This window comes from Thermobia domestica, chromosome 3 (genome assembly GCF_964235325.1).
Source record: "Thermobia domestica chromosome 3, izTheDome1.hap1.1, whole genome shotgun sequence".
Taxonomy (NCBI): Eukaryota; Metazoa; Arthropoda; class Insecta; order Zygentoma; family Lepismatidae; genus Thermobia; species Thermobia domestica.
In genome coordinates this window covers 147,953,078-148,097,256 of record NC_137456.1, presented here as the reverse complement: position 1 = coordinate 148,097,256, position 144,179 = coordinate 147,953,078, and the positions used below count along the sequence as shown (strand labels likewise).

At 35.8% G+C, this 144,179-nt stretch overlaps 1 protein-coding gene across 1 annotated transcript; it reads left to right on the top strand.

Annotated features, from left to right (window-relative positions):
- Positions 1-25,202: 25,202 nt before the first annotated feature.
- Positions 25,203-139,278, top strand: LOC145680802 (kielin/chordin-like protein). The gene is made up of 12 exons (XM_081751852.1): positions 25,203-25,334; positions 36,048-36,183; positions 40,479-40,601; positions 70,152-70,274; positions 73,331-73,450; positions 94,729-94,862; positions 99,417-99,614; positions 112,179-112,343; positions 113,573-113,737; positions 123,773-123,883; positions 132,965-133,145; positions 138,558-139,278. The coding sequence occupies exons 2-12, from the start codon at positions 36,057-36,059 to the stop codon at positions 138,752-138,754; spliced, it is 1,644 nt and encodes a 547-aa protein (XP_081607978.1). The 5' UTR covers positions 25,203-25,334; positions 36,048-36,056; the 3' UTR covers positions 138,755-139,278.
- Positions 139,279-144,179: the final 4,901 nt, after the last annotated feature.

Sequence of the window (144,179 nt, the reverse complement as noted above, 5' to 3'; positions counted from 1 at the left end):
CATCGTCCCGATTTGGAACAGGGAACCGTAAGTTCATTCCCACAACCGCAATGTCTGTTAGACATATTCTTTCGCGTTGCGACTTCTGGTAGAAATACCGAGAAAATAAATGGGCAATCGCGTAAAGGGACTAAAACTAAAACTACGCCAGAGGACCTAGACTCCAGCGATAAGGAAGTCACAGCAGTGGCCAAACCGCTAGGACCACCAGTCAATGAGGACGATGATAGTGCCATCTCATCAGGATTGGAGATAGTAGCGGAGTCGGATATTGATCCGGAACGGTACGATGACAATTGGACCAGAGAAAATGAAACCGAAATTAATAACACCGAATATAAAAAAGGAGGTGTGGAACTACGGATAAGTTACCACCAGATCTAGTTAATATGTACAATAAATGCAATCGAGAAAGAGGAATACAGTAGAAAGAGAAAAGAGTGAAAGAATGATGCAGGTGCTCTTATCGCGGGAGGATAAAAATATTAGGACACACAACACGGAGTGTTCAGTTTAGCATGTGAGTTAAGATAGAAGGAAGAATAGGCAATGACATTAAAACTAGAGTGAGAAATGACAATGGGTTGCCGAAAGAGGGGAGCATGAACTAAATATGCCGGCATGTAGAAGAAAGGATATGATTGTCTTAATAACAATAATAATAAACGGTATACCGACTAACATCAACACACAGTAAGAAGACAATCCCTCTTTCTTTGAGAACAGCGCACTGTACTATTTAACACAATAATACCCCGGTGAAAGAGGTTAGGATATGTAAAGAAAAGATTCGCAATATCCCTCTTATCTTAATGTTAAAAAGATGAATGAAGAGACATAAATCGACCTTAGAAATACTCTTCGGCTTATGTAATGTTCTACGGAACGGCCCGTACTACTCTAAATTTCACTAATTGCAATACTCAATGATTGGAATAGGCGAACAGCAATCCTTCGGTGCGCGGTGCGAGACATAGTACAAGAAATCGACAATGTAAGAAAGCTGTTATAAAGAGAAGAATAATTCCCCATGGCTGCATGTAAAACGGGGTAGGATCCGCTGTATTAACATAATTTATATTTAAATAAAGTTTTAGGTTGGCCAACCACTAATAAATTAATACTGTGCGTTAAATAATTAAAATGAAATATAAGCTATGAAAATGTTTAATCTTTTGGTATGTGCTCGCGAGCAATCGCTAAATTCATTTTGTTTACATGAAAAGTGACTCTGCTCTCAGACGAAAATAATCGAAGAGTTTCAAAGCGTACGTCACCTAAAACAAAATGGCTACCATCCGGTCAACGAAAATACAGGCTTATCAGCAACAAAATAATACAGTTTTTCTTTTTTGTTTGCCCCGACGATAAATAAATTTCTCATCATAACGTATTAATGACGTAACACTAGCTCCCAAGAACATATGATAGTATGATAAAAAATATATTGTTCAACGGAAATAGGGAATGTCACAATGAAAGGAATTGTAGGTTCAATGCCGTAAGAGAAAGTCTTGGTGTTGTTCTGTTGAATATTCCATCCAAATCGTATAATACTATTAAAAGCCACCTGCACACAACATTGGAATAATGTGGGAAAGTGTACACTGCAGTGCGATTATACGGCTAATCGGAGAAAACAGTGTGGGGTGATGTAACCCCGCGAAGTATTCCCAACTCGTTTTTCTTCCCTAGTGCACAATACGGAAACTCGTATTTAAAACGAATTAACGTGTCATATGTTGTGATTCAACGGAGACTACTAATTATTAATTACTTAAAATATTCATTCCCGTATAGCGTTCAGCCGCAGAATTCCTACTCGGAACGAATCGTGGGATGATGCCTTAGTCTGCCATAAAATAAAGCAAAGTGTTTATGAAACAACGCTCTGCTCTAATAGCAAGTTCTTAGAAATCCATCCCAATACATGAATGTAATTTTCTTAAAGAATGGAGCAAATGACGGGATGGTACCGTGATGTCAAGAATAATTATTGTTAACAGTTTAACAGTTATCTAGTATTTAATGCTAAGCACACTGCCGAAGACAATCATAAACCGTATTCTACGGAATTAGTATTTTTAGTTGAATAAAATTGATAGAATTAATAATATATTATAGATGACTGTAATTAATTAATTCTTATAGTTAATAGAAATAAGATAATATAGTTGGGTACAGTAAGGATAAAAGAATGTAAATCCATATACATCTTATTTTGTAATAATGTAGATAAATATACTGACCAGTATGGGCAGAAAAGGAAAAGGTAGTTATCCGCAGATGGACAAACGGACACTTATAGTATCGGAAGTGTAGAAATCCGCTGGTCTTAAGCGGTGCAATGTTCATATATGCTAGTTCCAAGTTATGTAATATTACAATATCACATACAATCAGCTATGCAATGTTTATTAAATAGACTACAAACCCAGCGGAAGTGATAACGTAATCTTGCTCTTACTAACCCAGATTAGAACTTCCGCAAATAGCAGTCATAGACCTTGTAATATTTCTTCAGTAGGTAAAATCGGTTGCTCTTCTAGTAAATCGTGACGTAGCTAGGGAGGACCAGTGCAGGAAATAAGAATCCAAAGACCCGTTTGTCAGCGGTTACGGGCAGCCACTAATACACTTTGTGACCTATATTGTTCCCCTTACATATAAAATACATGGGCTTACTGAGTAAAAGAGAAAACATGAAGGTACGGGACACCGCACTAAACTTCTGCATTACGAATTTTCTAAACTGTGTAAACCGTCGCCATTGCTGAAGTATATGGCCAGGAGATACAAACAAAATAATTGACATCTTGAAATTTCAAATGTCGGAAAGGCATCTCTCAAGAATAAAGTGCACCTTACCGATTTTATTAGAAACGTTTGTGGAAAATAGATAACTACAATTGATAGGACTATTCTAGACAAAATCGCGTATTTCAACCTTCAGCAAATTACCTTTGGTGTTGGGAGTAAAAATGCAACGTGAATACACCCCCTGAGGAGTACTATAAAAGCCTTATGGAAACGTCGGGCAAAATGCGTTAAACAAGATGGCGCCTCAACAAATGCACAGGTAACCGTAGTACAAACACATATGCAAACATGGTAGCAAACAAGAAAAATAAAACAGTATCCGGTAAAAAACTATACCTACTCGGAGTTGATTGCCAAACAAGGCATGGTCCACAATTAGCATTTGGTGGAGAGCCATTCCGTACCATAATGTCTCGCCTCCCCTAGGTCAAATGTCACAAATAAAACCGTTCAGTATTAGTCTGGTGACCGGTAATATAAGGAAACGGGAAATGATTTTCCCCAAATGATTTTAATAACTCCCAATGTTAGTACGTGTCAGTTATAGCCTTAAAGCTAAAATTCAAAGACGTCAAGTTTCCTCCGAATGTAACAGCTGTAAGTACACAAAATCCGAAGAAAAAAGACTAAGACATCTCAGAATCTTAAGAAAGTCTGTTATATCAGAGAACCACAGACCGGAAACCACATATCCGTTTATTCATAAAATCTTTCCTTGTGCACCTTTTAAGCCTCTAAATAATTTAACATTTTAAAGCACTAGTTAACAAATTTCATAGAATTAAATTAGTTTGGACTCGTAAGAACGAGCGATTTTGGGACGGAAATATACAGCCGAGTGCTCTGTAGGTTAAAGGACTAAATGTGTTTTATATATATATATATATATATATATATATATATATATATATATATATATATATATATATATATATATATATATATATTCATCCTCACGGCATTGTCAAGGCTCTATATTTGTATTTTACATTTATTATTGCAACCGGGTGTTACTGACTTCCGTATACGGTAGCCCGATCATCACCCTTGTTCTTCGCGCGCACAGTCATTCGAAGAACTGAAAACGTACTCTGTACACAAACAGTTTATGGTTGTGAACTCGGAAAGCCTGGTACTTCTGCTTGTCAAGGTCAAAAAGTGGGAGAAAAAAGGATGTGTAGAATGTAAAGAGGGTGCAACAGTGACTGATGCTTGTAAGGGAACATATTCATTTGTAGTTCGTGCACATTCCGCCTGTAGCGCTACTGTGGCACGACGTATATTGTAACTGTATAACTCTTGTACACCGCTAGTAGGTCTATTCGCGTTAGTGACGACCGAAACTATGTTGTCAGCTCTGACTGCGATAAGGCACTGCCGTGCTGCTTTTCCTTCTCTTTTTTCCCCCTTTTCCATTTGTGAGACGCCAAACATGTTGTTTTTGCTTGTTGCACGCGCTGAACGGGTTTCGGCGAGCGAAGTATTTAAGAAGTTGACTACATATTCTTGTTTGCGATAGTTTTAAATTGGTTAACTGTTGAAAAATATACGAAAATAAAGCTGTACTTGTTAAGGTATATTAGTCGAGGACGTAGCTACTGACAGTGTTGATTACAGATTTTCTCGAGGAAGAATTTAATTACAGTAGAGGTGAAAAGGAGACGTCTATTTAGACAGCCCCCCCCCCTTATCAGACTCAATCGGAAATGGTCTCAATCGTTTGCACACAAATGTGCAGGCGAAATTTTCGTTTGTACACAATTAAGGGCGCCGTCAGAACGAAAACAAAGTGGGGGCTGTCTAAATGGTAGCCCCCCAACAACATGCCCTATTCAAGCACAAATTGTCGCAATCATTTGTACATCGTTTCTACAGAAATGTGAAGGCGAAATTTTCGTTTGTACACAATTAGGGGCGCCGTCAGAACGAAAACAAAGTGGGGGCTGTCTAAATGGTAGCCCCCCACCAACAAGTCCTATTCAAGCACAAATTGTCGCAATCATTTGTACATCGTTTCTACAGAAATGTGAAGGCGAAATTTTCGTTTGTACACAATCAGGGGCGCCGTCAGAACGAAACCAAAGTGGGGGCTGTCCAAATGGTAGCCCCCGACCATGTCCTATTCAATCACAAATTGTCGCAATAGTTTGTACTTCGTTTGTACAGAAATGTGCAGGCGAAATGTATGTTCGCACGCAATTAGGGGCGCCGCCAGAACAGAAAAAAATGGGGGCTGTCTAAGTGGTAGCCCCCCACCATGTACAATTCAATCACAAGTTGTCGCATTCGTTTGTGCATCGTTTGTACAGAAATGTGCAGGCGAAATGTTTGTTTGAACAAACTTAGGGGCGCCGCCAGAACGAAAACAAAGTGGGGAGCTGTCTGAGTGGTAGCTCCCCACACGATGTCCAATTGAATCACAAAGTATCGCAATTGTTTGTACATTGTTTGTACAGAAATGTGCAGGCCACATTTTCGTTTGTACACTATTAGGGGCGCCGCCAGGGCGAAAACAAAGTGTGGGGCTTTCTAAGTGATAGCCCAATCACCATGTTCAATTCAATCACAAATTGTCGCAATCGTTTGTACATCGTTTGTACAGAAATATGCAGGCAAAATTTTCGTTTGTATACAATTAGGGGCGAGCTCAGAACGAAAACAAAGGGGGGGCTGTCTAAGTGGTAGCCCCCCACCATGTCCAATTCAATCACAAATTGTCACAATCGTTTCTATATCGTTTGTACAGAAATGTGCAGGCTAAATTATTGTTTGTACATAATTAAGGGCGCCGCCAGAACGAAAACAAAGTGGGGCTGTTTTAGTGATAGCCCCCCACCATGTCCAATTCAGTCACAAATTGTCGCAATCGTTTCTACATCGTTTGTACAGAAATGTGCATGCAAAATTTTCGTTTGTACATAATTAGGGGCGCCGCCAGGGCGAAAACAAAGTGGGGGCTTTCTAAGTGATAGCCCAATCACCATGTTCAATTCAATTACAAATTGTCGCAATCGTTTGTACATCGTTTGTACAGAAATATGCAGGCAAAATTTTCGTTTGTATACAATTAGGGGCGACCTCAGAACGAAAACAAAGGGGGGGGGTCTGTCTAAATGGTAGCCCTCCCACCATGTGCAATTGAATCACCAATTGTCGCAATCGTTTGAATATAGTTATAAAGAAATGTGCAGGCGAGATTTTCGTTTGTACACAATTAGGGGCGCCGCCAGAACGAAAACAAAGTGGGGGGCTGTCTAAATGTTAGCCCTCCCACCGTGTTCAATTCAACCACAAACTGTCGCACTTGTTTGTACGCCTTTGTACATAAATGTGCAGCTGAAATTTTCGTTTGCACATAAATGTGGCCCCGCCAAAACGATAACAAACTATGGGCTCTCTAATTGATAGGCCTCCCACCATGTCGAATTCAACCACAAACTGTCGCACTTGTTTGTTACGGTTTTGTACAGAAATTTGCAGGCGAAATTTTCGTTTGTACACAATTGCGGGCGCTCCAAAACGATAACAAAGTATAGGCTACCTAATTGGTAGCACCCCCTACGTCCCATTCAAAAGAAAATCATCTCAATTGTTTGCACATCGTTTGAGCAGTAATGCGCAGGCGAAATTTTTTTCTAAGCTATCAGATGCGTGGACAGAACGAAAAAAAAAGGGGAGTTGTCTAAGTGCTAGCCCCACCAGTTGTGTTCGATTGAACCACAAATTGTCGCGATCGTTTATACATCGTTTGTGCAGAAATGTGCAGGTAAAATTTTCGTTTGTATTAAATAATATACGGATGTGAGTATTTTTAATATCTGCGATCAACATTAACCGGTTTGGATAACGGTTGATGAGTTTGAAAATGGTTCCTATTGCACTAGTTGAAAAAAATTCTTTTTCTCTGGCACACGGAAGAAAATGCCTGATTCTAATAGAACTTTTCACGTAGAATTCGAATCTGCAATCAGTTTTTCTCCATCACCCTCAGTTTTCCCGTGACAGAGGTGTTTTCGGAAAATTTCCCCTCAAATTTCTGTTCTTTTTCTTTTTTTCTTTTTTTTAAAACCATTTTCATACTTGTAGCTTGGGTACCTTAGGTATATAAACGCACAAATTATATTGTATGTTAGCCTGATTTATACTTAGTAAGCCCTCTAAGTTTCATAAGAATAGCATTATTCTATCTAGAGAAATAAACATATTTATATAAAAAATATGCTATGTGTACTGTTCATTTTACAATATTCTTTAGTGCAGATAAAATCACATATAACTTCCACGAAAATTACAATATAAGCACGGTTTATATCTTATTGGATTTGAAATAAAACATATTTTCAATGATGTATACACCGTGCCACCATTTTATATCTACTTAATAAATAATACAAAAGAAGTGAGTGGTATCTTCTTAATAAATGGACACTTACTTACCTCAACTAATATGTTTTAGTTGTCGACTTTCTTCTGTGTTTGGTTTCTGGAACATCTCTTAAGTGTCCAACAGTAATCAGCTAGCATTTTTGAACTACACTGTCACTGGTACCTCTTCTCCATGGAGGAAATGTCCTGATGAAAATGTTCCCCATACTCATCACTAACAGCACCAATCTTTTCAGGAAAGAAATGCAGGCGGGAGTCAAGAAAGTGAACTTTAAGGGACATGTTGCAACCCATTTCATTGAATGATTGCCGGAAATCACTCACAATTTCACGGTAATTTGGGGCTTTCTTGTTTCCTAAAAAAATCTCTGTTAAACATTTAAATGGACACCAAGCTGCTTTCTCAACCAGAGTTAAGAGATCCTCAAATTTTTGGTCACGAATCAAACATCTTATTTGGGGGTCTACAAAAATCCCTAGCGTCACTAACCCGAGGAATTTTTTCCTTGAGGTAACAAGATCCTGCATTACTTTTGTCCATTGTCCTAACAAAGTTTTTGAAGAGCCCCAACTTTATGTGAAGAGGAGGTAGAATTATCTAATCAGGGCTCACCAGTGAGGAATAAACAGCATTCTTCTGTCCAGGAGTTAATACATGCGTTGGCCATTCCTTCTTGATGTAATGTTCCGCTTTGTTCCTGCTGTCCCATTCGCAGAGGAAACAACAATATTTCGTATAACCAAGCTGCAAACCCATTAACAAAGAAATGACTTGTAAATCACAGCAAACGGTCCATTTGTATTTCTCATACTGAATTTTTTCTAACACTATTTCGATGTTTTCATAGGTTTCCTTCATATTAGTTGCATAAGCCAAAGGCACTGAAGGAAATTTGTTGCTATTGTGCAAAAGGACAGCCTTAAAACTAGTTTTCAAAGAGTCAATAAGCAATCTCCACTCTGTACTTATATGTGCATGTCCAAGTCTATCCATCACAGCACAGACATTATTACAATACACTAAATCATTTTCTTGAGAATAGTAGTTTTGAAACTCTGTATGAAGGTTTCGAAAAATACACACTTTAGTGTCACGATGGAGCAGATTCCAGCCTTAAGTTTAGAATCAAGAAGTTCTGTCTGTGTATTGGAGAGTTTTAAATCCCGTATGAGGTCATTTAGTTCACCCGGAGTTACCAGATGGGAATCCAATGTAGATGTGCTTCCTACATAAGTAGGATCATCATCTTCATTTTGAACTTCAATAGTTGCCTCAAGTACGTAATCCTCATTTACCGTAAGATGAGGAGGAGGTACCGGTACAGGTAATTCTGCACTGTGTGGAACTGGCCTAATTGCTGATGCAAATTAGGGTACTGTACTGTGTGGTTAGATTTACTGCTTATTTCTTTTATCTGTGTCATACAAAAGTAGCAGTCTGAAGAATGATCTTTTGGTTCCCTCCAGATCATCGGTACTGCGAAGTACATGTTTCGTCCACCATTTGCCCACCCAGTCAGACGTTTCACGCAAGTACAACAAATGTAGTGAGGAACCCAGTTCTTATCCTGGTCTCCTACACAGCAACCAAAATATAACTGATAACACTTCCTCACAAGTGGAGTAAAACATCGACGTTGTGATTTAAATATCAGCTCCCCACATACATAACAGAAATTGTCCGGTTTATTTACACACTTCCTCGACATCTTGTATCCTGTAAGGTATCACACACATACATACATACATACACACACACACACACACACACACACACACAGGAATCTACACTCCATCAAATTCCCACAAAATCCCTCTAGACATTCCCTCATACAAAAATGGTGACATGGTGTACACATCATTGAAAACGTTTTATTGGAAGTCCAATGAGGTATAAACCGTGGTATATTGTAATTTTCGTGGAAATTATATGTGTTGAAGACCGACCCGACCCCACCCGTGACCCAAATTGACTGACCCGACCCGACAACCCGACCCGAGCTGACCCGATTGGCCCGACCCAAAGTGACCCGAGTGAACCAACCCGAGGTGACTTAACCCGACAACCGACCCGAGTGACTTGAACTTGCAATCTAACCAGTTTGAGAGAGCTAGAACTTTACAAAACTGCCACCAGAAAAAAAATGCTGACCAATTCTTATGCATAAACCATTGTTTCGGCTTTTTTTACTTGTAGTATAATTATCCTCCTCCTCCTCCTCAGTGTTCTCCCATTAATAAACAGGCCAGTTTCCGTGAATTAGGTAAGAAGCTTCCATTTTTGCGATTTCCCGCTAATATCTGCCTCGCAACCCAACATAAAGTACCACCCTCCTTATTACAATCTATCAATTCCAACCTTCTTACACACTCTCGCTCTCCTGATATCACCCCCTTTACTACATCCCTCAGAATGCAATCCCTTAGCAAGATCAAAACTTGTGATCCGTCCATTTTTCGCTTCCTTATATCGTCTAATATTGCTCTCGTCTCTTGCATTTTTTCAGCATTTCCTTATTCGTTTTCCTCTCTACCCTGCTAACCTTCTTTATTTTACTCCACATCCAAATTTCCAAGGTTAAAATTTAGGCAATCAAGTTCAAAAGTCAAAATAAAATTTGACTGAGTTCTGAAGGCTAAAAAAATAAAAGTTCTGAAGACAACATTATTTTCTAGTAAGGAATGTATATAGAACTTCTTTTAATATTTTTTGCTGTGTAACAAACAACAATTTCATCACGTTAACATTCCGATTTTTCTATTTAAAAACAGCGTTGCTGTCTGATAGAATTATAAGGAACTAATTGCACTGAAATATCATTCTGTAGGGAATTACCTTTTATTTTTTCTTGATTAATTTATCTAGAAGATATTTGCAACGTTATATAAAATTAGCAAGTATTTTATTGCGGAGAAAGTCAAATCACTACTCCAGCAATAATAATAATAATAATCTGAAGGTGACCAAGAAAGTTCTGTCTCTTTGTGGAGGTCTGTGTTCAATTGGCCCTCACACCGTGAGTTGAATGCGAATGGATATAAGGTGAAGGTCAGTTGTTGGACGAGACGAGACGAGACAGAATTTTCATGAAAGGGTACGAGATGAGACAGAGCTCTTTCAATAGAAACATATGCACTTTTCCAGACGAGACTACCTTCACGACACATTTTCGAAACGAGAATGCCCCAAACCAGGTCTCGTGAGCAACACTAGTGAGTATATCCAACATACTACTTGGTTGTGGCTGTTCAGATGCACCGTGAACGTGCGTAAGGACTGAGTGAACATGGGGCCTTCACAGAGCGTCATAAGGGCTTGTTTGCTGTACGAGTTCAAATTGCTGCTCCGCGGAGCGGAAGATATGACAGGCCTTTGGTGAGGGTGTCGTGACTACGCGGAGAGTGCAGTGGTATGACGGTTTAAGGACGGTGACGAAACACTCGAAGACGTACCACGTGCCGGAAGACAAACAGATGTTCAAAATAAAGATCTTCGGGCAGCAATTGAGGCAAAGACAGACATGTGAGGAACTGGTACTACCTTTCAGTGTAAGTGGAGAAACCATTCTGCACCACCACCATCAACTTGGGAAGCACTGCAAGTTGGGTTGATAGGTCCTACATGATTTGACTTGGAGCCAGAAAGCAACGCGAGCAGACACCTGTGTTTCTTTGGTGTCTCGTCTGAGGAAGGAGCAATTTCTGAACAGGGTGTTGACATGTGATGGGAAGTGGGTCCTGTACGAAGCTCCACGGCGCCGTCATTGTTGGTTAGCATCCCATGAACCGGTTCAAAAACAGCCCAAGCCAGCACCACGCCAGAATAAGATTCTCCAGTGCATTTTGTGGACTGCTCGAGGTATCGTCCATCGGGAACTGCTACCAGCTGGTCAGATCATCAATGCAACTGTGTACTGTCACTGTGTACTGTCTGGATCCAGCAGTTCTGAATCGCAAAGGGGTCCTCTTGTTACAAGGCAACGCTAAGCCCCACGTGGCTAAAATGACCCAGTACATCATTCTACGCCTTGGATGGAAAACACTATTGGATCCGCCATACTCCACGGACATTGTACCGTCCGATTACCACCTGTTCCATTCCTTGGACAATCACCTTAGAGAACGCCAATTCAAACAGCTAGTAGAGGTTCAATATGCACTTGATATCTTCTTCACTTCACGTCCCACCAAGTTCGACTGCGATGGAATCCATGGCCTTCCAGAACGTTTTCAGAAGGTCGTCGAGGCTGATGGAGACGATTTTTGATATTCCAGGTACGTCTTAGGTTACATACCAATGTTCGAAGGTGTTGGTGAAAAGGCGGCGGAACTTTCTTGGGCACTCTTAAAGTTATAATAATAATAATAATAATAATAATAATAATAATAATAATAATAATAATGTGTCCTGCCCAAAGGCAGATGTTTGATCCGAAGGTCCATGGGTATTGATTCCAGCTCGTACCAAGTAAGTTTTCTGGTGGACAAACCCCATGTGCATGGGTTTTCTCGGTGTTCTCCCATTTCCTCCCACTTTCTTCATTCAACCACTTACATTATTTCTCATCATCACTGTCTCTCTTAGCGTTGGTGCATAACGTGGGACGTTAACTAGATATTTCCTTTCAATTTCACTTAATGTGACATTTAACATGACATAGAAACGCAGAAAGGAAAAAAGTCAGTAGTAATATTAATTACAATTACAATACCAATTAGTTAATATAGGGTAAAATTAAAATTTTATTACTATTTCACCTTCAATTAGTCACATTTATCATTCATTCACCAACTTCGAATTGAATTCCACAACAAAGCTCTTTATAGTATTCCGTATAGAAAATAAGTGAAGAATGTGACGACCCGACCCGAGTGACCCGACACGAGCTAACCCGACTGACCCGACCCGACAACCCGACCCGTAACCCGACCCGTTTGAGAGCACTATCAGAGGGGTACTATTTACAGTACAATTTATTTTGTATGGTTTAGCATACTTTAAGGCTACCATACTTTTTGAAAACAGAAAAAACGGGACATCTTACAAATTAGTAATAAATATTGCATTTTGCATTAATTTTATCTTTCGAATTTTACTACAGTATCGCACTAGTTATACAACTTAAAATAATGTATTAATATAGTCCATACTCAGTGGCGTATTTAGGGGGAGGGCTTCCGGGCTCAAGCCCCCCACCGAAATCTTACTTACTATAGTAAAGTATATGAAATATCTTGCAGAATTTTCATATTTTCAGGCAAAGCACCCCCGGAAGTTAGCAAAGCCCCTCTCGAAACAAAATCGTAAATACGCCACTGTCCATACTTAATCAACAGTGCTAAAAATTATTATAGAAGCTAGAAGCTGTTATACAATATAAACGCAATCAGTGAACATACAATATTTAGGCAAAAATTATATTTTCAATATTATTACGCGTACCACCTTTACATGCTCTACATGTCTATAAAGAAAAATATCCAGATTTATGAAGTTGTTTCAAAATTTCAATAGGCTAATTTATTGTTGTTAACCTAAAATGCGAACTAAAAGAAAGCAATTTGCATAATTGTTTTTCTGAAGCAGAAAAAAAAATGTGTTTTCGGGGCTGGTCTGCAACGTCACAAGAATTTGTTGCCACCTCGGGGTATACATTCTTACTTTTAGTGATAAGAGTGCTACTTAGGAGGATTTAAACATTGCATGTTATATCCGGGGAAGCAGCGATTGCAATAATAATAAAGATTAGAATGAAATTGTTCCTATAGTATTGTCGGAATTGAAAGCAAAAGGAATAAGTCGATTTTATTATCTTTTCAGAAATTTTGATATGTAATTAATAATAATAATAAAGAAAAAAACAGGACAAGAAGGAAAATTTCTGCACACCGGGACAAATTTTAAGAAACCGGGGCGTATGGTAGCCTTACATACTTATTTGCATGCGGAGTGTCAGTACGGAGCCACTACGTAGCAGAGTTGAAACAAAACCTCGTAAATAGGTTGACAACTCAGGAAAATAAAATTACCGGCACACCCTCAAAATTCTCTGTACAAATGAGAAACTGAAGACTGTATTGATCGTTATTGTATTTACCAGCAATTGCCACTTGTTTAAAATTATCGAAACAGATGAATAATACTGGATATTAATCTTTATGTAACAATAGTTGATTCATAAAATGAAATTTATTCTATAAACTTCACTTCAAACAAAGGAAATTGCTTTAAAAAGTCATTTTCTACTCTCAATAAATGAATAAAATTCTTTTACAATAAAATATAAGTGTTATCAAATTTGTTATGTTAAATAAATAAAAAAAAACTGCCATACGTTAAAAAAATATCGATAATGTATAATACAACGGAAATTGTGTTTGTAAATGCACTGTTGAAAAATTTCGATGTTCAATGTTATATTCTGGATTGCAGATTCCAAAATACCGGTCAGAAGGGGTCTAATAAGAAGTTTGTACCGGTCACCGGCCTTAATCAAAATTACAGCAAATACCGGCCAGTTAGCAACTCTACTCGTAAATCAGAATGCTGAATGCACCAAAATACTTCACCATGCATTCTATAGTTTCTGCAAAATGAGTTTAATGAAGATGATCATATAAAACAAAATACTGTGTTATAATTTTCCCTTTAACAGTCTACTTTGTGGATTTGTTATATCTTCCACTTATCAATTTCCTGTACGAGATGAGAATAACGGTTTCTGCGCAAGATAGAAAGAAAAAAATACATTTTTCTCATAAGGATTCAGTTCACGTAAGAAATAATGAATAAGTTTAATAATAAGAGCAGAGGAGTGAAAAACTAACTCAGCAATAATGATTGTAAGTATAAATATAAATATAAAAAAAAAAACAAACATTTAATTCCATCATCGTTAGGATAAGATCAATATAGTGAATCACACGATAGTGTGAACAAACCAAACCACACAATAGTGTGAACAAAGACCTGTTAGAAAAATACTCCATAAATGTGACACATTTTTTTAATGCTTCTACCATTTATACAAACCCTCACATTGTTTTCGTTCTGGCGGCGCCCCTAATAGAGTACAAACGAAAATTTCGCCTGCACATTTCTGTGCAAATGATGTACAAGCGATTGATATAATTTGTGATTGAATTGGATATGGTGGGGGCTACCATTTAGACAGCCCCACTTTGTTTTCGTTCTGGCGGCGCCATTAATTGTGTACAAACGAAAATTACGCATGCATATTTCTGTACAAACGATGTACAAACGATTACGAAAATTTGTGATTCAATTGGACATGTTGGTGGGAAGCTACCACTTAGAGAGCCCCCAGTTTGTTTTCGTTCTGGCGGCGCCCCTAATTGTGTACAGACGAAAATTTTGCCTGAACATTTCTGTAGAAACGACGTACAAACGATTGCGACAATTTGTGATTGAATTGGACATGGTCGGGGGCTACCACTTAGACAGACCCACTTAGTTTTCGTTCTGGCTGGCGGCGCCCCTAATTGTGTACAAACAAAAATTTCGCCTGCCCGTTTCTGTACAAACGAAGTACAAACGATTGCGATAATTTGCGATTGAATTGGACATGGTGGGGGGGCTACCACTTAGACAGCCCCCTTTTTTCTGTTCTGGCGGCGCCCCTAAGTTTGTTCAAACAAACATTTCGCCTGCACATTTCTGTACAAACGATGCACAAACGAATGCGACAACTTGTGATTGAATTGGACATGGTGGGGGGCTACCACTTAGACAGCCCCCATTTTTTTCTGTTCTGGCGGCGCCCTTAATTATGTACAAATGAAAATTTCGCGTGCACATTTCTGTACAAACGAAGTACAAACGATTGCGACAATTTGTGATTGAATAGGACATGGTCGGGGGCTACCACTTAGACAGCCCCCAATTTTTTTCGTTCTGGCGGCGCCCCTAATTGCGTGCGAACATACATTTCGCCTGCACGTTTCTGTACAAATGAAGTACAAACAATTGCGACAATTTGTGATTCAATTGGACATGGTGGGGGGTGGGGGCTACCACTTAGACAGCCCCCATTTTTTTCTGTTCTGGCGGCGCCCCTAATTGTGTACAAACAAAAATTTCGCCTGCACGTTTCTGTACAAACGAAGTACAAACGATTGCTATAATTTGTGATTGAATAGGACATGTTGGTGGGGGGCTACCAGCTAGACAGCCCCCAATTTGTTTTCGTTCTGGCGTCGCCCCTAATAGTGTACAAACGAAAATTTGGCCTGCACATTTCTGTACAAACAATGTACAAACGATTGCGATACTTTGTGATTCAATTGGACATCGTGGGGGGAGCTACCACTCTGACAGCTCCCCACTTTGTTTTCGTTCTGGCGACGCCCCTAAGTTTTTTCAAACAAACATTTCGCCTGCACATTTCTGTACAAACGATGCACAAACGAATGCGACAACTTGTGATTGAATTGGTTTTGGGGGGGGGCTACAACTTAGACAGCCCCCATTTTTTCTGTTCTGGCGGCGCCCTTAATTATATACAAACGAAAATTTCGGGTGCACATTTCTTTACAAACGAAGTACAAACGATTGCGATAATTAGTGATTGAATAGAACATGTTGGTGGGGGGGTACCAGTTAAACAGCCCCAATTTGTTTTCGTTCTGGCGGCGCCCCTAATAGTGTACAAACGAAAATTTGGCCTGTACATTTCTGTACAAACAATGTACAAACGATTGCGGCAATTTGTGATTTAATTGGACATGGTAGGGGCTACCATTTAGGGGAACTCCCTCGAGAGGAATCACTCTACTTATTTATTGCAAAAAGCAGAATTTAAAAATTCGCATTCGTCCAAAGTTATCGTGTGAAGTAACAGCCGTTTGTATGTACGTACTAATATTGATAAGTTCCACTACGCGATCCCAATTAATAGTTCATATACCCGCGCCACACACACACACACTAGCATTTGTACACACGAAAGTATACCTGGTAGTATCCACACGCTTACGCCGGAAACTAGAAACAAACAAACACACATACACACACACACACACACACACACACACACACACACACACAGGGACAGAGAGAGAGAGAAAGAGAATATCTTGTTGTACCTTTATACTGAATGCACCATTATTCACAAAATCAGTTAAAAAAGAAAAAAGAAAAAAGTTGTAAATGAAACTTTCAAAGATTGGTACCACTGCTGCGTGTCACACATGAGATTGTTCCATAATGATTGATTCGTAATATGATGTATATGGGTTTCTTAATGGTAGTATAACAAAATGCCTTCAAATTGACCACTAAATAAAAAGTGAAATTTATTTCTCAAATTTTGTAAAATCGAAGTCGGTGGGCATTATGGGAACAGTCTACAATAACAATATATGCAAATAAATATTAATATACTTCACGTTTTCCAGTGGGTGCAAGAAAGCTTCGAATAGTATTTGTTGCCAGAAGCATTAGCTGATGTAAATATATATATATATATATATATATATATATATATATATATATATATATATATATATATATATATATATATATATATTGCCAACCTGGGTTGCTCTTGATTTAAATTTAGTAGAATTTGAATAAGTAGAGCACTCTGAGCTCCCCAGATTGATCTAATTTGCATGAAGCAACTCTATATTTCCTTGCATTTATGTGAGAGGTAATTTTGGGGATACTCCACCACTGGTTGCATTAATTGAGGGCCAACCAGAGCCCTATTAAAATAATAACAAAAAGTCTACTTAAACATGTGTATTTTAACAGAACTAGTACCGTAATCATTTATGTGTGAAGTGTTGTTTGTGTAATGAAGACTTAAGAAAGTGTAATTTAAAGTGTGAATAATGAATACTGAATCGGATTAGCACAGAAATTGGTTGTGACACATACCTGTTGGTGATGATATTCGAACCAAGCACTGAATGATCGTATACCAGTAACAGCAGTCGGTTGTATTTCAACGTTGGAACTTCTTAGGCAGTTTTCTTAGTAATGAAATTAATAATGCTTAACTCGATGAATCGTAGAACTTTGAATGCTACTTCTCTAATATTAATCCTCTGATAATGATCCTCTGATAATGATCCTCTGATAATGATTCTCTGATAATGATACCATTGAATAAAATAAAAGGGTTTTATACAACTCAAATTGCTGACGTTCCAGTAATACGGTTTCAGCACTCGGGCCGATTTTCATCCACGTGCGTCCCAGATCTAAAAAGATCTTATTCAACCAAATTCTCATAACCTCAATTCAATCATGATGACACGAAACAATGTCACTTTCTTGATGTCCTCATTGTCCGAAGAAAAGTGTGGATGTTAACAAATTTATTACATAACATTACAAGCCTTTGTTGCATACAATTTGAAGTATACACATACTGTATTCTCTGCACATATCTCTATAACGACAAACAAGAGTAAATTAGGTCTCCTAAAACTCAAGACCATACTACAATTAAACTAAACAAATTAAACCAATAAATAATAATTATCTATGGTCTTGACAATATATATATATATATATATATATATATATATATATATATATATATATATATATATATATATATATATATATCAGTGATCTCCCCTCAATTAAAACATAGAACTTTATATTCAAACAGTACCACCCAGTGGCGGATCTGGTATGAAACCAAGAGGCCTAGCCCCTCCTTCCAATTTATTGGGTGACCAAAAATAATTAAAGCCTACATTCATTTATATATATTTGGAAGTTTATAATAAGCAGTGTTTCCTCAAAATTATTCTCCTTTCAGAAATATTATGTTAGAGTATTAATCTCCGGGAATTAATTTCTTCCATACTGGTGCAATTGTAAGGAATATGTGGCTATATCCTGTCTATGTTTGTGCTGAGAATTTCTTTCTAAATGCATCCTAACCATGTCCAAGCAGCGTAATCCACAGTAAAAGGTATGGAAGGAAGGTTTACAACCCATGATGGAGAAAGAAAACCAAAAGGCAACCAAAAAGAGTATTGAGCAGAAGCAGTAAACACGAAATATAATAAAACGTTCTTCAAAGTATTTGTATATTCAAGAGTAGCACAATCAGTTACCATACAAACAAACATTAGAATCATAGCCAGTAGTATATAATCATAATTGTACAAGAGGTAAGAGCTAAACACTCTTATATCAGGTATATCTAATGTAGACCAAGTCTCATTTTATATAAACAGTGCAAAAATTATGTACAATATCAAAATTATAGGTTAATAATAATAATAATAATAATAATAATAATAATAATAATAATAATAATAATAATAATAGAATCCAGAATCAAAACACTATTGGCAAGAGAAAACGTTATCTCGTCTTAAGACTAGTGTGTCTCGTCTCGTCTCAAGCACAGCATAACCAAAATATAAACCATCTGTAGTGAAAAAAAAAACTGTAATGTGGGTAATTTGATCTTGTCCAATATTTAAAAAATGCCAAAATATAGAGAATGAACTTGAGTATCCATAGCAAAATAACAATTCAATTCGATTTTAGGTCCTGAATGGCAAATAACGGCAGATAACTGTAATATAAACCATCTCGACGGTGGCTATTAATAATTTTCTTCATTCTGTTTAATTGACATTTTCTTCATTATTATTAACCTAGATTTGGAAACGCAATGCATGCAAAAGGCCATCAAGAAAATGTACCCGTGTTTATTTTTTATTTTACCATAGTCCAGAGATTCTAGTTTGGGGTAAGTGAGGCAAAAACTAAAATTATTTTTTAAAAACATGTTAAATAATGTAATAGAATCCAGTATTTTTTTTTTTTTTTTTTGTCTCCCACAGAGATGAGAGGCGACCGATATCCACCTATGCATCCTAGACTACCTGTTAAAAATGATCAAGACCCAACTGGGAAACCATTCTTGAATCCCAAGGCACGTGGGTAGGAGGCTACGATTTGAACATCCAAGAATAAATGAATAATCACCTAGAAGGCTACGTGTCTCGTTCCTCGACTTCTATGCTCTGGATTTATTTATGACGGAACAGAAGTTAACACATCCCCATCTAAGAGACAATACCTTCTTCAAAATCCACTAATTAGCCTGGAAGACATCTATCGTATTATCATGTACAAGTACCAGACGTAAACGGGAAAAAAGCCAGAGCATCCACTCGGAACAAAAAAAAAAAAAAAAAAAAAAAAAAACACTAAGAATGACGTAGCATCATGCTTGTACACATCCACGTTTCCTTCCTCTAATATCTATACTTCCAATATGAGCTAACATGGTCTACGGACCAGCATTTCATTATAATACCAAAGGCACAGTTACGCCTCCCATCTGCTTTTTTGGGGGTGAATCTCGTATAACTTTAAAAGCCCCTGTCAGTAGAGCTGAATTTCATATAACCTTAGAGGCGGTATACGTTACGCCACACTGAATTACATAATGTCATCTATCCAAATTCAAAGGAAAAAAAAAACAGGCCATCAAATCGGAGCAAGCAAGCTGAGGAAAAGGTCACATTCCTAAGCACACACGGCCTTCTCTAGCATCTATACTTCCAACTTAAGCCTACCTGGTCTACGGATCGAATAGGCCAGCTTCTTTAAATTACTAGAGGCACAGTCACGCCTCCCATCTGTTTTTGGGGATAAATCTCTCATAACTTAAAAAGCCCCACTGAAGACTGTAACCCCCCCCCAAAAAAAACAATATATAATGTACCATAAAATTGGTCTAAAATAAAAATGCCAAAAGTGAATTTGACACCTCGCTCACAAAGAAGCCGAGTAAAAACTATGTTGCCAAAATACCCAAGGAATAATGGTGGAGACACTAAGAGTAACTTTGCAGTGATCCAGTGGAGAACTTTCCTATAAGATCACAACAAAATACGTAACTACTAGTGAGTACAAACGTTACCATAGCCGAACTCTTGCCCACATGAAACCTGGTGCGAAACTACAAATTCCAAGACCTGTATGAATAAGTAATAATATCAAGTGTTAATACCTATTCTATAAGACAGTGACATATGATTAAAATCATGAAGAAACATACTAGTGAGTGTGTGAACTGACCATGTTTAAAAAAAACGGAAAGGACCTTATAACAAAGAAAATAGTAAAAAAATAATTTACAAAATATACAAATGGTAAAAGAGATCGCAAATAGAACAATGTAATATCAACAAGGCAAGAATAATAAAGTGTATGGAAATTATACGTAAAATAGATTGTAGACATACCAAACAGGTAAGCGGCTGAACCAATATTACAAAATTAATATAACAAAGTGGGGTAAACTACTATATGAATGTTCACAATTGTAGGAGTTTCACACAGAGGTCATGAGTTCCCCACGAAGTCTAATAAGCCTTAAAGAGTGTTAATCAGTTCCTACTGAGTATAAAAAATCTTAATGAGTTCAAATTGAATAATAATAGGTCTAGTATACTGAGTAATAGTTCCGGTAGTAAGTCATCAAAATCAAAGTTAATTGGAAGGAAAGTACTCTCAATACAGGAAACTAGGTGAACATATATTGAACCTTTCTCCTTTCATAAACTTATTTGTTCAAGCTATAAACTAACTCCATCCGTTTAACTTGGGCAAGGACTCCCAATATACTGAAGGTCATATAGTGACCATTAGTTCCAATGAGTGGAAGAGGATGTTACAATACAAGTTTTAAGCTCCCATACTTTCAGGATACGGCCCTGTCTAGATTCGTAAACGGGCACCAAACACACGTACCACGGATAAGTGAAGTTCAGGGAAATACAAACGATAAACATTAACATAGAATATTGGCGGAAGTTGTAGTCGAGTTAGCACCGGAAGGTGGACAAATAAGAAATTCACATCTTTTTAAGTTTATGCAGTGCTTATATGCAAAGAAACGAATAATAAATATGAATAAAAATTTAAAACATAAAAATTAGTCGATAATGTGAATAAATTTTATATTCAACTTAAAATCTCAGTAACACCATGATTAAAAAATACAGCGTTTATCTGCTGCGTTGTAACACAAATGAGAGGTGCCCTAGTTCGACTTCCTGTCGAGTTCGGTACACATTAAAAGATTAGGTAATTAAACAATAGCAAAACGAAGTATAAGACTAATTGAGTTGTACTTGGTTGGCTGAACGCAACAGGAATCTTGGCCGACTGTATCCATGACCATACCTAATGTGTGAACGTTCTATCCTGGGTCCAAAGTAAGTCACTGTCGAAGCCGTAAAAGGCCGTAAACTTGTTTTGAATCTGGATTCCTGGCTTTTGCGTTAGGAGTGTAATGAATTCAATACAAGGACGTGTTAGGCAAACAGAGTTTGCTATGTTAGTGATGGCATGCAGAATTAACGGCGATAAGGAGGAAAAACGCTGTTGTAAACAATAAGTACTTGATCTGGACGATATGGAGAATATTCTCTCCTATTAAATTTGCTTTAATGCATTCTGCTAAATCGTTGTTCTCTTCAAGAAATTCCATCGGTTTTCTCAAATAAATCTTTGTGTTAATAACAAAAATGGGATTTTGCAGGAATTCATAAAAAAAAAAAATACGATTTCCGATAGTCAGACAAATACGGAAATAATATATTCTCTCTCTATTGTTGTGTCTTCTTCCATCTCACTCTAAAAAGGCGTGTCCAAGGTTACAAAAATCCTTTCCCTCCTTTTGTGGGCCGACCCAAGGTTATGGTTACGTTACTTTCGGAGTATATAAACGTGAGTTCGGAGCCCCGCGGGGTTCGACAGGAGTATTCTCGCAGTGTCTATCTATACTCAATACGCGCTGTTTAATGGTTACTCTGAGATAGAATCCACACGGTGAGTAGAAAACTAGCAAACATGTAAGGAAAGTTAGCTCGCGGATGTTAAAGACAGTAAAGTAGTATACCCTACATACACCCATGTTCGCCAGCTTAGGAACAAGACCGTGAGTAAGCAACATCCTCCTCCGTCCCAAAGACGGCAGTTCTAATGTTAATTCTGTTCAAGTTAGAAATGTTTAAAAGTTATGCAATTGCAAAAGCGAATTTAGTCTCTGTTTGCTCATGGCAGACCAAAGAAATCTAAAGTTTTTTCCTATTATTTGGCCGATTTGGTCGGCTGTGTCAGCAAGCATAAACTTAACCTAGCCGAGCTGGGCATGGTATAAAAGTCTATGCACTGTGGACTCAAACCGTATTAGGCAGAAATAGTCTAACTTAGTGCTGTAATATGTTTTAATTAAATTTCTCAAAAACCTAAAAAGTTAAGAATAACTTTAACAACTTTATAAATTTTCATTCTGTTTTAATGCAATAGTCTCGGAACGATCTGAAACGTATTCGTCCCTTGTGGACAGCTTAAAGTAAAACTATTAGCACCAATACTAATAACGCCCAACGAGCGTATAATTACCCTGTTCTTCCGAGCAAATTTGGTTCATTTGGAGATTTATTTCAATTTTTCCAGTTTTTTTTTTTTTTTTTTTTTTTAACTTAGGTTTCGCAAATAGTAAGCCTTCCCGCGGAGGATTACACTGGATCGTGATCAACTGATCTCAATTCAAAGTAATTCTCATCAATATTAGACTATTGGGAGCAAAAAACACCCACGGTGATTATTAACATTTCTCTAAAATTCTCTAAATACTTTGTGAACCGTGGCCCGAGATCGACAAAAAGGCTAAACAAATTGTTCTGTGATTATTTCTAGTGTTCCAGGGAAACTCATGACCAGCACAGGGGTTATGTAAAAACCTAATCGTAAGTAAACCGGAAATTTAAAATCGAGAGGATCATTCTCAGCCCAAGCTGAGTTGTGTGTTGTTAATACATTTTTGTATTTTTTCTTTTTCAAATTCTTTAATAAAGCTATTTAATTGAGGAAATGAATTTAATTTCTAGAAAAATCCTTAGGAAATGACGTGTAGTAAGGAGGTCAATTTCTTTCCTATGTTGGAAAACCTGCTATATAAAGGTGCAATCCTCAAATACCAGTGTTTCAATCGCCCACCTCTCGTAAGTGCCAAGTTTAGTGATTAACTTTAATGCTCTACCATTTCTGGGTCTCGATGGTACATAATAAACGCCGGGCCCAGTAAAAAATCCCATACACTTCGGGTTCTCTCGAAATGCGATTCGACCGCTTAATTTCAACCAAGCTTTCGGCTAAAATCGAGATGTACCGGGAGTTTCTTGACCCAGGCATTAGTGAAGCTACGACATGTGTCACCACAACACATTATTTTTTTATTTTATTTTTACGGGTCTCCGTAATACTCTTTGGTTTATGTTATATCACAATTGTGAAGATTTGTACAAAAGCGACTCATAATCTAAGGGTTGCCAGATGACCGTATTATAACAATGAAATATATTACATTTATAAACAGAATACATAGAATACAAACTGTCTCATACACATTACTGGGTTACTTCGCAATCGGCTGTTAATGCCACAGTTAATTTATTCAAGATGAGTTCAAGCACTCGATATAATAATTTGCATGCTTAGAAAACTCTCCAAATGCATTTTGAAAATTGGTATAGCGTACAATTTGTTTGTGTTCGACTGTGTAGCCAACATTAAATCTAGGCATATCATCTGGACTACCTATAAGAGGGGTAGCAATCCCGACAAATGGGGACCCGAACATTGCGGAGCGGACGCGACATGTTTTTTTTTTTTTTTTTTTTTTTTTTTTTTTTTTTTTTTTTTTTTTTTTTTTTTTTTTTTTAATATTTCGTAACTGCGAGAGATTTCTAGAAATCAAATTAAACAAAATTAGATTTAAATATATGGATTTAGCAATCTTTAGGTGAGAGGAAAGAAATTTAGCCTATTGGTAATATAAAAATTTAGTCAATTTTGTATTGTTGTATTTTGTGTTTTCGAGCTGATAGAGATTATGACAGATATTATTAAAATACAATCTCTTCATAACCTTTCTAAAAGAAGATGGAATGTGCACGATTTGGAGTGGATTTTGCCCCTCCCCTGCCTCACGCAAGTTACGGGCCCTGATTAGAGAAGAAGAAAAACTGTTTCGAAATTTACGCAACTTGCAAATACCAAACCCTACTAGTGCTAAAGTTGATGAGTTAGTGCCACTGTTACAACTGCGATAAGGGGAAAGAAGGGGAAGGACTGCTAAGATTCGCTAGACAGGTTTTGTGTCAAAACACAGCGCCAAGCTACAGTAAACGGACATTAGTAGTAGTAGTAGCAGTAGCAGTAGTAGTAGTAGTAGTAGTAGTAGTAGTAGTATTTGCTACTACAAATCAAAATACTGTCTCTGTGCATACTACTATTTATGTAGTGTAAATTTGTTTGAATTCTGAATGGTGTGTAAGAATAAATCTTAAAAAAGGTGCAATTTTGATAAAATCTTGGCATTAACAATGTCCCTGTTTCGAGCTTCAGAAATCTGGAAATTCTATTTCATCAGGAAGCAAACATGGGACCTCAAGTACCAGAGATGCACGCGATTGCCACGAGATCAGAGACAATAGTTCTTTTTCTTTCAGTTTGAACATAATGAATTGTTGTCTATAGACATCACAACAAACCAGGATAACAAAAAAAAAAAAAAAAAAAACCTATTTTTATTGAAACAGGTTTTAAATTTGTAAGTGAAATAAGTAAATATATAGAAGTGTTTAAGAACATTTTACGATTTTTACGAAACTTTTTGATTTCATTTTATTTAAAAATTAATTTGTAAGTTTTAATGATTGACTAATTTATCTTAACCTTAAAAAGAATCAAACGAAATGCGATTTCTTTTTTTCTTAAAAAAAATACTCTAAATATGTCCACGGATGCCTATTACTACTCTTCCTTTCTCATAATTAATATTAAGTACAATTGTAAAAGAGGATATAATGGTTGGTACGAATCTCTCAACCACTTTGATAAATACTGTCACGTGATTATACTTTCCGGTAGTTTGTGCTGGGAGATAAGAATTAAGAAGCTTATATACAGCGATATATGTTGATGCAAGATAATTATCGCGGCAATTTACAGTACTTCTGTGGTCCAGCAGACTTGTAAGGAAGTTCGACATTCATATTAATATTCCTACAAGTAAGATAGTAACAGATTTGAAACTGATCCAGCTCGCGTAAGTTGATCATTGTTTATTTCTTCAGAGTTCACAAGGAAAAACAAAAACTCCATAATGATGGTGTTGATTACTTAGCCTTATTTTCTCGCCCATTAATTTATGTAGGAAATAATTTTTCTGCTTTTCTTTAAACAAACTGTAATTTTATTGATGTTGTTTTACCGGTTTCTTCTTCGATTCCAGTTAAGTACCCATTTCTTCTGACTTTCAAGCTAGGGTAGAAGATAGTATTGAAACCGTAAAAAAAAAAAAAAAAAAAAAAAAAAAAAATGAAAAATGGAGTCGAGATTTCAAAGAATTTACGACGGCCATTGCTTACCGAAAACGGGATCTTCGTGTAAGTTTGTCCGTCCATTCAATGTACACGCATGTCCAAAATTATTTTCGCATGTCTATAAATATGTTGTAAAAATATAATTTGATAACGATTTCGTCTGGTATTCTTATAGTGTTAGTTTGTGTATAATCGGCAAAGACATGTATGTGGCAAATTTCATGTCAAAAGAGCAGTAAATAAGAACAATAAAACGAAAATAAAACTGTCTTGTCCACTTGGCAATATTTTGTTTTACTCATTCTAATTTTCATATTATAATTCTTTCCCGACTATACACACAGTATTAGTATTAAAAGTACCCTGCAAGATCATTATTAACCATTATCCGGGCAAGACATTTTTGTAACGTAAACGGGCAACCGGGGTCTGTGAGGCCCAGTATATATTTTAAGTGCAGAATACACAAAATCAATGCCTATTGTCACTTACCTTTCAGACTAGTCTAGAATGTTCTGGTATATATTTTTGTCAAGTGGCAAAACTTCGTGTCACGCTTTTGTAAGCCGACCAAGCAGAATAGCAAATCCGGTCCAGACATTTTTGTAACGTAAACGGGCAACCGGGGCCTGTCAGGCCCAGTATATATTTTAAGTGCAGAACACTCAAAATTCAATGTCTGTTGCCGCATACTGTTCCGACTAAAGGTTACAATAGTCACGTGTTCAATATATAATTATGTGACAATTTGATCTAATATTTGACAGAAATTTCACTGAAGTTATACGGGGCCTCCTAGGCCTCGGTTGCCCGGTTACGTCAAGAAAAGATTTTCAAATTAAAAAAAAAAAGCTTTACCAACTCGATATGTTCATGATTTTAACTTCGACGAAAGATAGAAGAATTCAGTATTTTATGTCTTCGAAATATGTATGGTTATTGAGAAATTTTAGAAAAATGAAAGCTACTTGGCCTGGGAGGCCCCGGTTGCCCGGATAAGGGTTAAATTATATTCTTACAAGAAGACAGTTATAGATACGCGACAATCATTTTAGACATGAGTGTACACTGTTCGATATGCTATACATGGATTTCAAAGTATTCGCACTAAATCTTAAGCTTTTTATAAGATTCTCTGGGGGCAATTTGGTGGTCCCCACAATATGGATAGTTTACTGATATGTAGAAAAATGGCGGATCTAGGTCATTGCCGGGGGCCTAGGCCCCAATAGGTTTTTCAGTAGCAAACTAATTTAAGCTTTTATCTATATATTTTTGTAAATTTATATATACATATCATAGTCTAGGTACTGGCTGCCCCCGCAGTTTTTACCTTCTTATCCGCCACTGGGTAGAGATAATTAAAAAAATGTTATTTTCTCATAAAACAGCTCTAACGATTTTGAATATATTTAATGTCTCAATATCTCATTAAAAATTGTGGTATGCATCATTTCTCTAATAAGGGGTAATTTACTTATAGGGTGAGTTCTTTATGGACGATACCGTACTCTCATAAATGACTCAGGCAATTTTGTTCGTATTTCATAAATAAATATTTCGTGAATAACCTGACAATTTAGCGCAACTTATCTCTCCTAAAAAAAAAAAAAAAAATCTATGAGGGGTGGCTTATTAATGAGGATGAAATTCTTTGGATGAGGTGGTCGTCCCGGCCGGTTTCGTGTTTAATCAAGGTCAGACGGAGAAATGTAGTTTCTAGTCACCAAATTCTTTATCAACTTTTAGCTCTTTTTGCATAAAGAAGTTTAATGGGAAAGTCAACAGTGAAATAACTAATGCTCTCCAAAATGAACTTCTTGCAGAGCATTAGACCTCTAAGTTAGAAGTTCTGACTTGTATTGAAATTTTTAATAAAATAGAGAACAATATCTGCTCTTTGACAAATTTTCATTCAAGTCAAAAATGTCTTACTAATGTCTATTAGCCTTAGTTTTTCCTTTCCTCGTTGTTTTGTGTATGTGAAACTAGTTAGTGTGAAACTTTGTCTTGCTAATATTTTTATATGGATATATTTAAGCAGAAACAAGTCTTGAGAGAAACTGCTTGAGAAATTAGAACACCAAATTTGACTACTGAACAGAAACTTTTGAAACTAAAATGCCTCATACTGATTTCTGCATTATTATTATTATTATTATTATTATTATTATTATTATTATTATTATTATTATTATTATTATTATTATTATTATTATTATTATTATTATTATTTGGCAAACACAAATCAAAATACTGTCTTTGTGTATACTACAGAAGTATTTATTCAGTGCAAATTTGTTTGAATTCTGAGTTATTGTAAGAATAAATCTTAGAATTTTTGAAAACCGTGGAATTTCTCACGAGGATTTCTGATAAAATATTGACATTAAAGATGTTCCGGTTTGGAGCTTTAAGAATCTGGCATGTCTATTCGTTCGTATCACTCATATCGAATCTGATCCGAAATACTGTTTCAAAATGAAAGCCGTTTGAAAATTTTAAAACTTCATTCATAACTTAATTAAATTTGAGTCTCGTGATTAAAAAAAAAAAAAGTGATTTGCAGTAGCGAAGCGTACTATGAGGCTCTAAGGCCGAGCCTATCCTGTTTTCTATCGTATATTTTCTTTATCTTTGGTTTCTTATAGAATAAAGTCACATACTTCAACATTTCGTTTTTATCGGTAACAAAATAGAAGATTGGAAACACTCGAAGTTCTTTCCGTCGGAGCCTTACCAGCTCGCTAGACAGGTTTACAGCCTTCGCTAAGCGAAGCTATTATCGCTGGAGATTATACGCATTGTTGGGAAGGTGCGAAAGCTCGCCTCTGGAAGTTTAGTTTTAGCGTTGAAGGCATCTTTCAATGCTAATATGTTACAAAATGATTTCCTTAACACAGAGTAAGAAGTTTCTAGGTAGAATTATGTATTTCTATTAATGATAACTTGTTTAATTTAGATATATAATCTCGGAGTTATTCAGACCAGTTGTATGTTTCCTACATGGCGCCTGGTACATAATAGCTTGTAGTATATAAGTCTGATACATTAAATATATGTATAAATTAACCAAACGCTATGATCAGAATAAAATAATTCTATTTGTATGTAATTTTAACTGTTTTCCATTTCATAGAATAAGAGGGGTATTTAGGGTTTTGCTACGTGATGCATTAATTAAATGCAGTATTGAACTTACTTTAAAGTGAGAGATTAAAGTTGCAAACGCTTATCCAAGAAATTTGACAGCTTATTTAGAAACGTACTTTCTTTTTTTCTTTTTCCATTTTCAAATAGGAAATGGAAACAGCAATTGATTAGGAAATTCCCCTCATTCCCCCTGAAAATCCCAGACAGAAGAAAGTAAACTGCACTTCAAAATATTTGTAGTTGAGCTAAATGGAAATATTCCGCTAATACATATTGCGTGTTTTTCTCATGTAAATATTTGTTGAATAATAATAATAATAATAATAATAATAATAATAATAATAATAATAATAATAATAATAATAATAATAATAATAATAATAATAATAATAATAATAATAATAATAATAATAATAACTTTCCGTCTACTTATATAGGCTCTATTCATTCTTTCTTGTTAAATTAAACAACAACCACAAAACCACTATGTTACATGCACATAAATTAAACTCTAAAAAGTGTTAGAAATACACCTAAAACGTTCTTTAAAATAATTAGATTTGATAGCTTTTTTGTTAACTCAATAAGGAAAATAGAATTCTGATTGGCTGGTGACGTGTTAGCCCCCCCCTCCCATGTAACAAAATTTGATTGGAATTGAGCCATATCATTTGATCGCGTTTGATTGCCAACAATTATCGTTTGATCGCCACCCGTAGTGACGTAATACAAGTAATTAGTTAGGGGGCAACAGGTTAACCGCTTAGTCCCCCATCGAAGCAAATTTGATCGGAATTTGGTCAGATTGTTTCATTTTCGTTTGATAGCGCTTGATCGCCAACAATTATCGTTCGATCGCCACGGGGGTAACAGGTTAACCTGTTAGCCCCCATCTAACCAAATTCGATCGGAATTGGGTCAGATCGTTCCACTGTCGTTTGATCGCGCAAAAGTTTTCGTTTGATCGCCACCTGTAGTGACGTAATACAAGTAATTAGGTAGGGGGGCTAACAGGTTAACATGTTAGCTCCCCCATCGAACCAAATATGATCGGAAATGGGTCAGAGTGTTTCATTATCATTTGATGGCGTTTGATCGCCACCCGTAGTGACGTAATACAAGTAATTAGTTAGGATGGCAACAGGTTAACCTGTTAACTCCACCCCCATCGAACCAAATTCGATCTTAATTGAGTCAGATCGTTTCATTGTCGTTTGATCGCGTTTGATCGCCAAAAATTATCGTTTGATCACCACGCGTAGTGGCGTAATAGAAGTAATTAGTTAGGGGAACTATCAGGCTAACCTGTTAACTCATCGAAACAAATTTTATCGGAATTTGGTCAGATCGTTTCATTTTCGTTTGATTGCCACCTGTAGTGACGTAATACAAGTAATTAGTTAGGGGGCTAACAGGTAAACATGTTGCTCCCCCCCCCCCCCCCCGTCGAACCAAATTTGATCGGAATGCGTCAGGTTGTTTCATTATCGTTTGATCGCGTCTGATCGTTCGACTTCACTGAGTAATTGTCATTTCAACGAATAATAATGACATTCTATGAAGATTAGGCAGTTGTTCCATTTACTGTTCCGATATCAGAAAACGAACGCACGTGCCGTTTACCCACCATAAAGTTCGTATGATATTAGATGGGATCGTTGATATGTATACATAAAAGTTGAGACCAGTACCACACATGTTATTGTCGAATAACCCAAGCTTGTGTGCAGCCCAAAGTGTAAGTCCCGTCGTTAGGAGCTCAGCTATTTGCTTTTGTCTCTCCTAGTAATTATTGTTAATAATGTTTAGTACCGGTAATTGCTTTTATCTTTACGTATTGTTATTCTTTTCTTTATTTTGAAAATATATCCAAATAAATGCGACCAAAATTACTGTTAGTTTGAATCTAAACGCCATTTACAATTAATAAAGAACAAAATTTAACGTTGTGATGTACCTACAGAAAAGTAAAAAAAAAAAAAAAAAAGTTGGGAATTACTGAGATTTGAACCGATTCTCATGGATATCAAAAGTATTACAAGCAGGTGCCGAAAACAGCTTGACTATTATCATTATGCTTAGTAACACGCAATGTATTGAAGTTCTATATTGCTTCTGTTGGGGGTATGCGTTCGAACTTCAAAACTTCAACTTTTTAAAATTTTTACTGCTACGTCGGAACGTTAAATATTTCTTCATCAATTGTAAATAGCGCTTACATTCAAAATAACAGTAACTATGGTGACATTTATTTGGATACAATTTTAAAATAAAGAAAAGAATAAAAACAATAGGCAAGGAAAAAATTACCGGTACTAAACACTGTCAATAATAATTACTATTAAAGACTAAAATGAACGGCTAAGCTTCTAACAATGAAACTTACATGTTTGGTTAAAATATGTTAAGAAGCACCGTGTTCTATAGTTTCCAATGGACTTGAACCTATATCCACTCGCACAAGACGTAAGTAAATATTTTTGGAACGCTGCACACAAGCTTGAGTTATTAGACAATAACATGTGTAGTACTGGTCTCGACTTTTATGTATAGATAAGATCGATCACATCTTGTCATGCGGACTTTCTGGTGCATAAACACCGTGTGCGTGGATTTTCTGGAAACGGAAGAGTAAACGGAACAACTGCCTAATCTACAAAGAATGTTCGTTAGATTGAGTCCGCATATTGATATTATTATTCGTTGAAATGGCAACTACACCGTGAATCTGAACATTTATTATTATTATTATTATTATTATTATTATTATTATTATTATTATTATTATTATTATTATTATTATTATAAGCGTACTTTTGTACTTGCACGGCGTAATTACTAGGTACTAATTTGTCTCCAGGTCGTTGAAAAAATGAATTTTCGTGTGCACTTTCGTGTAAATAACCTTACTGAAAGTAGCCAGTTCGTTCCAAAGAGCGGAACTGAACTTAGTAATATTTTAGTTATTGTTTCAAGTGACAGGGTAGGGAAGGGATAACATTCTGGAGTCACGAGTATAATAGGTTAAAAATATAGGATCAAATCGTGGTCAAGACCAAAATCTTGTTTTTCCTTTTTTTTTTTTTTTTTTTTTTTTTTTACAAAGTGATCGAGAAGAATCGAAGAGTGATTTCTGATACTAAACGAGCAATCCCTAAGAATGTGGAAGCGAACAGCTGTATAATGATTACAAATAAGACGATTTATAATGTCCATTGCGAAAGGGTAAAGAATAACTACGCGGGCTACTTGGACAATTCGAAACACTTAATTGGTGTGTAGTATCTAGTTTAAATGTTATTGTTCTTAGAAAGAAACACTTCACTTTTTGTTAAATATATTTCGGATAGAGTAACTGTTGGTGTATTAGTACCGTGATAGACATCCAAAATGAAAATCTCAGTTCGAGTCCCCATCAATTATTCTCGTTGTTTATTCATAAAACATTCGCTACCAAGTTGGTTGGAGAAGTTACAAGGCGAGTATCCGAATAAACAGTGTGTGTTGTATTTATCATACAGAGTTACGATAAGTAGTTTTCATATTTATATTCGTATCTCTTTCTCTCTCTCTATCCGTCTTTTTTGACGAATCCTTATCATGCATGCACTTTTCTCTCTTCTCTCTCTCTCTCTCTCTCTCTGATACACACAAACACACACTTTACGTAAAGGAAATAAGCAATGTCTCCTTTTTTCCTGTGACATATCGACTTTCAATGGAATCACCGTGTCACTGAGATGACCCATTTAAGCTCTAGCGTATTACGTTATATCAGCAATAACAGAAATCGAGAGTGGATATTCGGAATAGACGAATGCTCAGAAATGACTAGAAAATGGCTCCCTTTTTGGCCACTTCAAGAGAGAGTTTTGTATTAATTTGACACAAAATTCGTTTCCATCCTATAATTCTTCAGTTTGTTTTATTCTCATATAGAATGCGAAATATGCCAGATTTTCTACTAGTATAAGGAAACAACATCCAATTTTTCTTTTAAATATTTGTCACTTTTAATGGTGATACAATTCCGACTTTTAATGTAGGCTCTTTCTGATAAAAATTTAGCAGTAAAATGGGGCTCATCCAATTTTTCTTCCTGTCTTTTTTCCACATTTTCTTTTCCTTTTTTACTTTTGTTTGCATTAGTAGTCTTGAATGGAAGGTATAACCTACGCTACCTACTAGATTTATTATAACGTATTTCAGATGAGTACGTTTAATGAACATTGTCGAATTTGGAACAGAACCACGCAGAAAGACAGGATATGTGTTAAACTTTTGGCATCATTCTATATGTGTCACTTAATTTGATCTCCAAGTTTGGTATTCATTTTGAGAGTTACCTAATGAATTTTTCAAACATCCTGTATGCATTTATTCGAATAGCTCTGACAAAAAATTAAAAACAAATGTTATTTCTATATTACTGTTGGATTTCTGGATCCAACATTTTTATCTGTTCTCATTTTTCTTTTTCTTCTTCTATCTCCTTCTTTCTCTTATCTCACTTCCATACCTCTCACAGATATCTCTTGGTTTCAGTGTTTCATTGAGATGTGTTTAAGTTGCTCTCTACATCAAATTATGAATCTCGTTTCGTCTCAATTTTATTCTTTCACTTTATTGACATTATTACTTGTATATTTTGAAATTGGAATTGTGCTCATGTTGTTGCTGATTTATATTTAATATATGGGAGAGAGGAAAAGAGGAGAGAGAGTGGGTCTCTCTACCAGACACGATTGTGCGATAAAAAGGTATATATTGGATGGCTCAGTTGTAAGGTATTAGCTGTCGCTTTTTCTTATGCGGAGTGTATAAGTAGAGTGATTTGTCATGATTATAATCAATCAGAGGTTTTTTTTTTTTTTTTTTTTTGTAACGAAGAAATAACAACATAAAATGTGAAATCTCTTTTAACAAACCGTCGAGATTTGAAAATGGACAGGCTTTAAATTTTCCGGTACTGATTACCTCGAAACACCGGTAGCTAGAATTAGCCCGGGATTGGGACTTATATATTTAAAAAAATGGCAATCCCCTCAAAATTCAGACGTCTTTTAGTGTGAAAGAAAAAAGGAATTAACTACCTTCTTTGTAGTTCTATTTGTCTTGTAATTCTGAGTCTGTGTCAAAATTATTGACAGAAATAAGGACAATGAATACTGATTATTTTGTACAAAATTCCACTTTATTATCACGACAATTTCATCTTCCGATTTACTTAATTGTTAAAAATTATAGAGTATATTGCTATACTATATAAAGTATATGTACTGTCGCTGATTTCTAATGACAATCAGAAACAGAGATAAAAGATAAATTACAGTAATAGTTTTCTATTAAGGGGGAAGTATAGCTACTTTTATATTAACAACATTTTGGGGCTTAAAATGTTTTTTCGGGTTCACCCACTTCCCCTCAACCTTAGTTATGAAAGAGCACATTTAGATTTTGATTGTTGATTCAAGTATATTCCATATCCAAAATTTTCGATATCGACCTTCCGTTAAAAGTAGCGAGGTATTAGGAGATCCTAAGGCTTGAGGCAGATGAAGGAATAAATCTTAATTTTTATAATAATGTCTTCTAATGACAATTTCTTTACTATTACAAATTGCAATGTAAATAAATCCACTTGTAAATTTGCAATATTATATACTGTAATTTATGAGGCGTCAAAAGTTTTCCTGAAAAAAACAAAGAAATAAAGAAAGAACCTGTCAAAAGCAAGTGCTTCGAACTTTGACCTAGAATTTATCATGAGAAAGACTTTTGTTTCTTTATCTCAAAGATTTCCATCCCTTTTTTCCTTTGGACAGCCCATTAAAAAAATACACGCATGACCGCTATATGCAGACAGGCTCTTAGGTAGTGTCAGAGATTTTGAAAAGGAAACGAGTTTCTTGTAATATTATTATTATTAGTAATAGTAATAATTTATTATTATTATTATTATTATTATTATTATTATTATTATTATTATTATTATTATTATTATTATTATTATTATTATTATTATTATTATTATTATTATTATTATTATTATGAAAACAATTGGGTTTACAAGTAATGTCCCATGTTTTTATCTTGCATGGGACTCCCGCAAATCTGCTACTCCAATGGTGTCCCGTAGTCTATGTTTGTCTCTCTTTCCGTTTCTTGTGGATGTTTGTTTTTGTGCTGGTAGGCTTTTATAATACATTATGTAATCTTTTTTCTTTTTTATGAGTTTGTTTGAAGAATGAAAAATACTGCTTTTCTCTGGTATCTATTTCTTAACATTCATCTTGTTTGAGCTGCTTAAGTAAGATCATTTTATAACCATTTATGTCATGCGTTTCCCCTCACAATAATAAAACCGTCATTCTTTACAATTTATTTTATTCTCTTATTTGCAATTTGTCTCACTCATATATTTGTAACATGGACCAACGCCTTTCTTATTCTCATTCAAACCAACGACTCAGTTTTTGAGTTGCCTACTGTTGCAAGAAAGAGAGAACTGCAGGACGTAATGCACTTGTGGAATCATCCATACAATTAGCACCAATAGATGTGTTAAATTGAGATAACAAGAATTTTAAAAATGACAGAGGGATGCATCAAAAGAAAGAGATCTTGGCCAATAATTAGTTTTTGGATCAAAAACCACAAAATTTTTGAACTGCCCCTAAATCAAGTTTTCGTGTTTTCTACGGAGTAAGCACATATTATACTGAGTTAAGTGATCACTTGGGTTTGGCTGCACTATATGCACTTCTCTAGATACAAGGCCTACATTATTTTTTTTATTGAGATATTTTGGATATTTGATCCAAAAATAGTAATATGTTCCGTTAGCTAGTCATTTTTTACTATTAGTAAAGCTTTGATATACATCATTGTCGATCATTTTAGGTTTCTGCAAGCCCTTCACTTTCATGTTCCGTGACTGAGTTTAGATTTAAAGTGCATCGAAAGTGTCAGTGTTCATCTCAGCGAGCCGAAAAGTATAGATTCGACTTTAATATAGGTAATTTTCAATCATTTTTAAATGTTTCTCCCACTTCCCTCCTCTAAGTTGCATCGTCAAAGTGAATGTATAAAATCTATCCCAGGTCCGAACCTCATCTATGTTGAAAATTTAATCGATATTGATCGGGTGGTTCAGGAGATTAAGAGTCACAAACACAGTCACTTCCAATTTTATAATGTAGTTAAAAAATTACATTTTACTTGAATGATGTATTTGATTTTTTAAAAATTAATATTAATTTTCTTTCTTGCTTATCTTACAGGTATTAGAGATGTTGCTACTAAATTTGTTGCACTTGCTCATTATCTTCCTTATACATGGCATGAGTTGTGATAACAACACTTCTTCAGAATATATTCCTGAGGACTGGCCTTTGTTCCATCCTAGAGGGAGAAGAGGTATGAATGCATTATTATTATTTTATAGGATTTCTTACGAGACGAGAAGAGACAGAGCTCTACAAATTCACATTCAGAGACGATACATCACTCTCACAATACATTTCGAAACGTGTCAGGCAATTTTACACGATGCCATATCTTCCATTTGCATCTTTAAAAAATGATCAAAGCATTTAGTAATGAATCGTAAAACCAGAAAAGTGTAGTAATTAAAATAAAATAACTAAAAAACCTTAATAAGAGCTAATGTAACTTTTGTGGTAAAATATAATTTCAATACTAATGGTAATAGTAATGGATTAAAACGTAATGATAATCCGAGATACTAATAGAACTATGATATAAACTACTGTTACAGAATGAAAAAAAGTTTACAAACTAAGTTATTGAACCAAATCAATTTCGAAGTATTTTCAAATGTTAACACCGACAAATTAACAACAGAATAAGGACACTACTTAATTGTAATTGCGGTATAAAATTATGCTGAGACTTTAATCGCGACAAGCTGACCTTTTAAATGGTACGGATGGATGATGTTAGTTACTAATAGATACATACAGTCAAATGCTGATCTAATGTTTGAGAAGTTTAAGACTCCACCATGAAGATATGCTATGTGTTATCTATGATTTACATATAACAGGGCGTACGTTTCATAGTAATAACCAACATGTTTTTAGAAATCTAGCCATCAATAATCTTTACATCAATGTTTGTACATTTTGTTTATGATGAAATAATAGAGGTTTGGCGGAATGATTTTAGTATGTGTAATTTTGTATTCATTCGAATCTGCTGGAGCTTTCCAAGCACTGACTCATGACTAAGCATTGACAAATATGAAACGAATGCATCCCTTAGATTTACAGATGATGTTTTAATAAAAGTTTAGAAGAGGAAAAACTTTTGTGTTTTTTTAACGTTAAGATTTGCTTAAAGTGTTAATACGAGTTATTTGTTTCATTTTTGAGATTTGCATTGCACTTACTCTTGACTTAGGAAAGCGAAGTAGTTTTGATTTTCGTCTAGTGCTGTGGATATCTACTTTCTGTACTTGTGACGAAACAGTAATTACATGTACCTATAAGGTGACCACAAAGTCCCGTACTCCGTTACCCATTCATACGTAAATGCTAATGTAAGTTTTCTTGTTTGTTCCTTTCTTGAAGGGGCACACAATCAAGGAAAAATCTTGATTTCAGCATGGTAGGACACCTGCCTATTATGCCCTCGCCTTACGCGAAAATCTTACAGAAATCTTTACTGGACGTTGGATTGGTCGTGGTAGTCCTGATCTGCCGCACCATTTGCCTGGCCACCACGAAGTCCAGACCTCACCACTTGTGATAATGCGCTATGGAGATTTATAAAGGGCATCATTGCACAAAACCGTTACGATACCACTTCCAAGCTGAGAAAAGCTGTCAAACAAGATTTCATTCAAGTTAAACCTGCAATGTTCTGCAAAATATTGCAAAAAACCTGGCGGCGTATTATCATTTGTCATGAGAATGACGTTAGGCTGACAGACACACTGAATGAAGATACTGTCTTTTACGGTAAGGTGTAGATGGCCAATCCGGATTTTAAACAGTAACTTCATTCACTTATATTGTGAATCCAGGTAAAAGGCACTGATGCATTTTCATTTAACGTTAGCCGCATAGAGAGTGTACAGTCCAAACGGCTCGTCCAATTAAAAAAAAATCCTTCAATTTAGATTGAAAACATCATATTTGGAGATGGTTTCTCTTTTTACATGTTGTAACTCTGATCATAACAGAGGTACCTTATGTCAAGGGACTTTTGAAACAGACAGTATAGGTCTACTATCAGTTTCAAAGGAAAAATAAGTGAAAATGACAAAGCCCTATTAGTTAAAATAGTTTCACGACTGCTGACACTCTTGGTATTGCTCAGCTATCTAGTGAATTCCATGATGAAAGAACTCTAGAGTTTGCTATATGAAGAAGTCCTTAGCCGCACGTCCCACCGCCCGACCATCAGAGAGATTCTTTCATGCGAAAAAGTTATAACTATTCGGTGGGAATCGGTGTGAGAGACAACAGGGCAACATTATGAGAGAGAATAAATTTCATATTGTAGTTTATGAAGAGTATGCACCGTTCTTTAAAAAACATGTGGACATAGGCTGCATGTTTGTGCAGGATGAGAACAACATTTCCATTGACTATTGCAGATGTTTGTCGTGCATTTCGTAGAGTTCATCACTGTGCCGATTCAAACTGATGTTTTCATTTCGATCCCACCACTGTACTAACGGTTTATGATTGTTATAACGTATCCATTTGTCAGCAGAATTGACAGTACGATACAGAAAACCTTCCCGGTTATGCCGCACACTCAGAAAACTGCAAATTTCCAGCTTGCGATGACTCATATTGGCTTATGTGAACTCATATGGTGCTTATAAATTAAACACTTCCACTTTACAGGTGATCGCTCCACATTACCACAACTTTCTTTACGCGACCATGTTCAACAACACGCGATATATATCTGACGTGTCTGCTGAGAGATTGAAGGCTCTCTAGAGAGCTTTTTTAACATGAACGAAATTTGTGATCTCGGTGTATCCATTGGTTGCATTGCCGTGCAGTTTTCGACCTGACGAGAATGCGAAGATTCCTACCGCACCAGCCGAATACGCATGAATAACTGTTATTTTGATCAATTTTCCTAGGTTTATTAAAATGAAGAAGGAGAACATATTTATTATAATACTAATTTCTTTCCAAATGGATTTTGGTATATTGCTTTAAATGTTTCGTATCGAGGATTAATTTTTTCATGTATAATTAGTGTGGCATTTTTGCAGATTCAGAGCCGTCGCGACCGTGACGACTAGAGTCACGCGACCGTGACGACAAATCAACAAAATTAAGGGAATTCAGATCATGTTGACAAATGATTTTTTTAAATAATGTTAATTCAGATATTTTAATAATGATCAGGGCACGGCTAAGTAAAATTATTTGTAATATGCAAAATGATCTAGGATTATTCAACCGGAACTCTCTCAAGCCCTCTCTGAGAAGAGTTTTATCGATGATTTCTTTGATCGAGATTTGCTACTACTTACTTCTTATCCGTATGGCAGTTTAGTACAAACTGAAGAAACTTCAGTAGAATTCAATAGCATTTCTTTATTTCTATTCCGTCCAAGAAATACTCAAGTAATACCACGATAACTGCAAGACTACAATTATCTGCTTATTTTGACACCACTTGATAATAACCGGCTAGCATCACAAATACAACATCGCACGTGCTTTCTAATCAATAACAGGGTAAAAATATTTTCAGTCCTTCCATTTTGTACTAATCTTATACAATAACTGTGTTTATTAGCTACCAGGGACGGAGCCATCGAGGAGACACACAGGTTCCCGCACCTGAAACGGAAAATAAATCTTAATAACATTCAAATTTAGGCTATTCTATGTTGGTTTAAATTTAAAATAGTGTTTAAAAATGCATTACAATGCAATTTTAAGGCTTCATTTTTAAAGAAAGTTTCGAAGGGTACTCCCGGACCTCGTGTTTTTTTTTTTTTTTTGGTGCGGGGGGGGGGGTATTCCCAGAACCTCTTTCCCGTTGTCCTCGAACCTAAATCCTGGCTACGTCTTTGTCAACCATTACAATGTCAACAACAAAAATCGTTGTCGTGTGCAACAAACATCTAATTTTCATAATCAGTTCCATTCACTTTTAAAAAATTGGCATAACACCAACTTCTTTTGCCTTACATTCAATATTATAATCTAGGAGTACAGAATAAACTGGTTGTTTTTCGTAACACACTGGAAGTGGGCGCCTGGGAATTCTTTCCCCGGGCGCTTACAACGCACGCGATGGTCCTGATGGGCAGATAAAGTTAAATTTGGTTACAAACGTATACTGTTCAAAAGTTGAAACGAAAGCATTAACTACTTTAGATTGTAGTATTTGAGAGCATTAAAAATTGTGTAGTAAGAATTTAATAATTTTTTGAAAAAAATAATGTGTTTTAAATGGAAATACAATTAAATGTGCTGCAAAAGTCAACGACAGATGAATTATGATTGTTTAGTTTGGAGTGAGAGATCTATATTTCTTAAACAAAATATTCTTTCTTAAATTTCACTAGTTTGTTAAAGTAATACTTCTGTTTTTCTAAATAATAGATTAATTGTGGTGCCTTACAATCAAATAACAGTATTAAATATTTTTGTGTTACTTTTGCACATGACTTTTTAAAAAATATTTCCCCTTTTTTTTTACAACAGCAACCGGGAATTGCGGTGATGATTTCTTTGCTTGTGCTTCAGGACATTGTATCAGGAAACATTTTGTCTGTGATACATTTGCTGATTGCCCAGGAAAAGAAGACGAGGCAGCAGCATTATGTAGTAAGTATAACAATGGATTTTTTTCTCAATTGATGAACTTGCTTGGACTTCTATTGTATAGGTTTTTAGAAATTGAAACAAAAAACCCTAAATGGTAAAACTATCCACGTTTGGATAACAATCAAATTGCGGATTTTATACTGATTTCAGGACGCTGAATTCAATGGAGTAACTTTTTTCTATAATATTACTAGTCCATGGGGTCACTACATGATCATATTTAGAAATTGTGTTATAAATAATAGGAATAGACAAAATTTTCCAGTATTGGAAATTTCACTTTCCGGATTTCGTAAAGATTCCGGAATTAGGAAATATTCCGGCATTCAGAAAAATTCTAGAATTCGGAAAAATTTCGGAATTTAGAAAATTCGGGAATTTTTCCGAATTAAGAATTGTTCCAAAATCTTTAATTTTCGTGAATTCCGGATTTTTCGAAATTCGGATTTTTTCGATTTTATTTTCCGGATTCCGGAATTGGCCATCCATAAAAATAAGTATTCAAACTTTGATACATTTCTTGTAACTACATGGACAAATAATGTTCTGACAATGTTTCCGCTGGATTTACCATCGTCAAGTTAGTGTAAGAAGCATAATTAGAAATTGATCAAAGCGTAAACCTTTTCTTGCCATTGATATGAGCAATATTTCCTTTCACAACACATTTTTAGAGTGAAGCTTCTCTTTACTCGACTTAAGGGTTCATATGTACGGATACTCCTCCGAGATGCGTCAAACGTTCTTTACCAAATTTGACATAGTGATTCCAGAGTGAACGCTGAGTGTCCTAAGGGATGGCATGTCCCGATTAGATATGTTATTAAGGAATAATCAGTGAGAAACGGGATGTCCATAGACTTAACATTGGGAAAGCATTTGGTGGACGAATTCTCGTTGTAAATAATGAAAAATAGAATCTTCAGCATTAGAAATAGAATGAAACCCTTTTCGTTTTGTTCTTCGAACACAATGTTTCAAAGGTATTATACGCAGATATTATAACATCTTTTTCTCTCTTCACTTCAATTTAACAATACCTATTTTAAACACAAACAAGTAGCAATATAGGCGTAAACAATACGTCAAGGAATATGGTTAGAATACCAAAGGTATAAAGTGAGTGATATACAACCGACCAGCCTTTAGGTACGGTATGGTTGTATACTACCAAGAGACAATTCATCTACAATAACCCTCCGATGTGAATACATAGGATAGGGGGGGGGGGGCATATATTCGTATCAACTGGATGGAACAACTTAGTCAACAAACTCGATTAATAATTTTTTGACCATCTACATCAGTGGTACTTTACTATAATGATTCCGAGGGCCATAATCGTGTTTACGGATAAGGTTGAGACCCGCAGCTTAAAAATAAAGTAGATCTGTTTGAAAAATGACATACGCCATCAAATTCAATGTGACAAATGAGGGAGACCAGTAGCAGTGATGATAATTTCAGGGTGTGGCTACAGGGATATTACCGCGGGGCATATCTCCGATTGGGGATGAGATACTAACCCTAAACGACAGAGCACTTAAACAGCAAACATCCTAAATTGTATTGAATCTAAGCGGCACAAGACCTATAACTCAGCTAGTTGCACATGCCCTAAACGGCATGAGTCATAAACAGCACAAGTCCTAAACGGAACACACCCTAAAAGGCATAAACCCTCAAATCTCTTCTGCCAGTACCATCATTCCATGCGAAGAATACCCTAGAAGTAGTGCGAATAGATAACGAATACCGCGATGTTTTATCGAATATTTAACTTTGGTTAATCACACGGAAGTAAGTGTCTTGTTACTCGCAATGCGTCATTGAAATTTTAAGGTATCTTTCAAAAGAAAAGAAACTGAAATTTGCGAGAAACTTTAACATATTTAAAATAAATACAAATATTACAAGAATAGCACTTTACTCAAAGCCGCATCCAGGGTTGGGGAGCGTGGGGAGCGGGGTAATTGAACTACTGTTAGCATTTAGATTTTGGTTGAGTGAAAGAGGTTAAGAACTTACGGCCCAGTGATTATTAGTTTGCCAGATAAACTGTAACTGTGCCCCTAATAATAATCTGCACTACAATCTGAGTAAATTTGTCATTACGATTGAATATATTCATTGACTAACATATTAGGCTTAAGCGTTCTATCAGCGACGAAACACAAATGCATTGATTATTAATAAGATATTTATTATACGGTATTTCCATATCCACATAAAAGATTGCCAATTGCGATTCCCACCAGAGACATAGGTAGAGATTTCGGCGCCAGGGGCGAAATAGAATTGAGCGCCTCCTACTCTCACCTTACCAAGTTTTTCTTTTTTCTTTCTTTTCTTTTCTTTTTTCTTTCTTGTTTTACACGTAACAAAGAGCTTTTGTTGCCATGCTACGCTGAATTTTTATCAAACTGCTTGGACAGACCCTTGCAACAGTCAAAAACGATCATTTTGTATCCTTTTACAAATAAGAGCTGTTTTCAAGAGGCTTGTTTTGGACTTATTGTTAAACTTAACGATACCACCTTTGGTTGTATACAAATCCAATTGGAAATTTACAACTATTTACAATATTTAATACTATCGATAAGAAATGAAATTTTAATACATTAGAAACTCTGTGCTTTCAAAATGTTCGAAATGGGTGACAGCATTAATTATCAGTAAAAATTATGAACTTTTATAATTTTATTCTCTACCTGCCCACGCAAATAGCATTTTAATTTCGATTATTTCACAAAAAAAAAAAAAAAAAAAAAGTTGTGAAATGCAACGGATGTTCAGAAGGGTTTTTCTTTGCGAATTTCTAAATATTGATCGATGGAGGTGAAGAATATGTTTAATGTTTCTATTTAAAATGCAAAACATAGTTTGGCTACTATTGCATGTTTGAAATTATAGAAATTACTTAATTTTTTAATGAACGAAAATTCTTAAACATATCTTAAAAATAGACTAACACACACATACGCTATATATATATATATATATATATATATATATATATATACAGGCGCGGATCGAAGGAGAGTTATTGGGGCTATAGTCCCTCCCTACCGCATTGGTGGTAAGGTATACACTGGATAAAAAGGGCTTCAATCCTGCCTTACACTAGATAAAGCGGCAAACTATGGTTTAACCCCTCCCTTGATCATATCCTGTATCCGCCACTGTTTATATATATATGACATGTGTATATGTTATCTATGTAAAATATCACACAACTAGATACATACTCTGAAAAAATGTGTCCTAGCGTTACAAGTAACTGATGGAGAAATGATCCCAATAAATTCCCTCAAATTGGAAGCGTTTTATATGTTAATGAAATTAAAGAGAGAAAAATACTGGCAGCGACCAGTCTTTGAAAATGATGAAATTCGTTAGGTTTAGTTGTGACCCCTTAAATCCTTATTTTACAACTGCTTGAAGTTCGATAATATTATTGTTACCCTTGTTTACTTTATTTTTAATATTCCCGCGCAAATAGCATTTTTTATGTATCTCTTCACTACTCTAATTTTCATACCTTCATTCTACTCATCGTGATTAATCCAATTGCGTAGAAAAGCCTGATTAACTAAACAAACTCATCACCATCAAAACGTCAAACACATATTTCAAACTTTAATCATTTCTGATTTTGAAAACGTTCCTGCGTACGCTATAATTCATTACTCGACAGCTTACATATCACATCGTCTTTAACAAGCCATATATAAAAATTTTGTTCAAGTAAAGGTACAAGCTTGTTGCGACTCTTATTGTAACATTTCTGTTGCGAGCAGAGCGAAGAAAAAATTTTTTACCAAGTATATTTCTGTGCTAACCGAGAACAATATTGATATGATAGGATGCCAATACTTTTTCGGGGCGCCACGTCGTCTACTCATTTTCAAAACTTTTTTCTTTCTTCTTGCTCGTTCGGCACCCTCTTGCTATCAACACTCAGGGCCACCGCAACGCTCGACTCCCCTAGCTACGGCTCTGATTCCAATTAAGCCTCAATAATATAGAGTTACATAATTAAAGATTCCACCTAAAAATAAAAAAAATAAAAAAAACAGACAATAAACTCTCATATTTCAATTTTCAAAGTAATTTGTTTGCAAATCATATAAACTATCTTTCCAATACAACTTGCTGCTTTGATGCTCTTTACATTATTTGCACAACATATACCGTAACAACCATCCATTATATATTGAGGCATATGCAAATGTTCCGTAACAGATTGATTTCGCTCTAACAGTACGGAATATATATATATATATATATATATATATATATATATATATATATATATATATATATATATATATATATATATATATATATATATATATATAAGTTGCTGTGTTTTGCTTCCTTATGTAAAGTAGTTGTTACGAAGGACGGAAACTACTATTAACGACAACCTCGAAAGACATATCTGGTATATTTGAGAGTACACACCATCTGCAAAAGATCATCCCTCACGGTATAGACCAGCACATTGTCTCGTATTGAAGAGAGTTGGATTATAGGACCATGACATCGACCCCAGTAGCACTAGCTGCTATTTGGGAGAGGGGGGGTGCATATGACGAAACTTTAGAAATGTGACATGTACCAAAACGGACGGGTACAACTGGTTCGTAGCTTAACAAAGTGGACCAGAGTTGAAAGTGGTAAATGTTTTAAGTTCCGAAAGATGTTAAGCCAATTTCAACCCGGGTAATTCTTAAGGCACCAAAAAAAGAAAGGAAAAAAACATGTCATTTTTATTGATTTATAACTGCTGATGCGTTTATTTATTTATTATTAAAGAAAGTTATCTTGAAACATGGTGTAAAAATTGACGAGTAATTGTAATGTTTAATAATTAGGATCGCGTGCGAAAGCCTGAATGAAAACATAAAAAATGATTTATATTGTTAATCTCCTTCACGAGATGGCATGAATCAATCTTCGTTCCTTTAACTTCAACCATGAACAATAGCAATAATCCCCTATTCTGAAAGAAAACACCGTATATTTCATAAGATCGCAGAATTTTTGCGAAATTTTCGCAGATCGTATTTTCTTCCAACATACAATTCCTTATTTCTTATAAATTTTAGTTTTTTTTATTTCGTTGGTCTCAGAAAAAGTATATGGCATATTTCAGCAAAATCCAATAATTACTAACGAAAGTTATCGAAAGAAAAAGTATTTAAAAAAAATTAAAGGGAGGGAAACAATAACTTTCTCATAATTGACTTGTTTTAATTCCATGGCAGAGGATTGTGGGAAAATCTGAAATACCATGTACATATTGTATAAACTCTATTATACAATTTCAGGAATCTGTGGTATCATTTTTCGTCATTACTTTTGGGACATCCTACAATATATATTGAATGATACCACAGATTCCTGGGGGCCGCGATGGCTCAGTGGTGGAGCGTTCACCTGTGGTGCTTAGGGTCCCTGCTTCGATCCCATCCCCCGCCAAGTGAAATTTGTGGTGGACAAACCCCGTGTGCGTGGGTTTCCTAGGGGTTCTTCCGTTTCCTCCCACTTTCTTCATTCCACCACTTCATTCATTAATCATCATCACTGTTTCCTGAAGCCTAGCTTGCATAATTGTGGAACGTAAAACTCGAAGATTTCATTTCATTTATTACCACAGATTCCTGGCACCAAAATAAGCAAAAAAAAAAAAAAAAAAAAAAGTTTATATGACATATAGTCCACAAATGGACAGGGGCGCAGCTAGACAGCTTCGAATGTGAGGGGAAAGGAACTTCACACCTTCCTATAGAGAAAATTATAGGAGCTAGGAAGGCAGTTCATAAATAGATACAATTCATATTGATTTGACATGTTAAAGGCATGTTCAAATGTTTGACATAAGTGTGCCAAGAGATTCCCCATACATTATTTGGGGATCCCCGGAATGATTTTCTGGCACATATAATGCAACAGTGCAATGTGGATGACAACAAAATGGAGGTCGAAGCAAGGCGCGCCTAGCACGGTTGTACTAACCACAGGGACTGTGCTGGAATTAAATGATATTTTACAAAAAGGATGAAATGTACAGTGAGAAAATGCAAAGAAATTGCAAAGTGAGAAAATTAACATAAGGAAATTCAAAACTTACCGAAAATATCCAGTTCCACAGAGGGGATTTTATTCTCATCCATCCTGGCAATTCATACACTGTTCAAGGCAATGGAAAGTGGTGCATAATGGGGCAAATATTTAAGGGAATGTTTAGGATTGGTTGGTCGGAGGGGGCGCTACTTCTTGCCACTAGAGACAACTAGCCTAGTTACTTCGCTGGAAGGAAGAAATAAAGTAAGACAAAAGGTAAAAAAGAAAAGGAGAAGGGAAGAAAGAACGACAAAGGGAAGGAAAGAAAGAAAAAGTCAATATCAGGTTTACGACTAACTTGCACTAAGATCTGTAGAACCAATTATATATATATGTATATATATATATATATATATATAGATAGATAGATAGATAGATAGATAGATAGATAGATATAGATATAGATATAGATATATTTCGCTCTGCCTGCTGGTCTAGTGGCTAGCATGCGCCTATGGTGTACATACTCTCGGGCCCAATTCCGGATAGGACAACTCACAAAATTTAATTACATATGCACTTCCTTTAATTTATTCATCCATCTGCTACGAATAAATTCTGGGACGTCAAAAAAAATAGATAATTTTCATTTCATTTCAAAAGTTTAATAGAGATTTTGCAGTCAGAATGAATGGCCATGAAAATGTGTGCTTCTATATTGAGTGAAAGTCAATAGACTAAACATATATAAGGTATACAGGACTCCAAAAGTGCATTACCACCTGCATTTCTCCCTTTCCTGCGATAGCGGGCAACCCGAAAACTCGGCGGTTGGGTTGGTTGCAAATTCGAAAGGCGTTGGACCAAACCTCAATTTTTTTACAAATATTTTTTTTACAAACTGCAAATAAGAGAATAAAATAAATTGTTAAGAATTACCATTTTATTATCGTGAATGGCAATGCATGACATAAAAGTTACAAAATCACCTTACTTAAGCAGATCAAACAAGGTGAATGGTAACAGACAGACATAAGAGGAAAGCAGTTTCTTTCCTTTCTCCAAAAGGAAATCTCGTAAAAAAAGGAAAAGTTTACATAATGTAAACTCTCATTCTGTTTAATATAAAAGCCTAGCAGCCCAAAAACAAACATCCACACAACACAGAAAGAGAGACAAACAGAATAAGGAACACCAGTGGCAGAGCTGATTAGCGGGCCTCTCATGCAAGATAAAGAGATGGGAAACTAGTTGTAAACCTAATTGTTAAAAGATTATTATTATTATTATTATTATTATTATTATTATTATTATTATTATTATTATTATTATTATTATTATTATTATTACATCGTTTACTTTCCAAATCTCTGACCCTACCTAAGAGCATGTCTGCATATAGCGGTCATGTGTACACATTTTGTCAATGAGTGGCCCTAAAGGCCAAAAGGAATGCAAATCTGTGAGAGAGAGGAACAAAAAACTTTCTTATGATAAATTATAGGAGAAAGTTCGAAGAATTGCTTTTGACAGGTGCTTTCTTGTTTTTCGGGGACAGTAAATTTTATCGGCTAACAAATTACAGTATATAATATTGCCAATTTGCAAGTGCATTTATTTACAATGCAATTTGAGGTCAAACAAATTGAAGACTTTGGGGCAAACAACCTGTCTAGTCCAAAAAGTGAAAGTATAAAGGAGATAGCTCCAAAAGGGTTTCTCTTCATCCGATTTTCTTCAAACTTAGCACACATATACTAGGACGAAAATAAATGCACACGGGCTTTTTGTTTCTTTCAATGAACAGGTTGAGGGGGCAAAGAGTCCCTTTTGAAAAAAGGGTCCCCTTGATTTAAAGGACCACATTAAAGAAACCCTGCCAATATAAAGATGACTTCAAAGTACAAAATACGGGTTTTGCCGTTTTTGAGAGAAAAGTTTTACAGAGGCAATGCCCCTACGAAATAACAAAGGACCCCGCACAATCTTTGCGGAAATTGGATTTTGGTGGAATTGCTTGAAACCGTGTTGTGTTGTAGATGTGATGTTCCTGAGAAAAGGTCTCAATGGGCACAACCACAAATCATTGGCCGTTTGGTCACCACGAGGCCACTTTTTAAAAATAAAGACGAACAAAACCACATTCGAGATTTCGGACAAAATGACAAAAACCGTGATTTTGTAGATATTTTCATTCCGAGAAAAAGTCTTAATGGGCATAACCATCAATCACTGATTTTTTTTTTTTTTTGCCAGTACAGGGCCACTTTTTAGAAAGCAGCCAAATATAGTGATATCCTGAATTCCAATGAAAATGACTGAAACTGTGAAATGTTGTAGATGTAGTGATCCTGAGAAAGTCTCAATAAGCACAACCACCAACTTCTGACCGTTTGGTAAATACAGAGCCACATTTTCGCAAACATCAAAACTTAACGTTATTTTGGATTGTAGATATAATGATTCTGAGAAAAGGTCGTAATGGGCACAACCACTAATCACTGACCGTTTTGCCGCTACGAGGACATTGTTTTGAAAGTAACCAAAGATGGTGATGTTCTGCATTTCGGTAAAAATGACTGAAGCTGTTACATGTTGTAGATATTGCAATTGTGAGAAACGATCTTAATCGGCACAACAACTAATCACTGACGGTTTGGCCACTACGAGGCCACATTTTTTGAAAGAAAACGAAGATTATGATATTCTGGACTTCGGTAAAAATGACTGAAACTGTGATATATTGCAGATATTGTGATTCTGAGAAAAGGTCTTAATGGGCACAACCAATAATCACTGTCGGTGTGGCCACAAATAGTCCACTCTGTTGAAAATAACCGAAGATGGTGATATTCAGGATTTCGGTAAAAATCACTGAAACTGTGCTACGATGTAGATGTTCTGATTCTAAGAAAAGTTTTTAATGGGCACAGTCACTAATCACTGACCGTTTGGCCCCTACAAGGCCACTCTCTTGAAAGTAACCAAAAAGGTTGATGGCCTTGATTTCCGTAAAAATGACTGAAACTGTGATATGTTGTAGATCTTGTGATTTTGAGACAAGGACTTTATGGTTACAACTACTAATCACTGACCGTTTGGCCAGTACCTGGCCATTTCCTTGAAAGTAACCGAAAATGTTGATGGCCTGGATGTCGGTAATAATGACTGAAACTGTGATATGTTGTAGATATTCTGATTGTGAGGAAAGATCTTAACAGGCGCAACCACTAATCGCTGACCGTTTGGCCGTTACAAGGCAACATTTTTTAAAGTAACCGAAAATGGTCATGTACTGGATTTAGGTAAAAATGACTGAAACTGTGATATGTTGTAGATCTTGTGATTCTGAGAAAAGGCCTTGATGGGCACAGCCAATAATCACTGTCCTTTCGGACACTACGATGCCAGTTTTTTAAAAGTAATCGAAAATATTGATGTTCTGGATTTCGGTAAAAATGACTGAAACTATGATATGTTGTAGATATTGTGGTTCTGAGAAAGTCTCAATAAGCACAATCACCAACCACTAATCGTTTTGCCACTACGAGGCCGCTTTTTTGAAAGTAACCGAAAATGTTGATGACCTGAATTGCGGTAAAAATGACTGAAAATATATGTTGTAGACATTGTGATTCTGAGAAAAGGTCTTAATGGGCACAGGCAATAATCTCTTGCCGTTTGGACACTACGAGGCCAATTTTTTGAAAGTAACCGAAAATGGCAATGTTCTAGATTTCGCTAAAAACGACTGAAACTGTGATATGTTGTCGATATGGTGATTCTGAGAAAAGGTATTAATGGGCACATCCACTAATCACTGACCGTTTGGTCACTACCAAACATCTTTTTTGAAAGCAGCCGAATGGAAGATAGTGATATTCTAGTTTCAGACAAAATGACAGAAACCGTTATGTGTTGTAGATATTGTCATCTTGAGAATAAGTATCAATGGACAGATCTACCAATCATTAATAGTTTGATCACTACAGGGCTACTTTCCTGAAAAGAGCCGAATATAACGATTTCTGAATTTCAGTAAGGTTGAGTAAAACTAAGATATGTTGATGATCTCATCATGAGAAAAAGTCTTAATGCATACAATCATCAAATTATGAGCGTTTGGGAACTACAGATGCAGTTTTTTTTAACAGCTTGGTATAACGATATTTTGATTTCGGTGTAAATGAATGAAACTGTGATATGTTGTAGATGTTGTTATCCTGAGAAAAAGTGTTAGGGCTCTCCAGGGTTTTCCTTAGTCCCGCAAGATAAACATCTGACTGTTCTTAAATGATGTTGGTCGCTAATCTCCCGATCACTTTTCAGGGTTGTGGGATACTACTTTTCAGGGTTTCATACAATTCTACCAAAATTACAGGTATCCTTACCTTCTCCTGTTTTAGAAAATGTGGCTCCGTAGGTACCAAGTGATTGATGGTTGTATCCATTCAGAGTTTCTCTCTGGATAACAATATCTACAACTTATCATGGTTTCAAGCAATTCCACCGAAATCCAGAAAACCGTTACCTTCAGCTCTTTTAGAAAAGTGATCATGTAGTAGCTAAATGGTCAGTGATTAATTGTTGAGCAAATTGAGTCTCTCTCTCACGATCTCAATATCTACAACATATCACGGTTTCAAGCAATTCCACCTAAATCCAAAATAACGCTACCTTCTGCTCTTTGCAAAAATATGGTCCTTTAGTTGCCAAACGGTCAGTGATTTGTGGATGTGTCCATTCAGAGTTCTCAGGAACACCATGTCTACTACATACCACGGTTTCAAGCAGTTCCACCGAAATCCAATTTTCCTCAGGATTGTGCGGGGCCTTTGGCATTTCGAAGGGGCATTGACTCTGCAACTCTTTTCTCGCAAGAACGACAAAACCCATATTTTCTACTTTGAAGTCATCTGTGGATTGGCAGGGTTTCGTATCTTTAATGTGATAATTTTCATCAAGGGGCTTACGTTTTGAAAAGGGGTCCTTTGTCCCCTTAACCTACTTTCCGAAAGAAACAAAAATACCTGTCGATTTATTTTCAGTGTAGTGTGACAAATTTCAAAGAAATCGGATGAAGGGAACCCTTTGTGAAGATCTCCTTTACATTTTCAATTTTTAGACTTGAGGATTTTTTGCACCAATGTCTTCAATTGCCATTAGAAGACATTATCGTAAAAATTATGTTTTATTTCTTCATCCATCGCAAGTCTTATGGGCTCCCTGTCCGAAGATCGATATCGAGAATTTTGGATGATGATATATTCATGACGATATATTTACGATATCGAACATTGATATGTATTAATATCGGTATCGACGATATTGATATATCGACATATCGTGCAGGCCTAGATCCGAGAAATTATGCTTGATATATAATAGAATCACCAACCAAAATCTAATTATGTTCTTCCATTTCCGTCTCAACGTTGAAGTGGAAGAGGATGAACCTGGACAAGCATTTTAAGGCAAAAAGTTTGTTACAATAAAACTAGTTATAGTTATCCCTTAATTGAAAGCTATTAATAGAAAACCATTACTGTAATTTAGTAAATTTCACAGAAGTAAATCCCCACGTTAAGCGGGTTTGCATATCCAGGGCCCTAACTATGACAACAGTTACGATCACTCAAACCCCAATCATTTCACAGATTAAACCTGTTGTATATAAGTTATTAGGACATAAAATGAATATAATTTATACGAAAAAGACTTTTATGCATTGCAAGAGTTGTGACGTCCAAATATTTACCACAAACTTATAGTCGTATCGACATAAACAAAAAAAGTGTGGAGCAGGAAACCACTTTACATAAAAATCAAAAGAGGCTCAGTGAAGACATACGAACTGGTCGAGCAGTTTGGGTCACTAGCCTATCAATCACAAGTTTATGTGTTTGAATCATGTAGGAAGTATTCATTGTCTTTTATCAAAAGTGAGTTCCCACTTTCAGCGGAGGATTGAGAACATTTCTTTGAATAAATCTTTGGCAACTACTTCTTTCTTATATTCGATTAGAAGCGAACATTATATGAATTGCAAATCTAAAATCCACAGCTGAGAACTAAATATTAAGTATGTTCAATATTTCATTATTTTCCTTTGATTTGTAATGATAAACTAATTATAAGCATTGACGATTTCAGAAGATTCTCCCCGGGGGATGGTCAATATATGAATGAAAGAAGACTGATAAAACATTATTAGTCCACTTTGAGCATGATCGAAGATAACTTATGGCCACGAAGGGGGAAATTTATGTCGACAGGGTCTCAAATACTCCCACAGGTCATGCCCTGAAATCATCACTGTTTGAGAGATTTCCTTAAATAGAATATTACATTTATTTTAAAGAGAATTATAATACGATAAGCATTAAGATTTATAGAACTAATAAATTAACAATTCTTGTGTAGTTATCGATTTCTAATCCGATTAAAACTCGAATATTCGTTTGCATCGCACTTTAAATTAAATCATCTCTCTATACAATTCTTACAGTTAAACTCAAATTACTTAATCAGTATTTTAATAATATATTTGTATTGAAATACTTTTACTATTCAATTATGTATGCGCTTTATTTCCCAAAGCAAAACCTCGCAAAATGTATAGTGGAATAGTGAATATTATCAAATAAATTATCATTTAGTTTACGTAAATACTCCATCGTATGATTTGAAAATTCGAACTTTAAATAATAATAATAATGATAATTTATTTGTTTATTTATTTATTGATGATAAAGACCACAGCCGAGGCCAAAATGGTCTTATGTACAATAACATACAATAAAAGATTACGAGAGAAATACAAACAGAACAAAACAAATTAAAAATACATCCAATCATCTCGACAAAACACACAAAAAAAAGAAAATAAGTAAAAATTTTACACATAAGTTTGATACAGAGTAAATTATAAAATAAAGTTACAACATAACCTCGATTCAATAACTATTAAATCAAGCAAACATATTATTAAGAAATTAAATATATTGAACATAATAAAAAATAAATTACAAAGAGATTATAAAATGATACACATAAATAAATATAAACAGTGTAGGTAAAGCAAAAACAATGAAAATTGAATAGACAATATACCAAACCATAGTGCATTTTGTATATTTATTAAATAAAACATTCGAAATATTGTTTTTTGAGTATTGTAAAATTCGAATCAAAAAAATCAATTTTAAGTGATTTTTTTATTTATATTGTCAACAATAGTCAATAGTGGAGAGCCAACCAACTGATTGTTACATAGTATAGAACGGTAAACCCTAGAATTATACAGGGGAACATTGATATATAAATATTCAATTAAATTCACTCTATCGTGTATTATATCATGAATAAATTTGATTTACCTTAAATTTCGCCGAACTTCAAGAGCTAGTAAATCCAGTTTAGCAAGAATCTCCCTATTAGTCATATCGTGTAACTTAAATTTATATTTTAACCAAGCCAAGAAAGAAATCTGGACTGACTCCAGAACTTGAGTGATACTGTAAGATTACGATTCCAAGTTAAACTAGCAAATTCCAAATGGGATCGAACATATGCACAACATAAGATTTTACATGTTGCAATGTCTTTAAAATTCCGAGCAACCCATTTGATGAGTCTCAGATTTCTTCTAGCCTTGGAAAACAAAGTTGAAACATGATGATCAAATAGTAACTTAGAATCCATCATAACACCCAAGTCTTTGTTGATTGAAGCATCTTGAATTGTATGCTGATTTATTGAGTATGAAAAATAAGATATATTTGTTTTCCTAGAGAACGATATAATTTTCATTTTGTTCATGTTCAAGGGAAGTAAATTTTGTATGGACCATTGATAAACTGAGTTAATATTGGCTTGTAATTTAAGGTGATCCTAATTACTTACTATTTCTGAAAATATCTTCAGATAATCCGCGTACAGTAAAAAGGGACATTTCAAATAATTACCAATATCATTGACATATATTAAAAATAATAATGGACCCAAGTTGGATCCTTGAGGTACACCCGAAGAAATCATGTACACAGATGACTTATAACCCATATATCTAACTACAAATTTACGATCAAACAAGTAGCAAGCGAACCAAAGTATCAAAGATTTAGGAATTTTAAAGGAATGAAGTCTCTTAAGAAGAATATAGTGAGATATTTTGTCAAAGACTTTAGCAAAATCAACATAGATTATATTGACTTGACCACGATTATGAACAACAGGAGAAACCAATGTCAAAAATTAATTCAAATTTAGTTCAGTTGATTTACCCTTCAGAAAACCATACTGTTCTGAAATAATACAGTATTCAACGGAACTACAAAGATAATTGTAAATTAGTTGATCAAAAATTTTAGGTATTACATCAAGATTAGAAATAGGTCTATAATCAGTTACAAACCTTCCATCATTTTTCGGAATTGGAGTTCCATACATTAGGATAGAAATGAGACGCTAAACTCCAAATAAATAATGATGTCAAAATTTGTGCAATTATTTCAGATATACCTTTAATTATAAAAGTCGGAATTTGATCAAGACCTACAGAAGCTTTAACATTTAAAGATTTAAGAACATCAATTACCTGTTTAGTAGAAAAGGATATTTGATCACTACAAAATTGGCTGGCCATAAAAGTAACATTATCATCATTCACATTAATTTCACCTTTATGATAAACAGCTACAAATTGTTTGGCCATAGCTTCAGATATCAATCGAGGATAAGAGAGGAATTCGTCGTCAACTAATATTGTCTTATGTCCATCTTTAGCATTTATTTTATTATTCGTATACTTCCAAAATCTTTCAGGATTATTTTTAAACTATTCTAAATTTTATTATAATATTTAGTTTTATCAATAGTAAGTTGCTTCTTAAAATCAGAACGAAATTTAGAGAATACATTATAATCTTGAAGAGATTGGGTTCTTTTATACTTCTTATGAGCATTATTCTTTTTTTAGGTAAGTAAATTAGATTACGAGAATACCATCTCGGATATTTAGAAATTGATTTGGTTACTAAAGGAATATTATACCTAATTGCATTCAATATAATATCATTAAGATTTTGAGCAACAATATAAATATCATGATTCAACAAAATATTGGAACAACGAAGCCCTTGGACTTCTTTATATAAAGAAAGATAATCACCCTTTTGATAAAACAAAAAGCTATAACTTGGTATCTTCTGTATTAGAGTTGCTAATTTAACGATAATCTCAATCGGATCGTGATACTGATCAGGCGGAACCAGAGATGCTACAGAATTATTAGATTGAACATAGGTGTTGTACAAAATTAAATCAAGACCAGACGTTCCTGAAACAACGTTCAAATTCATATCATCTAAAAAATTAAATAGAATTTTAGCCTTGATTTTGCAATAATAGTTTATATCATTTGAAAGGTTTTATTTCGCCCAGTCAACTTTGGATATATTAAAATCACCAATAATCAATACTTCATAGTTCAAAAAGTTCAGTTTGGAAACAATATAATTAAGATAGTTCGTAAAACTTGTAACTGAATAAGTTGGATGAAAATAACAGCATGCAACTAATAATTTTTCACATTAAACGTATCAATCTCAATCCAAACACACTCAATTTCAGATTCCTAGTCAAATCTCCTTTGACAATTTATATTTGTTTTAACTGCTAGCAAAACAGCACCTCTGCTGCACAGATAATAATAATAATAATAATAATAATAATAATAATAATAATAATAATAATAATAATAATAATAAAGCATCGGAATCATAAAGATATTTTCCACCTTTCTTTAAGATTTTTGTGTTCTTCTCTGAATCTCGATATGTTGTTTTATAATGAATAATGTAAAAAGGCTTCAAACAGCAATCTGGCAAAAATTATTTGTGTAAAAGACACAAACGTCTTATGAGTTGTTCTATAAAGAACTAAACAACTGATCTTGTTTCTGTTTGCCTTTAAACACAACATTACGATTTACAAGGCACAGACAAAAGTAGAGAGCCACGTCATATTTCGCCTCAGGGCAGCTTCGTTGCTAAACTGAAGACTCTGTCAATATATTGCATAGTTATCAATAAGTCACACTTACATGTTCTTTCCAAACGTTTTGTTATAACAGGTTAATCAAACTACGTTGTTGTAGGTAAGAGATGAGACTCTGAAAGACCGATAAGTGTTGTAGCTCAGAGCCGTAGGTAGAAATTTCGTTGCCCGGGGCGAAGTAGAATTCGGCGTCCCCCGACACTCACCTTAGCAAGCTTTTACTTTTCCCTTCTGTGCTTTTATTTTTAACATACAAGAGAAATATCTTTTTGTTGTTGTGCTACGCTGATTTTTTTTTTACCAAGCTACCTGGATAGACCATTGCAACAACCAAAAGCGACCGTTATGTATTCTTTAACAAATAAGAGCCGCTCTCAAGATGCTTATTTTAGACCTGGTGTTAAACTTGACAAAACTATCTTGTATACAAATCCATTTGGAGAATAATTATGAAAAAAGCATGGAGCCGATTCTCCTACGTCAGGGGGACCATGTAACACATGGAGTTAGTGGACGCGAGTGGTAGCGCTGGAAAGGTCTGGGTCCCCTGAGTGCAGTAGTAATGTCAGAAATCAAGCCCAGGCCACGAAGCTCAAGGAATGGGATCCTGACGTTATGGGCTCGGGTCCCTACTATACACCTATTAAACATGAAGTTGTTGGATGGCGTTGGAGGCATTTGAAAGGTTTTGATCCGTTGACCACAATTGTGATGTCAGAAATCGATCCCTAGCCTTGAACCCCAAGGAACGGGGTTCCCAAGTTTTAGACGCGGGTCCTTTCTATTCCCCTTTTAAACGTGGGGTTGTTGGACGCGGATGGTAACATTGGGAAGATCCTAATCGTTTGAGCACGGGGTAATGTCGAAAATCGGTTCCTGGCCTCAAAGCTCCACAAATGAGGTCCCGAATCGGCTCAATCTCAATACCTGTTGTGCAAGATAGAACAATATTTATAGCTGTAATGATTGTTTTATCTTGTTTAATCAAGTACTGAGATTGAACCACAGCAAAAGTTTACATCACAACTCAAATGTTTGAGACGCGGATCTGATTTCTGACATCACCGCAATGCTTATGGGACCAAGACCTCTCCAACGCCACCACCTGCTTGAAGAAACACGTTACTTCATAGACGAATATATGAGACCCGAACCCAAAATTTCGGGATCCCATCTCCAGGGCTTCGAATCCAAGGAATGATTTCTGACATTACTGCTGTCCTCAATCGACCCTGACATTTCAAGCGTCACCACCGTAGTACAAAAACTCCATGTTTAAGAGGCAAATAGAAGAGACCCGAGCCCATATTTTAGGACCTCATTTCTGGGCCTCAGTTCCCGGGTTCTATCTTTGACATCACCTATGTGCTAAGTGGGTCTAGAGCTTTCCAACTCAACCATCTGCATCCAATAACTTCATTATTAAAAGAGAAATGGAATGAATCTGAGCCCAAAATTTCGGAGGCCCATTTCTGGGGTTTTAAGGCAATGGTCCGATTTCTAACATTACCGTTCTGCTCAAACGACCCGAACCTTACCAACGCCACCACCTTCGTGCAAAAATTTTATGTTTAATAGGCGTATAGAAAAGATCCATACTCAAAATTTTGGGACCCCGTTTCTGGGGCCTCATGGCCGGGACCCGATTTCTTACATCTCCACTGTGCTCAGGAGACCCAGAACTTTCCAACGCCAATACCAGCGTGCACCAATTCCATGTCTAACAGTGTTTAACTACTGCAGGAGGATTTTAATGGAATTTTCTCCATGCTGTTTAAACAATTTACATTTCATACTATCGATAAAAAATGAAATTTCAATATATTAGAAACTATGGTCTTTTAAAGTGTGTACACCATTGTAGTGTACACATTAATTTTCAGAAATAATTGTAAACTTCTGTAATTTTATTCTGTATGTGACCACAGAAATATTTTCATTTCGATTCTTTTACGATAAGAAATATTTTGTGAAAGATAACCGAAACTCAGAAAGAACGTTCTTTGGGAATTTCTCAACATTGATCAGTGAAAGTGAACAATATGTTTAATGTTTGTAATTAAAATCCAAAATATAGTTTGGCTACTGCATATCTTTGAAATTATAGTAATTACTTCTTAATGAATGAAGCTTTTTATGAAAGTTCTGATATTAAGGTTACTTATTATTAATTAACATATTAAAAATACACTAACACACATAAACACACATATGTTTATATGTTTTGTATGTATGTTGATAGATAAATATATCACACAATTAGATACATATGCACAAAAATATCCTGGTGATACAAATAGTTGTTGCAGAAATGATCCCTATAAATTCATTCAGGTTGGAAGCATTTCATATACCAAGGGAATAAAAAAAAATCAGTAGTAGTGACCAGTCTTTCAAAAAGATTAAATTCGTTAAGTTGTGACCAGTAGTGTAGGCAGAAAATTTATTTCGGGGTGTCCAAACTCAGTATGAGGGTATTTCATATTAAAATTCCTAAAATTATCCCCCAAAATTAGGCTAAATGCACACAAAATCGAAATTTCGGGGGGTTTGAACCCCAGGACCCGTCCCTGGGTATGTCTCTGATTGTGACCCCTTAAGCCCCTCTTCCACAGCTGCTTCAAGTTCGAAAATTTTATCATTCCCCTTGTTTACATTCAATTCTAACATTCCCGCGCAAATATAAGCTTGCGTATATCTCTTCACTGCTCTCAATTTCATATTTTTATTCTAAACGTCGTGATTAATCCGATAGGGTAGAGAAGTGTGATTAACTAAATAAAATCATCACCATGAAGGCGCCGAACATGTACTTCAGACTTTGAGCATTTCTGATTTTGAGAATGCTCCTGAATACAATATAAAAATTACTCGGCACCTTGTATATCACATCGTCATTAACCGATCATGTATAATTACTTTCTTTAAGTAGAAAGTAAAAACTTATTGTGACTCCTAACTAATAATGGAAAATTTCCGGAAATTTTGAACCTACTGGTAAAAAACCGTTTCTTTCCGGAAAAATTAGGAAAATAACAAAAATCTTTGTATTAGGTTAGTTTTACTAGTAATGGAACCGTTTTTTTTCTTTCCGAACGCGTGAAAAATTTCAGTTGATAAATTTTAATATTGTGAATATTTAAAAAAAAATCATTCGAAAAGAAAACTGTTGTAATTATTCTTGAAAATTAATAGTTTGCACTCATTTCTTTTATGTGCTTTATGTTCGTTTATTTGTGGTTGTGCATTAATTACAGAACTTTTACAGTTGCATACACATCTACCACCATGAAGCGTTTCTGTTGCAACAAATAGGCCTTTTGAATGAAATTGAGTTCTTAATATGCTCTTTGATCTGGTGAAACTTTTAAAATTTTAACCAAATTACTTCTTAAAAGAAAGAGCAATAGGCAAATTTCACTGATACTCATGCACTAAGACGTAAAATTACTATTATTTAATATTAAAATACAGACTTTAATATAAACTTTATGTAGAACATTTTGTATGTAAAAAAATACCCGTTTTCTAGTGCGACAAATTATCTCTATATATTAAAATTAAAGTGACTATATTTATAACTTAACAACTTTTGAACCACCAGACCGATCTTGATAAAACTTTTCAACATAGATGAGGTTCGAGCCTTTGTGGATGGTTTGTAGATTTTTTTTATGAATTTTTTTTAGATGGTTCGGGCAAACATAGATGGTTTTTACTATTTCACTTTGAAGGTGCAACTTGGAGGAAAGAAACGCGGAAATGTATTGAAAATTACCGATTTTAGTGTCGAACCCATAATTTTCGGTGTTGTTGAGATGAACAGTGACATTTCCGATGAAGTGTAAATTCAAATTCAGCACTGCAACTTGAGGGAAGGGGATGGGGGATATATAAAATGATCGAAAAGGACTTACATTAATGTCAAATCCACAGTTCTCGGGGTTGCCAAGATGAATAGTAACACCTTCCAATGCTGTTTAAATAAACATTCAGGCAAGCAATTTAGGGGAGGGGGAAAGGTATATATATAGCCGATATCGTGTCGAATCCATAGTTTTCGGGGTAGCTGAGGTGAACAGTGACACTTTAGATTCCGTTTAAATCTAAATTTATCCCCGCAAATTGGGGAGGAGGTATATAAAAATGATGCAAAATGATCGATATTAGTGTGAATACATAGTTTTCAGAGCCGCTTAGATAAACAGTGACATTTCCGATGTGGTTTAAATCAAAATTCAACACCGAAACTTTAGGGATTGCGAAGGGGGTGATATATAAACAAATGATCGAAAATGACCGATATTAGTGTCGAATCCAATCCATGGTTTTTCTCGTTCTGAGATGAACATTAACATTTCCAATTCTGTTTAAGTCTAAATTCAGCACCGCAACTAGGGAGATGGGGAATGAGTAGATACATAAAAATGATCGAATATGACCGACATTAGTGTCGAATTCATAGTTTTGGGTGGCTGAGATGAACAGTGCCACTTCCCATGCCGTTTAAATCCAAACTCAACCCCCATTAATACTCCTAAAAGGGGAGGGTGACATGTAAAAGTAATTGAAAATGACTGATACTAGTGTCGAATTCATAGTTTTTGGGGGGCCTTAAGTTAATTGGTGAATTTTGGTTCCCTTTATACCCAAAATGAAACGTATTCTCCACGTGCGAATAACGGGTTTTCTGCTAGTCTTTAATAATAACGAACGGCAGTTTCACATGTTAATTTTTTTAATATATTTATCGCTGCTCAAATTTTCGCACTTGTGCAGTGTATGTTTGCATATGTAAATAAGATCATCTCTCTTTTTGAATTGTTAAAAAATATACAAATAATAAAAAGTATTTTTATCAGAAATCAGAAAACTAAAAGTAGAATTTAAAGTTGCTGCTTTAAGTCTTTTTCCTGCTAGCGAAATACGTTGTATATATGCTACAAACACGTTACAGCAAATAAGATTAGCATCAGGCGAAGAAATAGTTTTTAAATTATATTTTCCGAGTTTTGCCAATATTTCCGAACAAAAGAATTTTTCTAATGGGTTTACAATTTCCGGAAATTTTACATAGCACAAGAGAGATACGTATCTCCATTATATATATATATATATATATATATATATATATATATATATGATTTTAACAGACCGGTATTAACCAAAATGATTCTGGCCCGTTATTTTAACACTTCCCTGCCATAAAATGGTAACTTTATAAGATTACCTAAGATAATTTAAATGCGTCTATATTAATTAATCTAAGTAGGATTACATATTATTTGTAGTATATTTTGTAACCTAATTCTATTCTATCACGGTGCTAACTTTAAAAGAGTGGTGAAAATATAATTGTTGCCACAGCTTTTCCCTATTCTAATACACGAAACATAACTACTCAATGATCTTAACTGTAAGCTGGTAAATATAAAAAAGTTTTCATTTTAAAAGCATAATATAGTAAAATATACGAAAATTTCAATTTTTTCCATTTTTTTGTTTTTCCCCAAGCTCGGGAAAAACGGTAAAAAAGTTTTTTTAAACCCAGAATTTCCGGTTTTTCCAGGCCTTTACAACACTACTCTTAACGTTTGGGTTTTGAGCAAAACGAGCAGGAAAATTTTTAATAAATCTATTTCTTGGCAAATCGACAACAATATTGATTTAATAGGGCGTCAATATCTTTCTGGAGCAACGCGTCGTTTACTCATTTCAAACACGTTTTTCTTCTTGCTCATTCGGCGCCCTCTTGGTGTTAGCGCCCGGAGTAACCACCTAGCACGAGTCCTCTAGCAACGGCTTTGCAAAGACTGCTCAACGATGGATACAGCGATACTGCGAAACTGGAGAATCGGCTAGACGTACAGATAACGAATGAGACCTACTGTACAAATGTAACCCATTTGACCATGTGCGTTTCATATGAAGTCATATGAATTTTAATTGAGTGGAAAATAAAATCAATAAAGAGGATTTTGTTGTCTCATGCGAATAACAGTAATGGCAGGCGCTATTATTATTATTATTATTATTATTATTATTATTATTATTATTATTATTATTATTATTTTATTAAATGTGATTTCAGCAAAAGTAACTACGAATTACTCAGAAAACTCAAAGTAGCGATGCACAATGCGTTTTCAAAAACATCCCATTACAGGATTTGAACTAACGATCTTTGGATTTAGAATCCCGTACATTACCGATTGTACGGAGCAATGTCACACTGGCACTCTTATAATGTGTTATCTTGTATTACTTCCTTTAAAGTGCGGAAAAAATCTAAAAGAGGAAACCAGACTTTGGTAAATGAACTTCCAGGAAAATACGAAACTCGTATTCCCTGATTTTGTGTCTACAATATCTGTGCACAATTTAGTTCACTTGGACTCACTTCTTCTTGCCTTTCGGGCGTCTACTTTCAAACTTTGGGTGGGAGCTTTTGCTCTCTAAAACCGTTTTTCCGCAGAAAATAAAAAAGTCAGTATTCGTTTATTTTTTGCCTATTGCCAACACACAAAGTTTCGTAGTGTTACACTTCGGATGTGTTAGTTCCTTCTCTTATGAACACCTTCCAAAAATACATAACAAAAACAAAGTTATTGCGGTAAGATGTAATTTACAGTAAGTTACTGTACTTCAATTGGAGAATCTTTTTCGAGTCGAGTCAAGTTTCAAATAAAATTTGCTCCACGTTGCATCTGCCCATCCCTAGAAAGCAGGTTCAGCATCGTCAGGAGCAGACAAGAACTGAATGTCTTCAAAGTTCTACACAAAAGCAGGGGTGGATCCAGGGGAGCGATCAGGGCGATTGCCCCCCAGAAGGGGAATCTTTCTGATTGTATATATAAATAAAACTCATTCCCGAGTTTGAAGCTCGTAAAAGTAGCTCTAAGTAGCAGTATTACAAACCACCGAGCCCCCAGAAGTCCATCGTAGATCCGCCTCTGGAGAAGAGTATGGGTGAATAAACACTTATTATTCACATTCAGTTTGCACATCTCAACAAATAAACAATATTTTCATTCACATCCATCTACTACTGCATTCTATTAAACTTTAACGACTTTTTATGTTTAAAAATAATTATTCATTTTTCAATAATTGTAAATGTTTAAGTTCAGCAATTCACCGCGAATAGAGTCAACTAGAAGTGTTTTTGTAACGAAGAAATAACAACATGAACTGTGAAGTATATTTTCACAAACTATCGAGGGTTGAGAGTCGACAAACTTTACTCTTTCGTTTACCGATTACTCGAAACCGCGGTAGCCAGAATTAGCACAGGATAGGGGACTTATATTAAGAAAATGAAAATCTCAGGAAAATGCAGAACTCTTTTAGTCTGAGAAAAAAAAAGGAATGAAATCTCTAATTTCTAGTTCTGTTAGTCTTGTAGCTCTTAGTCCGTACTAAATACTGATAGAAATATAGCCAATGAATTATGACTATTTTGTAGAACATTCCACTTTAATATCACAGGAAATTTATCTTGCGGCTTGCTTGGTTGTAAAAAGTTAAAGTGTATTGGTATATTATGTAAAGTATGTGTATTGTCTGTCGCGAATTTGTAATGAAACAGAAGTAAAAGCTAAATTACACCAATAGTTTTGTATTCAAGGGGAAACGAAAAATCTACTTTTATCTTAACATTTTTTTTCTTATAATTTCTATTCTGTTTCACACCCTTCCCCTTCAACATTGGATACGGAAATGGAGAAGTTATTTAGAATTTGATTGTTGATTCCACTATGTTTCAAGCATCACTTCTCGGACCTGAGCCTGTGATGTGTCGATATATCTTTATCGTCGATATCTATATCATCATATATCAACATTCGATATCGCAAATATATATGGACATGAATATATCATTCTAAATTTTCGATACCGATATTCGGGGGGCGAGGTATAAGGGGCCCTTAAGACTTACGATGGATGAGGAAATTAAACTTACATTTTACAGTATTTTTTTTATCATATTATCTTTATTACCACAAATTGCAATGTAAATATATCCATTTGGCGCCAGAACTTTTCTTTTCCCTGAAAAAAAGAAACAAAAAATCACGTGCAGAAGCAAGTGCTTCGAACTTTGAAGTAGAATTTACCATAAGAAAGTTTTTTTGTTTCTCTCTCTTGGAGATTTCCAACCCTTTTTGGCCTTTGGGACCGCTCATTGACAAAACGTGCACGCATGATCACTATATGCATTCATGCTCTTAGGCAGAGTCAGAAATTTTGAAAAGGAAACGACTTTTTAATAATAATAATAATAATAATAATAATAATAATAATAATAATAATTATTATTATTATTATTATTATTATTATTATTATTATTATTATTATTATTATTATTATAACAATGGGCTTTACGACCAGGGTCCCATCTCTTTATCTTCATGGAGGGCCGCAAGTCTCCCACGCCACTGGTGTCCCTTATTCTGTGTTTGTCTCTTTTTCTTTTCGTGCAGCTGTTAGTTTTTGTGCAGTTAGGCTTTTGTATGAAACCTTTATATTATATAACTAGGCTTTTATATGAAACCTTTATATTATATAACTTTTTCTTTTTATGAGTTTCTTTTTTGGGTGGGGTGGGGGAAAAGAGAGAAATGCTTTCTTCTTATATCTGTTTTTTACCATTCATCTTGTTTGAACTGCTTAAGTAAGTCATTTTGTAACTTTTGATGTCATCCAACTCCGTCACAATAATAAATTTGTCATTCTTAACAATTTGTATTATTCTCTTATTTGCAGTTGGCCACACTGATATATTTGTGACAAAATTGAGGTTTAGACCAACGCCTTTCGAATTTGCAACCAACCCAACCGCCGAGCATTTTGTGTTGCCTGCTATTGCAGGAAAAGGAGAATTGCAGGTGGTAATGCACTTTTGGAGTCGTGTATACATTTCAATATATAAATCTACAACTAGCAATATTAGTATATCAAATCTGAATATGACATAGTCATAATACTACTTGTTTTAGTGACTGCGAAATTGCAAAACAAGAAGTGTTGGTCCATCCCCGCGATGTGGGGCAAGAATGTCTAGTCCTCAGGTTAGTTTGTTGAGAGAGAAAATTGATGAATGGTCAACGGGTCCTTATCATAGCCAGGTCCCTTTTCCCTGTAAAACGTATTTCTATCTGCAAAACGTTTTGGTGAAAACACTCACCCTGTTAATTGCTTATAGGCCTTTCTGAAAAATTAGCAGAGAAATCACTCAAATAGAAATGCAGACTTTGAATGAATTATAAAATATATATTTCACCCTTGTGCCTCGCAATTTTTGAAGAAGATTATGTACCAGTATTTCATAGTTTTCTTCTCTTACAAGTAAACCTACCGACTTTGAAATCTAATTTCTTGACCAAACTTGGTAAAAAAGTGTTTAATATCAAGAAACAAGCTTAAGCAAAATTTAAACTGTTTCCTCTATAAAGACAGCCGCAGTGGCCAGAAACCTGATTGATCAGAATACGCTATAACGAAGTGTTTCAAGCTTTAAAATTTCCTTTTATTTGTAGAACGAATAAAGGGTGAAAAACAAAAGCACTTTAACTGATACCGAGAAGAAGTAAACATCTATTTGAGGGTATGCTCATCATGGCCGCTATCTTGAACTCGGCGATCTTGTATCTCGCTCGACTTTTTTAATTAGGAAGGGGATGATGTAATATATCAAATTGGGCTAGCATTTTAAGATAAATACAATGGTGAAATCCATGTTTCTCTAAGTTTATACTTGTAAGACATAATGAAATGCACTTTATGTCTTACATGGTTTAGCGATTTCTTATCAGCTCTATCTTTTGAAAATAATTCAAGCCAGAAAAACCCTAATGTACGATAGTGAGGACATCGTAGGTAGCTACTTATGAAAGCTATAATCAGCTTGAAATCATTATCAACAGCAGATAAAATGAAACGATGATGAGACGATCACAAACCCTAAGGAACTCATGGAAGATGGATAACATATTTTCAATTGGATTATTCGAGTTAGAAGACAAACCTTGATAAACAGCCACATATTCAGTACGCACTAAAATACATTCGGTTTTTGTGTCTTGATTTTAAAAAAATACATCCACAGGATTTTTCGCAGGACAGGGCAAAGTTTGTCTTCTTGTTTTGTATTTTTAATATAGCTATTATAAAAGAAAGGATAACTTAAGCAAAGAAGTCGCACTAAGGCTGATTTATTTGATACCATGCCGGTACTCACTGTAGTATCAGAAGACATAGTCAGCAAGAACGCCAGCAACTTTTACCTACTGGCTTATTCAAATAAGAGAGGGTGTGCACCCAGAATAATGATACATTTTTACACAAACTCAAAGAAACCAATATTTTTACACCCAGGGGTGTGTGTAAGTAAATTTTGGCGAGTGTTAGGGGTATTGCAGTGAGCAGAATACTCCCTAAACATAATATCTATTTTACAACAGAAGTTGTAAACGTAAAAATATAAAGAAACTATTGCAGTATTAAAAATATTTGCTTCTGCTAGGAAACTTAATACAATCTATTCATTTATTTGTTAAGGAGAGTTAGTGCTCTCCCTTGTGGAATCCATGGAAGTACCTGTATTGCAATATGTTGTTATGTCTACTTGACAACGGAGAGCAGCAAAACCATCTTAACGTTACCATAGCCACTTGGCCCGGGTACTCGCAAGCATTGGGGGCCCCACGAGCAGAATGGCATGTATTAGGAGCATGTATTGTGTAATTAAATGTATTAGGAGCAAAATATATAGTCATGGTGTGCACAATACAGTTGTTTGCTCTGGGGCCTAATATGCTGTTAAAATGACAGTGGAGAGTAGAATAGACGGTACTAGCACGGGGCCCCCTCAGACGCGATGTCCGATCGGGAACATTCGGCTTAATAGGCTTAATCTTAGTCCTATTTGTGAATAAGAATTATGGATATTATTGTTACTCAATGTAAAAAGTTCATGTTTCATCATATTTATTTATTGTGCCATTTAGTTGTAATTAGTGAAATATAAATGTGTTTCGTAAACTGTCGATTATAAGGAATTCAATTTATATGTAACAAAAGCACAAAAGTATAATTTTAGTTTTAGTTCAATTTCCTATAAGGGGTTGTTCCTTTATACAATTTAAATTACATGTTCTTCTCTAAAAATGTATCTATAGAAAAATGTAACTTTATGACATTTTAGGTATTTACAAGTAATGGTCACGTTTGGATGAATCGAGTTGGTGCACTAAGTGTGCTCAATATGTCAAGGAAGTTCTTGGTTGCAAATCTCAAAGGGTTTAGGAGATACAGAAACTAGAACTTCACATGAAAGTACATGCTATAGTCTATTTCTGTACGAGATCTTATGGTCACTGATGACATTCCAGCTGCCAATGTCTTCAATGCGGATCAAAGTCGCTTTGAGAAGGAATTGCATTCGTACCGGACGTTGAAGGAGATCAGAAAAATAGTGCGATATATGAGTGCAACATCTCATTCCTGTATGATAATGCCGGTTGTGTCCGTGGACGAAGAAATTCTACGTCCCATATATGTTCTGGTGGTTGAACCCAATGTTACGTTTCCTGCAGCAAAACCAGCCGATCCAGCTAATGTAATCTTAATCTCACTTGCGGGTCAAACAACGAACATGAACAAGCATAGCCTTAAGTCTGTGGCTATTTGAGAATGCGTTTTCGAAGCGTTATCCCCTAGAGCGAACGCTAGCAAGGTGGCTATTTGATAACTTTAATTTCGCCAGAGTTATAAATCACACTGTGAGCCAGTCAGGGTTTCCAGGTCTTTTTTGTCAAGTCTATAATAGCAGAGCTCCAGTACTCTGCACAAAGCATCTTCAAAGCAGCTCTTTGTTGCTAAAATCCCCTTGCTGGCAACATGTCTTTCCTTTCTTTCCTTTCCTTTTGACATCTTTTAAACAGCAGGTGGTCTATTGTTCCGAAACGCAACAAATACGCTCGAGCTGACGTTTTCTCCGCGATTTTATTGCTTTAGCGTTTGTGATTAGCCACCCACATTTAGATACATGGTCAGCATACTCCAAGCGTACGCATGGGCAATAAAAACGCATTGCAAACTCTACAATTAGCCAGGGATTAAGACTTTCTATTCGGACGTTATGTGGAAAAGCATTCCAGGTGATAGGAAGGAAGTCCTTCTGTAACTTGATTCATAGACAGCAAACAAAGACGACAGTCTTTCGTCACAGTGTGTGCCATAAGGATTTGCATTGATCATGTGGCTCATACCTGGTGTATGTAGTGGCATGATTCAACCTCTCGATGTGAATATTTGCGTCGTGACAGGTTCATACAACGTCAGTCGTTCACAATTTACCAGTTCAGTGCCCCTTATTTTCTGAACATAGTTCGATTCGCTTTCAATAAGCCTGGATACTTGAATGAGGAGCAGGCCTGCAACGAGAGGAGAGCTAGGGGGACTGGCCCCTCTAAACTTTTCATGGCTCCTCCAAACCCCAATGCAGAATACTATTATTAATACAAAAAATACAATTTAAATATTTGTAAGAGAATTTTTAATGACTTTGCTCCCTAACATGTCCATGCCCCCCTATACTTGTGTGGCTGCTGGACTGATGAAGGGCCTGAAAGTTGGATGGTTCGTTACAATTACTGCTTTGACAAAATTGCAAACAACAGATGTTTCAAGTGTGACTTAATGCGTTTGTCAGGTGTGCTTACTGTGAGCGTAGTATTTGTGCCAGGCATGCACTATTTTCTGAACTGCATATTGATTGTAGTAATTGGTAACTTTCCTATGCAATAACAAAACTACTTCGGATTTGTAAAACAAACAACTTTCTCTTGTGTTTCATCACTTAAATATGCTGGAAATACGAACATAAACTAGTTTAGAGGAAATAATAGGTATAAGACTTCTCTCTTATGTTTTGGACTATGTATTACGACTATAACATGTACCTCCATGTGATGTTCTAATAGCTGTATCTCCTAAACTCTTTGAGCTTTCAACATAAAACTTCCCTGATATATTGAGCACACTTAGTACTACTTTACCACATATGTCTCGGGCAGCAACTCGATTCATCCAAACGTGACCACTTGTCAGATTATTCAGAAAAAATAGCATTTTTCTATTCTTACTTATAACGCGATGGAGTAAATTAGCTGAAGACAAAAAACAAACTCTAATAATAATAATAGTATAGTTACATTTTCTAAATGCTTATCACAAAAAGTTTGAGATTCGAAAATATTGACGTACTGAAAGTAAAATTTTGACGGTAAAATATGCAAAATTAACATTACAAATTAAAGTTAATCCTTTTCTTTCTATCACTGTAACAAGGTTAACTCAGTTTTATAGTACAAAAAGAACGTTATCTTCTATAAAATGTCTTCTATTTATCCACAGAACAGGTTGGATGTCAAGATGGGTTATTTCAGTGTAATTCTGGCGAGTGTATTCCGGACAACAGAGCTTGCCGTGGTTTCAGCATTTGTCCGGATAGAAGCGACGAAGATCCTGAAACGTGCAGTAAGTAAATTTTTCTGTATGGTTGCTAAACATAGTCGCTTACTATGAGGGAAGACCATAGACTGAAAGTACTGTATATTTTGTCACAGACACCCGAGGTTGACTAGCGTGCTCTACATTGTGGGCCGGACTGTAAGGTAACTTATTTTCTCAATAACAATTATGTTGTAAGGTGATCTGCTTACTTATGTGGCTAAAACTACACTGGGGGTATATTTATATCCCCTTGGATATCTACGTTACCATATTTGTTTCAAGTACTTTTTTATTATTCTAAAGAGCAAAATACTGAACAGGAAGTATTAGAGCGTATTGCAATATATCGTTGAAATATTACATTCATATTGGAATATTGCAACCTTTCCCGCCACAGAAACATTACGTAATTAATATAGTTCTAAAGCGTATGAACAAATTTACGTTTCGCTAACCTAACCTATCTAAACTTGCCCTAACCTTACCTCCACTAACAAAACCAACATAACCTAACAAAGCACAACCCAACATAAACTAATATACCAATATTATCGATGACGATGACACAAATAAATATGTTTCTAATTGCAAATCTGTTGGGAATTCGAAATTAAACAGTATTATGGGTATCCGAGGGTTAAACAAACTTCTACAATATTACTAGTGTCTAATGAAAAAAGAAAAGAAAATATCGCAAAATGAGGCATATACGTATCAATCGATGAACCACTTTGATTTTACAAAACTACTGTATATGTCCGAATGTAAGTAATGGTGCGTGGATTTTCATTGAATAGAAAAAAAATAGATTTTTAAATATCTAAAAATTCGTTCTGTTTTATAACCATACCGCGTACTAAAATGAAACTGACACTGAAATGTATCCTCATCAAGCTTCCATTATGACAGTAGCAAGACTCAAGTACACAATGTAGTTAATAAAATCATAGTTCAAAATGATGATAAGCTAGAAAAGGAAGTTTTGTTTAATTATGATATTATAATAATTTGATGAAAGATTAATTGATAGATGACATCCATCTGACCAAATTACAAGATTGGGGGTAAAATTTCATGTGTATACATGTTGAGAAAAACATGAATAGTTATACAGGCAAACAATATCTCGTTCTTTGCTAATAATCAGTGGCGTATTTAAGAGTGGATTACAGGGTCAAAGCCCCCCCCTGAAATTTTGTTTACTATATTTTAGTAAATGAAATTTCTAGCAGAATTCTCACATTTCCAGGAATAAAGTTAGCAAAGCTCCCTCGAGACAAAACCGTAAATACGCCACTGTCAACTATAATTCATTAATTTTATAATGCATTAATTTTAGAATTCTAGTATTTATTTATTTATTTATTGATGCATTGAACGTATGTATTAAAAATGTACACTATTCAGTAACGAAAGAAAAAATGTTACACTGTTAAGTAGCAGATTGTGTCTATTATGGGGGTGGCCAATTCCGGAATTTTTACCTTCCAGAATTCGGAAGGTAAAATCGGAAAAATTCCGGATCTCGGGAAATGTCCGGGATTCGAAAAAAATCCGCATTTGGGAAAAATTCCGGAACAGAAAATTGTAGAATTCAGAAATTATCCGGGTTTCTGAAAAATTCCGAAATTTGGAAGAAATCGAAATTTAGAAAATTCCGGAATTCAGAAAAAACTGGATATTTCTGAAATCCGGAATTTTCCGAATTCTGGATTTTTTTCCGAAATCCGGAAAGTGAAATTTCCGACCCCGAAAAATTTTGGCCATCCCTAGTCTATTGTGTTTTTGTCTCCTCCAAACAATAACATATTCTGCATACTGTAACAATGACACACATACGCCAAACACTGATTCATATACTGTTTTTAATCACCATTAAGAACTACGTGAAGAGGTACTAATCATTTTGTTACATATTCATTGTTAAAAGATTTTCTTAGTTTCATTATTAGTACATAATTGAACGGCTCGGGGAAACAATGGTAAGCGCCACTTTCGATCAAATAGTTATTAGGTGGAATGGGATGTGATAGAAGTCCAGAAAAATATGTAGGCTGTTAAATTTCAGAAATATCCCTTCAGACGGCAGAGAAAGCTTCTTTGGTATGAAACATTGCATTGAATTGCATGCGAACGGCTAACCCTTTTTCCCAGTTAACTCGAAAATTAGGAAATGCGACATATCGTTAAGCTAGCCAAGCCGATGCTTTATTTCAATTGAAAAAAAAAAAATGAAATGAAATTTTTGTTTTACGTCCCATGATTATGCCGATCTAAACGAGACGGTGATCTTGAACAATGAATTAAATGGTTTAATGAAGAGAATGGGAGGAAACGGGACAACCCCGAGGAAGTCCATGCACAGTGTTTGTCCACCACATAGTTCACTTGGCGAGGGCTGGGATCGAACCCGGGACCCCAAGCACCAGAAGTGAACGCTCTACCACATTAAAAAAACTTCCAGACTATTTTTTTTCTATTTTAACCACTTCTAAGGACTATTAGACACGACAGGGACACGAACACAGAAACATCGAGGACAGTTAAAATTCCACCCTTGTTCTTCAGAGGGACGGGAACCCCCAATGGGCTTCGCCTCACGATCATCAGCCTAACGCATCAGACCGTTCGGCTACACCCACGGGTACCACTGAGCCACCGCGCCCCTCTTTATTACAAATTAATTCAATAACCAATACTCTGGTTATTGTAAAGGTAACACATTAACCCCTTGTACTGAGATGACGAGTCTACCTCGACCTGGCTTCCCGATGCGAAATCGCACAATGACGAGCTGCACTTGTCATAAAATTTAAACTATTGTAGCATCACGTAGGGTTACTATATTGATGTTTTGAAAGTTATATAATGATAAACCATCTATAATACACTTCTATAACTTATACTACAATTATCAGAATTCAGAAAATAAATTGTAGTGGAAGGGATTAGTAGCGGGTTTTGTATCATTAACTGATTTGTTATTAATGAAAAAGGTTAAATGTTTAGAATGACTTTTTCTTACTACAGAAGATGAATCTTTTAATTTATCTAATAGCAGCTATGTTTTATCATGACAGAGAAACGACTAGGGTGCAATGATATAGACTTGTATTGCGGGAAGTGTGTACCCCCGAACAAGTTTTGCGATGGACGTAAAGATTGCAAGGATGGAAGTGACGAAGATCCGAAGATGTGTAGTAAGTTTCATTTTAATTTGGATAAATTTAGAAAATTAGCTTCATGTGCAATACCATTATGTGTTCGAAGGTTTAATTTAAAAAATCTACATAAGTAACGATATATGTAGCGAAATATACATCAATTTAAAGGAAAGTTGATGCAAAATGCAAATTATGTTACAGCAGTTACTCATATCAGCAACAATTGGTAATACTGTACTTTATAAAATATGATAGCCATTGTTAACAGAAGTATTTATGTAGATATATACAACAATAACTTTGACTTGGGCTGAAACTTAATTGGATATTGAGTGATCTGATAAGTAGTTTGTACCGTTTTGGCATAGAGTTCGCAATGTCTTTACTTAAATACATTGTTGCCAGACGTCGTTTATTGCTTGAATAAACTGATTTCTTGCTGCAGGTGTCCTTGCGAAAACCATAACCTATAAATCATGCCATAAATTATTAATAGGGTCACCGACGAATCACCATGCCAAGGAAGTTATGTAACATACCGTAAGGAAATAATCTTTTATAACTCTGGCACGGTGGGAAAGAGCAGAACCGTCTTCAATAAAAAATTACTCACCGTTGAATAAATCTCTTCTCGAAGGAATCATTTTGTATGTTTGTGCATTAACAACCATCACAAATATGGATTATGCTAATCCTACTGGAAGAGAACCATCCCTAAATCATGATACTTGTACAGTACGTTCAAATGTCAACTGTACACGCAGAACTAAGTGCTTCACCAGACATGTGATGCAACATTTATGGGCCTGGTACATGAACCATGTCCATAAATTTTGACTTTTGCCTCATCACTGAACAGTACTTTGCTCCATTCTTCTTTAGTTTGATCCTTGTGCGTCGTATCACACTGCACACGCATTGTACTTTGTTTTCGAGTAATGTATGCTTCTTCACAGCCCTCTATGAACGAAAACCAATGGATTTAAACTTGTTTCTCATTGTACGAGAAAAAACATTGATACCAGATATTTCCCGTCAATACGTTGGAAAATCTTGTAGCGACTGAAATATTTCTTCAAGATACACCCACCACATTATTCTATCTAGGAAAGAATTTCACTTTTCTACCACATCTGTTAATTCTTTCACTTGTTTATGCTCCATGCTTTACGAATTGTAGCTAATTGCTTACCTACTGTTCTTTCATACACTTCCAAAATCTGCGCACGGCATTGGTTTTGCTGCACTCATTTAACATGAGAATTTTACTGGATTTTGGCGGTGTTATGTAATAAACTTCTCCACATTCTATATCCTATACAAATTAATTGCACGACTTTTCTTCTGAAATGCACTCACTACAAACATTTGTGGAAGAAAATTTGAATGTTTAAGGTATAAATTTGAGTTTTAAAACTGACAACAAATTTCACAAGCACGTTTGGCAACTTCAACATTCCATCTACGTAATCCAGAACCTCTGCACAATGGGAATAGAAAGAAGAATGTTACTACACGATCAAATGATTTAATAGATGAGCGCGGACCTCACAGTAAACTAGATCTGGTTGGCCATAAAATGAACCTTCGAAAACGTTGAATTGTGTTTCTTTACGTTATATTTTTAAAAGTATCACTCGTTTTTGCAAATATATTTAACTTCTGTAACAATTTGAAATCTGAATAAAATTTTCTTTAAATTGATTTATATTGCATTGTATGTTTATGCTTACTTTTGTTGAGGCTCCTTTTAAATATTGTAAACACATATGGGGTGGATGGCATATAACTCCATATTTAAAACTTTTAATGTTTTTTTAAGTAATTAAATAATTTTTATGAAACAAAAAAGAAAAGAAAAGAAACAATTTGTTCCTTAAAATTGTTATGCATTAACAAAATTCCACATAAGCACCACCGTTATTCACAAATTTTCGTAAATATGTGGGGACATCTACGACAGAGTTCTGCAGATACTCCAGCAGTTCAACTGGAAGAATTTGGCAAATTTACCGCTATAAATCAAGAATTTTTGACTTTGGGCAATAAAATTTGTATTGCAGGGTGTTAGATCATGACTGCTTGCTAGCCATTCGAGCCACGACATCCCAACCAGCGTCCTGAAAAATGGCTGTCGAGACCACACATTGACAAACGTTGCAAAATGAAAGTGATCCATTTTGCATAGGGTAGGTCGTTGTAATTTTTCCACGTGGTTGCAATACTGTGAACACAATCTTCAAAGATAGTAAGGTACCGTTCTGCATTCACTTCTTCCCAAAGGACGTACTAACTCAAAACTTTCTCAAATGACATGACGCACCACTGTGACCTTTGGACGTTGTTGGTTTTTCTCAACAAAACCATCAGCGGATCCTCTCTTGTCCAATAGTAACGGTTTGTGCCGGATAACAAACTACCAAAATTTAATACCGATTCATCTAATCTTAAGAAATTACTAGGGATGCGCACGAGACAAGATTTGTGGCTGTGTCGTGTCGAAAATATGCTGTAAAAGTGACGTCTCGACTCGAAAAATGTATATTTTTCTATTGGAAGAGCCGTGTCTCAACTCGACTTTTGTCAGAAAAATCCTGTCTCGACTCGTCTCTTGCGTATCCCTAGAAATTACCGAAAAGATCGGCCAGTCTTCATACCAAGCAATCATTACTCCAACCGATAATCGCAGTCTTCTGGCTATAATTTCTAAAAGTAAAGTCGTTTCATGGACGAAAATTCAACTCTTCCTACAGAACACTTAAGCTTGTGGGTCGGGTTAAACCACTTTCGCGAGATGCTTGTCATTGTGATTTCTGAGGACTTAGAGTGAACATTTCTTGACCTACTTGCACATTTTAATGCATTCTAGATATTGAGGAGCGACCGTTGTAGCATGTTGTAAGATTATTAAAAAAATGTCATTTAAAACTAGCGCCACTTCTAATGGGTGGGGAAAATAGGAACTAGTATTGTTCTGGACGTAGTTAACTGTCCACCTTGTGGTCATTGGAAAATTGAATAAACGGCGGAGAGCACATGCTCTGGTTAATCGTCGGAAATGGTGTAATTTTAATAGAAACTTCAGAACTTTGTCTTCAACGCCTTAATAATTTGGTGATTTGTGATATATTCGACATAATCTGGATAAGTATTTATAATATCTTCTGAAAAGTGACTAGTGAAATCAGTAGAAGTTGAATAGGAGTCTAATCTGAATAGTCTTACGAGGCATTTTTATGTTATAAAATCTAAGAGTGTAGTTTGCAATTTCTATTCCTATTTTGACTGACTATATAATAATCCTAGTAATAGTGAAGATTTTTTACTAAAATCCAAAAGTCTTAACTGAATGAACTCTTAATATTATGAGATTGTGGAAAAAGATATGGCAACGTCTGATCCAAGGGAACATTTAACACTAATTATCATGATTCATCGATGGATTATATAACCAGATTTTGCTGTATGAGTTACGACTATATTGTATATTCTAGTAAAGTTTTGAACAAAATCATTATAAGTTTTAGCGTACAAGTGGAATTAGTGAAATTTATGCAAATTACATTAAAATTTTGATATCTCTATCGACACCACGTTTTGTATTTCTAACGCACTCACACAAATTCCATTATAATGACTTCCATTTTTCATAAATTTGTGTGGGCATTTTTACCCTGCACCACGGCGTCTAAATTGATACAAGACGTCGGCACACAGTGATGAAAATTTTCCGGAAAATTTTGAAACGGAAAATTTTCCAGAAAATTTTCCCGGAAAATTTTCCGATTCATAAAAACATACTCCACTTATTCCTACATCGTTGTATAGCCGTGATGGGAGGTGGAAAATTTTCTTCTGTACTTTTCCGGAAAATTTTCCGTTCTTAACAAATAGTGATCAAGTAACAATTCCTCAGTATTCATAAATTGATTAAATTCATGTATAGAAATGTTAAAAAGTGAAAGATTGTTTAAAGAATCTGAAAATTTTCATGGCTCAGACAATTTTTAGTACTATGTAGAAACAAATGAAACAATTTTTCATGAATCGAAGAATTGTCAGTCCTACACAGTGATGAAAATTTTCCGGAAAATTTTCATATTCATAAGAACATCACTTATTCCTACATCGTTGTTTAGCCGTGATGTGAGGTGAAAAATTTTCTTCTATATTTTTCCGGAAAATTTTCCGTTTTTAACAAATATCAGTGATCAAGTAACAGTTCCTCAGTATTCATAAAATTGATTGAAATCATGTATAGAAATGTTAAAAAGTGAAAGATCGTTTAAAGAATCTGAAAATTTTCATGGCTCAGACAATTTTCAGTACTATGTGGGAACAAGTAAAACAATTTTTCATGAATCGAAGAATTGTCTGTCCTGTACAGTGATGAAAATTTTCCGGAAAATTTTGAAACGGAAACTTTTCCGATTCATAAAAATATACTCCACTTATTCCTACATCGTAGTATAGCCGTGATGTGAGATGGAAAATTTTCTTCTGTACTTTTCCGGAAAATTTTCCGTTCTTAACAAATATCAGTGATCAAGTAACAGTTCCTCAGTATTCATAAATTGATTAAATTCATGTATAGAAATGTTAAAAATTGAAAGATTGTTTAAAGAATCTGAAAATTTCCATGGCTCAGACAATTTTTAGTACTATGTAGGAACAAATGAAACAATTTTTCATGAATCGAAGAATTGTTAGTCCTACGCAGTGATGAAAATTTTCCGAAAAATTTTGAAACGGAAAATTTTCCGATTCATAAAAACATACTCCACTTATTCCTACATCGTTGTTTAGCCGTGATGTGAGGTGGAAAATTTTCTTCTATATTTTCCGGAAAATTTTCCGTTCTTAACAAATATCAGTGATCAAGTAACAGTTCCTCAGTATTCATAAAATTGATTGAAATCATGTATAGAAATGTTAAAAAGTGAAAGATTGTTTAAAGAATCTGAAAATTTTCATGGCTCACACAATTTTCAGTACTATGTAGGAACAAGTGAAACAATGTTTCATAAATCGAAAGATCTTGTATGGAAAAATTGAAGAACTTTTTATGAGTCGGAAAATTTTCATCATTTTGAAGCAAAAAGTAAAACAACTTTTGGTGAATCGGAAAGTTTTATTGCTCTGTAGAAACAAATGTAAGGAATTTTCATGTATCGGAAAATTTTCATCACGATGTAGAAACAAGTGGAAAACACTTTTCATAGGCCGGACAATTTTGGACATTATGTATAGTGATGTTAGTTGGAAAATTTTCCACTATATTTAACTGCACATTCAGCTATAAAATTCGATTCCTGTAGAGGAAAATTAGACAGCAACAAATTATAATTTTCCAATTAGATTTCGGGAACCAGAAAATTTTCTAATATTTCAAGTTGGGATGTAAAAATTTAGTGTTTCTCTCTCTCTCTCTCTTTCTTTCTCTCTCTATTATATCTACTTATTTATAAATGTTGCAGAATGTAAATCTATAAAAGTAGTAAATCTATGAGAAAACCGTCTTCTGCGTATTAAACTGACGAAATCTAATATTGTAAGATGAAAGGTGGATTCTGAGGGAAGAACGCATTGAAGTTTTTGAAACATTCTTGAGATGAAGAATCGTTAGATTTTCACTTCATGAAACTTTTTAAGACAATATTTATTACCAATAAATTTTATAGCTAAACAACGATATAGGAATAAGTGGAGTATGTTTTTATGAATCGGAAAACATTCATGACTTTTAATATATTGAAATTTTAAATAATAGAATGGGATATTTGTACTCTACGAACTCATGTTCTCTGCACTTGGCATACACACACACACACACACACACACACAGAGAGAGAGGGGAGTTGAATTGTGCTGATTTTGAGTTTAACGTCCCTTTCAGCAGTGAGACTATATAAGACGGGACCAACTTATTAACGTGAAATCCGAACTACATGAGCTCCCGCTGGGAATTGAAGCCAGGTCTTCCATGCCAAAGGCGCGTATGCTAACCGCTTAGCAACGAAGGAGCTCGCAGATGAGAAGAGAGAGAGAAACACTGTGTAAAATTTTACTTCCCAACTTGAAATATTAGAAAATTTTCCGGTTCCCGAAAGCTAATTGGAAAATTATAATTTGTTGCTGACTAACTTTCCTCTACAAAAATTCAATTTTATAGCTGAATGTGCAGTTAAATATAGTGGAAAATTTTCAACCTAACATCACTATACATAATATCCAAAATTTTCCAGCTTATGAAAAGTTTTTTTCCACTTGTTTCTACATCGTGATGAAAATTTTCCGATCTATGAAAATTCCTTTCACTTGTTTCTACAGAGCAATAAAACTTTCCGATTCACAAAAAGTTGTTTTACTCTTTGCTTCAAAATGATGAAAATTTTCCGACTCATAAAAAGTTCTTCAATTTTTCCATATAAGACAGAAAATATTTCGATTCATTAAAAATTGTTTAACTTGTTCTCACATAGTATTGAAAATTGTGTGAGCCATGAAAATTTTCAGATTCTTTAAACGATCTTTCCCTTTTTTACATTTCTGTACATGAATTCAACCAATTTTATGATTACTGATGAATTGTTACTTAATTACTGATATTTTTCTAGAACGGAAAATTTTCCGGAAAATATAGCGGAAAATTTTCCGGAACATTTTCCGAAATGGAAAATTTTCCGCGGAAAATTTTCCACCTCACATCACTATCGGCACACCGTGTCTCATAATATTTGCTACAGAACCTTTGTCCATTAGCTTTGAATGGCAATTTTTTTATTGTGTTTGCATCTACAGATGCACGTGGTTCTTTCAAATTCGCCACCATTTCTTTACTGGTATCACGGACTGCCATACTTTATACTGGTATACCAGCAGAGCCCGCTGATCCAATGCACTATGGTACGTGACTGTTACTCAGAATGACATAAATGGAATATTATGTAATAAATTCTATCATTCAAGAAACAATCTTTTCATGAAAATAGGTTAAATTTTAGAAAAGTTATAAAGAACTTTCAATAGGGAGTTAATTCCAGCATAAGCTATCTCTATATATATTATTTCTGTATAATGTTACATTTAAGATTGAAGTAAATCGAAGGAGAGAGATTTGACCTTGAACTAACCTAGTGGGATCTCATAGACCCCAAATGTCACACGTTCTTTTCTAAAATTAAACATGCTTAATTAATGACTGTTTCTTGCCTACTCTTATAAGTTTGGCATGTTTTTTTGCATTTCCCCTACTTTTCTTTTATTTCAATATTTCGTTCAATATAATCATTATCTTATTGTATCCTTAGCCTCTAAAGCGTAAACGTGGAAAGCAAAACTTAGAAAAGTTGAATTTGTGGTGAACAAAGAGCGTGTTCCTAAGTTCTTCCGTTTCCTACCACTGTTTTCATTTCGTCCGATTATCATGAATCTTCCTTAACCTCGGAGCAAACGATAAACTTCATACATAATAAAGTGACAAATTAACGAACATCGTACAATGATTATTAAATAACGAAAAAAAAATGAACGATTGGACAAAAAATCAAATTGGACTGAGTTAACCACTATGTAAGCCAGTCCTCTCCTTGAACAGCCATCATTCTATCACTCTTACTGCATTTTGTTTTCAGTCACTCATACCACTGAATCGCAACTGTTTTGTTCTGGTTAGTGGTTGCATTTACAAATGATATAAGAGTCTGAAGACCGACTTCAAATTTGCTAGCTATAGCTGTTCAGGAAACTAAATGTGTAGCGTAGTAATTAATAGAATGACATAATAAGCTGGACATTTGGTTCGATTCTAGGTCCACTTGTGGATTTCCCCACCACAGTTCTATTTGGATCTACTTACAATCTATCTTTCATAATAAGAAAGTGTCTGTAGCTGAAATCGAACTTATCTTCATGCTCCTGATAATCCATGACTTTGAACAGTATTATCTAAATATTTCTAAAAGTTTAGAGGCTTTCCTTACTCAACAAAAAAGAAATATGGCAGATATTGCGTTCTTAGTAGAAATTTTGGAATTGGATTCAAATATAAACATAGTTGTTCGTATATTGAGGATATAAGTTGGCAAATGAACATAATTGTTGGTAAGTGTATAAAATTATATAATATACTAGCAGCGTTCACCCCGCTTCGCTGCGGTCACCCCGGAACGCAATAAACTTTGTTACTTAGATAATTTTTACTTTTTCGCTTTCAAGTGATATGATAAAAACCATAGAAGATTGCAGTAAATGTTAACATTATATCGCCTGTCATTTATGTTAACCCGCCCCGCTTCGCTGCGGTCACCCCGGAACGCAATAAACTTTGTTACTTAGATAATTTTTACTTTTTCGCTTTCAAGTGATATGATAAAAACCATAGTAGATTGCAGTAAATGTTAACATTATATCGCCTGTCATTTATGTTAACCCGCCGAGTGACACGGTCATGCGGGTTGCATATAAATACGTTTATTTTTACCTATGATGAACTAACAAAGGATTTGTACGTTATGGACACTTGAATGGTCAATTATCTCAAGACACTGGTAATTAAAAATTAAAGTGATATGATAAAAACCATCTAGGGTCCAAATCCTAATAACCCCCCAAAAATAAAAGAAATTGGTTCAACCGTATTAGCGTGATGAGGGAACAAAGGATTTGTGCGTTCTCTTTTATATATAAGATAAGATTTTGTTAATAAACGAGCTAGTTACTAAAGTACATTAACAAGTGATTATTTACAAAAAGTACATGTGCTATGGATAAAGAAATATTTCATATAACTAATTCTGTGCGATTATATTTATTCCACAATATATTATGCGATACAATAACATGAACTCCTCGGTAGCTATATGGTTAGCGTAGCATTTTTGGCAAAGGAGACTGTAGTTTGATTTACAATAGTTTTTTTTTTTTTACTTCGAATCCCACGTCTCATATGGTCTCGCTGCTTAAAATGACTATAAGTTTCTCTCAACCAAACTACTATAAATATAGAAGTATAACCAATTCAAGCCTCGCCTGCTGAATAAAGGAAATCGCTAAGCCTTCCGAAACGCTTGAATAATAAAGTTCAAACTTTTTGACTATCAGGAACGTGTAGGTAATTTTAATTTTAGTAAATGTTCATTACATTGTTTAAGTAATAATATATCTAAAGCTTAATGAGCATTAAGTCCTTCACACTAAGGAAGTCATTTCAGCTATACTTAATCGAACTTGTATCTGTTAAGGTCACATTTAGAATTCTTTTCACGCTGTTTTGGCGTTGAGAATTAACTTGGATGTATCCAATGGACTTTATAGCTTTTGAAAGTCAGCTAGCCCCGAAATACAAGAAAATATGTTCAAATAAATTCCCATTAGAAATAAATTTTGTTTCTAAACCTGAGATGCCACAATGTTTCAGAATGCAAATAATAGTGTTCATGATATTATATTCAAAATTTTAGGCGGAACGATGACTTGTTTTCTGAAATTCGGGAAAAATAACCTGATTTGGGAATTCATACGAAAAAATCGAATGCAATTTCTCATCACAGACAACCTATAGCACGCTAAAAGTAATAATTGCTGATCGGTGCTGTAGGATAAAAAAAAAATAACTTACAAATTTATTCATCCCGACTCTGGAACTCACTTAAGAAATAATAAATACTTCTAACCAGAGTATATACACTTGTTTATTAAAAAATAAATTACAGTGTAACGGTTTCGACAACTTAACGTTGTCTTCATCAGATACTAACTGAAAGAGATATCTTAGAGCATAGATCTTTATACTAAAGTGAAAGTACACAAATTCCTTGTGTGCATGGGAAGCCACCTGAGTCTAACATCCCCGGGCGTCATCTGTCGGCCACTTGCCCTGACCTAATTACTCTTCCACCCTTGTTTATCTTATCCAGACATCTGTAACACACCTGTTGTTTATACTTGACCAATTGCCTTAAAACTTTCTCTTAATCTTCCTTTGATGAATTTTAGATATAAATAACATACTATACTACATAGAACTGATTATAAATACAGCTTTATGTATAGACATAAAAATAAACTATAAAATATAACAATATATAAAACTCTATATAATTATAAATATGCAGATGGTAATCAGAAAAATGGAAACACCTGAACGAAATTGCAACCTACCAGATTAATATGGTGTCGGGCCACCTTTCGTCTTCAGAACAGCCTTGATGCAACGTGGGATGGAAGCATAGAGATCGTGAATGATAGCAAGTGGAATTTTACAACATTCCTCGTGCAGGGCAACATCCAGTTCTGTGAGAGAGGATGGAGGTGGAAATCGTCACCGGAGTCGTGTTTCCAAGATGGACCACAGATGTTCAATTATGTTGAGATCTGCGGATTGGGCGGGCCAGGGGAGATGTTGAACTTCATCCCGAGGTTCCGCAAACCACGCTGCAACAACGCCAGCTCTGTGAATGGGTGCATTATCATCCTGGAAGATGGCGTCATTGCCCGGGAACAACACCCAGACCATAGGATGCAAGTGGTCTCCTAAAATTGCGACATAATCGTTGGCAGTGATTCGTCCACTAAGTGTGACTACAGGACCCAATGAAAAAGATGATATTGCGTCCCACAGCATCACCGAGCCGCCGCCATGTTTCACAGTTGGGCGGAGACACTGCAGATCATAAGCTTCTTTGGGCGTTGTCCACACATAAACACGGCCTGTGGTTGGGAATAGGGTGAAGGATGACTCATCCGACCATTTTACACGTTGCTAGTCCTCAACGGTCCAAGTGTCAATGTCGCGGCACAATTTGCGGCGTGAGAAAGCGTTATGGTCCCTGATGAGCGGTTTGGCCCGTGCAACACGACCCCGTAAGTTCATGTCATGTAATTCGCGGCGGACTGTGATTGTCGAAACAGGGTTGGGGGGGTGTTGATTGAGCTCCTCCGTCACTTGCTCCGCAGTGGCACAACGGTTCTGCGTGACAATGCGCTTTAATACCCGGCGTGACCTTTCACTCATGATTTTCTTCCGCCCCCTGTTCCGCTTCCCCGATGTGGTTTTCCCGTGTGTTGTGTAGGCCGTCATCACCTTCGACACTGTCCCACGCGACACACCTAACACAGTAGCCACTGCCGTTACACTCACTCCACATAACCGCGCACCAATAATTTGCCCCCTTTGAAAATCTGAGAGGTCTTCCATTTTACACTACCTCCGTCTGCTGCTGCCACTGCTGTTCCACTGCGCCTGACGTAGTATGGAGACCGACCTAACACACCACCACCAGCGGTCCGGCGCTGCAGGCGCCACGACACCACTGCCAACCCATACATCTGACGTGTTCCATTTTTCTGATCACCACCTGTACAATATTAAACTATATATAATATTAAATATATGAATATAAATTGTGAATCTTCGGGAATCCTTTCATCTTTGGAATCCTTCCTTCTTCTTTCACCCACTTTTTAAACCTTTTTCTTCTTTAGTTCTCTACCACTTCCTTGAGTACCTCATCTTTGATCTTCTTCTCTCCTATGACTTCATACGTTTCATCAGAGAGATCATTCAATTTTCATTCATACCATTCTTTCGGCATCACTACCACTGCACCTCTTTTGTGGGTCGGAAAAGGATTCCCGAAGATTCGCAAGGGAGAGATTAAGCTAAGGCTAGTATTAGACTGTAGAGGAAACTGTCTAGAACCATTAGAAAAAGAGTTAAGAAAAAATAGCAGAAGAGATATTAATAGGTCAAGAAAGTCATCGAGTAAAGAATACGGAGGAAGTGGAAAGAATGTTAGAGAGTATAGGAAATAAGAAGGAGAAAACAATTATGCTTAGCATTGACGTTAAAGCAATGTTTCCGAGTATAAGGAGGGATTACGTAGTGAAAGTCATGGAAGAAGCGGTGAAAAGTGAAGAAATAAGAAACTGGAAGAAAGAGAAAATATTGAAAACCTCTAGAGTAATATGAGGCAATAGTTTTTGTACAATAGGGAAAAAACTAGTCAAGATTAAAGAAGGACTGAGTATAGGTTCAAGATTAACTCCAGTGTTGTCAGAACTGGTGTTGAACAGATGGGAGCAGAAAGTGATAGAAGAAGGTGTAAAGAACCTAATATTGTTTTGCAGATACGTGGATGACTGTTTGGGTGTATGGAGGGGAACAGAGAGACAACTGGAAAAATTCGTAAAGAAGGTTGAAGATGAAGAAAAAGGAATTTAACTGGAAATCGAATTGGAGAAGAAAGACATTATAAACTTCCTGGACATGTCTATAGAGAGAAAAGGTGGACGATTTACAACAAGATGGTATAGGAAAGAATGTGCGGCAGGAGTTTACTATCACAGAAGGAGTGATGTGGATTACATCACAAAAAAACTTCGTAAGGAATATGGAGAGAAGAATAGAAGAAATATATACTGAAGAAGAGAAAATGATGGAGGACATAGAGAAGTTCCACAACCTACTAGAGCAGAACGGGTACAACAAAGAGGAATTAAGAAAGAACAAAATTGAAGAGGAAAGAAGGAAAGGAAGGAGAAAGGAGAGAAAGGAAGAGGAAGAAAACAAATGGCACCTAATAAAGAGCATCGGGGAGAAGATAGAATTACTAAAGAACTTACTTTGAAGATGTGTTGTGAAGACGTACAGAAAAGGAGGAAGAAGAATTTTGGAAGTGATTAAGAAAGTGAAAAGTAGAAAGAAGGAAGTATGTGTGAAAGATGAAGGTGTAGTGTATAAAGTGACGTGTAAGGATTGTGATATGATATACATAGGGAAAACAGGGAAAAAACTTAAGGAGAGAATTAAACAACATAGGAATGATGTGAGACTAAAGAGAGAAAATAATGGCATATACAAACATGTTAAAGAAACAGGGTATAATATAGCTTGGGAAGGTGTAAAGGGGCTAAAAAGGGAGAGTAGACCAATGATAAGGAAAGGGAAGAAAGCACGAAGGATAAAGAAAGAGAAAAGTGACAAATTATTGAACTGGAAAAGTGGACTGTTAAAACATGATCTATGGGATAAATTATTGGAACAAATTGAAATAAAAGAACAAGATTGAACATATTTATATTAATTTATACTCACATATTTAATATTATATATAGTTTAATATTGTATATAGTTATACTTATATAGAGTTTTATATATTGTTATATTTTGTAGATTATTTTTATGTCTGTATATATATATTTATATTGCTGTATTTATAATCAGTTGTATGTAGTATAGTCTGTTATTTATATCTAAAAGGCATCAAAGAAAGATTAAGAGAAAGTCTTAAGGAAATAGGTCAAGTATAAACAACAAGTGTGTTACAGATATCTGGATAAGATAAACAAAAGTGGGAGAGTAATTATGTCAGGCAAGTGGACGAAAGATGACGCCCGGGGAAGTTAGACTTAAGTGGCTTCCCATGCACACAAGGAATTTGAGTACTTTCAATTTTAGTATAAGTATCTATGCTCTAAGATGTCTCTTTCAGTTAGTGTCTGATGAAGACAACGTTAAGTTGCCGAAACCGTTACACTGTAATTTAGTTTTTAATAAACAAGTGTATATACTCTGATCAGAAGTGTTTAAAATACCATATTCTCGCGTGTACAAGCCGCACTCATGTATAAGCCGCACAATTAAAATTTATCTTTACAACCGTTTAAAAAATTCAAGGATAAGCCGCGGGTAGAATGTCTATCAAGCTACAGTTAAAATAAAATCATGTGTACGTACTTATCAGACACTAAGACTTTTTTATTCTAAAATAAAATCACACTGTCACTACCACTAGAGAGGTTGCTCAAAATGTACAGTTGTAATTTTATTCACTGTCACTACCGCAGTCACTACCAATAGAGAGGTTGCTTGCACTATCAGTACCTGCATTAGACTGATATCCCATAGCATATCATCCTGGGAGCTGTCCAGAGCATAGGATATTCCACACTTCAAAAATCCTTTGACGATCGTTTCAGGTAGAATCCATTCACACACAAGCCCACAGTGAGACATTTGATCTTACCTTTGGGTGTACGATCATGGTTTCCTGCTATCATCCAATCATTTTTAAAGTCTTCTGAATGAACTTTTAAAGGAGCGATTAACAGTAACATCAAGGAGCTGAAGCATGGAAGTAAGGCCCCCAGGAACAACAGCTATGTCAGTTTTACACTCATTTAATGTTCGCTTCACACGAGGAGTCACGTGAGCTCGGAAGCTATCCCAAATAACAAGCTCTTAGGTTTCAGTAACCACCAGGTCTTCTGTTCTACACCATTTTTAGCCAGTCCAACACCAGATTCTCTTCCATCCATTCCTTTTCCTGAGCACGCACAAAAACCCGTCGGTATGTCTTTTGGTACAGTCTTTCGCTTCAAGACAACGTAGGGTGGTAGTTTTTTTCCATCTGCCAGAACAGCCACCATAACGGTACATCACTGCTTCTCACCACCTGTAGTCTTTATTCTTACGGTGCGCGAGCCTCTTGGGGCAACTGTAGTAGATATAGGCATGTCCCAGTAAATGGGTGTTTGATCAGCATTACCGCTTTCGGAGAGCGCATGTCCATTGGCTTGTCGCTTACGGATAATGCATCTCTGAAACTTCAAAATTTCATCGTCAAAGTCTATTGGAAGACGTTGAGCAACTGTTCTACAACGCAGTGACTTGCCATTCCGACGCATGAAACGTGCACACCATCCAGCACTTGCTCGAAAATCGTGGCTTACTTCCAACCGACGACCCTCAACAAGAGCTTGAAAGCGTATCATATCAACTGTAACAGCATAATCTGAACTTCTTTTCTCATTAACGTAAGATAAAACATTTTCTTCCAATTGTGGATACTTAGCTGCTTTTCTACGAAACGTCTTCCTCTTACCCCTTGATGCTTGAAGTTCATTCTTCTACTTCTTCCAACGTCGCACGTTGGATTCATTCACGTGAAAATGACGTGCAGCAGCTCGGTTCCCGTTTGCCTCAAAGAATCGGATAACTTGCATCGTAGCTAAGTCGTTTGGTCATTTTCCTTAGAAGAAATCCACAAAGCAAGCTCTTCGTAACGTATTGGTGCAGCGCAGGAGACAGACTGCTTTCTCGTAGAAAAAACTCGTGAGTGCGCGATTGTTATCGCAGAGGAATCTTTTGTTCGTTTAACGGTAATTGTTGATTCAAATGAACAATAGCGGTATTTGAGTTAAAGTGTTTGTTCACATGTTGAATTGTTGTTTCGTTTGATTGTGGCCTTGCGGATTTGTTTTCTATACGTGTTTCTTGTGATGTACGCTAAATACCGTACAACAAACGCAAAAAATTAATACCGTATTTATCTTTAAGCCATTTTAAATCATTCGAGTGTATAAGCCGCACCCTACATTTTCGTTTGCTTTTTCGTGAAAAAAAAGTGCGTCTTATACAAGGCGAAAATACGGTAACTTAATATGAATAGATTTACCTTTCGGTGACTAGTGTGTATTGCTAATGTAAAGTTATATGTGAAAGTTTCTGCTTTCCTGTGGAGCCGTTCTAAGAGAAAATTAAACAACTACACTCCTCCAAAACTGTAATGTACTCGAGTTCAAGGTTCTCTGACTGCGAATTAAACCCTGAAACCAGTACTAACGGCGCGCGCTAGCAAGTAAACCACTGGAAAAGGCTCATACATTTTAGTGTTTAGAGTCTAAAACTCGCTACAAATTGAATGAAAATTATTATGAAATTTATTCCGACTTTTACTAACAGGAAGCGAAACACAACAGTATTCTAATTGAAATCTTGCATCGTACTTTCCCAAGAACTTGTGTTAGTTACATTCTTTGGTAAGTGAGAATTGAATATTTTTCTCTCAGAAAGGTTTCACATGAAAGCAGAAACTTCCGCATATGACTACAGTTCATCATTGCTCAGAAGGCGGGGAGGATGTTTCATCAGACACCGAAAATATATGATTGTAGTTATACTGCTTCATAATACCAGTAACATTGTCCATAATGAGTTACGATAAAAAGACGTACGATCATATTTATGCATCGAACCTATGTTCCACGATTATGGATTATGATACAATATACTGGATGGTGCAAAATCCCTAGGGGTTGTGGAAATTCCCTCACTTAACTTTTTTGGAAGATAATTTCCCCTCTAGTAAATTACTTGGGGTGAACAAACTGACACTATTATCAGAAATTAGAAAATTAATTACAACGAATTACTCATACGTATTAAACATGTATTTCATATGTAATTTGTGAGCGAAATAGTGGTTAGCGGTATCCCTAATCTTACATCTATATAAATGAAAATTAAAGTGGACTTGGCTGTCATTGAATCACGCGAAAACAGCTGATTCATTAGAAGTGAACTTTTGGATAGTTATCATCAACTTGTAGCTGGGTTTTAATAATGCTACTTTCATTAGAGGTCATACTCAAGGAAGGATAAAGTGCTTGAAAATTTGTGCCAAGTAAAATATCTTATGAACATTTATCGTTACAGTTTCCATTGATGTACGTTAAACGAGGTTCAAGGTATCATGTTCATATAATTTCATATAATATATATACAGCGTGATTCTTTATAGGGTTTACAACTTCAATCAGTTATAATTCATTATTGGAACCACATGCAGACTTGGTTTATATGTCATTATACTGCAAACTACTTCAAGTTTTATTGTAAGAAATCCATTATGGCTCAATGTGTGAACTTGCGGTCATACTGGACACATCCCAACGAAAGTCAATTTCCTGCCAAACAGTAGCTAGCCTTTCGGGGGTAACTTAATGTTAGAACCAAGGACAGTCTGTATGACTTCATAGACAAACGTCTACGCAATACACGCTAAAAAGTGGTCTCAGGGATACCAGTTTCTTGTGATGCACGTCGTGTAGATTTTCAAGAACTGCGAACAAAACTCTAACTAACTGCTTCCACCATATCGTCAGTCACGGGTGAGCGCCCTGGAGCCTTTATGTGTAACACAGAACAACCTGTTTCAACAAATGTCTGGTGCCAGGTCTGCTGGGTGGTTCCTTGCTGCATTGCGTACGAAACTTACGCAGTATATTCGTTGCTGACTTCGTTTCTTCAAACCAAATCAGGTACTTAGCTTTTTCCGTACCAGTGAAACTGTCTATTTTCAACCACTGACGCCCCGTGTGATCAACTCCGCAACTACATATTACGTGAGTCAAACTTGAAGTTTTTTCGATAATATGTTGCTGAAGATTGTGTCGAAAGTCCGAAATCACCTTTGTGTACATTGCTGACACTTTTATTCAAATACGTATACTAACAAAAAAAGGAGATTCAAATATTTTCTATAAACACATTCTGCCCATACGAAAAACCGGCATATCAGATACTATCCTAATAATCATGGATGTTGAAACATGCAAGCTCTCTATTTTAACACCTTCTAGTGTGAGTTTTTTTTTGTTGATTTTTACACTCCTGTGTACCTATTTCCACTTAGACTGGTGTGATTTCGCTCCCTGGTGTACAGTACATAAAATATTTATTTACTTTAAGGTTTTTTCAAAAACATACATTGCAAATATATATTGTTAAACATATTTCATTGTTTCCCCAAATGCACTTGATATATATTTTTACCATATCTAAAGGGGGATTCCATGTACACATTCTCTCATTTCTGCTACATGTACACGGAGCCTGGAAGTCGTAGAAGGAAAATATCATCTCTGTTAAAATTATTGGCTTTGAAATAAAATTTTCAGTTTTATATCCAAATTTTGTGCACCAATCCCTAAGGAAGACGGTGATGATGTGAATGAATGAAAATGGTGAATGGAGAAAGTGGGAGGAAACTAGAAAACTGAGGATACCTACGGATTCAGTATTTGTCCACTTCAAAGCCAACACATTGCGAAGAGGGATTGAATTAGAAACACTACTCATGACATGTTAGCGCTATACCACTGCGATACTACAGCTTCCTATAACAATATTATTATTGGAATATTATTATTGTCTGCGCTTGTGTAATGTTTATGATGTATAGTGAGTGATATTTATACTTTCGTAATTTAAGATAGAGATATTTAGTTTGATCTTAGTATGGAAAAACTCGCCTCTTCCCTTGAAAACCGTACTGGATAGTTTCATGTGAATCATCATACATTTTACATAGTCTATCACATAGTTTTACATAGAAGATTAGCCTAAAGGAATAATCGTTTAAAGCAAAACTTCACCAAAAAAATGTTCTCAAATATTGCAAAATCTTACTAATTTCCCTTTTTTAATTTTATCTTGACACAACGAAATAAAATGCATATAATTTTTTTTAAATCTCGATATTTGCACAATTTCGCTAACTTTCCCTCTTCAAAGTTATCTTGATACAAGAAAAAGAGATTGTCTGTGCTGTGCGTTTACCTATACCGACCTATTGTACTTAGAGTACCTATTTAGCTTTGCTACAACTTGGATAAACAGCGTTAATTCTGATTCGTAATTACGAACTTCGTTTTTGTTTTATTTATTTCACTGAGCACCTTTTCTTTTATGAATTATGATCTACTGAAAATGTACAACAAAACCTTTACTCGTTTCTGTTGTACAGTTTGAAGCATAGAAAATGTTACAAAAAGTTTAAGTCCAACCTAGGAACAAAGTCTTGCGCCGTGTGCTTATGCATTCCGAAATACACTTCTCATTGACTAGTTACTTCCGGTATACAACCCAACTCACTCCCTTCCTCCACCTTTCCTTGTCTAAAGCGGTGTGTGACGTAATATATTCTTTCCATTCAGACGGAATAAACAGGAAACAGTTTACAAGGTATATCGTTCTAAAACCGTCTCTTTCATTCGCTTGTTCTGAAATATCTTTCTAGAGCCTGAATAAAACAAAACGTTACAAAATGTTCCCATAGCTTCATAAACACCCCTATTTGCATTCTTTCCCTTCTTGAAAGCATGCATACCACATCAACCTAGGAAGATGATCCTTGTGAATTTTTAATCATGGCAGTAAGTTTTGTGCGTCCCAAAGTTTGTAATGCGGGCGCAGAGCTCTAAAAACTACTGACAGAAATGAGTGTTACTCATTTCTTGTCAGTAATTGCAAGCAAATGTTCCAGTTGGCGTCATTTGAGCAGGACAGAAAGGTGTAATTGCCCCCTCCCTCGAGCTTGAGAAATACATATTGTTTGATCAAATGTGTACTAATATAATAAAAATGTTCGATCCCAGATCGCGCCAAGTAAGCTTTGTGGTGGACAAACACCGTGAGCATGGGTTCTCCCGCTTCCTCCCACTTTTCCATTCCACAATTTCCTTCATTGTTGTAGGCCATGTAGTGGAAAAACGGTCAGTGATTTTTGGTTGTGCCCATTGAGACTTTTCTCAGGTACCCAATATCTACAACATATACGATTTCAAGCAATCCCACAGAAATCTAATTTCTGTAATAATTGTGCGGAGTCCTTTGTCATTTCGAAGCCATTGCCCCCTGAAACTTTTTTCTCGCAAAAACGACAAAACCCATATACCCTACTTTGAAGTATCTTTGCATTGGGAGAGTTTCGTTCCTTTAATGTGGCCCTTTTAATTAAGAGAGCCCATTTTTGAAAAGTGGGCATTTGCCCCCCTTAACCTCTTCTCCAAAAGTAACCAAAAAATACGTGTCGATTTATTTTCGGTTTACTATATATGTGCCAAGTTTAAAGAAAACCGGATGAGTGGAAACCGTTGTGAAGCTACCTCCTTTACATTTTCATTTTTTGGACTTAACCTGTTTTTGTTCCAGTCTTCATATATCTTTATTATCAAGTGTAATGGTTCTTAATTTCTCTATTACTTAGTAGCGTTGTAGTTTTGTATTTGAGAGCAAAAAGTAATGTACACTATGACGTGCAATCGGTTGGGTTGATTTGATTTTGAGTTTCTGCGGTTGAGTTTGCTTTATCTTGCACCTAACATAATAGATTATTATTTTTTTAAAAATCTCCACATTCAATAATAATAAACTTGTTTGTGACAAAGACAAGCCTACCTAGTTTTCATATGAAAACTGTGTTATCTAACTAAATAAAACAGCTAACTAAATGGAACAGGTGTTCGCTACTGTTCGAGATTGAGTTGTTTTTTGACAACAATCAAGCAATTCATGCTGTGATTTGTTTGATCTTTTTGCTTTAGCGTTGTCCATTTGACCTTAACCCAATGCAATCCAAAGACAATTTGGATTTAGTATTCAAATTTAGTATTCAAATAGAAGGTCAGCTTACTAAATTTAACTACCATCATTATAAAGTTTATTTCCAAGAATACAAATTTATTTTAAACAATATAGTTATGAGAGACTTTGCTGCCCCGTCCAAATGCACATATGGTAGAACTAGCGCTGAAGTATGCAGGTTCTACGATGCAGCGGGTTTCCGGTAAACAAGGTTGCGAACCACTAATCTGGATTTCTGATACCCAAAATATGTTAAAGGTATCAGTAATGTCTCGTAAATGCGTCGGAAATGTATCAGTAATGGGTCGGATATTATTTTTTTTTTAAATAATTTTGGACTGCCCCAGTTATCTGTATTCAAGTGCTTACTATTGTATTAGGTGCGTAATGTACACTCATGTCCAAAATGATTGGTGTATATCTGTAACTATCTTCTTGTAAGAATATAATTTGATAATGATTTTGCAGAGCAATTTTAATACTGATACTATGTGTACAATCGGGAAATGTATATCTCTTGTAAACTTCATAGGAAAAGAATTATAAATACGAAAATTAGAATGAATATAACAAAATGTTGCTAAATAGACAAGAAAGTTTTATTTTCGTTTTATTGTTTTTATTTGCTGCTCTTTTGACATGAAACTTGAGAGATACATGTCTTTGCCGATTATACACATACTAAAATTATAAAAACATACCGGGCGAATTCGTTACCAAATTATATTCCTACAACAACACATTTATAGATATGCGACAATAATTTTGGTCATGAGTGTTTATACAAGAAAATTTATAATTGGTTATCGTCCATATTTACCAGGAATCAAGCGAATTTCCTTTCGTGTTGTGGCCCTATGGTAGGTATCCAAATTACAGGAAATCAATACTAAACCAGAAATGACCGACCATACACTTCAGGTTTTAATAAAGGGATAAGGGCGGATATATAAAAGAACAGTATTGAGCTGTATTTTTTTTTTGATACGTGTGTACAGATAGATGGACAGAGATGTACCTTAAGACTTACTCTACTTATGCATATGAATAACGTAGCATAGAATATTTATGCATGGCAAAATTTAATACTTATGTTCATTTACAGACCCAGCAACTTGCACTGCTTGGGGAGATCCACATTATAATACTTTCGACAAAGCAGTGGTTCATTTCCAGGGAATATGTCGCTATCTTCTTGCTGGTGATTGTGCTCAACGCAGTTTTGCCGTTGAAGTTGAGGTAATGATATAAATATGGTTTCACATTATGTTATATATATATATATATATATATATATATATATATATATATATATATATATATATATATATATATATATATATATATATACGTATCAATTTGATGGAAATACTTGCAACTGGAAATACTGGCATGTCAGGTATATGTGTTTGCAATGGTCAGTCAGCGACAAGTCTCGAGCTGTTGGTGGTGGTATATTATGGCAAAACTGTACTATGTGAGGAACAGTAGAACGGCAGTGTGTGGTGAATTAGCAGGCGATGATACTGTAAAACGGGTGACCTCTCCGATGTTCAAAGACGAAAAATCATTAGCATTCAATTATGTGATGTGAGGGTGTCGAAAGTGGCAAGCATGTTGGAGTATCCTAACGGACAGTTCTCAAGGTTACCACCGAACATTGAAGCGGATTGTCAGTCAGGACTATGATATGACTACGATAGAAGTGCCAGAACAACTTAATCAGCATCTTTCATAGCCTGTATCGACAATCACAGTCCGCTGTTACCTATAAGAAACGGATTAGGGTTCGGTTACATGGACGAAACTGTTGCGTGGGGTCTTTACGCCTTATTATCGGCTACAAACATAAAGAGTGTTTTTTCTCTTTAAGAGTCAGAGAACTATAAACTGGCGACACTGTTTTCTGTGACAGCTAATATTACTAATATTACAGTTCTCGGTTGTTTTGACGTTTGTTTGGTTTGACAACTCATCATGAATAGACTCATACCGGAGCAACTTTTGCAAATTAAGCAAATTTATTGTGAAACCATGGTTCAATTCGACAAGCTCATCGGGCATTACGTGCATTTTACGGCGCTCATAATCGTCCGTCAGATCAATTGATTACAGAAACTTTGGAGCGTTTTCATAATAGATTTACTCTAAACGATAATACGCATCCAGTAAGACGTCGTGCAGTGCGGACACAAAAAGGGATTCATGTTGTGCAGCGTAGTACTGCCCAAAACGTTACAGTCAACGGTAAGCGGTACAGAGAAATGAGTAATAATGATTTGTTGTCTCAATTGAAAGACATTGATGTTGCAGACATGTGGTTTCAGAAAGACGGCACCACATGCCACACAGGGTACGCCATAATTAGTTTACTGATAGAAACATTTGACGAACGATTAATTTTACGAAATGGACTTGTGAACTCGCCACCTCGTTTGTGCGATTTGACGCCATTAAATTATTTTCTCTAGAGATATGTAAAGTCGCATGTCTACGACGCACAAGAACCAAAAACAATTGAGAACTTGGAAGGTTACATTCGACGCGTTATTGCCGAAATACTGCGTGACTTATTGCGAAGAGTGTGTTAAAATTGGACTTCCAGATTACGCCATGTACGCTCCAGCCGCGGTGACCATATGCCCAAAATCATATTCAAACATTAATACCACAAAAAAGACTGTAAAATACATCCAATTTCATGGATATTAAAAACATTTTTCTGTGTCCCATTTCAACGTAAAGTTCTCCGCTTCTTAACAAAAAATAACTTTACAACATTGAGCACAGCTAACTGTAAACGTGTGATATGATCGGGTGAGTCATATTTCACATTATTTCATATCACGGGCCGTGTTTAAATATGGCCGACGTCCGAAGAAGCGCATGAATCATAGTATTTTGTCCAAAAAACGGCCGCTTTTGTGCAGGGTTCAATTTGTTGAGAGTAATTGTCAATTGTTCGCTCCGCTTTGAGCTTGAAAATTCACATATTTTAATCAATTATATACTATATACACTAATGAAATATATGGAACTCTTATGTCGGTGAAAACCTTGCCATTTCTAACGAAAATCTGAAATGACTCTGTTTAGTCTGTAATAACGTGGTACCATTATAGTGGTTTACAATGGGACCTAAACTCACCTGTCGAGTCACAGCCACTGATTATATTATGATTCTATGGAAACATGTGTATCATGTATTGCAAATATTTCCAGGCAATGACACAGTATTCGTGTATGAAATGCTTACATTCAGCCAGCTGGAGCGGTTGCAATATGATCTGAGGAACATCTTAATGAATATTGAACACCTCCTCTGGCCTGAATAATACCGGCCCTGAACATTGTTAAAAATATTTGGTCCGTTTTTGAGAGAGGAAATCAGTTCTGATTAAATCCTTTGTCAGCAGTTGTTATGGAACTGAGTGATGATCGGCACTTGGAATTTTGTAATATTACACTTGCTACAATTTGCGATCTCTGTATTAGAGGTAACATGGGTCAACGAAAACTTGACCCATGATCCACGGACCAACTGGATCCACGGACTCCGTACTGTGGTGACCCACGACCCACTCCGATCCACCACCCACTAAAACCCATTAACTTTGACCCATGACCCATGCCATCCTCTCAACTGAATAAAGAGTTTACACTCCTAATGAAACAAGGCTGTGAAATTACTAGTAATCGGAGCTTCAATTTCTACGGTCAATCATTCTAGCACCGCTCTGTTACAATACTAGCGGATCTGACCTTCATGATATAAAGTGGTAGTCTTTATCATGGATCATATTAGGATAAATAAGCAGTTTAATTATCACATATAATTATTCCCGTATTGAGTTACAGACACTCTTCAGTGGAAAATAAAATGAGATTTGAAAGTGTCAAATGAAGGTAAAGTAGGCCCACGTAAAGGAAAAAAGTGTAAACTTTGACTGTGTCAAGAAAGCCAAGTAATAAGTTATATTGTTACTATTACAATTACAAATACAAATATGCAAAATTGCTTGAAGCTATTTCTTCACCTGGATATACTAATCTCAGGTAAGGGCTGCTGTGGTTTAGTTGTAGAGCGTTCAACCAAACCCTGCTCGCGCCAAGTGAAATTTGTGGTGGACAAACACCGTGTACCTGGGTTTCCTCGGGGTTCTCCCGTATCCTCCAACTTTCTTCATTCCACCATTTCATTAATTTTTCATCATCACTGTATCCTTTAGGATAGCCGGCATAATCGTGGGACGTAAAATTCAAAGATATCATTTCATTTCGTCTCATGTAAATAAACAGAAACAAGTGAAAAAGGAGGTCTCGAAAGTAAATCTTAGACAAATTCATCAGTTTTCAGAATATGGTGTCAATGTACTGAGCAGAGTGGGAAGGTGGGCCGGTGGATCAGAATGGACCACATAGGTCACAAATCTTGATCCACTTGACTGACTTAACCTAGACCCACTGATCCACTCCACCTCTGCTCCGTATCTCCACTCCACGTCTCATCATAAATGTCTGATGGAAGTTAGTTAAACGCCACATTAGTATGATAAGAAGTGTTTCCAAATTTTTCTATTAAATGGAGCACTACATATGTAAGGGTGTTTCCAAACAACACTGACAATGTTTGGGAGGTGATTCCTGCCATCAAGATAAGGCAAAAAGTATATATAGACCAACCTGCGTGAACAAATGCTTCCTTTCCAAGTTAAAGGCTACTGAAAACATGAAAAAAATAAACTTTAAATTTCCATAGCTCGAAAACTATGGAACGTATCGTAGTCGGATCAAGACTTCACTTACGAATTATTATGTGCACTATCCAACAATAATTCTTTCAGAATTTTAGGGTACTGATAAAACAATTTTTAAAAAGGGAGTTTGCCTACGGACATATAATTTTAAGTACCGGTCCTCACCAGCTACCTGTGTAAAAATTGTTGCGGAACTACGGAGAATTCTGAAACTTGAATATTTGGATAGGGCACATACTAGTTCCTAAGTGAAGTTTTGACCCGACTAGGGTAGGTCCCATAGCTTTGGAGCTATGGGCCATTAAACTTCCTTTTTCATGTTTTTGGCAACCTATAACTCCGAAAGAAAGCATTTGTGCATTCAGATAGATCTATACTTTTTGTCTTATCTTGGTGTTAGGAATCACCTCCCTAAGGTTGTCGGTGTTTTGAAACATCTGGATGCACAAACGCTTCCCTTCGGAGTTATAGGTTGCCGAAAACATAACAAATTAACTTTAAAAGTGCATAGTTCCGAAGTTTGGGGCCTTCCATAGTCATGTCAATACTGCACTTAGGAACTAGTATGTGCCCTATTCAACCAAATATCTATGTTTCAGAATACTGCGTACTTCCCAACAATTTTCATAGAGGTGTTGGTGAGTATTTCGTATTATATGCCTGTAGCCAAACTCCCTCTATAAAAATTGCAAACCTCTCTCTCTCTCTCTCTCTCTCTCTCTCTCTCTCTCTCTCTCTCTATATATATATATATATATATATATATATATATATATATATATATATTACCTTTGAATATGTTGTTTCATGTTAACACGCTAATAATATTATATAAATTTCTCTTATTTCCTTCTCTTTTCTTGCTTGAAATCACTAAAATAATAAAGTAAGAATACAATAATTAAAGTAGGCTAAGGACTAGGAAAGGTTTTTATCATTGTTACTAAGTGCTTCCGATTGTGTAGAAAGTATTAAACTTTCAACGAATGCAGCATTTGTGTGGTGTTATTTACAAACCATATTACGTATGTTTCAGAATGAAAACCGTGGCAATGCAGCAGTGTCTTTTACTAAAACTGTGTGGGTGTTGATTGGTAATGTTGAGATAGAATTAAATAAAGGAGGAACTGTTTCAATCAATGACCAGTCAGCTCATTTGCCTTATAACTCACCCAATTTATCAATCCAGAAGGAAGGAAGTCAGATTGTAGTGAAATCTAAGACAGGCATACAGGTATGTATTCAATTTTGTTTTGGGTATAAATATACTACTATTATTTGAGTGCGTGTTTATCTAAAATTTAATTTTATAATTGAAGCGTGTGAAGATATGAGACCAGTGGCGTAACTACTATGGCGCAAAACTGCGCAATGCGGAGGACCGACACTTTCAAATGGTCTCTTCACCCTAGCCTTCTCATACGTCAAATCAACATGCTTTTCAGTTATTTATTAGACGGCAGATGTCCACCCTCCCCATCTCGGCTATCTTTGGGGGGCTTCACGTATAGGTGGAGCACCGCGTCAAAAATTAGTGAAATTCGGTTCGGTCGGCATTTATAGGCTCTTATATTTTTCTTTTGTATTAAATATTGAATCAAACTTTAGGATTAACATCTATATTAAATCATTTGTTATACTAAATTGACAATTCCATTGTCGTTTTACGTTTTTAAATGATACAGTGTACAAATTTTCCTTTTTTCTGTCAACATTGTAAGGATCCCCACATCATAACAGAACCACATGTCAATACAACACGTGTTATTGATTGTAAACAGTGTAGCAGACGAGAAGCCGACACGGAAGACACCGAGGGAAGCCGAAAGAAGACGGATCTCACGAAAGGACCGGAAGAGGACAAATAAAAACCGAGCCCCGAGGGACTTGGCATCAGTCGACCAATTGATCAACTAACAAACTCCTGCCCTGAGATTGCATTGGACTAAGGGTACACTTATGCTTATCCGAGGTCGCATTGGACTAGGGATCCTTATTACAATCAAGCTTTGCGAAGCTGCGTTGGGCTGAGGGGCTATCCTTCAAGACTCACCAGAACCAGCAGGTGCCTTGGAGACTGCCTTGAGAGAAGAGACACCGTGCAAAACGCCTATTTCCTCTCATATGATCAATAACAAGGTAGAACACTATTTTACACTTTGTAATCAAATACACATGTAATTAGCAATTTTATAATAAATTGGTGAAGGGGAAATGACTAGCCCGGGCCGTCATTTAGTCTCTGCCTATAAAATGATTACATGGTGGAGGCACCAGAGTTTTATATGGGGCGGTCTTTTTATTAATATTTTAGCAGACACTGATAAGGTCAGTATCAAAATTCATCTAAGTTTCACTATGCCTCTCTTCTTTTCTATTACTTTTCCCGAGTGCCGGAAACTAGACCAGGTACACAAACATATAGAAAAGTAGAGAATAATACAAATATGACAAAGGGTGCATCTAATATATCCTTTAACATGCCACATTTGACGAAGTATTCGAGACACGTGCACGAGGACCCGGACGGATTCTTCATGCTGTTTGATCATATGGCTAAAATACAATCATGGTCTAAGAAGAAGAAAATTTTACCGATATATCTACAACACACCGCGATAGACCTCGTGTTGCAGCTTAAAAACCAAAATGAATTTGAAAGGTGTCCTACGAAGCTTTAAAATATAAATTAGTAGCATTAAGTAAGCCAAAGGTCCCATCATATAAAGTGGAACAGGAGTTATTTGAAGTCCAACAGGCAATAGGTGAGTATATTCATATTTTTTTTTACTTTAACTCCGAGCAATCAGGTAGTTACTACCGGAAGCGACAGAGGAACAAAAGATCCATCAGTTGTCGTTAGGATTACAACAGGATTTCCTTAACAAGATAACATTAGAAAGGTTTGCAACAGTCCAACAGACCAAATTAAACACATTGGAAGCCGTCAATGACCTTTTAAGAAAAAAAGCATGCAGGGCTACGGCAAAAACTGCACGGCCAAAATGATATACATAACCCGCAGAATATATCCTATGGCTTGCCAACCGAACCAAAGATAATGTATCCTATACAAACGCAACCTGTCACACAACCAATGCACAGATATGTACCTACATATCAACAACAATTTAATCCTTTTATAACGACTTCTCAACGTAACCCTCAAGAATATCAGACCACAAATCAAGAACCAAAGACCGTTCCCCGCAGAACTGTCGCTAGTGTAAGCGCAGACAAATTACAGAAACCAACCGAAGAACAAAAATCAGAAAACAGAAAGAGAAATAACAATAATAACGGAAAGAAAAAATGAGAACAAGGCTACAGCCACGGAAGAACAAATTTTGGTATATGCGATATGCCGGGAGCGGGAACACAGTGCATCCGTTTGTTATAAGCGTAAAGAAACTTGTAAGGCTGCCCCTTGTTAAGGGGACCGACAGCCATCATCTTCCGGCACATTAAGACCAAAGGGAAACTAGCTAGCACAATAGTATAAATTACGAAATTCCTGTGATAGAAGAGCAATAAGACAATAGGCAGAAAAAGGGAAAACATTACCCTAGAAGATGAAAATAACAGGTCACATTTAAGAATTAAAACTAAATCAGGACCAAAGAATGCAATATGTGACACCGGGAGTACGATATGATTCTGGCCGTCCGATACGTTGCCGCCTGGAACAAGTTTCATTCCATTTCAGACGATAGTAAAAGGAATTTCGGAAACAATATTTGTTTAAATCAAAAAGCACTGATAAAATTTAAAATGGGTCAAACAACATTTACTCATTACTTTCGAGTAATTAACAGGACAATGTCAATAATTATAGGAATTGAGTATCTCCAACGTTCGCATTCCACAATCGAATTAAACAGGAATACAATTTCTTTCTTTAAACGTCCATGGAAGCCACAGCTACCAGCAAAAAAATTACGCTCTCAGCTTTTACAACTCAGACAATATCGCAGGCAGATCAAAACTGTTTGTACGTGACTAAGCAAATAACTTTACCTCCACGCTCGCATACGTTCTTTCAAGTAGCAGGAAAGAAAAAATAGCTGATTCGGAATTCTTTTATATACCATTGCTTCCTGGAACACTCGATAAACTTAAGTTAAATGCTCTCGACCAGAAAATAGAAACAGACAAAATGGCAATTTTCATTTCAAACCTAATGGCAATAGCGTCACCAAAACAGAATACTCCAATGGCGGTTCTTGAGCAAGAGCACGATATTTCTTTTAACGTCTTAGAAGAACCAAATTTTTTAAAGAAGAGTACAAAAGAAGAACTCTTAAAATACACAGAAAAACTTTTCAATAAACAGGTCTTTGACGTCAACCCTAACTTACACAAAAGGCAAAAACAAACACTTTATTAATTATTGTTGAAGTATAGGGATGTTTTTACGTATGCCCCTGACAAAATTGGATATTTTAGTTGATATGTTCACAAAACTAGGATGTCTAAGTCTGAGTATTTCACAACCTTTCCCCACAAATTCCATTACATATCAGGAACCAGGTAGACAAACAGATTCAAGAGCTTATCAAGGCAAAACTAATTTTATCCACAGACAATAATGAATATTGCTCTCCACTTCTGGTGCTCAAGAAACCTAACACACAATAGTTCCGGATAGTTCTAATTCTGCACAAGAGTAACAGTTATACCAAGTATTTAAGGGTACCATTTCAACCTACAGAGGATGTCCTAAACTCTATAAAGGGGAAAACATTTATAACAGCCAATAATCTCTCTAGTTCATACTTGCATACTTGCATATCTCTCTAGTTCATACTTGCTGCATCCTGAGAGCCCCAAATATATGACCCTCGAGCTCAAACATAACAGAAAATCATCCGAATTTTTGAGGTGCACAATGGGGCACAAGACGAGTTCTCAAAGTCTCAGTGTCGCGACGAGGATGATTTTGGAAGGAGTACTCGATAGGATTCCAACTTTTGTGGATGATCTCAGTAGCGCATGTAGCTTTAAACAGCATCTGCAGGTTTTAAAATTACTATTTCAGAAGCTTAAAAAAAACACGATTTTCGGGCATCACCCAAAAAGACACACATAGTTTACATGAGATTAACGTGCGCACATCAAAGATTTTACGATAAAAGCCGAGCTATTCCAGCAATTAGTATCCTCTAAATTTAAATTTAATTGAACAGAAAAGCAAGATGTTCCTTTTGAACAATTGAAATAAAACATACTAAACGCTCCATCACTAACTCATTTTGACGACTCGCGAGAAATCCGCGTCTAGGATTCCGCGTCCAAATAACTGGAATATTCGTTTGCTATGACCCAAAAACTGACACTGAAAAGGTGGTTGCTTACTGTATTTGCAGATTGACAAAAAGTAGACAGAAAGCTAGCATATGGCAAAAAGAATTATACGTACTTATATATACTTTGCGTAAGTTCAGCTATTTTTTGCTAAATAGAAAACTCAATCTATACGTAGACGCAAAGTGTATAGCTAGGATGAACACACAACCAGATAAGGTCGGAAAATATACCAGATACAAACTATTCTTAGCCGATTATGATTTCGATATACAGTGTTTACCAGGGTCCAAACATCCAGCAGATATAAACAGTAGGCTCAAACAAAGACAAGATATCAACAACAAAGAAGAAAAAATAAAATAGCGGCGAGAAAGGCGAAGATTATCATGCCTTTAGATCAAATAATCTTGAAGTTAATACTCTAGAGGTAGAAAATAACAACCTTCTCCCAAACATCGCTCAAGCAACTGGCTCACATTTCGGTTTTTCAAAATGGTATAAAACCACCATAAAGAAATTTTATATGTCACATCTCAAAAACTATCTTGCTCACAAAATACGTACGTGCCAGGACTGTAAATGTCTAAAGAAGCTACCACAAAAGAAACAGGCTGAACTACTACATCACCAGGTGGAAGAGATAGCAACAATATGGGTATGACGAACTCGGGCCTTTCCCAAGTAAAGAGGGGAGAAATAAGTATACTAGTAGGCACAGAATTAGATACACATTATGTTATTGCAAAAACGGCGGACACATTAAATGTGGAAAATATAGAGAATCTTTTTAGAATATGATATCATTCTCAAATTTGGAGCATTTACAACGCTGTGTTGGGACCAAAACCCAGTACATGTAGCGACTCGTTTGCAACATTTAGCGCAGAAATACGATTTCACCTTTAAATACTCTCCCGCATATAGTCATGCTTCAATAGGATTAGTAGAACAAATCAACAAAATTAAACAAAGTTGTCTAAAATCTTTCATACAAAAAAACCATACGGATTGGGAGAGGTGGTTACCGCACCTTATTTTTGGCATTAATACTTACGTACAAGGAGGGACCAAATATTCAGCAAGCTTTTTATTATTCAGATACGAACCTAGGAACCTGACAGAATGTACGCTCGAATCAAAACAACGTATACAAATTAACAGATATAAATTAACAGCCATCAGGAAGAAAGTACAAAATAACTTGGAACAGGCATATAACAGACAAAAGAAGTTTTATGACAGGCGTCATAGACAGACAACTTATAATCCACTAGACCTTGTTTTAGTATATTATCCTACAAGAAAGGTTGGTTTACCTGAACACTTTACCATTCACTACGAAGGACCGGCACGAATTGTGGAGAAGCTTAATTCAAATTTATATCGAGTCGAATTACCTCCTACATTCAAGCACAACATTCAATAAATTATGGTGAACCGCTTGAAACTATTCTACGAGGACCAAACAGAGGAAATACAAAATTAAGAAGATAGAGGCACAAATGCAAGAACATGAATATAACAAGCTTCGAAGTACTTACCGAAAACATAAAGGGGACCAACAACAGAAGAAACGAAACAAAAAGTTGCACTGACATAAAATCGCACTTCTTTACTTCAATTATAAGCTGTATCTCATTCTGTTATTCGCTACATTAGTATTTCCTTTCTTCTCGCAAAGTGCAAAATCAACACTTTTTCTTTCTTTTTTACTTTCCAAAGTCATTAATCCTTGTAGGATCGAAATACAATGCTTTTTTGTTTCCAACATCGTTTCTTCAATACGAAGTACACGATTACTTATCACGTGATTTTTTCTCCTTATACAAGATGTTCATAAAATCAGGCTCTTAAAAACAAATTCCAAAACCAATTGTTCTTCTTTCATTAGTTCTAATAATAATTAATTTGTGACTGACCTTTCAAAAGCCCCTTACAAAAAAACTTAACCAGTTGGCTAAACATATCTTCACAATTAGAAAAACTCAATTCACTGGAGCCTACTAATACTACGAAAGTCAGACCCAACTGATATAAACTATAAACACCGTATGTTACATAAACATAGAAACAAACCATTAATGAACTAATCTATATTTATTATTTACAGTGATGACACTTCTACCCACTCTGAGGAAATTATAGTGAATACTTTGATCCTGTTTAGATGTGGGAGGGAACTATAGTGTTATTACCAGTTCACACATATAAATGTCACAACAAGGTATCATAGTTATTTTCCAGTGTCTCATAGTGTTTATAGTGTTTATACAGAGTCTCCAAATGTATCAGTGTTGTGGTGCAAATAACTTTCATTACTATCAATTATGTATTTTTCCCAAAAATAATCTTGCAGATTATTATTTTTCCAGTGTGGGGAGTGTAAGGATCCCCACATCATAACAGAACCACATGTCAATACAACACGTGTTATTGATTTAAACAGTGTAGCAGACGAGAAGCCGACACGGAAGACACCGAAGGAAGCAGAAAGAGGACGGACCTCACGAAAGGACCCGAAGAGGACAAATAAAAAACCCAACCACCGAGAGACCTGGCATCAGTCGATCAACTAACAAACACCTGCCCTGAGGTCGCATTGGACTAGGGGTACACCTATCCTTACCCGAGGTCGCATTGGACTAGGGATCTTTACTACAACTAAGCCTCGCGAAGCTGTCTTGGGTTGAGGGGTCTACCCTTCAAGACTCACCTGAACTAGCAGGTGCCTTGAAGACTGCCTTGAGAGAAGGGGCACCGTGCAAAACGCCTATTTCTTCTCATCTGGCCAACAACAAGATAAAACACTATTTTACTCCTTGTAATCAAAGACATATGTAATTAGCAATTTTATAATAAATTGGTGAATGGAAAATGACTAGCCCGGACTACCTATAAAATCATGACAATATAATTCATCTCATTGGTGATGAAATTCTAAGAAGGACACAGATACTTCAAACAACTTAAAGTTGTCATATTGGTTCTTCGTTTGCGATGGAAGTAATTTGCTTTGGGAAACAGCAGAAATCTGAAGTGTGTTCAGAATTCTGTTTGACCTACAATGCTTTTAAATGTGAAATATGTCTTTGGCATCTAGCTTTTTAAAATTATAGACGCGTATTTGTTATTTTTGACGCTCCCTGTCTCTCTTTATTCTACGGAGAGTTTGTACTCCAAATTGAAATTAATATAAAGCTATGTGAGAAGCACAATGGACTGAAATAGTTTAAGTAATCTCGCACTTTTCTCAATAAATGTGGAAGAAGCTTAAAAAACTGGATGTGCAGGAGTTATTAAAGAATTTTGCTGACAGGAAAGCAACAAAGAAACAATTCAATTAATTCCTGCTACCCTTCATGAAGATTGACGTCACTGACTGCAAAGAGGTAAGTCCATCTTCAATTCTGAAGCTTGTTGAATAAACTATATGTATAACAATGTGGTTTCCATTTATGCATATTTAAGCCTAGTAGTTGCATACATTTAACTCATTATTAACAGATACAGGAAAGTATGTTTATTCATTATTTTACCTTTCATTCCACAAAAAATCTTATTAAGGCGGGGTCCCTAGGTATTCTCTTGCCGGGGGGGCATAAAACGTAATTACGCCACTGTATGAGACCATTCCCAATGACTAAATAGTACAGGAGAGAAAATGTAAATGGTTTAGTTCATATTTCACCAACCTAAGGCGGTCAATACACGCTAACAGAAACATTAGAGTAATTAATGAGAATCACTTTTCTTCCGCCAATATCTCGAGAAACCACTTATAATTCTAGCTTTGCTCAAGTTCGTGCATGTCCCGTAGCTCAGCTACACGCCTCAATCATAATCTTCTCATACCTACAATTTATTATGTTTACTCCAACATAACTTCGGAATGTCTGGAATAATTTCAACTGAATTTGATACATCTATTGTTTTCAATCTGGAAATCAACACTAGGAGAATAAGATCTTATGTCACTTTAGGGTTTTCATGTGAATTTCACCCTCTCCTCGCCCCGACTTGGAATACAAAGGATAAGGTTAGTGCATTGGTTAGTGCTTTGTTTGTGCACGAAACCCCATTGTTTCTGCTTTATTAGTTTCGGAGATATAAACGAAAAACTGGTAGGGGCCAAGTTCACGCTGATCCTTGACTTCAAGCACAAACGTTTAAAGTACTGTAATTCATTAGTGGGTCATTTGTGCTCGTTTGTGCATGAAAACCTGAAGTTTGAGTTTTATCAGTTCCGGAGAAACTGGTAGGGGTGAATTTCACACTTTTCCATTGATTTCAAGCACAAACAATGAAAGTTCGTTATTACATCGATTGTGTTCGTTAGTGCACAAAACCCCATTGTTTGTGCTTCAATAATTTCTGGTGAGTTATAAGCTAAAACCTGAAAAGAGTTGAAAATTGGATACAATTTTTTATATATCTTTTGAAATAAAATGCTTGTATCCCTCCAACATATGATGCACAATCGATGATATTAGTTCGGTTGTGCTCCTGGATTTATGAGCAGGAAACGTAGGAGTCTGCTTAAACTTGGACTACTGACCTCAAGTTTAAACGATGAAAATGGTGTCATTTTTAGTGCATCATTTCTGCTCGTTTGTGCAGGAAAATACTTTATTAGTTTCGGAGATATAAGCGAAAAACTGGTAGGGGCCAAGTTCAAGCTAGCTCCTCCGACTAGCTGTGTTGCACATTTCTGCACAAACGATGACCAAACGATTGACACTATTTTCGATCAATTTTGACAAGGTGAGAGGGCTACCACTTACGCAGCCTAATTTTTTTTCTAGCTCATTGACCATTGTTGCACGAACGAAAATTTGTGTTGCACATTTCTACACAGACGATGCACAAACGATTGACACAATTTTCGATCAATTTTGACAACCTGGGGGGCTACCGTTTAGACAGACACCAATTTGTTTTTGTTCTAGCTCATTGATCATTGTTGCACAAACGAAAGTTTGTGTAGCACCTTTCTGCACAAACGGTTCACACCATTTTTAACCAATTTGGACAAGGTGGGGTCTACCGTTTAGACAGCCCAAACTTTGTTTTTGCTCTAGCTCATTGTTCATTGTTGCACAAACGAAAATGTGAATTGCACATTTCTGCACAGACGATGCACACACGATTGACACAATTTTCGATTAATTTTGACCTGCTGGGGGGCTACCGTTTTGGCAGCCAAGATTTTGTTTTTGTTCTAACTCATTGTTCATTGTCCTACAAACGAAAATGTGTGTTGCACATTTCTACACACACGATACAAAACGATTGACACAATTTTCGATCAATTTTGACAACCTGGGGGGGGGGCTACCGTTTAGACAGACTCCAATTTGTTTTCGTTCTAGCTCATTGATCATTGTTCCACAAAAGAAATTTTGAGTTGTACCTTTCTGTACAAACGATGTACGAACGACTTACACCATTTTCGAACAATTTGGACAAGGTGGGATGTACCGTTTTACAACGATAACGTTGCTATGTTCTTGTATATAGTATTGACAATCTGTGCCAGCTTATATAAAGGCGATCAGAGGCGAATTAGTGGAACTGTATTATGTGAAAAGAAAAGAAAGATACATAGAGATATCAAGAGATTATTCTTTTGTAATCGTAAATTAGAAAAAAAGAGTTGTTGCTATGGATACATAATAAATAAGTGTGTGTAGAGATAGACATCTTGTTATGTACGCTTCTCATGAGTGGATATTAAACTCAGTTAAGAAAGTGACAAAACGTATATGAGTTATATTATTTATGAAGTTTTTTCTTCTAGTTTAGACAGCCCAAACCTTGTTTTTGTTCTAGCTCATTGTTAATTGTTGCGCAAACGAAAATATGTGTTGAACATTTCTGCACAGACGATGCACAAACGATTGACACAATTTTCGATTAATCCTGGCAAGCTGGGGGCGCTAGCGTTTTGGCAGCCAAGATTTTTTTGTTTTTACTCATTGTTCATTGTTGCACAATCGAAAATTTGTGCTGCACATTTATGCAGAAACGATTGACTCCATTTTTGACCAAACTGAACAAGGTGGGCTACCGTTTAGACAGCTCCCACTTTGTTTTTATTTTGGCGCATTCATTGTTGCACAAAAGAAAGTTTGTGTTGAACATTTCTGCACAAACGATGCACAAATAATTGACACCGTTTTCGACCAGTTTGGAGAAGGTGGAGGCTGCCGTTTTGGCAGCCCAAGATATTTTTTTGTTGTGGCTCATTGTTCATTGTTGCGTAAACGAAAATTTGTGTCGCATATTTCTGCACAAATGATGCACAAACGATTGACACCACTTTTTTTACTAATTTGGCAAAGGTGGGGCTACTGTTTAGACACCCCCACTTTGTTTTTGTTCTAGTTTATTGATCATTGTTGCACAAACGAAAATGTGTGTTGCACGTTTCTGCACAAACGATGCACAAACGATTGACACAATTGTCGGCCAATTGTGAGAATATGGGTGAGCTGTATAAATGATTTGAATCCCTCTTAGCACCGAGTCTATATGTGACATGAATCTACAGCGTAACATGGGAATGGGAACCTCATGAACTCTAACTGGAAATCGAACGCGGGTCTTCAGCTTCGATAGCGTGTACATTAACCATACAACTATGAGAGAGTTCATGATTTATATTGGATTTAAATTTCTGATTTCAAGGGCCTTCCCTAAGCTCATTCCAGAGGGTAAAAATAAGGGGAAAAAGTGTGAGAACTCATCACGCCACTTCCCAAAGTATATATGGCGGCCCTCCATTTAATAAAGAAAAAAATGGGCAAAATTAGGCACGGGTGAACGATGTGACGGTTATCCGTTCCCCTGTTTTTTAAGATCCACTTTTACCCATGGCTCATTCTCATTTTCTTTTAGAACTTTAGTAAATGGCTTAAATACAGTGAAATACATTTAAAAAGATATAGGAATTCCAGATAGGATTGAAAAATGCTGTTAAATGGACTAGAAAATATTTGTTGTTTTGAAGATTTTTGGTTTAGAGCAGAAATTTGTGTGCCCGTCAAATCAGACACCAAAAGTGTACATCCATATTTCTCTGTTATGAAATAAATTCTGTGAGCAGTTTATCTAATAACGTTTTGAGAAAACTATTTTGTCCACTTGCTATTTTCCACGTTGTATTTAACCTCTTGGGTACGAAGTGTGTTCCATTTGGAATACTTCCGTGTAAGACCTGGTCAAGGATTACCTGGTCAAGGATGTTTATATACAAATTTTTACTAATATCACCATTTTCGTTATGAAAATGGATCTTCATATTTTATTCAAAATCTAGAACCTTTAGTTTTTTTCTGTTTGAAACTCTTAAAGTTTAGTTATTCTACCTTTAATAAGCTCTGATGCACAATCATATGAAAATATTTTATTTTCCTGTAGCCTTTGCACTTATTGTGAGGAGTGTCTTCATTATGCTGTGTATCCCACGAGCATATTTCTGTTAAGGGTATATCTTGTTGCGAACATTCAGAGAAATATCTCAAGATATATTTCTTTTGCATCATGAGTTTTATGAGGATATAGGGAGAAAAAATTAAAATATTCATGAACAGTTTGTGAAAATTATGGCTTTCCTCTCAGCATCCTATCAGCCCAAGAGATATAAATTAACCATAATTATTTTAAAATTTTTGTCTACTTTGTCACGAAATAACTTTCCAACAAAAATTGTTTTTATATACCATAGGATGTATCTTTCAATTTTAAATAATCGAGTGATGCCGTAAATGCTAAATAGAAAGGAACTCTATGCGAAAAATAGTACGGTCCATTTAATTCGGCCTGTAACATTTTCTTACTTCAATTTTGGCTTTCATATATTTATAAACATTGGACATTTTATCTGAAAGACCCTATAAATAAATCGAAAGGAAAGCAATATTGTTTGGGAGCTAATTTATCCTAGACCGCTACTGTGATCTTCATAATTTTTTGATTCATTGGCTTATCATGGTCTGACGTTGGACTTTACCATGTTACTTTCATTAAAATGCGTACCAGCGTGGGGTCAAAATTAATAAAAAACGTTTTTTCTCGCGAGCTTGTCAAGTTAGGAGAAAGAAACTTTATATTTAATCTCCTGCCTACAAATTTAAATTTCTACCTCTTTAAATTTGCATTGTGTTATTTGGTAATACTATACTTTTCTGAGACTCTAAACCATAATATATAATATACAGTTCACTTAAATATTATTTTATGTCTCTTTCTTGAACTAATGTTGAATATACGAGCACCGCCAGGGAAGACCACGAGGACTACTGTTTGAGAAATACTATATTAAATTATTTTTGTACATTTCTTATTGTCAGAATTCAAAAAATAATGTACGATTTGGGAATAATAAAAGTATGTAGACAAAGAAAAATGGAAATTTCTTCTTTCAATATGTAGGACTCTTGGACTATATGCGAATTTTATTTTAAAAGAAAATCATTTATTCTTGTTTCAGGTTAAATGGGACGGTAACAGCATAGTGGACGTAACTGTACCTGGACGGTACAGAAATAAAATGTGTGGATTATGCGGTAACTTCAATGATAATGCACAAGATGATATGAAACTTAGGAATGGACAAATTGTGACGTCGGCAGCACAATTTGGAGATGATTGGAAGGTGATTATAAAGCGTTTTTTTTTTTAAAAAAAAAAAGTAGAATGCCTCAAAAACAAACAAACAAAAATGTACAATATATTTCATTCTTTGGATTTTTTGGTTTTTATACGTTTCATCCGATATTTTACCATAAAGAAATATATGCCACTTTTAACAAGATTTGGTGAATATTAGCTTTTGAGTGGTCAAATGCATATTGAATTCCTCCAGTAAATGCGATAATGTAATACCCTTCTTGTCAAGGTGTAAATGGATATACATACAATACACTCTCAAGTTATTTGCAGTGAAAGAGATCTTGGAATTATCTATATCTATATTGTTATCTATATTCTATATTTCTACTTACAGAATTGGCGTACTCTAGCAAACAATTTGCTTGAAAACAATAAATAGGAGGATAATTTGACTGAAATATATGATTAGAATATTCAATAATTATTAAACATAATTGGGTATTTCAACGCAGTTTAGTATGGTAACATCTGATATACGTTCAGTCCTAATATATTTTACTTTGTTGGTTAAAGTTTTGCGTCCATTTTAGCACCGAAGATATACGAGACGTGGAATCCACACTATCGTAATGCGCTCAAATTGCCAAATTGTACTAGTGAGAATCGAACCTGGAACACTGTGAAGCAAACGCGTGCTCTCTAGTAACTTTACTAAAGAGGAAGGCAATATATGTACTGTATTCTCTCACATTGCTTATGATTGTATAACAACTGTATACTTCGCAAAATTTTATTGCAATTTTGATCATTATTCTCAATATACTTAACGACAATGCTGTTTTCGGAAGAATTCATAAATTTTAGGATTTTGGACGTGGACGCTTCTGCACAATTTTACTGTAATTCAACGAAATCCATGATATAAATTGGAAAATGATTCCTTATAGCAAATGGAAGAAAAAAAAAGTAAACATGAGTTGGAAACTACCTCATTTTATAGTTTGAAACCGCCAGGAATGCATAACTTCACGTTTTATAACTCTCTATCGCAAGCAGTTCAAGGAATTGCACAGAAACAATATAAGTGTGCAATATATATATTTATTTATGTAGAGTCGACGAATTCCTTTTTCCTATTTTTTTTCCTTTTTCCTATTTTTTCCATAAAAGTATGTAGACAAAGAAAAATGGAAATTTCTTCTTTCAATATGTAGGACTCTTGGACTATATGCGAATTTTATTTTAAAAGAAAATCATTTATTCTTGTTTCAGGTTAAATGGGACGGTAACAGCATAGTGGACGTAACTGTACCTGGACGGTACAGAAATAAAATGTGTGGATTATGCGGTAACTTCAATGATAATGCACAAGATGATATGAAACTTAGGAATGGACAAATTGTGACGTCAGCAGCACAATTTGGAGATGATTGGAAGGTGATTATAAAGCGTTTTTTTTTTTTTAAAAAAAAAAAGTAGAATGCCTCAAAAACAAACAAACAAAAATGTACAATATATTTCATTCTTTGGATTTTTTGGTTTTTATACGTTTCATCCGATATTTTACCATAAAGAAATATATGCCACTTTTAACAAGATTTGGTGAATATTAGCTTTTGAGTGGTCAAATGCATATTGAATTCCTCCAGTAAATGCGATAATGTAATACCCTTCTTGTCAAGGTGTAAATGGATATACATACAATACACTCTCAAGTTATTTGCAGTGAAAGAGATCTTGGAATTATCTATATCTATATTGTTATCTATATTCTATATTTCTACTTACAGAATTGGCGTACTCTAGCAAACAATTTGCTTGAAAACAATAAATAGGAGGATAATTTGACTGAAATATATGATTAGAATATTCAATAATTATTAAACATAATTGGGTATTTCAACGCAGTTTAGTATGGTAACATCTGATATACGTTCAGTCCTAATATATTTTACTTTGTTGGTTAAAGTTTTGCGTCCATTTTAGCACCGAAGATATACGAGACGTGGAATCCACACTATCGTAATGCGCTCAAATTGCCAAATTGTACTAGTGAGAATCGAACCTGGAACACTGTGAAGCAAACGCGTGCTCTCTAGTAACTTTACTAAAGAGGAAGGCAATATATGTACTGTATTCTCTCACATTGCTTATGATTGTATAACAACTGTATACTTCGCAAAATTTTATTGCAATTTTGATCATTATTCTCAATATACTTAACGACAATGCTGTTTTCGGAAGAATTCATAAATTTTAGGATTTTGGACGTGGACGCTTCTGCACAATTTTACTGTAATTCAACGAAATCCATGATATAAATTGGAAAATTATTCCTTATAGCAAATGGAAGAAAAAAAAAGTAAACATGAGTTGGAAACTACCTCATTTTATAGTTTGAAACCGCCAGGAATGCATAACTTCACGTTTTATAACTCTCTATCGCAAGCAGTTCAAGGAATTGCACAGAAACAATATAAGTGTGCAATATATATATTTATTTATGTAGAGTCGACGAATTCCTTTTTCCTATTTTTTTTTATTAGTTCCTTTGTTTTTTGGTTGTTTTCTTTTACCGATGAGGTATTGCGAACTTCTTTCTAAGGCTGTGTGCTCCTTTCAATTTCTGTCTCCGTTTCTTTTTTCTGTAAAATTTTCCGTCTTCCGAAAGACGTGGAAGATGGAGACATAAGGCAATCCATCTTTCTGGGGAATAAGGTAACTTTGTAAAGAACCGGAAGACGTTAAAATGGAAGAGAAGACTTTCAAAAGACGGCGATATTACTTCGAAAATATCTTGAAATGTTTGTTGCTAAACTTTACTGATTACAAACCATTCAATTTACTACATTTGGAAGAGCGGAGATGATTATGATTTTAGAGGGGTAACTCGAATCTAGGCTATTTAGATTTTATTTCGATGAGACTTCTAGAAAGAGCTTGATTATTTAAGTCGAATATTTCAGTTAAATATATACTTGGAGACCTCGATTGGAATACTTGTCACATGTCTGTTAGCTGTGCCTTACAAGCTAGGATCAAATGTATTTCCAGTGTATGGTGCTGTATTGGCCAATTCGTGTAAACGTCATCATTATGATATTTATGTCCATTAAAATCTATGTTATTGAATATATTTAAGAAAGCATCTTTTTCAAATGAAACCTTTCAGAGAAAACAATATTAATTCCTTGTAAATTTGTTAATATTCATTCGAAATACCTCACCTCATGATCATAGTATTAGACATTCGGATATGTGTTCGGGGGCGCGGTGGCTCATTGCTAGAACGTTCACCTCTGGTGAATGGGGTCCTTGATTCTATCCAAGCTCGCGCCAAGTGAGCTTCGTGGTATACAAACATCATGTGCGTGGGCCTTCTCAGGGTTCGTCCGTTTCCTTCCACTTTCTTCACTCCTCTATTTAATTCATTTCTCATTGTTACCGTCTCATTTAGCCTAGCCGGCATAACTGTGGGACGTAACACACACATTTTCGGATGTGTATTGACATGAGGTCTCACTTTCGTATTATTGTTGTAGAGGCCTCCAAAATGTGGATCTTTGTGGATGTTTGTGATAATGTAGAGTTCTTAAGTTTGTAACACTGAGTAATACATGTAGCATTGTAATTTCCCGTTTAATACATGTATGTGGATTTGAAATATTTAGTTATCTGACATAGTGCCATTTAAAAGAATATATCTTTGTCCTGGCGACACTGTTAACCCCGTGGCGTTGGAAATTATATTAAACAATATCTCTTCGTTGTATTTGCATCATACATTTCTCGTTTTTCTTTATCAGTTAGGCTGGAAGTTACAAGGTCGTACTAAGATAAGTGGTTTCCTTGTGTTATAGTCTATATCAATGCAACCAGAATATTAACGAGGAAAAAGGAAGTATTAATTCCGGACGTAATTATCAAAAACTGGGGGTCATAGGATAATTCCATTATAAGTAAAGATACGAAAACGTGGAAAGAGAGAAAAGTTATTGGAAATAGGTTGTCCTCAATCTAAAATGGTGGAATTCTTCCAATGGCATGAGCCATGTTTGTTCCACACTGGTTAGGCGCCCAATGTATATATTAAAATGATAAGTGCTACGTTTATGCGAGGGTCACTACGAAAGTTTTGAGATGTGAAATAACTTACATACTTAAAATCAATTTAACACTTACATTTTCTCAAAATATTCACCATTATACTGTACACACTTTTGCATCCTCGAAAACCACTTTTGGAAGCAGTGTTGCCAGTCTTTTTCTTCAAGTGTTGAAAGTTCATTCTCGTAAGCCACTACAGCTTCTTCAGGGCTACAAAATCTCTTCCCACGCACGCGATATTTGATCCTCGGGAACAGAAAAGAATCACACTGGGCCAGGTCAGAGCTATACGGCGGTGAATCATAAGTTGACTACCGTAGATTCTAAAAACTGAATTGTTATGTTGGCCGTGCTTGCGGACGCGTTGTCATGATGAGGAAGGAGCCTACCCAATCCAGTTCTTGGACGCCGTTCCCGAAGCTTCTGGAACCCTTTTGTTAGGCAAACAGTGGTGTACCACTGAGCAGTAACAGTCCTTTGTTCTTCAAGTGGAACAATTGCATCATGGCCAGATTTGGAGAAGAATGTTGCGACCATCTTCTTCTCCACACCTCGTGGTCGCTTCACTTTCGTGGGTGAATTTTCGTCTGAAAAGATCCAAACTGTTGACTGGGGTTTATTTTCAGGGTTAAATTGATAGATCCAAATCTCATCACCAGTAACAATGTCAGAGACGCGTCGAGAATTGCCTCCATCAAATCTTGCAAGCATTTCTTCACACCATTCCACACGCATGCGCTTCTGCTGTTCAGTCAAGTGTGAGGCACCCAACGAGATGAAACCTTCCTGAGCCGAAGATGATCATGAAGAATTTTTGTTACTGTTGGCGATCAATGTTCACTGTAGATTCACTGTCCTTGAAAGTTGTTCGAGGATTTTCTCGAATCATTTGTTCCACAGCGGCAGTGTTTTCATCTGACACAGCATTTGCCGGACGTTCAGCTCTCACTTCATCTTTAAGCGATGTCCGGCCTCTTCTGAATTCACCAAACCACCGAAAAATTGTAGCACAGGAAGGAGCAAGGTCAACAAATGTCCCCTGCAAACGGTCAAGGCTTTGTGTCTCGTTCAAACCACTTTTGAAATCGTAAAGGATAATTGCCCGAAAATGTTTCCTTTCGAGCTCCATCCTAGACAGCCGAATACTTCTCACATCAACGAACAAGTGATACGGCCACGCTGATAAGCGGGGCGAGTTGAAACTTGCTTCGCTTCTTTGCTCTGGATACTACTACCGAACGCAATTGTTGGAATTCAAATACTGTGCCACAACAATGCCTATCTCAAAACTTTCGTAATGACCCTCATATGTTTCTAGTCAAGAAAAGATTATATGTTTGTGGACGTTTAAATGTTCATGGCCAATTTTTTTGTCAATGATATCTCCTAAACTACATGCTGTAGAAGAATTCCGCTTTCACTGATCGATTGAAAATGTTGTGTGGATTGTTTAGTTCTAATTCAATATTTTTTTTTTTAAATGGCCGTTACTTCTTTATTAAATTTTTAGGGGTATGCTGGAAGTATTGACATTTTAAAAAGTGAAGCATCTTGTCCTACGAGTTATAAGTTTCAACGCCAAAAATTTGTATATGGGGTTAGTAGGCCTATATATCTCCGGCGTTTGTTTTATGGCCAAACGATATAACGAAGGATAACCATTTCTACAGTCTAAGATGATTCTCTATCGTATGGAGTGTTTTTCCAATGAACACCATATATCACTAACATTATAATTAATTGTGTGTGTAACGAGTTTGCTTATTAAATACTGCACGCAAGAGCAAAGAAAACACTGGTCAAACATGCATTAGAAACTCTAACCAGAAATAGGATCAAATCTTGCAAACGGTGAGAGATATTGAAAAAAAATCGAAGAAATCTAAGTTTATGATACCCCTTTCAGTTTTTTTTTTTTTTAAATCTAGATGTCCTTCACTTGTGTCTGTAAAGGGACATGTGCAGATGTTGTGAGAAATGAGAAGGAGATTCATGCTCATATGTGAATTATGAGTTGTGCAGAGAGTGCAGGTTCAGTCAGTATTAAATGAAAATCAAAATTTCCCATTCAGCAAGGCTGTTGGGTCAATCCATACGAAGTGGTCCAGAGATGGTTCCTCGACCATCTCCGAATATTCAAAAAAATTGAGTGTGATGAACTTTGTGTATGAGAAGGTCAATAACATCATTCACGTTGTCGTATGTATAAGTGTTCCTGAATGGCGGCCATCTTTGTTGTCGGTGGAGTGCCAATTTATGCACTTGCAAGCGTTTGCGGAAACTACAGTTGCTCATGATGTACGCATCAGATGAACACCAAGTAAAAGCTAATGTTAAGGCGAGAGACGTAGGTATACGGAGCCTGTGAACTTTTGTGTCTAAATAAATAAGCAGGGTTGCAAACCAATACATGAACTCACCGGAAACACTAGAGAAAAATTACACTTTTAAATGGGCTGGATCTTGGAATGATATAAAGGGGGGGTCTTAAGGTTTCTGCTGAATACTACTACAAGTAAAGATTCTGTAGAAATATCACAGCTATGATACTACTAGCACCGTAGATTTATGAGGGTTCCGAAAGTTGAAGTTTGTGATTTTGATGCCATTTGTGGGGCCTAGTATATCAGGAGGGCAAAGTACTAAAAATTGCGGCTTATGCCACAAAGTAATTCTGTATGTGAATAAACTATTGCAAAAAAATCATGCCTGATATTACATGGAGAAAAAAAGTGAAGATATGGTAAAAACGCGAAGAAAGCACCTGCGTGACGATGGTCGTAGCTCGGAAAAATTTAAATATTTAGATATGTTTCACGTTAGATCTTAAAAACTATGCATGGTGCGGCAGTTAGACCCGCTTATGTTTGTGTTCAGTTATGAAAACGCTTGTGAGTGGCCTTTGTTCCATCTTTCTAGCTCCACAATCATTGCCACGTGTATATGATAAGGGGTTATCTCTCTCTTGCATTCAGGGCACACATCGCCGAACTGGACTGCGGTATTAAGGCATTTAATGTATCAGCAAAGTGTCATTCAAATCCAATCCAAGTTACAGAATTTAATATATTCACAAGGATACGTTATATAGGATAGACTAGCTTTTGGCTATCTGGAAACTCCGCCCCCAGACCCCCATGTTTGCTTGGCCTATCGCTTCGAACATCTAAAACCTACAATTCCACAAAATTTCAGGTTTCTTTTCGGATTTCAACTATCTAAGAGATAAGGTTTGTACCACAAGAAAACACCCATTTAAATAACATGGGAATTACTTCATTCCCCCAATAGATACCTTAAAAAATAAAAATATTCACTTTTAGCAATGTTCATGTTGGTTAGTCCCAGAAGTCTACAATCATGCCAAATTTCATCATGATAATCCTGCTGGAAGTGCCTAGACATTTTTTGGTGTAGAAGATGACTCATATAAATAACATTGGGAAGACCTTTCGGTTCCCCATAAAATCTCCGTATGGTTGAAAATCTTTTTTTTTTTTTTTTTTTTTTTGTAGGGGGGTCATTCACTTAAGTAACCCTAACGGCAACATACAAGCATATCGAACTTAGTTTTTATTCCAATTTCAAGAAACCTAAAATATCAGATTATAAGTATAAAAAAGAACCCACTTAAGTAACATCGAGAGTTATTCATCCTCCCTTTAGCCCCCTAAAAATTAAAAATATTACCTTTGGCAATTTTCCAGTGGGTTAGTGCCTAAAAGCTACAATCATGCTAAATTTCGCTTTTCCACGTCAAACGGAAGTACCCGTTTATTTTATGGTTTGGGTACAAAATCTCGCGGCCAGAGCCTCGCGGCGACAACCTCGCGGACCAAAACCTCGCCTCCCAAAACTTCGCGGCCCAAAATCTCGCCACCCAAAACCTCGCGGGACAAAACCTCGCCAGGCCAAAACCCCGCCTGGCCAAAACCTCGCCGCCCAAAACCTCGCGGGCCAAAATCTCGCTGGGCCAAAACCTGGCGCCCCAAAATATCGCTATACCCAAAATCTCGCCTGACCAAAATATAAATGTTCCAACAGATGATAAGGATGACGGTATAAAAGACGCTGTTTCAGAAGAAGTATCACGGGTATTTGACCAAGTCCCGCGATACCATATGAAAATTCTATTTCTGTATTAGAGGATTTCAATGTGAAGGTAGGGCGACAGGATGTTTTTAAACTGGTTATAGGGAAAGAAAGTCTGCATAAGGAAAGTAATGACAATTAACGAGGTTAGTTTCGTGAACTTTGGAACATCCAAAAACTTAAAGTTTTAACAAAAATCTAATAATATTTATGAAAGTATGAAATAATATATGAGTTTTTACGACGTCCCTTGATTATGTCCTATAGGTTAAAGGAGACGTAGATGACCAGGATGAAGGAAATGATCGAATAAAGAAAGTGGGAGGAAACGGGAATAACCCGAGAAAGCCCACGCACACGATGTTTTGTATCTTATTATTATTATTATTATTATTATTATTATTATTATTATTATTATTATTATTATTATTATTATTATTATTATTATTATTTGTAATGTGGAATTGCATATTAGGAAACACATTGAGTAAATTTTAAAGAAAAGTTTCATTCGCGGCGAGGTTTTGGCCACGCGAGATTTTGTCCCGGCGAGATTTTGTCCCGCGAGGCTTTGGCCGGCGAGATTTTGGGCGGCGATGTTTCGGCCGCGAGATTTTGTCCGTATACCCACGTAGCTTTATGTTTAGTTCGGATAGATGTAACACAACTTTGTGAACATATTAACTTCTGTAACTTGGATTGGATTTCAATATCGCTTTGCTGATACATTAAATGCCTTATACCGCAGTCCAGTTCGACGATGGGTGTCGTGAGTGCAAGGGGGAGCTAACCCTCTTATCATATAGACATGGCAACGATCATGGAGCTAGAAAGATGGAACAAACGCCACTCACAAGCGTTTTCATAACTGAACACAAACAAAAGCGGACCTAATTGCCGCACCATGCATAGTTTTTAAGATCTAACATGAAACATATCTAAATATTAAAATTTTTCCATGCTACGACAATCGTCACGGGTGCTTTCTTCGCGCTTTTACCATGTCCTCACCTTTCTCTCCATGTAATATCAGTCATGATTTTTTTGCAATAGTTTATTCACATGCAGAATTACTTCGTGGCATAAGCAGCAAATTGTTAGTACTTTGCCCTCCTGATATATTAGGCGCAAGAAAATGGCATCAAAATCACAAACTTCAATTTTCGGATCCCCATAAATCTACGGTGCCAGTAGTACCATAGCTGTGGATATTTCTACAGAATCTTTACATGTAATAGTATTCATCACAAAACTTATGAGCACCCCTCTTTATGCCATTCAAAAATCCAGCCCGTTTAAAAGTGTAATTTTTGTCTAGTTTTTCTGGTGATTTCATGTATCGATTTGCAACTCTACTTATTTATTTAGACGCAAAAGTTCATATCCTCCGTATACCTCTGAGGCGTACGTACTGAGCAACTGTAGTTTTTGTAAGCGTTTCCAAATGCAAAAATTCGCACTCCACCGACAACACACATGCCCACCATCCAGGAATACTTGTACATACGACAACGTGAATGACATTATTGACCTTCTCATACATAAGGTTCGTCAGACGCAAATTTATTGAATTTTCGGAGATGGTCGAGCAGTCAATCATTTTCAGAATTTCTAGATCATTTCAGATGGATTGACTCTATTCGAACAGACGTAAGAACATACAAAAATGACACTGGAAACATACAAATTATGTGTGTGGGTTTGTGAGTAGGTATGAACGACCTTCAAGAGCTCAAATCCGTTTACCAATAGTGCTGTATTGTTGATATGGTAAGAACCTACAGGCACAGGCTGATTAACTGGCAACGCTGTTTATTCTTTCAATTACTTGTCATAGGGTGTGATTAAAAAAAGTTCACCATTTCCCATTGAAAATCACCCATTTCCAACAACTTTCTACCAATTCAATTTTTTGTATCTCTACTTACTGTATAAAGGGTTGCAAGTCTTGCTGCTAAGATGATAGCCCAAGGGAACAGCCTGGTTAACTCGCAACACTACTTTTCTCAATTATAATAGGGTCCGCGGCGGCTCAGCGTTGGAGCGTTCACCTCTGGTGCATGACGTCCGTGGTTCGATTCCACCTCGCGCAAGTGAACTTTGTGGTTAACAAACACCGCGTACGTGGATTTCCTAGAGGTTCTACTGTTTCCTCCCACTTTCACCGTTCCACCATTTCATCATTTTCTTATCATCACCGTCTCCTTTAAGCTTACCCAGCATAATGTGGGACATAAAATTCAGAGATTTCATCTCATTTTTCAATCACAATCAGTGTTGCCACACTTGGTACAATTGTACCAAATTCAGCCCTTTTGTCATTCGTCCGTCCGTTGGTACTACGCTGGCATTTTCAGTCCCTTTTGTGAAACAGTTGGTACAATTCTACCCAATTCAGCGCCATTTAACAAATATTACAGTCTATTATCCTCCTTCGGTCCTGAAATAAGCGAGCATAAAGTACAATAATTTATACTTTAAAATTTTATTTTAACATACTGTTTACACATGAACTCGGAGATGATTGATTTGTTTCTCGTTCTATACTTTTTTTTCATATATGGCCATAAGGCTGTTTTGATTTATTTGTCACTTTGAAATAGATGCGCGTTTGGTTTCCTTACAATACTAACCGAAGATGATTTCTGCTTTTCATTTTAATTTGCGGTTTCTGTTTTACTTTCTGCGGGCGAGAAAAGTTTCATCTACTTCCACGGTTGTTCGGTGTCCTCCTATTTGGATGTTTTTAGAAAGAGTAGTTTCTTAGCTTGGACCCTTCCAAGCGGGGGTAAGTGTTCTAGAACTTTACCTCTTTTAGTTTCGTATTATAAAGCCATATATTGTACTGGTATAAAATAATGAATTCAGCCATTTTTGTTTCAATTTGGTACTATTTTTCAGCTCACTCCAGAGCTAGGGCTGTGGCAACACTGATCAAATAAAGCGCAATATCAGTGTAAAGCTCAACCGACTGCTGCGCGTGAGAAAATTCCACCATTTTCAATTGAAAGTTACCCATTTATAACAACTTTCCACTCGTTCCATTTTCATGTATTTTACGAAGTGTTGATACCGAACTTTGGATACACCTGTAGCCTGGTAGCCTGTATTAGGCCTAAGATTTGCATGTCTTGCTGGGCTGCAAAGTTCCAAGTTTACTTTCGTTCAAACTGTTTGAAGTGAGAAGGTACAATCCTGATTTTAAGAATTATAAGTTGTCAGTAAACTGTAGTGGTTTCATTCTTTATATATTTATTTATTGTTTGATTGCAGGTAGAAGAAAATCAGCCTAAACACTGCAGACCAACGAAGGACGTTGATCCGTGCAAAGACGCAGGGCAACAAGCTCGACAAATAGCAGAAAAGAAATGTTCTATTTTGAAGGTGAGGCAGTTGTAGATTTAATTGAATGGTATGAATTATAAACACATAAGTTGTTTCAATTTTTGTTTCTTCAATAATTTTAACATATTATTATAAACTGAAAACTCGTTCATTTTTAATATTGCAAAATTGCTTTTATTGTATTTGATCGATCAACTCCTACTGCCGTAAAATAAAACCCCATTTCGATCCGTTGCATGATGTGACATAGGAACATTTTCTTCTTTTATTTTTCTTCCTTTCGAAATTTACAATCTACGTATGCGTAAGTACAGGAAATCTTAAAGGACAGATGTGTTCGTCCAATCGGCTGATGACAGTATCAGAGCAGAAAAGGTAAGAGATAGAGATATACAGGGTGTTACAAAAATGACGTCACAACATTTTGGGAATAAATTCCTCACACCAAAATATGGAAAAAGTTCATATTTATCTGTGCTCAAAAGTGGATAGTTTCGGAGTTATAGAGTGCCGAAATTGTGAAACAAATGAACTTTAGAAGTTCATTGCTCCACTACTATGGGACCTATCATAGTCTGGTCAAGGCATTACTGAAGAACTGGTATGTGAACTATCTAAATATCTCTGTTTAAGACTGGTCCAGTATTTACATATCAACTTTAGAGAGGTAAGTGGAGAGTGATCAAATACCGGAAGTTCTAAAAGATGTATATTTTAATAGTTCACATACTACCGTACTTCCTTAGTGACGTCTTCACCCGATTACCATCCGTTCCATAGTAGTGGAACTATGGACCTTTAAAGGTCATTTTTTCACGTTTTCGGCACCCTATAAGTATGAAACTACGCACTTCCGACCACAGGTTCTTCTGTCTTACTTTGATGTAAGAAATCCTTTATCAAAATATTGTTTCGAATTTTTGTAATACCCTGTGTATGGAAGATTGCATAATTTTATTACCAAACTAGCATCGATTAGCCGCTTCGCTTGGTTAAAGTTAACATTTTAAACGTACAATTTCTTATATCAAAGTGTTTGGTACCTGTGAAATATATTTTTGCTTTTAGTGTAATTGATTTAAATGTCATCAGAAGTATCACTGTTCGTCTCAGTGACACCGAAAACTATAAATTCGACAATAATATCGGTCATTTTCGATGATCTCTTTTATATATATTTCCCCCTCTCCCAAGTTGCGTAGCTGAATTGGGTTTAAACGGCATCTGAAGGGTCACCGTTCATATCAGCTACCACGACAAGTATGAAATCGGCATTAATATCGGTCATTTTCCATAATGTCTTATATATCTCCTCCATGTCTTCCCACTGCTGCAAGGCACGGTAATTGAATTGCCATTGTTAATCCCAGCGAACCTGAAGACTATTCATTAGACACTGATGATAGTAATTTCGATCATTTTTATATATCTATCCCTTCCTCGAAGTTGCGGGGCTGAATTGGACATAAAGTTGGTCGGAAATTTCACTGTTCAACTAAGCGGTCTCGAAAACCATGGATTCTACACTAATACTCGTCATTTTCAATCTGTGTTATACACATTTCCTCCTCCCTCTGCCAAGTTGCCTGGCTGAGTTCGGATTTAAAAAGCATCCGAAGAGTCACTCTTCATCTCAGCGACCCTTAATATTATAGATTCGACACTTATATCGCTCATTTTCGATCATTTATAAATGTCTCTCCCCCTCCCCAACCATAAGTGGCACCGTCAAAGTGATATGACAAAATCCACCTCAGGTCCGAACCTCATCTATGTGGAAACTGTGAACGACATTGGTCCGGTGGTTCAAGAGAGTTGAAGTCACAAAAGCAGGCAGTTATCCATCCCCCTGCCCATCCTCATCCCCGTGGCACCGTTGAAAGTAAAATAATAAAAGTCATCCCAGCCTGAACATCATGTATGTTGAAAATTTGATCAAGATCGGTCGGGTGATTCAACAGTTATTTAGTTTTATTTATATTTATTTATCTCCCCTCCCCCCTAAGTTCTACCATCAAAATGATGATAAAAACCATCGCAGATTCGAACTTCATCTACGTTAAAAAAATTGATAGTTTAAGAGCTATTAAATTACACACACACACACACACACACATATATATATATATATATATATATATATATATATATATATATATAACGTTAAAATGATACCGTAAAACCCACCCAAGGGTCGAACCGTCAAATCCAAATGACAAAAATCGTGCCAGGCCCTGGCCTCACCTTTGTTGAAAATTTGTTCTCGACCGGTTGGGTTCTTCAAGAGTTATCAGATTTTGTTTATTGTTATATATATATATATATATATATATATATGTGTGTGTGTGTGTGTGTGTGTATGTATCTTCACCTCCTTTCCCCAACTTGTAGATTCCAGCCTGAAGGTGAAAGTACAAAAGACTTTTCAGTCTCAAACTTTATCTATGTAGAAAATTTGATTGAGATCGATTGCCTGATTCAAGAGTTATTAAGTCATATACCTACTCACTTTTATTATTATTTATATCGATTTTTCTATATCTCCCTCTCCTCCTCCGTGCTACATTACTCCGTCAAAAAGAAATGATAAAAAAAAGTTCCAGGCTTGAGCCTCATCTATGTTAAAATTTGATCAGCATTGGTCGTTTGGTTCAGGAGTTATTAAGTTTTATTTTTAGTTTTTTAAAGCTCCACCGGTTTGGGTACAAAACCTCGCGGCGACAACCTCGCGGACCAAAACCTCGCCTGGCCAAAATCTCGCCGGGCCGAAACCTCGCCTGGCCAAAACCTCGCCACCCAAAACCTCGCGGGACAAAATCTCGCCGGGCCAAAACCCCGCCTGGCCAAAACCTCGCCGCCCAAAACCTCGTGGGCCAAAACCTCGCCTGGCCAAAACCTCACCTGGCGAAAACTTCGCGGGCCAAAACCTCGCCTTGCCAAAACCTCGCGCGCCAAAATATCGCCATACCCAAAATCTCGCCTGACCAAAATGTAAATGTTCCAACAGATGACAAGGATGACAGTATAAAAGACGCTGTTTCAGACAATGTATCACGGGTATTTGACCAAGTCTCGCGATACCATATGAAAATACTATTTCTGTATTAGAGGAGTTCAATGTGAAGATAGGGCGACAGCATGTTTTTAAACTGGTTATAGGGAAAGAAAGTCTGCATAAGGAAAGCAATGACAACTAACAGGGTTAGTTTCGTGAACTTTGGAGCATCCAAAAACTTAAAATTTCAACAAAAATCTAATACTATTTATGAAAGTATGAAATAATATATGAGTTTTTACGACGTCCCTTGATTATGTCCTGTAGGTTAAAGGAGACGTAGATGACCAGGATGAAGGAAATGATCGAATAAAGAAAGTGGGAGGAAACGGGAATAACCCGAGAAAGCCCATGCACACGATGTTTTTTGTATCTTCTTCTTCTTCTTCTTCTTCTTCTTATTATTATTATTATTATTTGTAATGTGGAATTGCATATTAAGAAACTCATTGGGTAAATTTTAAAGAAAAGTTTCATTCGCGGCGAGGTTTTGGCCACGCGAGGTTTTGGATGGCGAGGTTTTGGCCCGGCGAGATTTTGGGCGGCGAGGTTTTGGCAACGCGAGGTTTTGGTCCGGCGAGATTTTGTCCCGCGAGGTTTTGGGCGGCGAGGTTTTGGCCACGCGAGGTTTTGGCCCGGCGAGATTTTGTCCCGCGAGGTTCTGGCCCGGCGAGATTTTGTCCCGCGAGGTTTTGGCCGGCGAGATTTTGGGTGGCGATGTTTCGGCCGCGAGATTTTGTCCGTATCCCGCTCCACCTCCTCTCCCTTTAAGTTTTACCTTCAAAATGAAATGATGAACGCACTTCCAGGCCTGAACCTCATCTGTGCTGAAACTTTGATTGAGATCGGTCGGATGATTCAAGAGTTTAAGAGTCACAAAAATAGTTATTTTCAATTTTATAATATATGCAGATAAGTATTGCACGTATTATGAAGTTGACTAGGTGCAATATTTGAAGCATATAAATGTTATTATTTAGTCAAAGTATCATAAAATTATAGTTTATATAAGGCAACATAATGCAATTAATTATGAATTCTGTATAATAAAAACATGTCGAAGTATGATATATGTTTCAAACGATAGTTTGTATTGAGTTAAACAATATCATATAAGTCAATAAGATTGATTTAAACAATATGATATGCGTCAATATGATTGAGTTAAACCATATTACATGAGTCAATATGATTGAGCTAAACAATATGACATGAGTCAATACGATTAAACAATGTGATATGAGTCTATGTGATTCAGTTAAATAACATGGTATGAGTCAATACGAGTTAACATGATATAAGTCAATATGATTGAATTAAAGAATATGACATGAGTCAATACGATTAAGTTACAAGATATGATATGAGTCAATATGTTAGATTTAAACAATGTGATATGAGTCAATGTGATTGAGTTAAATAACATGGTATGAGTAAATATGAGTCAAAGTGATTGAGTTAAATAACATGGTATGAGTAAATATGAGTTAACATGATAAGAGTCAATATCATATGAACCAATATGATTGAGTTAAAGAATATGATATGAGTCAATATGATTGAGTTAAACAATATGATATAAATGCTGTTACATATTTTTTGATAAAGAATATTGTTCTGTAAATTAATAAAAAAGTATAGTAAGATAATTATGCCATTTATTACGTTCAAAGTTATACCCTCATTATGCTCTTTATTATGACATTAGCAATATGGAAGTACATACAGTATGGTTAATGAGGTAATTTATAGTTCCAAATTACGATTAATTTAAAGCTTTAATTTTTCATAAGTATAATATTTTCAATAATAATAATAATAATAATAATAATAATAATAATAATAATAATAATAATAATAATAATAATAATAATAATAAACAACCAAAACGTGGCACCAAGGTAAAAACTGACAAGCCCTAGGGTAAATTCTAGGGATGCCAAGTTTTGAAAATGGAAATACTATACATCCTTTTGGAGTAAGTATACTCTTAAGATTGTAACATCATCGCTCGTCAAAAATGTGAACAACTTGAAAGTGGTTACTTCACATAAAATTACATAAAATTGAGAATTCGGAATTTGAATTTACTATCTTTAGTTATTTATGAAGCATTTATTAAACTTACTTATTTCAGTTTTGGTTGAGTTGGCACATGTAACTTTTGTAGTCTACCATCAATAATATATTGTATTTAAAACAGGAAAGAAAATATAGTTGGCAATATAATTATGGGAGTGACTTTAAAATTATTTTCTCAGTTGACAAGTACTATTAAGTACTTCTAAATCTGAAGGGTGAGGAGAGAGAGAAAGAATAAAAAACAAGGGTATGTACCGTAATACTCGCACAACATCCTCTGTCCTGAGAAATCAATTAATACTATTGTATATAATGACATATGGGTTTATTCTTCAAGTTTACACATGATTTCTTAAGAAACAAGTATTGTTAGAAATCATTCGATGGCTAATATAAAAAGGACCAAAATGCCAAGAGTTTCATAAAATAAGTTATATTTAAGGCTATAAGCAATTAGTATATTTGTAATGTTATATAGGTAACCAAGAACATTCTGTCGCTTTTTCACCCAACAACTTCGAACATCCATATGTCACCCAACACGTGCCTGAAAAAACAAAAATAGTCTCCATCACCATCGAGGAGCTTCTGCCAACGTTCTGGAAGGTCATGCATTCCATCGCGGTAGGACTTGGTCGACCGTAAAGCGGAAAATGTTATCACGTGCATTTTGCACATCTACTAAGGATGTGAACTAGCGTCTTCTAAGAAGATTGTCCAAGAAATGGAATCCGTGATAATCGAATGGTGCAATGTTTGGTGAGTATGGCGGATGCAATAGTGTTTCCCGTCCAAGGAGTAGAATGGTGTTCCTGGTCATCCTAGTCACTTGGGGTTTAGCATTCTCCTGTAGTCTAACAGAAAGATCCCTTTGTAACTCAGAAGTGCTGGCTCCAGAGTGAATTTTGGTCCCAGTTCCCCACATGTCTGGCCACTATTCACGCAAATCCTGCTTGAAGATCATTTTGTACATGTGTTGGTCTACTGGCACGTGATGGTCTTCGAGTGTTTCATCATCGTCCTTAAACCTGTTAAACCACCGCTGTACTATCCACTTAGTCACGACACCCTCGCCAAAATCCTGGAATATCTTCCACCCCGCTGCAGCGTTTAAACTCGTGCAGCATACATGCCCTTAAAACGTTCTATGGAGGTCACAGGTTCACTCTGTTCTTACACAAGTTCACGGTGTTACTGAACCGCCATAACCAAGTAGTATGTTGGATATACCCACACCAACAACTGACCTTCGCCTTATCTCCATTCGCATTCAACTCAAGGTGGGAGGACCAATTTAACACAGACACCCACAAAAAGCGACATAACTTTCTTGGTTATCTTTATAGATTTAGCCAAAATAGGCCAAATTGGCATCACTGCCACCTTGCAAACGATAACATCACTGTGACATAACACCAATTTCGTTGCGGAATGGAATTGTTCTATGGCCGTGATCACCCCGTAGTCAAATGTGGTTCACTTTAGAGGCAAGATGTAAATAAATCTACTTTCCACGAAATTAAAAGATAATATGAATAGGAAAAAAATAAGACTAGAAAGAGCAAAATTAGCGGACATTTAACGTCCGGTTTTGAGGTCGTACTTGACACCGGACAAGGATGTCAATAACCCAACTCTCCAGTAGAATAGTAAATCCGCTAATAAATTCTCACGCGTAATTTTCGAGAAAATGGTAAAAGGCGGATTTTTATGGTATTAAAAAACATGTATTTCGTTGCCATTAATCATTGATAGTTCATTTGTTCTCTTGGAATACTACAAATGTAAACAAAATACAGCGGATAGTTGCGGGACGTATATATAGGGTGTTTCAAAACAATACTGACAACGTTTGGGAGGTGATTCCTGACACCAAGGTAAGACGAAAAATATAGACCAACCTGGGTGTACAAATGCCTCCGTACGAAGATATTGACTGCCAAAAACATCAAAAACTGAAGTTTAATGATCCTTACCTCGAAAACTATGGGACCTACCGTAGCAGGGGCGTCATTTAGGAGGGCAGGAGGGGGCAATTGCCCCCCCAAGAGTTTGAGAAATACATATACTTTAATTGATTGTCTATTAATATACTAGTACAAAACCGGAAAGTCTTATGTCTGTGTTGCTTTTGCCCCCACAAGCGAAGTCTGAAATGACGCTCCTGTACCGTAGTCGGGCCAAAACTTCAGTTAGGAACCAAAAATGCATGCTTCATAATCCTAAGATACTCACGCAACAATTTTTATTGAGGATGTTTGGATACGGGCATATACGAGGATCATTCAATAAGTAAAGAGACAAAGTCTATATTTTTAACACTAATCAATTTTTTTTTGTTTCAGGGGTGTTAGCTGGCAAAATTGGGATATGCTCTGATCTGATGTTTCGTAATTTTATGTCAACATAACTTCAAAAATATCAATTCATCATGGCAAGTCCTCTAGAAGATTGCACCTTAGAAGAACGGCGCTCAGTCATTAGGTTTTTAGTCGCAGAAGGTGTAAAACCAAGTGAAATTTTTTCTCGAATGTTGAGACAGTACGGTAACAGTTGTATGAACCGTGCGAATGTGTACAAGTGGGTTGATCGGTTTAAAAGTGGCCGAACAAGTGTAGGTGATGAATCCCGATGTGGACGTCCAGTGGAAGTTTCTGGTTCTTCGTTGGAATCGAGGATTGACGGACTTATTCGTGATAACAGAAGCATTACTGTTGAAATGATAGCTGAGGAAGTTCAAGTAAGTGTTGGAACTGTTCACAATGTAATTAGGAACATTTTAAAGTACAGAAAAACGTGTGCCAGATGGGTTCCCAGACAGCTTACTGACGCTCATAAAGAATCAAGGCTTTCCATTTGTCAAGCCTTAACGTAACGAAGTTTGATTGAAGGAGACGCTTTTTTTGAAAGAATAGTGACTTGCGACGAGGCCTGGATCCATCACTACGACGCTGAGACCAAAAGACAGAGTATGGAGTGGAAACACACTAGCTCTCCAGTTCGCAAAAAATTCAAGGTTCAACCTTCCGCTGGTAAAGTGCTGCTGACCATCTTTTGGGACTCACAGGGTCCAATCTATTGCAATTTCCTTGAAGATCAGCAAACTATCAATAGCCTACACTATTCTGAGATGCTAGAACACAAAGTTAAACCAGCTATCAGGAGCAAACGCCGTGGACTCTTGTCAAAAGGAGTCATTCTTCAGCACGATAACGCCCGCCCTCATACTGCCCAGCTGATCCAAGATAAGCTTTAAGAATTGGGTTGGGAGGTCTTACCTCATCCTGCCTACAGCCCAGACCTCGCCCCATCTGATTTTTACCTGTTTGGACCACTCAAAGACGCCCTGCGTGGAAAAAGATTTGCTAACAATGAGGAAGTTAAGGCAGCGGTGCAAAGGTGGCTTCGGGGTAAATCGAAAGATTTCTTCGCCAAGGGAATTAGGAAGCTGCAAGAAAGATGGGACAAATGCATAACTGTAAAAGGGTGATTATATTGAAAAATAGCCTTGGTTTTGAAGGATTGAAATAAATCTTTATTGAGCTATCGCAGTTTGTCTCTTTACTTATTGAATGCCTTTCGTAATTTGAAGTATTCATCAACTACTTCTATATAAATTGTTGCGGGAGTGAAACATGAATATTCGGATAGGGTACATACCAATTCTTAAATAAGGCATGGACCCGACAGCGGTATGTCACATAGCATTGGAGCTATGTACATCGGCAGCCTATAACTCCGAAAGGAAGTATTTGTGCAGCCAGGTTGGTCTATATTTTTCATCTTATCTTGGTGTCGGAAATCACCTCCCAAACGTTGTCGGTGTTGTTTTGAGACACCCTGTATATTGTTCGTCTCTTAATGATGACACACATATTCCTTGTAATGATTACTATTAAAATGTACTTATTTTGTCTTGATAACGATTACTAAACATTTGCATTAGTTAAACATTGACATTAACAGTATTTTATCTTTAACAGAGCGTTTTGTTTCAACCATGTCATCGTGTGGTGTCTCCAGATAAATTTATTGAGTCGTGTGAATATGATCTTTGTGCCTGCGAAGAGAGTGACCGTTGCCTCTGCGCCGTCATATCTACTTATTCCGCTGAATGTAGAAGAGCTGGTGTTATATTGGGATGGACAGAACAGTCACTTTGTGGTATGTGAAACACTTCAATTATATAAAACAAATACAAACAGAAAAATTATCACATGTTATAGTAATAATGCGAATGTGGTTTAGGAATATGTATTCATGCAAAAAGTTGGGATTTTAAGCTTATCTGACAAAATAAAGAAACAGTAGAATAATGCATAAACCAGAAGTAACCATGAGATGAGAAGCAATCATAAACCATCAGATATTTCATTTCATTTCATGAAATTTTTCATACTTCTCTTTTTTACAGAAAAGCATCAGTTGTTAAACAAAACTATATAATAAAGTAGAGATTCTACATTGAGGTATAAAATTACCTCCAAATGTTGGATGGTAAAAATGTTCGCTTTCAACATGGAAACCGATCAATATTCACTTCTCACAAAACAGCACATCTAATTTTGATACTTGCTGTGCAAATTATATATTTTTTTCAGTTATATTTTTATTTTATTTTATTACACAGTAAAAATGGTTGTGTTAATTCAACTCAATTTTAACACAAGGCAGTGGTTTCAGCGTGACTACCACTATGCGGTGTTAGTCCAACACATATCCCGCGGTGTTGGCGTTTAACGCAGGGGGTGTGTTACTTCTTTAACACACAACCGGTGTTGAGCCGTCCCGTAAGCGTTAATGAACCACAAAATTACTCTCTCAAAATATTTTAAATCGTCTATATGTGTAATGTGTTTACATTATGCTGAATCTAAAAAACACTTTAAACAACTAAAAAAAAAAATACTCCAGTGGAGGGTGGAAGACCCGAACCACCAAATTTCCGATTACTAGCCGCGTGCTCTTCCTACTTGGCAACGGAGACGATGAAGAAGACGTCGCTTGTAGAGGGATAAATTGTTGAGATCTTTTGAATTTGGCTAATCAGAGTGCTCTTTTAAGCCGCGTATATTCGACGATAACCATTTGGGACAAGATAAAATCTGTTCGCCATGTAATTTTAAAACAAAATGACGACTCTCTATTTACTTTTTTTTATAGTTCTTCGATATTCACTTTTAAATGATCGGCGATAGTTGCCATAAAATTGATCTAATAAAGTTGATGCATTTGTTGCTTCTAGTACACAATCGCTTAGAAAAAGAAGCAATAAATGCATCAAATGTGGGAGATGAAATTTTGCATATATTGGATTTGTTTAAGTATTTCTTTCTACTGTGTTTGTCAGTAGCTTCAATTTATAAGCCTTTATAATTAGATGCCCAACATATTTGGCAATCACGGAAGCGGAGAATCACGGAAGCCGAAGATTGTGTTAATTTAACACACAGATTGTGTGTCATTTCAACTATCGGCATTTGACACACAACTTGAAATAGAGAGTGAGTTGTTCCAACCACTTGTTTGTGTTATATTTTAACACAATCGTGTTAACACATAGGCATGTCGTTGAAGTAACACAACGACTTTTTACAGTGTAATATTACTATTATAATTAGTATTATATTTCTTACTCCAAATTTTAGGATTAAATAAAAACTTTTACCTATTACATAAGTGCAGCATGAAATGTCCGTAGAATCTGACCTTTTTCTGGAAATCCTCTGTTCTTAAGTTTCCAACGCAGATAGCGGTGTGCTTACGCAAGTCTTCATGCAGGCTATCTATGTAACATTATCTATCACGATTATATTTATTCAATGTAATTGGTAATTCCTTATAGACAATAACGTACAGTATATTCATCACTTACATATTTATGACAACAATAATATTTCTCACAAAGATACTAAAATAATGGAAAACTTTCAAAATATTATTTATTACTTATTCTTTTAGCATATATTTATATTTCAATTGATCATTTCTTTCGGAATTCACTGTTCCTTTAAGTAGGATATTTATCAACTTTTTGATCGTTATTGAATAGATTAAGACTAATGATGTTAAGGATTTCAATAAATAGTTTTCCAAAATATACTAAGTCTTTCTATTGGGGAGAAACTTGATTACTTTTAGTAATTTCTCAGTTTACTTTCATATTTTATGTCTCGTGGTTAAAGCACTAGGTTCCGTCAGGAGATACTTAGACTAAGAAGAATGTTAATTAGATATAACATAAAATATTCTGTGTTTCATGAATTTTTTCGAACAAATCTGCCGTAGTTGTAAATGACATTTCAGTACAAAATTTGAAATTGACTTATCCTGCTATAACTAAATTTAAAAGTGGTATTCTGAAGGTGTTTAGACAATGATTAATTTGCAAGCTAAATTCGACTGATACTACATCAAATAGTGGATCGTATCCGTGCAAGTTAGACAAGAAATGCATTAACGTCCACCTATAAAATAGATTGGTATGCATTACAAAGAAAACTATATTCAGAGTAACGTGGAAACATTTGTCAATGATAGTTATCTACGGGGACTACTGCACTGAAGAAGTCAGATGAAGTGCGAGCCTTTTACGAGAGTCCGGTACACTTCGTGCAAGTGGATGGTTTTGCGAAAAAATTTTTATAGACGAAACACTATATTATTTTATTTTTTAAGTGAGTAATCATAATGAGAGAATTTCCGGTGTACAAGAATAACTCTGGTCAACTTTTAGGCATAGATCCCTGAGTGGTCCATTTTCCTGAGTGGGCACCAATTTTCCGTTCGTAGTTTGCCAACCAAAATGTCCGAGTTGAAAAAAGTCAATATTCGAGTTGCTGGCATGCTGCCAAATGTATGTTTGAAGGTGTCCTCGCTTGATGTTTAACACTAGAGCACCCTTCATTGGTGAAAGATGTTTTTTTGTGACAAACCAAATCAGCACAGACAACAGTGATCGAAGATTTTTGTGAATCGGTGTAGAGATTCACCACAAATTCTACTGTACGTGCTTTCATCTCATCATCCACATTACCAGATCCTAATTTACTTAACAAGTATGAGTTTTTTAAATATACATTGCAATGCTTTCTCTTTTTTTCGATTTCTGTGAACTAATTGATGGTGATTTGGCGGATACTTTTGTTAAATGTGTGCTGAACTTTCTAAACAAGGTGTGCTCAAGAGTTGGTTTATTCGACCATTGCAGTTCATGTTCTATTAAAAAAATACAAGATTTAGGCGAACAGCAAGTATCTACTGACCTATTCGGAGAAGTATTGAAGATCGAGAATGTCCGCTTCCTCAGCAGTGGAAATGTTTTATTGATTTTCCTAAAAATAAATCTGACCTCGTAACATTTCTTTCTTTAGAGCTGATTAGGTACTGTAGACAAACATTAAAATACTAACCGTTTGTTATCATATCAGTTGGATTTACAGACTTACTTCACATGGAGTCATCACAGGGTGAAGATCTACCATTACCAAAATCTAATCATGACAAGGCTGATACGAGGATAATACTTCAAGAATACCACGCCACCAGCTGCGGTTGTAAGCAGCTGCTCATTGGCTACAAAGACACCGATGTTCTTGTTCTCTTCATACATATTTTAAAACATTTAAGGCAGAAGAAATATGGATGTCTGCTAGAACAGCAATAAAATTACGACGTATTTCCATCCACATAATTGTGAATGAGCTAAACGATGAAATTTGCCATTCCTTGCCAGCATTCCATGTACTTACCGACACCACCAGTGAGTTCGCAGGAATTGAAAAAAAAATGCATGGAATGTATATTTTTTTAAAACAAATCATACTTCCTAAGTAACTTAGGATCTGGTAATGTGGATGCTGACAAGATAGCACATATAGGAGAATTTGTGGTGAATCTCTACACCGATGCACAAAAATTTTCACTCAATGTTGTCTGTGCTGATATGGTCGGTCACAGAAACCCAGACCAACTTCCACCAACGAAGAGTACTCTAGTGGTAAACATCAAGCGAATACATCTTCAAACATACATTTGACGCCATGTCAGCAACTCAAATATTGACTTCCTTCAACCCGAACTATTTGGTTGGCAAACTACGAATGGAAAGTTTGTGCCCACTCAGGAATCTATGATTAAAAGTTGATCAGAGTTAGTCTTGTACACGCAAACATATGAGCTACACAAAGAAATGCAAGTGCGTGATGGCTTCAGTAGCTGTACGGCACGAAAAACTGCACCTGTAGTGGTATCAAGTGTTATAACTCACTTACAAACCCTTATGTACCAGAAAATGATTCATCTAATGAGGATTCTAAAGACTAAGGAAATTTGAAATTTTGCAAATATTTTGCACAGATTTGATATGACAATGTAGCATATCATTATAGTTCCGCTTGTTTCCAGTAATTAGTAAATATTTAATGAAGTTCGATATAATATTCTCATAAAATACATGCAAATACGAGTATAGTTATTGAGGTTTCTGCAAAAACTTTTTGAAAGTGGCCATTGAGAGAATGCAGGCCCATTCATGATTTTAGAAATACTCTTCAGGTGTACAACGATGTTATCAATCACCCTGTATATCACCTGTAAGTGGTGTTTGCCCATCTCACTTAAGACATCTTTACATATATATTCTACCATTATCTGTATTCTCTACTTTTTCATTATGGTAAGATAAATATTTTAGTTAAAGAAATAAGGAATTATTTGAACGACTGGTGGAAATGCTGCACACAAATAGAGTTGAAAAATCGGAATTATCCTGAATATCAACCGTAAATGGATTTTAACATTATAAAAGACGTCTTTACTTAACTCAAAATTTTGTGATCCTTAACGCACGGTCGTATCAAATGACCAGAGATCTAAAAATGATCATGACAGTGCAGGAGAGCCCAAGGGAGAAGGATCAGAACTGTTCTTCAAATATTGGAAAGGAATAAGCTTTTATCTCGGAAACAAAATCTTCATTGACTGAAGTGAGCTGAAATTCAGTGGTGCCATTCAGAGCATTAGCATTCCAATCGAAACACACTTGGATTCAAACTCACCTCGCTGTAGGACTACTTCTGGAAGTAAACCTAACAATATTGGTACCGTTGAAAAGACAATTTAATGCTGTACAAATCTTATTAGGCACCTTCTTTCCATTTCCCAACTCATTTGGGAGATACAGAGTGAAAACGAAAACATTGAGGTAAAAATATATCAGTTTTTAATGTTTATGTTAAATGTTCCGAAAAACTGTTTGGTCTATCCAAAGCGTGAATATACAAAATCGTAGAGGAGACCTTACAGATAAAACCAGAAAAAGAAATTCATTAATATCTTGATTCGTTTTTGAGATATATCCTTTTATTAGAAACGCTCATTTTTTAGCTCCAGTAGAGGGGGGAGGGGTGTATGGGGGGAACTTCCGCTCGCATCAAGCGACCGGCGGGCTAGAAATAATCAGGATCGTGGGTTTGATGATTTAGAACCATCGGTTGCTTTTAATCTCTCGGGTTGAACGAAACCTAATAATGTCCTGTTCTGCCCCGACTATAACTAAGATCTTTTTCTTTCCAGATATAACTTGTCCTACAAACTCTGGTCTGATATTTACTGAATGTGGTTCACCAATCCCTCGCACCTGTGCGAACAAGGTTGGAAATGGAGGTGATAAAGCGAAAGATTGTTTTAGCCCATGTATTCCAACTTGTCAGTGTCCTCAAGATAAAGTGCTCAGTAATGGACGTTGTGTCAGCCCTAATGATTGTCCTTGAAGTACTTATTCAGGAGAGAACCTTGTAAACAATATGATCTCTTGTCATTGTTTCAAGTTACCAGTTATGCGTATGTTCTCATTTGTCTACCAACTTGTTGCTTGTTGCTTGTTTATGCTTGCTTACATTTATATTCTAATTTCAGTAATAAAATTCAATAAAAATTCAGGTTGGAAATACTTGTAACAATATGTTAAATTACTTAGTTGCTACTATAACTTTATAAATAGGGTTGCCATAATTACACCCGTATTTCGTACGTACTGCTTGTATTTTTGTTTGTGTGTTCGTGTCCTTATCGTAGAATGCATAAAAGAGGAAAATGTCCGTATTTGACAGCTTTTGGAGCTGCCCGAAAAATCCCGAGTCGGAAATCGCTAAAATCTCAGCGAAATTTAGTTTTTACTATTGACGTTGGAGGCAGCACTATTATCGTGACAGATCAGAGCCGACGTAGGGCCTTCCACCGCTTGTCATTTGTTTGTTGTTTGTGCAGGCCTTCATAGTTTTACATTAAGTTAGTTGTTTCTATTTTATATAAATCGTGACAAGTAGCGCGTAAGCAGAAGAGAAAATATAGTTTCAATGAAGATCTGAAAAAATATTTTAACTGTTTAAAAAACGGCACGGCAGGACAACAAACATGACGATGAAGTGTATTGCAGGATTTGTACTTCTCAGTTTTCAATTGCATTTGACGATCGTCGGGATTTAAGTAAATACGTTGAAACCAACAAGCACAAGAGAGACTGGGGCTACTTGACACACTGTAAATTAAATCCACGTTTAGCGGTTGGTACCCCCGGTACGTATGTCATAGCAGTGGCTACGAACGACGCAGTTGCTGTTGTACTTTTGTGGATATAGGAGAGCGTTTCAAGAGTTAAGAAGGAAAAAAACTTTTTTTAGAGGGGGCAAATAAATTTTTATAATTCTAGTTTTTATGTGATTTGAGGTAGTAATTTATTAGTAAAGAAAACAACGAACGATGGATTTCAAAGATTACTATTTTGCCTACAACAGCCATTGAGATAAACAGTGTATGACTCATAGTCATTGTTTGCAGAAGCAAATAAGCTGACATCGCACAATAGGGCTGGTTGATACAAAACTCTTGGAGTAGATTGACACATGTGTCAAGCAACCCCGTGTACTGATGAAAGATATTTTGAATGTATTTTGTTAAGTCTTATGGTGAATGTTCTTTCATTTTCAGAAGTTTCACATTTCCTTCTTTCAATTTGGTACTGTATGCCTACATTTGTTGATAGGAACTTTTCTTCGCTTCGTATCAGCCAATATTTCCCTGGCCTCTCCTCAACTCACCCTTTCCAAAACGCTTCCGATTTAGCACGTCTATTTTCTTGTCTAAGAGAGCATTATTTTCTATACTTTGTTTCATTGGCTAAGCACGTAATGGTAACAAACGGGGGAGGACCAACGAAGAAGTGTTTGCTGCATATTTGTCTTGCGTTTCTGAGCATTGGGACGAAGGAAATACTTCTTGCATTCCTAGAGCAGCAGAAGAGCTTCGAAAGAAACAAATATCAAGCTGAAGAGTATTAATTTTTTAAGGTAAGATGGAGCCGGGAACGGTGATATGATTTATTTGTTTTAATATAGGTAGGCGGATACCACTGAATAAGCACACATTACTTATCAGGAAAGGATGAATGCTTCTTTTTTCCCCACTGTTTTACGAGTTCTGCCAGCAAGCCCATTTCCCACCCTCCTCTCTTTTCATGCTGGGTGACGAACAGCCTGCGTAGATTACTTTCCCTCGCCTCCCGCCAAGTGCCTGGCTTTGTCTTTGCAAATAAGTGAAACCCCGGCGCTAGTTGTATTTATTGAGACCCCTTTGCTTGTTTGCAATACAAATATACCGTTGGTCGACCAATTGCCACCTATAAGCACTCTTGCAGACATCACTGTCATTTCTTGAATGGTTCTTTTATGTATTTAGAGACAAAAATTGTTGCTCTTTTTTTCGGCAAAAATAGAAGACTTATTGAAATATATGTCAAAATGAAGGCAATAAATTTCAAAGCTGACATCGGGTTTCATTTCTTCGTTCAAAACATACAACTCATTAAAAACAAATTTTTATCAACATTGCTGGTTGACCCCGCCTTAATGAATTGTCTACTTCTTTGTAGTTATCAGTTCGGCTGTGTCATGAGGCCTCATGTGTTATTAAAATACGACAATTTGGCTCCTCTTAGGAGAGGAGGGTGGTATGAATCCAGACAAACAGACGATCTACAAAATAAAACTTGGTGACTACAAAGTTTTCGCACAGTATGAAACTGTCTCATATCCGATTATACTTTGAAGAAAATGAAATTTAATGACAACCTATCTCCATAGAAAAGAAAGAATTGTATTCTTTGATCTGACAAGATGCTTGCAAACAAAATATCCCTTTCTTTTGCTCTTTTGTAGACTGAACACAAGCGGTATTACAAAGGAAATTCACTTACCTTTTTTCCTCCTTCTCTTCCCAGTACCTCTTATGTTAATTAATAAATATCTTATATAAACCCATTGCACCAATTCCAAACTAAGTTTGGTCTTGCGATACGTTTAAGTTGTGAGTATTGCGCACTCTAAAACTTGTTTTTTTTTCTTCTGCTTTTTGTGGTTGTCAAAAGAAGACATCATATTCAAGTAAGTTTTTATATTATTATTATTGCTTTGATATGTATACATTTGTATTCAGAGTGGAGGGGACCCCCCTAGAAAACTCACGTACACAGTCTCTTCCCATCGTAATTTATACAAAAATCCAAAATACTTCTTTTTGTCATGAGAATGCTAATTGATTTGCAAAAGGATCGAAGCGGGAACCCTCCCTAAAAAATTTAGACATGTTGTCTTTCTTATGAAAATAATTAATGCTGTGTAGAAACGAACCAAGAATTTCCACCAGCTGCGGAGAGAACTCTACCACTGAGCAATTAATTTTTAAACCTTGGGAAACCAAGCCTGAGCCATAGTGCCCTTACGATTTAGAGTATTATTAAGCTTCCGTGTTTCCCAAACCGAGGAAAACCACCTCGTGAAAGATCGGAGTCCCCCACGAACCATCGAGATATTTGCTTTTGAAAAAAGATTAGTTCATGATGGTACCATCCACGCGGGGCCCCCTTGAATGCTGTGAATATTTGTTTATTTGTCCATGAATTGTTTTACGATTAACCAAATTATTGTTTGAACACTATGTTTTAGTCTTGTCTTGTCTCGTGGTGAACTTAAGAAGTAAACCGTTGTTTGAAGACTATGTCTTACTTTCCGTTCATTTCATAGGCAGTCCAAACTTTATATTGTTTGAACAGTACATGTTTGTGGCGTGTGTGGACAACTTAACCAAGAAAGATTGAAGGATGAAACTATTATTATTATAACTAGGAATATATGAAAATTTAACTTTATATGATACTTTTTTAACAAGGTGACGTCTTATTTACACGGAAAATATCTGACCTAAATATCTGATTTAGAAAAAAAATGGTTGTGGACATCTTTTAAGAATCGCCACAAATGGAGTTCATAGTTTACAGCAGGAATTAAGTCTAGATTATGGAAATGCACATTTTACTTATGAAAATGCACATTTTACTTGCGAAAAAACTTAGTTAGTCTTTTTAGAGATGCTTGGTGGCGTCCCTTAAGACCCGCCGTTGACGGAGTTTATAGTTTACGGGAGAAATCAAGTGTGGAATTTGTCTCATTCTTTATAACTGAAAGCGAGATTAAGCAGAATTAAGTAGTGTCTATATATTTGACTTTTTCTTTAAAAAAACATTAATGAACAATTTTTAATTTGTGATTGATTAGAAAACAGTTGAAATGTAGATATAAAGAGTTCTCAGTTGCAGTGGAACAGTTTCCCGAGATATATACGATTATTGCAAATTTTGCGCTGCGTCTGCGTTTGCGTTTACGTAGATGTACAAGCTTTTCCTCTAGATGTGGTGTGTTTCCAGTCAGACTCGAAAGAAGAACTACGTTCGTTTATTTTTAATCATAGAACTGTACGCTAGACTTCCCCCTTCGAATTTGCGTTAGAATAGCATAGCCATTGCAAATCTTGCGAAATGTAATGAATACCCAAATGTTTTCCATAACTCCTGCAATATCGACTGTAATTTAGTGAGAGAAATTTAAGTTAGATGTTGTTTGTCTTTGGATAAACAACATCTATAAAAGATTGGGAATAAAACCTTTCAAAAATGTAAGAAACATGAACTTGCGTATTTTAAACATGTGGGGCAGTATGCAGTGAGAATATGTTAATCTCGGGTTAGTCACAGCCATGTTACATACTAACTCTTTGCTAAGGAAAGTGTACTGTTTGAGTACAAGTAAATACGTGATTTGAGTGTGATTAACCCCAATGTATCGAGTGAGAAAAATAAATAAATATTGCAACTAGAGAAAAGTAAATGATCGCAAAGTAGTCTGTAAAACAAAAAAGTGCAATACAAAATATTGTATTGCATGCTAAACCATGGGTAAAACATTAGCCTCGGCTTTACAATTTTGATATTGATTAATACAATTTTGATAACCATCTGTTAGTCAACCCATATAATAGTGTTAATAAGACTTTTTAACTCTGCATAAGGCCACTGAAATCTTCTTAGGTATGGTTTTAGAATATCTTGTTAGGTGTGCAAAAAGAGAATCCATGCACTGTCGTGAGAGAGGGGACTTTACACCTTGTTTTTAAGAGAAAATCCCCCTAGACTTTTCATGCATTGAGAAAAGTAGAATATCATAAAAGAATCTCACATGAACGGGTATCGAACTCACGATTTAAACGCTCGGGGGTGTACCACTGAGCTAACATGACCGCTTTTCGGAAGCTGCTTCTGAGCTCATACGTAAATGCTCTTTTCCGTATGGAAATCACAATGACGAAACGAGAGTGAGAATATATAGTTTCGAAATATTGTTTCATTAATTATTTCAATCAATTTTACTTTTTTCTACACTTAATACCATTTCAACATGTCTTATTATATTTAACAGAAGGAAAAACATATCTGTACATTTTTTCCCGATTGCTAAGGTTGGCTTGGAGGTTCGAACCAGCAGCTTCAGTTTACTGTTTTCAGAAGATACCCGAAATTGGAGTTCGAAAGTGTTCGTCTCAAAACAGCTATCATCATATCGCTCAATCTGTTTGGTATATGGAATATGTTTTTATACGTGTAAAGTCAGTATAACAATTCATTCTTTAAACAGCTTTTCGTATGCATTAATACTCCTTTATAAAAACTGTTTTTAATATTATTATTACGACGCACCATTTTCAGATTTCTTTCGTGAGGCGTTGACCAAGTCGTTCCCCACAATAGGCGTGTCGTGCAAGTAACCAATCACACGTTAGGTACTAGCTTTTACCTATTGCTTCCTGCTT

Bases quoted from the DNA above. Each gene is read 5' to 3' on its own strand.
- LOC145680802 (XM_081751852.1), top strand. From the start codon at position 36,057: ATGTTGCTACTAAATTTGTTGCACTTGCTCATTATCTTCCTTATACAT. The intron at 40,602-70,151 runs GTAAGTATAACA...ATTTATCCACAG, and splicing joins CGAGGCAGCAGCATTATGTA to AACAGGTTGGATGTCAAGAT. The intron at 73,451-94,728 runs GTAAGTTTCATT...GTTCATTTACAG, and splicing joins CGAAGATCCGAAGATGTGTA to ACCCAGCAACTTGCACTGCT.